The 136,969-nt window shown below is 37.5% G+C and overlaps 3 protein-coding genes, 1 long non-coding RNA gene, 4 other non-coding genes, 1 pseudogene and 2 gene segments (V, D, J or C); 4 read left to right on the forward strand and 7 right to left on the reverse strand.

Annotated features, from left to right (window-relative positions):
- Window positions 1-22,650: 22,650 nt before the first annotated feature.
- On the forward strand, window positions 22,651-22,720 carry trnag-gcc. The gene has a single exon. It is a non-coding gene; the product is annotated as a tRNA-Gly (tRNA).
- Window positions 22,721-49,719: 26,999 nt separating this feature from the next.
- LOC125146063 lies at window positions 49,720-50,283 on the reverse strand. The segment is given in 2 exon segments: window positions 49,720-50,111; window positions 50,229-50,283. Coding segments are annotated over 2 exon segments (375 nt in total).
- A 1,483-nt stretch (window positions 50,284-51,766) lies between these two features.
- LOC113636503 (embryonic polyadenylate-binding protein B-like) lies at window positions 51,767-53,892 on the reverse strand. Its single transcript, XM_047810231.1, has 5 exons — window positions 53,714-53,892; window positions 52,792-53,135; window positions 52,431-52,564; window positions 52,251-52,301; window positions 51,767-51,823 (listed from the first exon to the last, which is right to left on the reverse strand). The coding sequence occupies exons 2-5, from the start codon at window positions 52,832-52,834 to the stop codon at window positions 51,767-51,769; spliced, it is 285 nt and encodes a 94-aa protein (XP_047666187.1). The 5' UTR covers window positions 52,835-53,135; window positions 53,714-53,892.
- A 1,692-nt stretch (window positions 53,893-55,584) lies between these two features.
- On the reverse strand, window positions 55,585-58,531 carry LOC125146056. Its single transcript, XM_047821736.1, has 4 exons — window positions 57,521-58,531; window positions 57,217-57,375; window positions 56,974-57,066; window positions 55,585-56,484 (listed from the first exon to the last, which is right to left on the reverse strand). The coding sequence occupies exons 1-4, from the start codon at window positions 57,677-57,679 to the stop codon at window positions 56,221-56,223; spliced, it is 675 nt and encodes a 224-aa protein (XP_047677692.1). The 5' UTR covers window positions 57,680-58,531; the 3' UTR covers window positions 55,585-56,220.
- Window positions 58,532-70,165: 11,634 nt separating this feature from the next.
- On the reverse strand, window positions 70,166-70,238 carry trnav-aac. Its single transcript has one exon. It is a non-coding gene; the product is annotated as a tRNA-Val (tRNA).
- A 3,053-nt stretch (window positions 70,239-73,291) lies between these two features.
- On the forward strand, window positions 73,292-73,364 carry trnar-ucg. Its single transcript has one exon. It is a non-coding gene; the product is annotated as a tRNA-Arg (tRNA).
- Window positions 73,365-74,689: 1,325 nt separating this feature from the next.
- trnag-ccc lies at window positions 74,690-74,760 on the forward strand. The gene has a single exon. It is a non-coding gene; the product is annotated as a tRNA-Gly (tRNA).
- A 26,354-nt stretch (window positions 74,761-101,114) lies between these two features.
- LOC113636505 (M1-specific T cell receptor beta chain-like) lies at window positions 101,115-106,425 on the reverse strand. Its single transcript, XM_047810283.1, has 5 exons — window positions 106,404-106,425; window positions 106,061-106,266; window positions 103,632-103,662; window positions 103,194-103,532; window positions 101,115-101,353 (listed from the first exon to the last, which is right to left on the reverse strand). The coding sequence occupies exons 1-5, from the start codon at window positions 106,423-106,425 to the stop codon at window positions 101,115-101,117; spliced, it is 837 nt and encodes a 278-aa protein (XP_047666239.1).
- A 3,008-nt stretch (window positions 106,426-109,433) lies between these two features.
- LOC113636499 lies at window positions 109,434-109,953 on the forward strand. Its single transcript, XR_003439074.2, has 3 exons — window positions 109,434-109,557; window positions 109,778-109,836; window positions 109,921-109,953. It is a non-coding gene; the product is annotated as an uncharacterized LOC113636499 (long non-coding RNA).
- Window positions 109,954-111,203: 1,250 nt separating this feature from the next.
- On the reverse strand, window positions 111,204-112,394 carry LOC113636509 (annotated as a pseudogene).
- Window positions 112,395-118,814: 6,420 nt separating this feature from the next.
- Window positions 118,815-119,549, reverse strand: LOC113636506. The segment is given in 3 exon segments: window positions 118,815-118,901; window positions 119,059-119,366; window positions 119,481-119,549. Coding segments are annotated over 3 exon segments (438 nt in total).
- Window positions 119,550-136,969: the final 17,420 nt, after the last annotated feature.

Consider the following 136,969-nt stretch of genomic DNA (forward strand, 5'->3'; position numbering starts at 1 on the left):
TTATATTGACTGATATTATGATATATGTCATAGTAATTTATATTTCCTAGAAATCTATATTTAGGGGAAAAAAATTTGATAGATAAAATGATACTCATGTACATTGGACAAAGCAGCATGCAACCGGGCTGTATAGTAGGCTTAGAGTAATTAAACTATTATATATTTCACTATTCATCACCTGGTGCATAAAAACTGCATGGTGAGTAATGAGGTATGAAGGCACTGAAATTCCTATCAGGCCCTGCACAATATGAGACCTGTTGCATTGGACTGGATGGATGTTCTGTCTGTATGTACAGTATGCTGCTTAATGTACTTAGATTTCATACCTCCTACATCCTCCCCCTTACATGCCAGGAAATTAGTTTGTTATGCTAATTAATAGCACATAATAAGTGTGAATAAGTGTGATGGGCTGGGATCTTAATTTAAGTTTTATTTTGATGGGCTCAATTAAGTTTTATTTTGATAGGCTCTAGAGCCACCTAGAAACTAACCAGAGTAAAGAGGTAACTAACAATGAATATATATATATATATATATATATATATATATATATATATATATATATATATATATATATATATATATGAAAGAATAAATTATAGTTTGTTCTGAACATCTACTGACCAACCAGTAGACTGACTGACAGCAGAGTTTTCAGGAGAATTCAGCATCAGATAGTGGAAAGGACTGCTTGGACAGTCCTGGTCCAGCAGCAAGCTTGGTCTTGTTGGAAGGCGTGAGTCCCTTTAGGTTGACCAGGAGCTCTGGTTTATCCCATTTGATGTTCGAGTTGTAAAACTGCTGTATGAAACTGACTTGCTCCATTGAGTCTTTTTAGGTTGACCAGAAGCTCTGGGTTAGCCCAATTGAAGTTCGGGTTGTAAAAGTGCTGTATGAAGCTGACTTGCTCCAATGAGATCATATAGTCCGGGCACACTTTTCTGAAGCTGTACAGGTTAGCTGGCAAACAAAACTGATGAAATGTGTTGTTTTGAAGAACCTGTTTGTCTGCTTGTTGGCTGTAGACAGCACACTGGCATTGAAGGTCCCCTGACAGATCAGTATTCCTTCCCCAGAATCATCCCAGCAGATTGAACAAATTTGATGGGAAAGTTTCTGCGGTTGGTCCTGTTGTGAAAAATCCCAGAACCCAGCATTAAAAACAGAATGACATGCCTTAGGCGATTATGATTGGAGTCATAAGACACATGGGGATAAACCCCAGATGTTGTAATAATCTTAAGGTAATATATAACTAGAGAATAAAATAACCAAATAACCACACTTGAGTCAGAGGGTGGATAGAAGGTGATTTATTATTATTATTAAGGTGTTTATTATTAGACCTTAGTAAAGGGGAGTAGTAGGAGTGTAATCTGGAGATCCAGGAGTGTAATCTGGAGATCCAGGAGTGTAATCTTGAGATCCAGGAGTGTAATTTGGAGATGCAGGGTTAGAATCAGAGGGAGAAGATGGAAAGGTGGGAGAGAGGGGACGAACATAGGCATAAGGAGGGGGGGAGCCGGGAGTTCCAAGCTCACGGGTGCAAGGGTGAGCATGAGGACAGCCATCAGTTTGAGATCCCCTGTCCACGAGGGTTACCAGAGTGGTTTGAGAGGAGGACATGAGAACAGGAGGATTTCTCACAATATGGGATGGCAGATAAGCATGCTCAGGCAGTTCAGGAGAACTGAGCTGTTCCAGAAGCATAGTGAGCTCAGAGATGAAATGACGCAGTTGGAAGCGGCGATAGCCGGCCATGGGGTCAGCAGGCGCAGGTCTTGGATAGGGAGAAGGACGAGGGTCCCGGCGGGTGTAGCCAGGCTGAATTGACCGACCTGGTGGTGAAGGATCTAGGGAGAGAGAAGAGTAACTGACTTAGTAGAGATAGAGGAAATGAAGCTTGAGATATGTATATGTTAGCAAGCCCAGCCAGGGGATAAAAAGACAGGCTGAGATCATAAACAATTTAACAGGCTTGAGGAGTCAAAGAACTCCACTTGTACACAAGCAATATTACAGCAGCAATAGCTTAGCAATAGTAACATTATAGAATGACGAATAGGTAAGAGCTTTTTACATAATATCATGTGACATAGAATAGACTCATAGAGTGAATATAATCAGAAAACATCATATACAGGAGAAGATAGCAAAAGGGAAACTTACTCATTTTAGTTGAATGCAGGTTTAATCCTCAGGGCAGATGTCTGTCGTAAAGGACTCAGAAGCAAATGGCAAATGTAACTTTGACGAGGGAATGGAGCCCCTTTTTGTGCACATTTGTAATAACAAATGTAAACTTGTTATGAAAAATGGGAAAGACAGTGGTTCTCAGACCTTGGCCCATAGCGATAACATGTTATGTAGAATGGAAAAGACCATTGTTCCCAGACCGTAGCTCATAAATTGTTATGGAAAATGAAGAAGACCATGGGTCTCAGACCTTGGCCCATAGCGAAAACATGTTAGGTAGAATGTAAAAAAACAGGGGTCCACAGACCTAGGCCCTGAGAACTAAAGGGAGGAAAATCCATAAATGGGCATTTGGTGCTCATAAACATGTTGTGCAGACTGAAGAAGGCCCAGGTGTTTAGTCTAAAGTCATGCGAAATAAGGGAAGGAAAATCCATAAATGGGCATATGGGTGAAAGGTAATGGGAAATCAGGGGAAATTGGGTCCGGGTGTTTAGAGAACATAGTGGGTAATGCCGATAAAAACAGGTGATATGGCACCTGGGACTCCAAAAAATAGTGGGAAGCAAAGCGGGGGCGAGGAGTGTTAGGATATATATATATATATCCGGGGCGAGCGGGTCAGTTCGGGGTTGTTTTTATTTTCGCAAGGACGTCGCGAGAGTTTTTGTTTCTTTCTTGATTGATTTGGCATGACATGCTCTTATGGGTTTTAATTTGTTACTTTTAATTTGGTAATTTGTCACTTTTAATTTGGCAATAATTTGTTACTTTTAATTTGGCAATTTGATACTTTGAATTTGGCAACTACAATTTGTTGGCTGATTGACCACAATAAAGAAGTTTGCTCATTCTCATCCAGGCCTGAGGAGTTTTCTCAGTTTTTTTTTGTAGTAATTATAGAGTTAACAGTGAAATTTAACTAACTAAAGGCCTAAGAGAAGAGGACACCCTGTGATGTGTCGGCTTGGAGACCGGCTCTGAGTTCCGACAGTCCAGACTTCCATCCCAGCTACTGTAAATGATCTGTAACCAACAGATAGAAGCTTAGTGTTATTGAACTATAGATTTTTATCCATCTAGACAATTGCTAACTGGATTGTGACAGTTGATATCTAGAGCTAACTAGATAGCAGGGTGGCTATCTAACATATTCATAAATCGTCATAAACACATTATTTGTTAAATTAAATAAATAAAATAAATAAATAAATAAATAAATAAGTAGAAATTAATATAGATTTATAAATATAATATTAATTAAGAACTCAAAAATTTCCATCAACAACACACTATCAACAGCTCTCCTGAGTTTTCTGGCCTCCTGAGGGGAAAATAAGTTAAAAAAAACCCAAAAGAAACACGATGGGATTATTTCTGCAGGACTCCCAAGTTTTGAAGACAGGCAAGAGTGACATATTTTAATTTAAACATTTAAACATTCTCTAACAGCAGTCAAAATGTAATATTTTGTGTCAAACAAGTTGTGAATTTGTTGTAACATTAAAACAGGAGATCATGATTTACTCTGTGCTCAAAGTGATGCTCACAGCTCCAGTGACTTCTCTGTGCGAGGATGATGGTGAACAATTCCAGGATATGTTTTTGCTATGACACTTGATAGACCTGAATATATGAATTAGCAGCAGAATCCAGTCTTGATCCAGTGCTCACTGTCTTGTTGATGCAGTGATTAAACTGAACTCATAGACAGATGACTGAAGAATGAGTGTAAACATGTAAATAGCTCCTTCTTGTGAGAAAAGCATGGCTCTGCTCCAGTCATGTGTAGTGCTTCTTGTACAGTGTGGTTGGGTTTGCTGTCTTGGAACTTTAAACTATGAATATGAATATATTTCTTAGACTAGGTCAAAACAAAAATACTTATGAAACACTACAATTTGAATACAAAATTAAAAGGATCAGAGTGTTTATTTTCCTTTGAGCCATTAACCATCACTGTGGAGTGTAATGTGACAAAGAAATTAAATGCCGAACATGGACACAACAAAACAGGCAGAAATTTCATTTCATGTTAGTGATTAAAGACTCTGCGTAATGACATTAACTGGTGACCCAAAAGAGAAAAGAAATAGGTGGACTATCAGCAGCACACTGGTCACTTGATTTACTGTTAGCATGTTAGTCTGTTGTTTGTTTGTTGCTTGTTCCCCCTTCCACACTTATACTAGCACCTTGGTTTGAGAACAGGTAAGACTGTGTCTGAACCTACGTATATTCCACCAAGGAATCTATTCCATGTAGGAATTTTTGAGTCTACTTTAAAGTAGATGTATTCCCTCATGAGTAAACCAGAGGCAACAGTTACATGGAAGAAACGTTTGAGGTGAAATGAGGAAGAAAGCTTAAGAGAAGCTGGATACCAAATCATTACAGTATCCAGGTGTATAACAAAACATATCAGTCAAATCTTCACTAGATTTACTAAACCTGTGCAAATTTGCATAAAATCCCTGGACCTCACACCTACTAGCACCCCTACAGCTCCATTGTTCTCCTGCTTTTGTTGTGCAAACACCCCCATCACCTCTGAGGCCTGGCTCATTTGAATTTGTTCACTCAGAGTAGCTCAGATCCAAGGCAGGCCAAACTTCTGTGTGTGACATGGAAACCTTCATGGCCTATCTATACAAAATAGTCTGTTTTATTTATAAAAAATTGTGTGCTAAGGTTTGTCATAGCCATAGTACTTATCATATTTATATAACCGTTGTGCAGACCTGGGGTCTATTTGACTCATCTGGAAAGTTTAATGTGTCATAACTTGGGTTTCCTTCCACATATTTGCCTGAAATGTACCAGGATTGTTCCAAATTATGAACTTTGCAAGTAAAATTAATTTTGTCTATTTTCGTTGATCTATGTGTTCATAAAATAAATGCTTTCCTCGTCAAGTCCTCCCGAGTCAATTTGACACGGCCACATTTAGTGGGGCAATAGGTCACACTTTTGCCCTTTTCAGCACAGTGAACATTCATACAGACACATAAATGCACACATATGTCCACTAACACATATGCACCCAAACACATATGCACCCAAAACACAAACTCACCACACACACACACACAGATTAGCTGAGTGAAGTTATGGTGCATGGCTTTTGACGTCATTTCATTTTCATTGGCCATCAATGAATTATAACACCAAAAGTGAATTTTGAGACGGAACAAGAACCCAACATGCCTCCACGGAAGATGCACCATGGCACTGGGAAGCCCTGTCTGAGACGGCAAAAGACGGCACTGTGTGAGTAGAGGAGGACATTGGAATGCCTAGTGCAGTAGCAAATCGCTAGCAGTCGCTTCACTGCACAAGCTGGACCCACAGAGTCTGTGTGTGACATGGAAACCTTCCTGCCGTATTTATACAAAAGAAACACATTCACAATATATGGATACACAAGTCTGTTTTATTTTAAAGTGTTTCAAACTTTACAGAATTTGCAGACCCAGTGTCCATCGTCCCTGCATTTGGCACAGGTGAATTTCTGACATGTTGCACAGGTAAACCTGCTGTTATTCCTGTTGCAGCTCTCTTGCACCTGCCAGTGCGTTGTCTGTACAGTCCCTGGCACAGCAGCTGCAGCAGCTTCAGTAGCCTGCCTCTGTCGTAACTCAGAGCCCGTCTCCAAGTCGACCCATCGCAGGGTGTCCTCCACTCTTAGACTTTTTGGTTACTAAAGACTGTTTTAGTTAGACTTAATTGATAACTCTATAATTACTACAAAAAACACTGAGAAAACTCCCCAGACTCCCCAGAAAGTAACAAATGAAAACCCCAAAAAGAGCATGTCATGCAAAAATCAATCAAAACCAGAAATCAATCAAAAACAAAAACTCTCACGACATTTTTGCAAAAGTAAAAACACCCCCACGACCCACTGAAAATCTCCTCCATATATACCCTGGCGCTCCTAGACGTCCCACCTGGTGACCTTCCTCACATCCATTTGTTTACCGACTTCGCCCGCTATGTTTTCACCAATTTCCCCTTATTTTTCCAGTACCTTTCACCCATATGCACATTTATGGATTTGCCTCCCCTTATTTTGCATGACCCAAGACTAAACACCTTGGCCTTCTTCAGTCTGCACAACAAGTTTATGAGCTATGGTCTTCTTTCTACACAACAAGTTATGAGCTAAGGTCTGAAAACCAAGGTCTTCTTCATTCTACACAACAAGTTATGAGTTAAGGTCTGGGCACCACATGCCCATTTATGGAGTTTCCTCCCCTTATTTTTCATGACCCAAGACTAAACATTCTAAACACCTGGGCCTTCTTCACAACACCTTCCACCACCTGTGTTATCACAACTGTGCTCAAAAGGCCTTTACGTCCAGGCCAAAGTCACATTTGCCTCTCACTCTTCCATGACCGACGTCCTGAGTATTAATCCTTCATTCAGCTACCATGAGCAAGTTTCTCTTTTGCTATCTATATCTGTATATGATTTTTACTGATTATAAGTCACTCTATATCTACGATTTATGTCACAAGTTATTATGTTAAGCTCTTACCTATTCATCTTATACTGCTACTATTGCTAAGCTATTGTTATGATCTCAGCCTGTCTTCTCTCGCCAGCCTGGGCTTGCTTACATATCTCAAGCTTCAGTTCCTCTACCTTTACTAAGTTATTCCTCCTTTTCTCCCCCTAGATCCTGCGCCTCAGGGTCAGCCAATTCATCGCACCATTCGGATTCCTTGCCCTTCCCCCTATCCACGGCCTGTGCCTGCTGATGTCCTGGCTGGCTATCGCCACTTCCAACTGCTTCAAATCACCTATGAACTTACTACATTTCTGGAACAGCTCAGTTCTCCTGAGCTTCCTGAGCATCCTTATTTGCTGTCCCATATTGTGAGACGTCCTCCTGTTCGCACTTCTCCTCTCAAACCCCTCTGGTTAACCTCATGGACCAGAGTATTCAAACTGATGGCTGTGCTCATGCTAAACCTTGCTTCCCTGAGCTCGGAACTCCTCATGCCTATATTTGTCCCCTCTCTCGCACATTGGCATCTTCTCCCTCCGATTCTGACCCTGGATCTCCAGATTACACTACTACTTCTCCCATTTACTAAGCCATTGTAATTACTGCCTTTATAATTAACATTCCCTCTTTTATCCACCCTCTGACTCAAGTGTGGTTATTTTATTCTCTAGTTATATATTACCTTAAGGTTATTACAACATCTGGGGTTTATTCCCATGTGTCTTATGACTCCAATCATAATCCTCTTAAGGCATTCCCGGGTTCAGGGATTTTTTTTACAACACCTCTGTGCCAATATTTCCTGCTGCATGAATCGGCAACAAAGTTCCTTATCTAGAAGACTGAGGAATAATATTCTTTTGCCTGTCCACCCTGCCTTGTACAAAATGTAGGCATTCACCGCCGCCAGGTCCAGCATATTGTAAAAAACCGCTACTGGCCACCTGCGTGTTGCTGCTCTTACGGAATAGATCCGCGCCATTTGGTCCAACACGTCTACACCACACTGTAAAAGCAGAGAGAGAGAGAGAGAGAGAGAGAGAGTCATGAGTATATGTGCTTTTTTCTATAGGCCTGTATAGTACACATCAGAAAACATTGTAGCACTGGTGTAAAATTATACACACATTCACATACCTTCATGTGGTTATAGTCTGTTATCGTGTTGGGTTTCCTCTTTCTGCAATCACCGATCGTCATGTGTTGGTGCATGGAACTTAGAACACACACGGTCTTGTTTTTTTAGATACATAAATTGTCAAGGAGACACTGCCACTTCTAAGCACTGAAGTGGAGAATACCTCTCGCTGTGCAGTGTCTTTTGCAAGTTGAGGAAGTTCACACCGGACTTTATTCACCGTGCTCAGTAGCGTTGTTTTGCGCTGCAGCAGTCTATGTGACAGTGACAGTGAAGTAAAGAAATTGACCGACGTGACATTTCTGCCATCATCCAAAAATGGCTCTATCAGATTCATGACCACGCTCTCTGCCAGCCTCTCTCCCTTCTGACAATTGGGGTCCTTTCCCAAGTAAGGAGATGCTTTGCAGACATATTTGGTCTCCAAATCCGTGGCCATCCAGAACTTGATCCCAAATTTGTCTGGCTTGGTTGTGATATACTGTGTGAATGGACAATGAACCTTGGTAGGGAACAGCTGTTCATCTATGGTCATGTGTTCTGCAAATTTGAGACCGCAGCAAATTTGTCTGTTAGAAGGTGTTGCATAATTGAAATGAATCTATCTTGGGGCATTGTCTCTTTGAAAGCCAGGAGATTGTTTTGAAACCATTTTGACCATTTTTAATGTCAGTAAACAATAAAACCTGTTTTTTTTCCAGGTCAAATTGACTTGAATGCGTATAAATCAAAAATTCTACAATGATCACCATTCTGTGTAATCAGCTTACATTTGTGAAGATTTTACACTTGTTATGTCTATTTTGCCTACCAGATGCCATCTGATCACCCAAAAACGGGCTACACACACACACACACAAACACACAAACACACACACCACTCAAAAACATGGCATAATTTATTGTGAATAAAACTTCCTTTACACCTCTTATGCTTTTTATTATATTTAATTTATAAACAATAATCTTCATGAAATTATGTCATGTTTTTAAGTAAAATAAGCAGAAATTATTAAATATTATTTTGGATAACCACTGGCTGATGTACGCCAAACATCCCCAGGTCAAAGCTGACTGAAGCAACTAAATACATAAATAAGAGAGAGAAAACAAATATGATTTGAATATGAAAACACAACATGTGTGTGTGTGTGTGTGTGTGTGTGTGTGTGTGTGTGTGTGTAGCATCATATTTTGCCCTCTGCTAGGCAAAGGCATATCAATAGTGTGAAATATTTACAAATGTGTAGCTTTTTTTTTTCTGGAGGCCTAATGAAATGCAATGCAAATTTGTGTGTGTGTGTGTGCACATGTGTGTGTTGTGAGTGTGTGTGGTGTGTGTGTTTTGGGTGCATGTGTTAGTGGACATTTTATGTTTGCATTTTTGTGTCTGTATGTTCATTGCGCTGACCTATTGCCCCACTAAATGTGGCCGGGTCAAATTGACTCGGGAGAACGTTAGGAGGAAAGTATTTATTTTTCAAACACATAGTTCAACGAAAATAGACAAAATTAATTTTACTTGCAAAGTTCATAATGTGGAACAATCCTGGTAAATTTCAGGCAAATATGTGGAAGGAAACCCAAGTTATGACACATTAAACTTTCCAGATGAGTCAAATAGACCTCAGGTCTGCACAAGGGTTATATAAATATGAGATGTACTATGGCAATGACAAACCTTAGCACACATTTTTTAAAAATAAAACAGACTATTTTGTATAGATAGGCTGTGAAGGTTTCCATGTTACACATAGAGGTTTGGCCTGCCTTGCATCTGAGCTACTCTGAGTGAACAAATGCAAATGAGCCAGGCCTCACAGGTAATGGGGGTGTTTGCACAACAAAAGCAGGGCTGAAGAACCGTGAAAATCTCAACGGGGGAATCACACCTCGGGACCTGCACCAGAAAATAAAAAAGTCAGTAAATCTAGTGCTAGTTAGCTCTCAAGAAGGCATCCTGAAGTTCAAGAATCCTGCAGGTCCTGAACAACTTCTTTTCAAGCTGTGCTGAAAAAGGCTTCCTAAGTGCTGTAACTCCTGAGTCAATTTGAGCTTCTTAATAGAACTTTCTGTCAAATGTTACAAGCTGATTCTATTCCAAGTCATGCTCTTCAATATGTAGTGGTATCAGCAAGATTTATACTTTTTTGAGGTTCCTAATAGAACTTTCTGTCAAATGTTACATGTTACTGGTGGTATTCCATGTCAAGCTCTAAAAAAGGTAGTGGTATAAGTAAGGTTAATTTTCTCCAAAGCAGCCATTAATTCCTGCCTGCCGTTTATTCTGATTTCTGATTCCCGGGTGGTGCAGGTTTGTGCTTTGCTGCCTTTCAGACTGTGCCGTAAAAGTCTTCATAAGTGCTGTACCCACCGAGTCAATTTGAGCCTCTAAATGGAACTTACTGTCATATGTTACAAGCTAATTCTATTCCAAGTCATGCTCTCCAAAATGTAGTGGTATCAGCAAGATTTGTATTTTGCGAAGCTGCCTTTTATTCTTGCATTAAACAGAATGTTTTGGGGATGTGTTTCTTTGAACATCTTATTTGAAGAAGGCTCGATTGTTGCTTTCCAGAGATTTTCAGATCTATCTGGACAATGGTGAAGGATTGGAGTGAGTGCAGATAATAAACTCATGCGACAGCAGTAGAAAATGATATATGGTTTAAAAAAAAAGGTTTTTTCTGACACCTTTGTCTGCAGGTCAAGTGGTCTAATGGATAAGGCATCAGCCTTTGGAGCTTAGGATTGTGGGTTTGAGTCCCATCTGGGTCAGCTTGTAACGTGTTCTTTAAGAACTGCCAAGCACTTCTGTTCACTGCTGCTCATTATCACCTTCACGTCTCATTTATACAATTGTGCGTAGGATTCCTACTAAAATTTTACGTACGCCCCAAAGCCAAAAATGGCGTACGCCAAAAAAAATTCAGATTTATAAAACCGTGCATACGCACCCCTGTAAGCAATGTTCCCTTTATAAATTACAGATCACCCACAGATGTGCATACGTGAACCGGCCTCAAATCCCGCCCTGTACAAGCCCATTTTTAACCATAAATAGTCAATGCAAATCACTGCGCGGGCACGAGAGTGGACCTCGTTTTAATGAGTTTCTTCTGCACTCTGCAGGTTTAAAAATGGGGTTAGGAGCCAGCGTCTCAGGAGGTAGCCACTGTCGCCCGCAGGTTATAATTATATTAAAAGCAACATTGTTATAATTATATTAAAAACAAAATTGCTACACTTTTTAATATTGTTAAACTTACCAAGAAACCAGCCATCATGTACTGCGCATGCATTTAGTCTGTTCCCTACACTGTTATGTGTCAAGATAAAGGAATCATGTGTTGAACCAGGCCAGCGTGCCACAATGTCTGTGAGGGTCATGTTGGAGTCACATTTGATTTGCACATTAATAGAATGCACATGCTTTCTATTAACATAAGCAAATTCATTTTCAGATGGTGCCCTTATAGCAACACGAGTGCAGTCAATTGCGCGGATTACATTAGAAACCGGACATTGCTGCAAATTGCATTTTAATTTCGGCCTGTTCTCGCACAGTGTAGAGGAACCTGATGTTTCGACTACCCATATTAAGAATTCCATTCAAAACAACAGATATTATGGCACTCAGGGACGGCTGTTATATACCAGACCTATAGGGTGAGATGATAGATTCCAATAAAATTATTTCATATACAAAAAGGTCTTAGAGACAAAGTTGAGGATTACTTATAGTTTTTTTTGTATAAATAATTTACCTGTCTGCCAGTTCCCACTGGAAACAGCCAGTTGCTAAAAACCCCAGAGTGGTGAGGACTTGTATTTGGACTAAGATGACATGGTTCCGGCATGTTGCCCTCTCTAATACTGGACCCAGTTCAACAGATAGATCTAAGAGCACAACTCTAGGGAATCTAAATCTGCTTATTAGCCAGGAAATCATCATGGTCCCTGAAAACTTGTTCTCTCCTTATTCTGCCATTGGCGTAATCCTCCAAAAGTGCCAGCAGTGCCATCATGAAGCATTAAATACCCGGGTCACCAGAGGATTTATATGTTTCTAGCAATTAGACTGATAGTTAACACCTTGACAAAATCACAGAATTAATTTGTGGGCGAAAATTTAAGACGAAAATGTTATAGTGCTTCTTCATGACGGTTTTTTAATGAACACCGTAATAGCTAGGACCGATCATGAGTAGCGATTGTGCTTCATGACTGTATTTGCAGACTTTGACATTTTATGATATATGTACATTAAGGAAAATGTACACTGTGCTCTGCAGTTCTCTAATAAAATGGTATTTCATGCAATTCTGTATCACCTCCTGCGCTCCCGTTGTGGACAAATGTGACTGTAAGGCAGTGCTGATTATTAAACCATTTATCTTCTACCGCTTATCCGAACTACTCGGGTCATGGGGAGCCTGTGCCTATCCTCAGGCATCATTGGGCATCAAGGCAGGATACACCCTGGATGGAGTAGCACTAATTATTATTATTATTATTATTATTAGCACAATTTGAATTACATTTGGATTTTACTAGATGTATATAGCCTAAAACAATCGGCACAAATAACACAGTTGGATTTAATCTTCATGATAATGTGGATATAACGTATGATATGGAGTGAAGATTAATGTCATTCTTATAATCGTTCTTCTCACATGTATTTTCTACAATCTAACTTCAGTTCATGATCTCACCATCTGTGTCGCCAATTCCCTTTGTCTCCAGAATGTGCGTATACACATCTCAAAGTTTGCTTAAAGGTGCACACATTCTCCCGTCAAGTTTGTTTTTTATAGATCACAACCTTTGCGTGAAAACTGGCGTATGGACGTTTCCAGCCCCGTTTTGTGCGTATGCACGCTTTATAAATAAGACCCCAGAGCTTTAAACCTCTAAGAGCTAAACTGCAACAAATACAAACATTAAGTCATTTCATTTTTATTAGAAAGTAGGCTGGCCCAGCACGCTTCTGCTGCCCCACTCTGCTTCAGCACACCTTTCAAAAGAGGCTCAAACCTACAATCCCTGGCTTAGGAGGCCACTGGAGCATGGCTGTATTAAGTCACTGCTGTTTTGATTTTCTGGTGATTTGGGTTTTTGCTGTAGGCATCTAAGAGCTAAACTGTAACAAATACAAACATTAAGCCATTTCATTTTTATTAGAAGGTAGCCTGCTCTTAGCAGAGGATGTTTCGATCCATTGACCTCTGGGTTATGGGCCCAGCACACTTCCGCTGCACCACTCTGCGCCACTCTGCTTCAGCACGCTTTCAAAAGGGACTCACACCTACAATCCCTGGCTTAGGAGGTCACTGGAGCATGGCTCTATTAAGTCACTGCTGTTTTGATTTTCTGGTTTTTGGGGTTTCTGCTGGGGGGACATGGTGGCTTAGTGGTTAGCATGTTTGCCTCACACCGCCAGGGTTGGGGTTCCTTGTGTGTGGAGTTTGCATGTTCTCCCCGTGCCTTGGGGGTTTCCTCCGTGTGCGCCCTGCAATGGGTTTGGCACTCAGGGTGTCCAGGGTGTATCCTGCCTTGATGCCGATGATGCCTGAGATAGGCACAGGCACCACGTGACACGAGGTAGCTCGGATAAAGCGGTAGAAAATGAGTGAGTGAGTGAGTGAGTGGGGTTTCTGCTGGAGGCATCTAAGAGCTAAACTGCAACAAATATGAATTTTAGCATCTTAGCAGAGGATGATTTTGATCCATCGACCTCTGGGTTATGGGTTCAGCAGGCTTCTGCTGCGCCACTCTGCTTCAACACACCTGCCAAATTGGACTCAAAACTACAATACATGTCCAGTGCCTTAGCCATTAGGTCACTGCTGTTTTAAGTTTCTGGCGTTTTGGTTTTCTGCTGACGGCATCTAAGAGCTAAATTTAAATGTCTTTGGACAAATCCCATTGTCTTTGATGCAAGAGGCCAAAGCTTCATCCAGTAGGCCACCAGGATTGTGGCGATCATGATTAGGGTTGATAGCAACCATTCTGAAATGTATGCCTTTTTCTTCTGTTCCTATGAGAGGAGGGTTGTGATTTATTGAGCAGTTGGTTTTGCTACAAGCATGCTTTTCCTGCAGCACGTTGCTTAAGCACACCCCAGATAGGACTCAAACCCACAATCCTTAGCTTAGGAAACCAGTGCCTTAGCCATTAGGCCACTGGGCAACTGCTGTTTCAAATATCTGGCTTTTTGGGTTTTTGCTGGAGGCATCTAAAAGCTAAACTGCAACAAATATGAACATTAATATTAAGGCAAGATGGCACCGCAGATGGCAGCCTCAGTGCCTAGCTTCTCAGTGTTTACTCTGTTTTTGTTAGTTTTCCGTGCTCTTTGTCAAGAAAATCCGGTCAGTTTCACCAGAGATGAACTGCTGAACATTGGGCAGTACACACCACAAGACCTTTTATCGATTTTTTGAGTATTCTGACGTTTTGCTGCATATTGTAGTTGGCGGAGCGGCTGCGCTGTTTAAGCACTTCAAGAGGAGCAGACGAGAAAAACGTGCCGGCGCTAGTGAAACTTAGACAGCGCAGTTTAAGAACACCGCTGCCTAGCATCCACCTGGTCGAATCTCTGCTCTCTACCCAACAAAACGGACGAACTCCTTCTACTCACCCATAAAAATAAGGATTTTTCAAACTCTGCTGGTCTCTGCTTCACGGAAACCTGGCTGAACGACACCATTCCGGTGTGTTAAATATGCCAGACTTTCAGCTCAGTTCTTTAGAGTGGACCGCGACGCAGAATCAACAGGGAAATCGTGTGGCGGCGGGGCGTGTTTTCACATCAATAAAAGGTGGTGTTCTGATGTAACTGTGCTAAAAAGAAGAGATTCTATCCAGATCTTGAAAGACTCTTCATTAACTGCAAACTGTTCTATTTGCCGTGATAATTTTGCCCGTTCATTCTGGTGAGTGTTTACATTCCACCACAAGCACACTTGAGCTCGGCCCTACAGACACTCGCTGATCTGATCACAGAGAGTGAGCAAAAACATCCGGACTCTTATTAATAATTCTTGGGGACCTCAATAAAGCGATTCTTTCACGTGAATTGCTTAAATACAGACCAGATCTACTGTAGGTTTGAAAAAGCCCAATTCTCATCTCCTGTAACCCCCGAATGCAACACACCTAAAATTCAGTTCAGTGAAGATGAGGAGTGTCAGGTCTTCAAGAAGAACAAAAGGAGAAAGGCACCAGGCCCAGACAGTGTTTCACCAGCCTGTCTCAGTGTGACAGGATGGTGACAAGTCTGCTTACAGACTGGAGGTTGAACGGCTGCCTGTCTGGTGCAGCCTTAACAACCTGGAGCTGAACACGCTCAAGACAGTGGAGATGATCATGGACGTCAGGAGAAACCCCCCTGCTCTCCCCCACTCACCATCATGGACAGCATTGTTACAGCAGTGGAGTCATTCAGACTCCTGGGAACCATAATCTCCCAGGACCTGAAGTTGGACATTCACATTGACTCCATTGTGAAAAAGGCTCAGCAGAGGTTGTACTTCCTTTGCCTTCTACACTGCTATCATTGAATCCATCCTCTGCACCTCATTGACTGTTTGGTTCAGCTCAGCCACCCAATATGACTTCAGGAGACTACAGAGGGTAGTCTGGACTGCTGAGTGAATCATTGGCACAAGTCTCCCCACTCTCCAAGACCTGTACTTCTCCAGAGTGAGCAAAAGGGCAAATAAATTCACTCTCGACCCCTCACATACTGCACACTCACTCTGAATTGTTGCCATTTGGTCGACTCTACAGAGCCCTGAGCACCAGAATGAACAAGATATATGAACAGTTTCTTCCTTCAGGCAATCCATCTGATGAACACTTAACATACATCTGATGAACACCTAACATACACAGAACAAACCCTATTCTTACATTGTTTAGAAGTACTCATTTATATTTTAATTTGCACATTTATATTTCAATTTGCACGTTCTTTTTTCCACTGTACATACAACTGTCTATTATATATGTGTTCATTTCTTATCATTGCCATTCTGTTTACACTGTTGAGCTCCTGTACTAGAACAAATTCCTCATATGTGGAAACATACTTGGCAATAAAGACCTTTCTGATTCTGATTTCATTTTTATTAGAAAGTAATCTGCTCTTAGCAGAGGATGGATTCAATCCATTGACCTCTGGGTTATGGGCTCAGCACACTTCTGCTGCACCACTCTGCTTCAGCACACCTTCCAACAGGGACTCAAACCTACAATCCCTGGCTTAGGAGGCCACTGGATCATGGCTGTATTAAGTTTCTGCTGTTTTGAGTTTTTGCTGGAGGCATCTAAGAGCTAAACTGAAAAGTTATTGGACAAAACGCATTTTCTTTGCTGGACATGGGATGCCTAGGAAACAACAAAGTATCTAAATAAATTAGATGTGTAATAAATATTTTCATATATTTCATATATGATTGTTTTCTTTTTAAAAAGTCTCCACAAATCTAAAACAATTAATTTTCTTTTGGCTATGATTCTTCTCTCACATATTAGACATTACATTAACATCATACTCAAATTTACAAACTTTTTGTTTTGACTTTTTTGTCTCGACCTAACATTACCATTCTATGCCATACCAAATCATTTTCATTCTATTCCCCACTGACATCTTTCATTAGAACTTTACATTGTTTAAAAAACAATTCCAATTCTTTGCAATGTAAAAACAGATATAAAAACTCTTCCTCCCTTTCGTGACACACTTTACACATTGGACTTTGTTCAGTTTCTATCGTGGTTAAAATCCTTCCGTCATCCTTTTTTTTTTTCCATCCATACAATTCCCTTGTCCAAATTAAAATTGCCACATTTGTTTATAAAATATTTCATTGTTTTTTTTCATTCAAATTGTTTTTTTCTGGTACAAATTTCTTGACTACCTTCACTCTTAGACTCATTTTGGCCCGGGTTCGATTCCCGGCCAATTCACAGCTGGCTTTTGAGGCCAACAGCCTTCTTTGTTCAAGTGTTGCCAATGCTGCTATAGGCTTCCATGCTGCTTAATTATACAAGGAAAAGGGACTCAGAAAGGTGGTTAATCGCACCCGGGAGCATAATGGAGCTCTTCTTCTAGGCATTGTTGGGTCATTGCAAGAACTCTTGCTTGCCATGCTGGAGGCCTGGGATTTTATTCAGTGCAAGCTTATGAGTCGGCGTGTGTGCCAAGAGCCTGCACCCTGGAAGCATCTTACAAACGTCACCATTTCTGCTCGGACGAGGCCTCTGGATCCGTTACACGCTGCTCAGTAATACAAGGATGCTGAGGAGTGCTCTTTTAAAGATAATTAAAACATTGAGTGCCAGACAAGTCTGTTGAAAATAGAAAGGATACTACATGGAGACATACAAACTTTGGCTGAAGTGGAAAACAGCATAAGTGTAAAGTGTAAAGTGCAGTCTTACGAATTTTATGAACAGGCTAATTGCATGTTGATTGATTGATTGATTGATTCATTTTCTACCGCTTATCCGAACTACCTCGGGTCACGGTAGTGTTAATTTCGTCAGACGAGACGAGATGAAATATGTTCGTCAACAACCTTTTTTTTCATGACTAAGACGAGACGATGACAAGACTGCACCACTGTCCAAAAACGCTAAGACTAAATTAACATGCATTATTGTTGATGAAAAAAGACGAGACGGAAATGTTTTGTATAAAATAAAAACTAAGATAAAATCTCTCTTCATTTTCGTCTACAATTGTCTCTGCTTTTTCATTAGCTGTTACGCCTTTAAAATATTCAGAACGAGTTTGCGGCTACGCGCTGTTGCTCAGGTTACAGGTCCGCAAAGCGGATCCTGCTTATTATATTGCTACCTACCAAATACATCAATGATTTGACACAAAATGATAATTTAAAAAGGAGTTTATTGATTTAAAAATGATTGTATTGCTTCCTCTAAAGAAAATAGTGTGCTCCATCTCTACGGTTAGAATCCTGTGTGTCCATGGCAACGCCCTGTTTTTCATGGCAACGGTGTGTTATAGTTCGCAGCGGTCTGATATCAAGAAATAAAATAGTGTGTGCGTAGAAAGAATTCGTCCACACGCCGCTCAAAAATAAATAAATAAATAAATAAAAAATCCTGAGCGCAAGTCCACCCTAGGTCTAGGCAGGCTTTTTGTGTCAAATTATATTTCCTGTCGCTGCGCAGGCTCTTTTAATGTACATGACAGCTTATGTCCCGATGACCGGTCTTTGCATTACGATTAAAAGCAGTATCAATAAAGTAAAAAATGTGCAGTTAAGTTCGAGTGTATGCACTGTTTAAACGAGTGTTCTCAACTTCTCACTGATACTTTTGTGATTCACGGAGTTTTGACAAGTTTTATAGCCTTGATATGGTTTCTTATTCAAAAGTGGTGACAGAAAGAACTCAGCACACCCAACCTGAAACCTCTTCCCACACCCCTGTCACAATCACATTATAATCAAAATGAATAATTAGGCTTAAAAGCAAATGTATATGTAAGGGAATCAAGTTTAACAACTACATGTGATATTGCTCCAAATAGCATCAATAATGGTGTGTGCAATACCTTGTATAACTTGCATTAAGTTGGTAATATATATATATATATACAGTTTTGATCTTAGGCTGATGTGGTCAAGCTACAATTTTTTGACTAAAACTAGAGTAAAATTAAAAGACTTTTAGTTGACTAAAACTTGACAAAGATACCTTGAGTTTTCTTTTGACTAAAACTAGACTAAAATGACGGGACTTTTAGTCGACTAAAACTTGACTTACAAAAAAAGATATGTGAGTGACTAAATATGACTAAAACTAACAAGGACATTTGGCACAAGACTAAGACTAAGACTAAATTAAAAATAGGTGACGGAATTAACACTAGGTCACGGGGAGCCTGTGCCTATCTCAAGCGTCATCGGGCATCAAGGCAGGACACACCCTGGACGGAGTGCCAACCCATCACAGGGCAGGGCACACACACTCCCATTCACTCACACAATCACACACTACGGACAATTTTCCAGAGAAATCGGATGTTGATGAATTTTTCAAATTAATAGCGCAGCACATCAAGGTGTACAAACTGTCAGTGGTGCTGAAATTGACGTATGCTTAAGAATCTCTCTTTCAAATCTGATGAACAGATTCACAGCAATTTGGTGAATTTGCAAAGAAAACATGAAGCACCTATGAATGTCTTACCCTGTTCATTTGGCTGAACCGCGATCATAGCTCAATAAGAGCAAAAAAGGATAAGAGGGGTCAAATCGATGGCAGGGTAAACAGACACCCCCTCCTTGAACCGCCACCTTATTGTGGTAAAGGGATTTGCGTGCCTGAATGATCCTAGGAGCTATGTTGTCTGGGGCTTTCTGCCCCTGGTAGGGTCTCCCAAGGCAAATAGGTCCTGGGTGACAGGCCAGACAAAGAGTGGTTCAAAAACCCTTATGAAGAAAATAAAAACAAGGTCCGTGACGTTGCCCGGTAAGGCGCAACCGGGGCCCCACCCTGGAGCCAGGCCCGGGGTTGGGGGTCGCATGCGAGCGCCTGGTGGCCGGGTCTTACCCCACGAGGCCCAGCTGGGCTCAGCCCGAAGGAGCGACGTGGGGCCGATCTCCTGTGGGCCCACCACCTGCAGGAGAAACCGTAAGGGGCTGGTGCAATGTGGATTGGGTGGCAGTCGAAGGTGGGAGCCTCGGCGACCCAATCTCTGGAAACGGAATCTGACTCTAGGGACATGGAATGTCACCTCGCTGGGGGGCAAGGAGCCCGAGCTGGTGCGGGAGGTTGAGAGATACCGACTAGAGATAGTTGGGCTCGCCTCCACGCACAGCTTGGGCTCTGGAACCCAACTCCTCGAGAGAGGCTGGACTCTCTACTAGTCTGGAGTTGCCCGCGGTGAGAGGCGGCGGGCTGGTGTGGGCTTGCTCATAGCCCCCCAGCTCAGCAGCCATGTGTTGGAGTTCACCCCAGTGAACGAGAGGGTCGTTTCCCTGCGCCTTCGAGTCGGGTAGAGGTCTCTCACTGTTATTTGTGCTTATGGGCCAAATGGCCCATAAGTACCTGACCTTCTTGGTGTCTCTGGGAGGGGTGCTAGAAAGTGCCCCGACTGGGGACTCTGTCGTTCTACTGGGGGACTTCAACGCTCATGTGGGCAGCAACAGTGACACCTGGAGGGGCGTGATTGGGAGGAACGGCCCTCCCGAACTGAACCCGAGTGGTGTTCTGTTATTGGACTTCTGTGCTAGTCACAGTTTGTCCATAACAAACACCATGTTCAAGCATAAGGGTGTCCATCAGTACACATGGCACCAGGACACCCTAGGTCGGAAGTCGATGATCGACTTTGTGGTTGTTTCATCTGACCTCCGGCCGTATGTCTTGGACACTCGGGTAAAGAGAGGGGCGGAGCTGTGAACTGATCACCACCTGGTGGTGAGTTGGGTCCGATGGCAGGGGAGGAAGTTGGACAGACTTGGCAGACCCAAACGTACTGTGAGGGTCTGCTGGGAACGTTTGGCAGAGTCTCCTGTCAGAGAGATCTTCAACTCTCACCTCCGGCAGAACTTCAACCAGATCCCGAGGGAGGTTGGAGACATTGAGTCCGAGTGGACCATGTTCTCCACCTCCATTGTCGATGCAGCCGCACGGAGCTGTGGCCGTAAGGTCTCCGGTGCCTGTCGTGGCGGCAATCCCCGAACCCAGGCAGCTGATAGTTACCGGAGGGCCAAGTGAGCTTCAGCCAGGGTGGTTGCAGAGGCAAAAACTCGGGTCTGGGAGGAGTTTGGTGAGGCCATGGAGAAGGACTATCGGTTGGCCTCGAAGAAATTCTGGCAAACAGTCTGGCGTCTCAGGAGGGGGAAGCAGTGCCCTGCCCACACTGTTTACAGTGAGAGTGGGAATCTGCTGACTTTGACTAGTGACATCCTCGGACGGTGGAAGGAGTACTTCGAGGATCTCCTCAACCCCACCAACATGTCTTCCATTGAGGAAGCAGAGGCGGAGGGCTCGGTTGTGGACTCGTCGATCCCCCAAGCTGAGGTCACTGAGGTAGTTGAGAAGCTCCTCAGTGGCAAGGCACCGGGGGTGGATGAGATCCGCCCTGAGTACCTTAAGTCTCTGGATGTTGTGGGGCTGTCTTGGCTGACACGCCTCTGCAACATCGCGTGGCGGTTGGGGACAGTGCCTCTGGACTGGCAGACTGGGGTGGTGGTCCCTCTGTTTAAGAAGGGGGACCGGAGCATGTGTTCCAACTATAGGGGGATCACACTCCTCAGCCTCCCCGGAAAAGTCTATCCCAGGGTACTGGAGAGGAGAATTCGGCCGATAGTCGAACCTTGGATTCAGGAGGAACAATGCAGGTTTCGTCCTGGTCGTGGAACACTGGACAATCTCTATACCCTCACCAGGTTGCTGGAGGGTTCATGGGAGTTTGCCCAACCAGTCCACATGTGTTTTGTGGATCTGGAGAAGGCATTTGACTGTGTCCCTCATGATGACCTGTGGGGGTGCTCTGGGAGTATGGGGTTTGGGGCCCTCTGTTAAGGGCTGTCCGGTCCCTATATGACCGGAGCAGGAGTTTGGTTCGCATTGCCGGCAGTAAGTCAGACTTGTTCCCGGTGCATGTTGGACTCTGGCAGGGCTGCCCTTTGTCACCGGTCCTGTTCATTATTTATATGGACAGGATTTCTAGGCGCAGTCGGGGGCCGGAGGGAGTCAGGTTTGGGGACCACAGGATTTTGTCTCTGCTTTTTGCAGATGATGTTGTCCTGTTGGCTTCTTCAAATCAGTACCTTCAGCATGCACTGGGATGGTTTGCAGCCGAATGTGAAGCGGCGGGGATGAGAATCAGCACCTCCAAGTCCGAGGCCATGGTTCTCAGCCGGAAAAGGGTGGCTTGCCCTCTTCAGGTTGGTGGAGAGTTCCTGCCTCAAGTGGAGGAGTTTAAGTATCTTGGGGTCCTGTTCACGAGTGAGGGAAGGATGGAGGGGGAGATCGACAGGCGGATCGGTGTATCTTCTGCAGTGATGCGGTCGATATACCGATCTGTTGTGGTGAAGAAAGAGCTGAGCCGCAAGGCGAAGCTCTCTATTTACTAGTCGATCTACGTTCCTACCCTTACCTATGTTCATGAGCTTTGGGTCATGACTGAAAGGACAAGATCCCAGATACAGGCGGCCGAAATGAGTTTCCTCCGCAGGGTGGCTGGGCGCACCGCAGGGTGAGGAGCTCAGTCACTCGGGAGGAGCTCAGAGTAGAGCCGCTGCTCCTCCACATTGAGAGGGGTCAGCTGAGGTGGCTTGGGCATCTGTTTCGGATGCCTCCTGGACGCCTCCCTGGGGAGGTGTTCCGGGCATGTCCAACCGGGAGGAGGCCACGGGGAAGACCTAGGACACGCTGGAGGGACTATGTCTCTCGGCTGGCCTGGAAACGCCTCGGTATTCCCCCGGAAGAGCTGGAGGAAGTGTCTGGGGAGAGAGAAGTCTGGCCATCCCTGCTTAGACTGCTGCCCCCGCGACCCGGTCCCGGGATAAACGGTAGAAAATGGATGGATGGATGGATGGTAAACAGACACAAGACCGACGGACAGCCGTGGCCGCCTCTGGAACTTGTGGACCGGAGCGCCGTTGAGTTGAGCAAATCTCTGCCACAGTAGGAAAAGATAAACAGGTTCTAGTACCAAACAGACATAGCTTGAGAAGAACCATTAAAAGGGCTGGCCACCTCTGCCGAAGGTGTCCGTGACCCTTTAACGTAGGCATTGGTGGTTCAGTGGTAGAATTCTCGCCTGCCACGCGGGGGCCTGGGTTCGATTCCTGGCCAATGTACAGCTGGCTTTTGAGGCAGCTTGTGGGCCGACAGCCTTCTTCATGCAAGCGTTGCCAATGCTGCTTGGACTAGGCTCCTGGAGGCTTCCATGCTGCTTGATTATACAAGGAAAAGAGACTCAGAAAGGAACTTGTGCATCAATTTTAATAAACAGACTCTTAGCAGGCCAATGGAGTAGCCTGAGAAGATCCGTTAAAAGTGTGGTCAATCGCACCCGGGAGCATCCTGGAGCTCTTCTTGTAGGCATTGTTGGGTCATTGCAAGAACTCTTGCTTGCCATGCTGGAGGCCTGGGATTTTATTCAGCGCAAGCTTATGAGTCGGCGTGTGTGCTAAGAGCCTTCACCCTGCCACACTCTGGCAAGACTTGTATAGAAGTAACAGAGTGCCAGCCAATCAAATTAAAGCATTTCTGCTGTTCTCCCAGGTGCTAAATGTATGTCACGGTCAATTTTTTTGACACGTCTTTGTCTGCTTTCTCTGCTCTGGCTGTTGCTGCTGCTGTTGTTGCCGCTCCATGATGCCCTCAACAATTTTCTCCATGCCTGGTTTTAGCTGAATGAAAATGTTCTGAGGTCTTTATGAAGACTAATATGTTAAGATTATAAAGGTTCATGAAGCTCCACCCACAGCATCACATGACAGCGTCACCAGTGTGTGGCTTTATGTTACAAACCCTTTTGTGCCTAGGGGTCAAGGGTGCAACATTAAAACCCTGAACGTGTACTGGAAATAAGTACTAACTGGAAACCACCAAGTCCACAATAGTGTCTTTTATTCTAGTGAACCATACCATCACCAAACAGTCCAAACATTATATACAAACTATATACATTATAATTTTTACAAAACAAAACCCAAACTAATTCACATCAAAACAGGGACAAGAGAAAAGAACAAGACCGTGCCAACTCAGGGAAAGAAACAAAACAATCTTACTAAACCGGAAACAAAACTTCTAATCTAACTCAGTCACGATAAACCATACGTTAAACAAAAAGAAACATCTTCAGCGGGCAAGACGCCCTAACTACACTACACTTACTAGAAACAAAAATACAAGGGGTGGCACGTGTCACTAACCTAGTGTTCTAAACAAGTAGCTGTAGCTCAGTGTTGCATATGTACATCACGTGATGTCTTACCTGTTCTATCTCTTTCCCCGTTTATGGTGTGATTTGATATTTAATCAGCCAGATAACAGTCGGTAGGAAACATCAGAGAGACAGGACCAGAATGAGGCATGGAACACTGATACAGCACAGAACACAGACTTAACCAACAAATTAACACAAGGATGGTACAGGACAAAACAAAAACCACACGAGTCAACCACCAGATAAACAAAAGACGCCGTGTGCCAGAGAGCTCCCGCCTCCTGCACAGGTGTGCCTTTTAAATCCCACGTAGGGCGCCCCCATTGGTGGAGCTGCACATTGTCATCACCATGCATCGCTGTGATTGGCAGACACACACTGACCTGTTAAAACAAAAGTGAGGGCAAAAGAGAAGGGAAGAAAAACAACAACAAAACACCATTCCAAAAAAACTAACAATATTATGGGGGACGTAACACTCCCCTCCTTAAAAATAAACATGTCACGTTTATTTCAAAACAGATTTATCAGAGTATGTATGCAAATGCATTCTGGCAATCCTCCGTCCAGACAAAAGAATTAACTGGGCTAAGCAAACTGGTCAATGAGGCAACTACTGTAGAAAAGTTTTTACAAAAACTACGGTAGTAGCCTGCCATACCCAGAAAACGTCTTAACTCCCGCCTAGAAGTAGGCACAGGAAAATCCGCAATAGCAGTCACTTTAGCGTCTACAGGCTTTACCTGGCCTTCTCCAACTTCTTTTCCCAGGTACGTTACCCTTGCCTTACCAAAGACACATTTAGACAGATTGAGAGTTAATGAAGCTTTCTCCAAACGTTCAAACACTGTACGAATGAGTTTCAGATGTTCTGTCCATCCAGTTGAATACAGTACAAGGTCATCTAAGTAAGCATTGCAATTTGGAACTCCAGCCAATACTGTTTGTATTAATCTCTGAAATGTGGCAGGTGCATTCCGTAAGCCAAACGACATTACATGATATTGCATAAAGCAGTCTGGTGTCACGAAAGCAGAGATGTCAGAAGCACGAGATGTTAGCGGGACCTGCCAATACCCTTTCAATAAGTCCAGTTTGCTGACAAATTTGGCGGAACCTAAATTATCAATGCAGTCCTCCATTCTGGGTAATGGATAACAGTCAGGTACTGTAACTGCATTAACACGACGGTAGTCAGTGCAGAAACGAAACGAACCGTCTGGCTTGTGTACTAAAAGGCAAGGAGAACTCCAAGGGCTACTGCTGTGTTTAGCTAACCCATTCTGCAACAAATAATCAGTCTCTTGCTTCATAATAGATCTTTTAATGGCATTAACCTGATAAGAATGTTGCTTAATAGGGGATGCACCATTAACATTAATATCGTGTTGCAACACGGTAGTTTGAGATGGAACATCTCCGAATAAAGAAGGAAAATCAGTAATAACGCCCACAATGTCTCGTCTCTGATCTTCAGGTAAATGAGAGAAATGGGTCGACAAGTTTTTTAAAATTTCTGAATTTTCCAACTTTGCACATTGTGGAGAAGATTATGTCATCTGCACCAACTTCGTCCTCCAAATCTGATTGGATTTCACAAGTCAGAGCCACAGAAGATTCCATGGGCCCTATGGTCACCTCAGCAGATCTGTTCTGTGAATCATTTCTGGTGTGATAAGCCTTGAGCATATTGATATGACAGACGCGCGACTTACACTTTCTGTCAGGAGTTCGGACAACATAATCAGTCTCACTGATTTTTCTCAACACAACGTATGGACCTGAGAACCGTGCTGATAAGGCAGAACCCTGAATCGGCAGCAACACTAAAACTTCATCTCCAGGCTGAAAAGAACGGTACACAGATTTGATATCATAGCGTTTCTTCATTTTTGACTGAGCAGTGGCTAACGACTTCTGTGCAAAACTGCATGCATAATGCAATCGTTCACGAAAACGACTGACGTAATCCAGAACATGCATCTCTGAATTCGTATCGGCTTCCAGCATTTTCTCTTTGAGAACTTTTAATGGTCCTCTCACAGTGTGTCCAAATACTAACTGAGCTGGACTGAATCCCAAGGATTCTTGCACAGTTTCTCGGATTGCAAATAACACTAGAGGAACACCCTCATCCCAATCATTTCCAGTTTCCAAGCAATATTTTCTCAACATGGATTTTAAGGTCTGATGAAACCTTTCAATAGCTCCTTGGCTTTCAGGATGGTAAGCACTGGACACTCTGTGTTCTACACACAGTGACTTTAAAACTTGTGCAAAAAGTCGTGATAGAAAATTTGTTCCCTGGTCAGTCTGTATAACCTTAGGGAGACCAAACGTGGAAAAGAATTTAAGCAACGTTTTTACAATAACTGGAGCAGTTATTTTTCTCAAAGGCACCGCCTCAGGAAATCTAGTAACTCTACACATAATAGTGCACAAGAATTGATTACCACACTTCGTTTTAGGTAAGGGTCCGACACAGTCGACAAGCACCTGTTCAAATGTATGTTGGTGTTACTATTTGATGTACATCTCAACCTCTAGCTCCACCTATTTCTGTATACTCTTTACAGTAATCTCTGTAGAAATATTTTATATTAATAATAAAAATGTGGTCCTAAGAAGCCATGGATTCATTCATACCATTTGACTAGAGATTTCATGTGATATTTCTAGACATTTTAACATAATGATTTGATTTGATTTACACCTATCTTATCCACACTGCATTGTCTCCCAGTCAAATTTCACATTGATTATAAAATACTAGTACTGACCTATAAAACACTGAATGATTTCATGCCACAGAACCTGAGGAAACTTTTTAATAATCTGCCAAACCTAGTTTGATCAAAAGGTGCAGGTTATTTGGTAGTAATTAACGTAGTAAAGTGCAGATTTAGTGGACATTCTTATTATTCAGGACTCAAAACCAAATTAAACCAGCAAAGAAACGTGTTAAATCTCAATCATAATAAACAATAACTGCTCATCAAATAATTAACTTTTAATATCATTATTCCTGTAATGATATGGCCCTTTCTATTTCTGGCATGACACCTGAGAATTTAAGAAAAGCCTTTTGTAAAAAAAAAAAAAAAAAAATGAAAAAAGAAATGAATAATGTAAAAAACAGTACAGTACATGCTTCAAATAGATCCCGCCCACCTTTACAGATTGGCTGGCGCCTTAGACAAACCCTGGAAAGTTTATCAATTGTCACTCAACTCGCGCTAACAACCGGAAAGCAAAACGGAGCTTGTTCACATATAACAACATCATTGAGTCCTGACACATTTAAAATACATTTAAATATTCATTTTCTTTCAACAATAATGACCGCAATACAATATTTCAGACTAAATAATTTAATAATTTAATAAATAAATCCTTCTAATTCCTGGGTAACATGAATAATTAATACATCTACTGATTTATCTATATATAAATTAATAAATATTTTTACTTGTTTATTAAGGTTTACTTAACCCTTTAATGTTCAGCTTTAAAAATCTGAAAAAAAAAATCGTTCTCACAACAGCACAGAAGAAGAGCAAGAAGAGTAAAGACAGATTTCCAGAGAAGTTTCCAGTTTTCAGTGTTTCTGACACAGCAGGTGCTTTTGTTTGTCAGAGAAATTACATTAGATGAGTATTTATTCTTATGACAGTTTAGACTGAAGTGGACAGTTGTGTTGTTTAATGGTATCTCCAGAGGTGGCAAAAGTAGACACATCCTTTACTCTAGTAGACTCCATTAAAAGTAGAAGTAGTGACTACAGTCTTTTACTCAAGTTAAAGTAAAGAAGTATGGGCTCTGACATGTACTTAAGTAAAAAGTCGCCGATACTACTACCTGTTTAGTGTCATGCTGGTAACTGGACTTCATGTTTTATATATATATATATATATATATATATATATATATATATATATATATATATATATATATATATAATGTGTGTGTGTGTGTGTGTGTGTGTGTGTGTATGTATATATATATAATTTTGTGCTGATGGATATTTGTGTTCATCAGCCACAAGATTGTTACGAAAGTCAGGCACTGATGTAGGTGAGGTAGGGTGGAGTCAGCGTTCACATTCATCCCAAAGGTGTTCAGTAGGGGTGAGATCAGAAAACAATCACATATAGCAGGAAAGGTCAGGTGACCCAATACTTTTGGAAATATAATGTATACCAAGTGTATCAGCAAGGCCATATCCCAAACTGTAGGGAGATTCCAGCTCTTGAAAACAACTCAAAATTATTGTGATGTTTTACAAATGACAAAATTAATGTTAATTAAATTAAGCACTTCATGTTTTTTGGGTTGACACCAGGGGCGGTTCTAGAATTTCATCTTTAGGAGGTTTTAGCCCTCAGTGAGAATTTAAAACAAGAAGAGTTTTATATTATATATTATATGACAACTCTGGTAATAAGAATAGTGAAATTTCACTGCTTTTGGTTGCCGTCTTTGCATCTTTCCACCAATTAACGTTATAGATGAACGCCTCCAGCTCTGACTGCGCGTGCACACTGCGCATACCTGTGCTTTTCCGTTCAAATAAAGCAGACAGCTGAAGACGCACTTTTGAAAGACTACAACATGCGTGTAAAAGCAAAGTAAAAAAAAATCGCTTTTGGATCAAACTGATAAATAATTTTCTTTCCCATCGACGACTTGTTCTGCATTTTAACGTAATTCTTTTTTTTTACAGAGGCCTCTCAAGAGTTTGGAAATGAAGGCAGAGAAAGAACAGAAAAATCTACTCAGTTTCTACAGCTATAGACCACAACAATGATTTGAAACTGCTTAAGTGACAAGCTAATTTTGAAACCCAAGCAACACAAAGATCATGATAAGTATTAGTCTTTTAAACTATAAACCACTGTTTTTATTTTCATGAATGTCGTCTGTCATTCATTGGTTCATGACTGCTTTGGAGTTAAATCAATTGTAAAGTGTGACACGTGTCTTTTGAAACTCATGAGAAGTGATGTGAAAGTGCTTAGGACTGTCACTTCTTTGAATTTAACAACACATCACACTTCACAATGTGCCGGTGTTTACATTGAGCATAAGTTAGTTCACCCTCATGTTGTTCCACATCCGTAATACTTTCATTTATCTTTGAATGAAAAACTCAAACAAAAAAGCTTTTTGATGAAGTATGTCTGATTTCTGTCCCTCCATAGTCAGCCTACACAATTGTAACTTTCATGCTTCAAAAAGTTTATAAAGAGATCATTAAACGAATCTATATTCATGCATACAAAAAGTATTCCCATTGCTTCATAACATTAAAAATGAACCAGTCATGTTGATTATTTTAACAATGTTTTAACTTCCTGGACATCAAAAGATACAGTGACGTTGTAGCTTATGTGTTGATCAGATACCCTCGGACTTCATCAAAAATATCTTAATTTGTGTTCTGAAGATGAATGAAGTTCTTACAGGTGTGGAAATGATGACAGAGGTTTCATTTTAGGGTGAACTAACCCTTTAAAATTTCAATTTCAACTTGGTACTGAAGTACTGGTACTTTTGACAATCATTTTTGACAACAAACTAGCCACATACCTGGTTTATCATATTCAAAATTTCACTAATTTGCTGTCCAGCATTTCCTCCTTTGGTGTGAACCAAAGACAGTAGAGCATCTGTGTGTCTGTCCAGGTTGGCCATGAATGTTGTTTCCAGCTCAACAGCTGTTAACCTCCTTAATTCTTCTGTGACCTAAAAAAACAACAATACATTACTCAAATCTCAGACAAATTTAGAGCAAAATTAAAACAAGGAAATAAATGTAGATACAAAGCAGGCCATCTTTTTTGAATACTTGCTATTGAAAGACTATTTTCAACTATATCCTGACAGTGGTAGGAGAAAGTTCTGGCCATTTTTATATTAATATTTCTCCAGTTATCCTTTATCTTGACTTCATCAAGAAGCTCCACCCGTTCTTGCTCTAGACTCTGTATTGTTACTCCAGAAGCGTGTGGAGGGAGGTAGTTTATTTCTGCTTTCTTTGGGTTTTTTTTTTTACAGCAGCTGGTCTTTTATTTTTAACCGAGTTCACAGCTACTTCTGGGCAACCAATGCTTCTCAATTTTGACCGAAATGATGTGTAGCGATTTTGGCTCGCGAAGCAAGGTAAATATTTATAAGCAACTATAACGTGTTATAGTGACTTCCAAATATTTTAACCTAAGTTGAAATTAACGGTACTGGAATTAACGTTACGCTTATTTGGTCTGTTCGTCCGCCGAACAGGCCGTGTAACCTTTATTAATTCTATGAAGGCGGTATCTTCCCTCCTTTTACTGTATACCGTAATTTAAATTAAATTAACTTAATAGAGCATGTAGTTCAGACCAGATATTGCAGGTACCTTAATTTGTGAGCGAGACTCAGAGACAAATCACCTGTGGCTCAAAATTATGACATTTAATGAATGAGAGAAACACAACATAAAACTAACTACACAAACAAACAAAAGAAATAGGGAAAACGAAAATGAAAATAAAATAAAGCAAAATAAATTAAAATTGGGGAAAGGGAGGAAGAGACTGGAAAGAAGAAACTAGAGAAAGGAAGGAAAGGAGTGGCAAGCTTAGACTTCAAAATTAAATCACACCCTAACTGGGAAATCGTCACAGAAACTTAAATTCACCTTAAGATTCAATGAAAGATTCCTACTTAAAATTACGCATCTAAATTGGTTGGTAGAGGAAACGTTTACTTGCATTGGCTTACTGAACAAGAGTCCGAATGCAACAGAGAAATCTCTGAAAAGTCAGTTATGGTGGGGTCAGACGTTCTTCCAAGTTCTCCTGAAGATCAGAGCAGTTGTCGTTCTTGGAAGTGAAGCTTGCTGGAACTTCGTTGAAGGAGGATGGAGTCGTCTTGAAGCTGTTCCGAAAGTCTGACCACGGATTAGTGGTGTTTGTGACAATTTAAAGGTCGCGAACTCCACCCATCTTTGGGAAGATGACCAATACTTCGGTCAGGATTTTGAAGGGAAAAACTCCCTTTGTTTCAGGTGTCTGTGGGCGTGGTTTAGCTATCAAACTTTTAGACGACTTTAAAGTTTGATCCAGGGTGTATTAAGATGGTATGGCGCCTTTCGTGCTCAAATAAAATACACCAGTGCTTGAAAAATGAGTAACCGATAATTTTGTGGTCATTTGGATACTAAACATGAAGGGTAATGACGGTATGAAGGCAGCGGTACATTACATACATAGATCATTAATCAAGGCAAAGATAAAGGCAAAGAAACACAAATGAAACATAAACAAGATGCACTTTCATTAGGGAAGTAAAAAGAAAATGATAGCTTCGTATACATTCTGACATCAGACCTTAAAGGGGCATACGGCATTAGAACAGGTATACATTAACATGCCATGATCAGTAAGATATGATGATAGAGTATAACGGATTTTAAAATACAATGTTGTTTTCTGACATATGAATAAAATACACCCTTGTCAGGAAATTAAGGAGCAAATAATTTTAAGTCAGGCAAGCCTTAAAAGAAGAAACACATTACAAAAAGGGTTATAAGAATGAGAACCTTAGAGTACATTATCTTGGGTTTTATTAGTAAACGGAATGTCTCATTGTGGTGTGTGTGTGTGTGTGTGTGTGTGTGTGTGTGTGTGTGTGTGTGTGTGTGTGAGAGAGTTCTGTTTGCAGGCCCCAATGAGCCGCATGGGGTTATCTGGTCTTTGTTGAGACTCCAGACATTCTGGAGCCAGGTGTGGGTGTAAAACTGGGTTGCTCATCGGTTAATTGAGGAGTAGATGTAGAAATTTAGGGTGCCTGGGACATGAAATCTAAAATGACTGGTACAAGACGCTACAGATGAGAGAGCTAAAGAGGCAACTGAACAGTCATCTGAGGAAATTGTAACATCTGAGGTAGCCAGGCACACTCTAAACTGTTGATTGTTGTTATATTTATTATCACTGGCTCAACTTGCACTACTTTGATAGTGTCCTTATCCTTAAGCTCCGATGTTGAAGTCAGCGAAAAGAACTCATCAAAATCAGTATCTTTGTAATATAAAGTTCCCTTTAATCTGAAATGTCTCTCTAACTACTGACTCCAACTCCACACAGGTATCTGGAATTCCAGAGGGCAGGTGAAGTTTGCAAATGGAGTTCTGATCAAGAATCACCCGTAATATTGCTGGTTCACACATGTCCTGTTTGAAACAAAAAACAGACAAAAATTTAATCAATTAAAGGGTTCATGAACAGTTCAACCATCAAAGAAAAGTGTCATAGTTTACTGTACTATATCTTATGGTGTTTCAAACGTGAATAATTTCATACTAATTACAATTTTTATTCATATAAGTAAATGACAATTTTCATTTTGGGTAATCTTGTCTCTTTAGTGTAACTTGGTCATAAAACAGCCATATCCTCTTAAAATTTTCCCATTATGATTACCTACAACTGTAGAGGAATGAAGCTCTTCAAAGTCACCATACACTTTCCCCTGACAGTGTATGCAGCTAAAGGTACAACATCACTCAAGTCTTCCTGGAGAAGTACTTTAACATGGCAAGGTGCATCCAGTTCAAAAGACCTCAAATGCTCAGTGTACCAGGCTCTAAGTGTTTTCACTATAAAGCCTACAGAGTTGTTTACAACCATCAGCTGGTGTATCTGAACAAAGTCAGGGAGTCCAGCAGTGGAACCATAAGCCAGAATCATACCTTTACTGTATCTTGTTCCGTAACAAGATACAGTGTTTGCCAACACTATTGATGATTTGTTTGCAATTTTTTTTACGAACTGCTTCTTGTACATCATCATGTAGCAAATCCAAATTGACATTGAAAGTGATGGTTTAAAGTTATATGAATGAGAAAAGTGAAAAGCCATCCATCAACAACTGGTGTTTCACTGCAAGCGAAAGCAAGATGTTTCTGAAAGAATGGGTTTGTTGCACAACACGTTTGAAAAAACTGTGCTTGGCCACAAAGCGCATGGTCCACATAGCCACCAGAGGACCAAAAGCCTGTATCAGCTCTGGATAGTGCTCCAAGAAGTGATGTTTATGAAGCAACTTCTGCTCTGGAAATAGACTCAAAAATATGTGTCTGTGCTCAGATATTTTGATGTCAAGGTAGCCAATGGATTCTTGAGTATGAACTGGTGAAACTATCAGTTCCACAATTTCTTTAAGGTCCATAAGAATTAACCATGCAGGTTCATCCACTGGGATTTTGGGACCTATGAGAAATGAAAGAAACCTTATCAAGGCCCAGTTTTCGTGGGCCTTTCCACCGATACTCTTTCGAGTTCCAAAAGACATAGGCAATGACTTTGAACAGTTGGTTTTGTCTGTCCATTTAAATGTTAAATGCTGGATTGCAGCATTTATCTCATTCACTGTCAAGTGTTTCTTTTTGATGAAAATATCCAAACATAAAGCCAGTTCGACTGGAACGACTCCTTCAAAAACATTGTGTAGGAGATCTGGTGGAGATCTTGATGATAAAACATGGAAATAATCCAGTTTGTCTGTCATTATGCATTGCCTTTTGACACCAAATGAATGGGCAACACTTGTATCCTCTATGGCTGTTTGAATATGTAGAGTGTGTTGCTCATTTGTCCTTCTCTGGAATGCACCTGAACATACTTCTTTCAGCTAAAAATCTGAATGTTGGCCAAGACAAAACCTGCAGGGATATGGTCCAGAAAAAGTTTCAACAAATCCTCCAAGTGAATGGGCTGCTAAATTGTCAGCAACAACACACATCACTGTACCAGTGATATTCTTTCCCAGGCTAGAAATAAAAATTCCTTCTTTCTCCAATACTCCTAGATCTTTCAACAGGGGTTCTAGCACAACTGAATATCCATTCCATTTTACATCTTCTGCTTTGCACAGAACTGGCAAATAAATGGACGACAACTCAGAACAGAGTACTCAGAGTAGGTGCTAGATTTCCTAGCACCCAATATACTGCTGTGATTTTATGTTTTTTCCGGGATGTTCCATGTGGATTGCAAATCTCTAATTTGTCAATGTAAATAATCAAGGAAAATTTAATGCCTCCTTCAGATAGAAGTGTGTTTTGCTGAAAATGTAGCCCATTCTGAAAAGATTTATATATTGGGACATCCGGTTCAGAGATCCGAGATCTTTCAAGTGCCTTTTGACAAACATCCTTGTCATTCATTAAATGAGAGCACTTTGAGAATGGGAACATACTGAAAACTCTGTTTTTCCTTTGCATCAAGGGCATCGCTTTGGGTAGGGACGGAAGGGACATGTCCCTACCACTATCCAGGGAACACTCAATTGTCCCTAGCAATAATTCGACCAAGCCTATGTATATTTATACATAACCGCTGATATCCGTCTGTGTCTTGTGCTTTTTTACTTATTTCATTTCACTAAAAAATAGCGCAACTAGTGGAACACAAACGGTTAACAGATTTACCCCTACAATGAATCCCGCTTCTGTAACACAACTCTCTAAAATGATTGGCCTTTGCCTTTTTTGAGTCCCGCCTCTCTAACCCATGTCGCTGTTTGATTGGCTTTGTTTTTCTCGCTAATGTGTTGAGGTCGGCTGCAGCTATATTCCGTTGTATGAAGCAATATGCAACGTGATTATGCAGGTTACCGGAATGTGAGGAAGAAAGTATTCTTATAACAACAGTTTTTTGCACAAAATACGCGGAATGTTGTCCCCACCTATGTCAAAGAAATTATGTCCCCACCAATGTCAAAATCAAACTCTCGCCATTGCTTTGCATCAATAACATATTCAACAGGTTCCACAATTTGGAAGTTCTCTTTATAATACTCTTTTCTATTATACGAGGAACTAAAAGGACCATCCAATCCAAGTGATTTACATAATGTACTTGACTCAAGAAGTTCCTTTACCAAATCTGTGATTACTGATGTTTCAAGAACACAACCATGTTTCTTCATGTGTTTGTTCAATTACACATCTAAATGCTCCAGCTGACCCGTCTGTTGAAATGAAGAGTAAGTCTTCCACCAACTAGTCAATGCCCTTGCCTGATACATGAAACAGGCTTTCCAACTTAAGCAGTACAGAAACAATTTTTATTCATTTCCTGTTTAAAAGTAGTTTTTGGCGCGTTTTGCAAGCATGGAGGCGCTTGAAACAGGAAGCAACATCATACGCACATGACGACAAGGAGGTTACTGTGGGGCATAAAGTGAGTTACCCCTCCCACTTCTGCTAGTTTTACTGAGATATCTTGTCCCGTGCGAATTGGCCAATTTATATTACAGACGTCCTGAGGTAAAATTGCATTACTCCACGTCCCCACGTAAAACTAGTCTCGTCCGAATAGTGCTTAAGATGTGTAAAGAATTCTGCCTCTGTTGAAAATGTAATAGAGGCACAATGTTGACACACAAAGGAAATGTTATCTGCAGGTGTCTGTACATGACAAGGGGCATGGTGCCTTTTCAAGTGTGAATGAACTGAGTTCAATGTTTTAAATGAACAGGGACAATCGGGAAAAATACATGGCATTGATCTGTGCCGTCCAAGACAGTCATCCTGGAATCTGTAATGTTTAAGTAAGTTTGCTTGTGTAGAAACAACTTTACTACAAAACCTGCAATTCCATTTCATTCTGAACTAGAAAGAGAAAAAAAAAAAACAGTTTTATATTTAGTATGAATAGCCAAGACATTGCAGTGTCTTACTAGCATAGGCCTTTTCAGTAAAGGATTGTATATACTAAAATGACGCATCACCTTTTTTTGGCAAAGCCAATTTGTCAACAATTTTAGTGTGAAATTTTATATATATATATATATATATATATATATATATATATATATATATATATATATATATATATATATTTTGTGAATTGTTACCTCCAATCAATCTAACTGGATCCAAGTTCTTGCATCATATCTTTTTGCACAGCTGCATGGATAGAAGGATAGAGAGAAAAACAACAGTATTAAGCACCATAAAATAACTGATAATGCTAGCATTTCATTTTTTACATTACTTTTGAAAGTCAAATCTGGGACCTTTTCCCACCTTCAATATTGCCTCACATTATTACAATGAAATATAACAAACAATACAAACTGTTAAACACTTTAAAGTGGTGACTTTTAATCCTGATCCTGGAATTCCACTGCTCTGTGCATTTTGTATGTCTAACTATATTGACACAAATTGACTGATGATCTGGTGTGATAGATAAGGGAGACACATGAAATGTGCAAAGTGGTGGATCCCGAGGACTATAATTGAAAACTGTTAATATTAAAGGACAGACATATGTTAATGTAGGATACAAAAACATTTAAGATTATACATTTTAAGAGCCAGACTAGGGTTAGATTTTACAGAGTAACCAGTTCGGCATTCGGGGAACTGATATCTTTAGATATCAGGAATGACAGACACAAAAAGGTTGCCACAGAAGAGTGTTCAAAAGAGTGTTGGTATATTGTAAACTTCTGATAAGGATTAAGCCGAGCATTTAATCTTTATTTGTACTGGTTATCAGAAATATGGAATAGTATTATCAGTGTATAAATTTTTTTTATTATAAAAAACGATACAACACACACTACATAAAGCACTTCATGCAGAAGAATGGTAGATATTTTATAAGACTTTTAACACTATAAACATTTCTGGACATCTTAACAAGTGATACTTACTTATTTTACACAAAAGTTCTATGAAATCAATTACAGGCTGTTACTATTTAATGTAAATTAACATGTCTAACTAATTAAGCTGATTAAATGGTGTTTTTTTTTGTTTTTGTTTATTTTGTTTAGTTACTGAACCTGACTGTCTGAGTAAAGTGTCTGGTAGAAGATTGTTGGCTTTATACTTGTATATTTTCTGGTAAGGATCCTCAATGGTGATTAGATAGAACCTGATGATGTTTCCAGTGGTTTTCATTATCTTCCATAGAGTCTTCTGCTCTGACACTGAGTGCAGTTTCATGTTAAACAGCAGTATAGTTGTACTTGATGCTCTCAACATTTCCCTGAATGCAGTGATGATGATGGGAGAGAGGTGTTTTCTCTCTGGTCGCTACAGGAACTTTTCTCACATTTCTCCCTCATTCTCAGTGACCCCAAGAAAAGCTCTGAAACTCTGATCAGCATAAAATGGTTAATGAAGCTAACAAAATAATTGCCTCCTAATAATTCAGTACATACATATAATATGTACTGAATATAATATCTAATAATATATAATATATAATATCTTCTTCTTCTTCCGGCTTTTCCCATTAGGGGTCGCCACAACGAATGATCTGTTTCCACCTAACTCTATCCTCGCCATCCTCTACTCTCACTCAAATTAACTTCATTTCCTCTTTCAACACACCCATATACAGTATCTTCTCTTTGGCCTTCCACTTGACCTCTGATGACTATTCAAGATTTTGGATTTTGGATTTTGAAAATCTTTCTACCAATATAGTATAACTCTATAATCAGTGTTGTAATGTAACGGAGTACAAATACTTCATTACTGTACTTTAGTAGAAATTTCACGTATCTGTACTTTACTTCGCGAATCACTGCTCCTAGACTGCATTACGCTCCTCACGCTCTACGGAGAAGCACAGGTACATGCAGCGTGCACGCGCAGTCAGAGCTGGGGGGCATTTATCTATAACGTTAATCGGCGGAAAGCCACAAAGTCAGCAACCAAAAGCAGTGTCACTATTCTTACACAATTATACACAATATATATATACACAATTTCACTATTCTTATTACCAGAGTTGATAGCACAAACAAAATATTAATGCAAACAATCCATTCAATACTATATAAAAATAACATTTATTGATTTGGTCTTTATCTTGTGAATTTTTTTTATTAATGACTGCATTCATTGGACACATTGGACACACTGTTTGTAGAGAATGCACACATACATGAACTGATCTGATTCAAGACTGGCATCATTACATCATGCATACAGTTTTGGTGTCCACTTTTGCCATGTAATAATACCATAACTTTTGGCTTACTATGTGGTCATATAATATATAATATAAAACTCTTCTTGTTTTAAATTCACCCTGAGGGCTAAACCCGCTAAAGATGATGTTACAGATGCTAAAGATGATGTTACCGCCCCTGCTCTTGTGCCTACATGAAGTCACTGAAATTTTACTTTTACTTCAAATACTTAAGTACATTAAATATCATAAAATTACTTTGATACTTAAGTACAGTATATATCAGATACTATAAGACTTTTACTTGAGTAATATTCTAAAAGGTAACTTTCAATTCTACCAAAGTCTTTTTCTAGTACGATACTTGTACCTTTACTCGAGTATTGCTTTCTAGTACTTTATACAACACTGTCTATGATATGTTAACTCTAAATTGTAAGCAAGACAGAATTCCCCCAAATAACATATAAATTACTCAAAATTATTGTTGGAACTGCTTTCAATATAACAAAACTGTGTGATTTTGTACAGTGCAGCTGGATTTCCTGTCACTGTGGGCCTCAGAGCACAATAGTATAGAGCAGAGTCTGATACAGCAGCAGAGGAGATGATCAGATACACTTGTTTATTATTTTGATTAACTTTATCACTTGTACGTCCATTTGGATAGATGTAAAGAAGGAACTCAGGTTTGGATTTTGGAAATTGTTTGTACCACTGCAGGTTTGTGTTTGCTGTAACGATTGTTTCATATTTGCAGGGCAGAGTAACATCATCACCTTCATCAACAACTTTCTGAGTGAAATGTGGCTCTATTGAATCTGCCATGGAGTCACCTGTCATAGAGAAGAGAACATAATATTTTTAAACTTTACACAATCAAACTACAGAATTACATAAAACACAACCATAATGTGATTCTTCTTAACACCACAACAAATTAATTAACCAGTAATTCAATAATTATGCCTGTAGTAACAAAAAGTCAATGTTAACTCACCTAGTGAAAGCCACAGACACATGAATATAACAGGGAACATGATGAATGATTTTAGCTGAATGAAAATATTCTTTCTTTACTTGATGTTAACATCATAAAGGTTCATGAAGCTCCACCCACAGCATCACATGGCAGTGTCACTAATGTTACTGATTCTTTCTGAAATATCCTGAGTTTACATTCAGCTTCAAATGATAAACCTGTATATATCTAATCTGTATAAATCTAATAACTAAAGTATTATATATTGTAGTATTCTTATCTGATAACCCTGTTATAACAGGAGAGCTTGGGGTTATTTCATTAAAGGGAGGAACAATCCAGCCTCTTTTCTTTCGCTTGTCTATTTTTATTTGTCATTTGACTGATTTGATTTTAATAGAATTGTTTTGCACAATAAAGCCACTATGTAAGACAATAGTTACTTTCATAATCAAAGAAATCTACATATCTGGTGGTATGTGAGCAGGAACCTAATACTGTACTTAAACTAACTGATGTTGCCATCTTGTGGAGAAAGGAGAATGACTTTACTACAGGTTACATACATATCTCCACCACTTTCACCCTTTGTTCTGTAGCTTCTGCTAGATTACTCATAGAGTAATGAGTCTGTTAGAAAGATGGGAGGGAACATCCACAAAGTGGCTGGTTTCTTATATGTAATGTTTGGTAATGGTAAGGCTCCCCAGTTAAAGTAAGAGAAATTGCACAAAATGCTGTTTGTTACTTCCCTGACTGTAACCATGATAGGAGAGGTGAAGTTTGCTCTGCTGTCTGCAGAAAACTGACACACTGGTGGGATTTTCTGGAGCAGAGAAGCTCCTCTATGATGTACACAGATTGATCACTGTGGGAATGTGGATCCTCCTGAGGTCAAAATCATCTCTTTGTTTTCTACTATGGATCGGTACTTCTACAATAGCCCTCAAAACACTTTATCTCTATATGTAGACTGGTCATGTTGCGGGGTATAAGAAAGTGTGCAATTCTTATACAGTTCAGCTGATTTGGATTTAAATATGCTTATTATTTAAGCTGAAAGAATGCACTTTAATCTCATATTCAGTAAAAAGTTTCACTTATTTATTTTATGGGATAAACATGTTCTGATGTATTTCAGTAAGCTGATGAAAAAATATCTGCTGGTTTTGATAATATCAATGATGCCATTAAGCCATTAATCCTCACAGGAGAGTGGTGTATGGTGGGATATAGTTTGAATTAACATTTAGATTTACTTTTATTCATTCTACAGTAGACAGAAGTAGTAAATTCACTTATATAAATAATATATATAAAATGAACTGATAAAAATAACGATATGTCAATTTACAAATCTCTATGGACCTGTCTGTAGCTGGTAATCATGCAAAACATCCTTTATATAGCCAACAGTTTGTAGATGCCTGGCTGAGATCCCATATCTGAAACAGGCCATGCCTTTAGAATTAGATGTTCAACAAGCACATGTGGGTCCAGCTGCACATCCACCCTGAAAATGAGATACATTTTGATGACACATTTTGATGACAACTGATGGCAATTCCTTATATTAATAAACATAGTTGATTTACTGATTACCTGTAACTAGAGTGAGGATCAGTGATGTTCTCGTTTACATTTACAGCATTTGGCAGACGCCCTTATCCAGAGCGACGTACATAAGTGCTTAAATCTCTAACACTGAATACATTAATGCTGGTTCACTAGGTTACATACTTAAGATACCATGAGTTTAAAACATTTGTTCAAAGTTACAATGAAAAAGTGTCAAGGGTTTTTTTTTTTTTTTTAAATGCAAAGGATAAGGAAAGAAGTGCTAGTTGAAGTGTTTTCTGAATAAGTAGGTCTTCAACCGCCGCTTGAAAATAGCCAGTGACTCAGCTGTCCGGACCTCTATGGGAAGTTCATTCCACCACCTTGGTGCCAGTACAGAGAAGAGTCTTGTAGTATACTTGCCTCTTACCCTGAGAGATGGTGGAACCAGTCGAGCAGTGCTGGTAGATCGGAGGTTACGGGGTGCAGTGCGAGGAATGATGAGGGCTTTGAGGTAAGAGGGAGCTGGTCCATTTTTGGCTTTGTAGGCCAGCATCAGTGTTTTGAACCGGATGCGTGCAGCTACCGGAAGCCAGTGGAGGGATCGCAGCAGCGGGGTGGTATGCGAGAACTTTGGCAGGTTGAAAACACGCCGGGCAGCTGCATTTTGGATCATTTGCAGAGGACGGATTGCGTTCATAGGTAGACCTGCCAGCAGTGCATTGCAGTAATCCAGTCTAGAAATGACAAGAGACTGAACAAGTACCTGGGCAGTCTGTGTGGACAAAAATGGCCGAATCCTTCTAATGTTGTAGAGAAGAAACCGACATGAGCGAGTCACATTTGCAACATGAGAGGAAAAGGACAGTTGATTGTCCATGGTTACCCCAAGGTTGCGAGCTGTGGCTGAAGGGGAGATCAGATCGTTGTGCAAGGATATAGCAAGATCGTGACCTGGGGATGAATCACCTGGGATGAACAGCAGTTCAGTTTTGCTAGGATTGAGCTTTAACTGATGAGCAGTCATCCATGATGAAATTTCTGCCAGACATGCTGAGATCCGGTCAGAAGCTGTGGCATCTGAGGGTGGGAAAGAGAAGATAAGTTGTGTATCATCAGCATAGCAGTGGTAAGAGAACCCATGTGATGAAATAACTTCACCAAGAGAGTGAGTATACAAGGAGAAAAGAAGAGGACCAAGTACTGAGCCCTGTGGGGAGTCTGCGTGGAGCAGATGTCACTCCCCTCCATGTTACTTGATATGAGCGTCCTTCCAGGTAGGAGGCAAACCATTCCCAAGCTGATCCGCAAATCCCAAGACTCTTGAGGGTGGGTAAGAGAGTCTTGTGGTTGACCGTATCAAACGCTGCTGAAAGGTCAAGGAGGAGAAGGACGGATGATAGTTTGGCTGATCTAGCAGTATGTAGCTTCTCAGAGACATCCAAAAGGGCTGTCTCTGTAGAGTGAGCTGCTTTAAAGCCAGACTGTTTGGGATCTTGGAGGTTGTTCTGTGAGAGATAGACAGACAGTTGATTATATACAATGCGTTCAAGAATTTTTGAAAGAAATGAGAGAAGTGATACCGGTCTGTAGTTACTGATGTCTGATGGATCCAGAGCAGGTTTCTTTAGGATGGGAATAACCCTTGCTCTCTTGAAAGTAGTTGGTACCTGACCAGATGCTATGGATCTATTGACGATAGTGGAAATGAAGGGCAAGAGGTCTTGTGAGATGGTCTGGAGCATAGTGGTAGGGAGTGGATCCAATGGGCAGGTGGTAGGATTGCAGGACTGGATGAGTTGTAAAATCTCTTCTGCTGCCACAGTTGAAAAATGTGACAACGAAGGTGTAGGGGAATCCATACTCTGAGATGCAAGTGCAGTCGGGGCTGAAGTGAAGGTCTGGCAGATTTCCTCAATCTTCTCCTGGTAGAAAGAAGCAAAGTCTTCTGCAGTCAGGGAGGATGAAGAAGGTGGAGCCGGGGGGTTGAGCAGAGAAGAGATGATGTTGTGGAATTTCCGAGGGTCATGTGAGGAAGCTTCAAACTTTTCCTTGTAGAAGGAAGTCTTGGCAGAAGTCACATCTGAGGAGAACTTGACAAGAAGTGTTCTGTAAAAATCAAGATCTGCATCAAGTTGTGATTTCTTCCACTTTCTCTCTGATGATCTTAGCTCTCTTCGATTGTTGCGCAGCACATCTGAAAGCCAAGGAGCAGAACAAGAAGTTTTCTTGCGTTTAGTGAACATAGGGCAGAGGAAGTCCATAGTTGAGGAAAGAGATGAGAGGAAAGTATCTGTGGCTGAGTCTAAGGGTAGTGAGGAAAAAGACTTAGCATCAGGAAGAGAAGAAAGAGTGCCAGAAGCTACAGATGAAGGTGAGACAGAGTGAAGGTTGCGGCGAGTAAGAGCGAGGGGGTGAGAGGTAGTTTTAGGTAAGATAGGTAGAGTGATGGTGAAGGATACCAGGTGATGATCAGAGACGTGGAGTGGGGTAGCAGTCACATCTGTAGCTGGAGAAGGACAGGTGAAAACCAGGTCCAGGACATGCCTCCTTTGTGTTTGGGGATGTAGCTGTTGAGTGTGAGGGAGAAAGAGTCGAGAAGAGACAGGAGGGAAGAAGAATGTAGCTTGTCAGAGGGGAGGTTGAAGTCACCAAGCACTGTCAGGGGGGAGCTATCGGAAGGGAAAGCACTAAGCAGTGAGTCCATTTCTTCCAGGAAGTCTCCTAGGGGACCAGGAGGGCGGTAGACAACAATGATAACAAGGTTGATAGGAGAGGTAACTGAAATGGCATGAAATTCAAAAGAAGAGATGGTTAAATTAGAGAAGAGTAGAGGTTTAAAGCACCATTTCTTTGACAACAATAAACCTGTACCACCACCCCTGCCTGTTTCTCGTGGTGAGTGAGAGAAAGCATAGGCAGAGGATAAAGCAGCTGGTGTAGCAGTGTTCTGTGGGGATATCCAGGTTTCTGTTAGAGCAAGAAAATCAAAGGAGTAATGGGAAGTTAAAGCAGAGATAAAATCAGCTTTCTTTACCGCAGACTGACAATTCCAGAGCCCACCTACCACTACTGTTTGAGACTTACACAACAGAGGAGGGTAGATGAGGTTATTGGGATTGTGACCTCTGCTATGTGGATGAGAGCATCTGCGAGAGTAGGCCTTGAGTACAGAGATGGGTTTAAGGCACATATTTGTAGTCAAACAAGAGTGAGAATTGAGGTATGGTAGAATATCAAAACAGTACTAGACACTAATGTTAATGTTAGAGAGAGAGAGAGAGAGAGAGAGAGAGAGAGAGAGAGACTGACAAACCGGAGAAAACGGTGAACCTTCAATTTAAATAGGTAAGCCCTGCCCCCAATTCACACCTTAAGGGAGACTGAAACTACTCCTGATTAATCAGCTGAGAGAACAACAAAAACCAACACTATAAAAATCAACAATGCTATAGAATATAACACGATTCAAATCACACTACTCTAGAACAAAGTGAGTTAAGCAGATAGTATACAAAAGACAGGAACCTACTTTACCAGAAGACAATATAATCAAATGTAGAGAGTTAAAGAACACTGAAGAGTAGGCTGGTTCACCTTCAATTTAAATAGGTAAGCCCTGCCCCCAATTCACACCTTAAGGGAGACTGAAACTACTCCTGATTAATCAGCTGAGAGAACAACAAAAACCAACACTATAAAAATCAACAATTCTATAGAATATAACACGATTCAAATCACACTACTCTAGAACAAAGTGAGTTAAGCAGATAGTATACAAAAGACAGGAACCTACTTTACCAGAAGACAATATAATCAAATGTAGAGAGTTAAAGCACACTGTAAATTCTCGTAAATTTACAGTAAAGTACTGGCAGCAGTGGTTCCAGCCATATACTGTAAATTTACAGTTTTCCACCGTTATCCATTTTCCAGCCATATACTGTAATTTTACAGTTTTCCCACCGTTTTCCATTTTACAGTTTTCCCACCGTTTTCCATTTTAGAGTTGTGCTGTAATTTTACAGTAAAGTACTGGCAGTATAGGTTCCAGCAATTTCTCATAATTCTACACTTTCATTACGGTTTTACATTGTAAGATTGTGCTGTAATTTCACAGAAATGGCTACAGCTATAATTGTGAAACATAACACAATTTAATTCATATTGAATCTACTGTCTGATATCCTAACATCTAATAAAAAAAAATAAAAGAGAAAAAGACTGACATAGTGCAATTCATTTGCAATTCATTTAAACAACTAAAACATTGTTAAATTTGCTGTTAACAATATTTTAGCACTGTAAATGTAATGTGTCTGTCTGTGTTTTCCCCTTGTTTCTGTCTGCCGTCTCTCCCTGATGTTAATTGTTTTGCTCCGCCCACTCATTGCTCACCATGGACACTAATTACATTCCATCTCTTCCCCAGGTGTCTTGTCTTTGTCTCTAATCGTCTCTGCTTTGTTATTGGCTCCTGTCCACTATATTTACTCTGTCTGTTCACTTCCCGGTTGTTGGTCGTTGTTTGTGTTTGTATTTGGTCTGTGTCGTTTTCTGTTCCTGTTCAGTGTCCCGATCTGTTTTGCCCGCCTACTGTTTGTTTGTGTTTTGTTTATTAAAACCTTAAACTGCATTTGGATCCTCACTCGCCTTTGTCTCACCGTGTCACACCGTGACAGTAAACATGTATAAGTATTTTTTTAACAATAATTGCACTGTCACAAAGAAAAAAATGTTTAAAAATAAATTAGAGCAATTAAATAAACACAGAGTAAAGATTGTCTCACAGAAAAAAAAAGTGCAATTCAAAGAGCTAAATAGTAACAGTAACTGTATGTGTAACAGTATATTAAAAAACGGTCTCAGAAAAAAGTGCAATTTAAAGAGCTAAAGAGTAACAGTAACTGTATGTTTAATAGCATATTAAAAACTGTCTCAGAATAATGCAATTCAAAGAGCTAAAGAGTAACAGTAACTGTTAACAGCATATTAAAAACTGTCTCACAGAAAAAAGAACACATTAACCAAACTAATTATTAGAAAAAACCTATTAATAGGTAAAAAAAAGTCTTACTATACAGTAGCTTCTGATTTCTCTGGCCTGAGAGGGCATCCAGGTCTGAAGAGAGAAACCATTTTAAAAATGTTAGTGAAAAATATAGCACATGGTAAAAGCTAGTGCTCAAACACTTTTTAATATGTCAGACAATACACAATCTTAACAGAAAGTCAAGACCAGACAGTTCAGCTGTGTGTAAAAGTGATTGTGTTTTCTAGTTAGCCAGAAAGGAGTGAATAATTATGTGAATAATTAAGAGCTAACATACACTCTTACCACTGAATTTAAATGTAGATTAGAGGTGGTAACTCTCTCAGCAAGCTACAACATGTAAGTGGTAGGAGGCAATTGAGTTTACTTACCTAGACAAAATCCCATTCAAAATCGATGAGATTTTTTAGGAGGGAAGCAACTTTTGCATTGACAGTAGATTCTTGTTGACAATCTTTCCACTCTTCTTCGAAACAACCTTGCCTTTGCTGGTCTTCAAGCCTTTTTCAGGGTTTATCCCGACAAATCGTCTAAGGGTATTAATAAATATACAAATATTTATTAAAACAATACTCAAAAGGTTAGTTCACCCTAAATGACAATTTGATCATAAATCAATTACTACTGTGTCGTTCTAAACCACCAAGTCCTTCGACTGTCTTCAGAACACATTTTTAGATATTTTTGATAAAAAAAAACAGGGAGGCTTGTGTCGTTGTCCCATAGACTGAAGTTTGATTTTCACAATCCGTGTAGTACATGTGACATTCAAAACAATCTTAAATCCTGATGTGGACTTCTGCTGCTGTAGCTCATCTACCTCAAGAATCAGTGTCTTGTTTAAATCATTTCTTAATAAAATGATTATTGCGATTCTAGATTATATTTATTTCATTGTGTAGTGTTAAAGTTCACCATATTATTAGCAGGTTTCAGGGCTTTTTAACAGGAATTTGTTTACCACATTTGGAAATTTGAGAAATTATTTATACAGAAACATTGATGTGTTGGATTTATCGACACCCATAGCACTCAGCTGTACATTTTACTCATTTCTGCTAGTAGAACTTAAACACAAAAGTATTTATATTCCATTCAAATCTTCTTTTTTTTTCTTAATCCACATACAGCTTTTTCTAACAACCTTCTTCAGAGCATTCAATGCTGCTTGTATGTTGTGCCATTTGGAACACAGCCCTGAATTCTGTGCACTCATAAGTGTAAATTGAATATGTGCAGTAGAAGAGTGCAAAAAGACTCGTATTATAAAATGTCTCTCCTTTTGTGTCTTCCAATAGCATTGTACTGTTATTATAATCCTGTAGCTTTAATAATGACAAAGTGTGTGAAAGGTAATGGTAACCATTCATGAGCCCCATTCACTTCCATAGTGGAAAAAAGATTACTATGGAAGTGAATGTGGCTCATGAATGATTTGGTTACAAACATTCTTCAAAATATCTACCTGTGTGTTCATCTAAACAAAGAAATTTATACAGGTTTGTAACATCATGAGGGTGAGAAAATGATGACAGAATTTTTATTTTTAGGTGAACTATCCCTTTAATATTAATAAATTACACTCACTCCAATCATCTCTCTCTCTCTCTCTCTCTCTCTCTCTCCAATAGTTAATTCACTTCAAGGTTTGTGTGATTCAATAATTTACATTTTTTGATTGACGTTATTGATTGTTGTTGTTATTCTGTTGTTAAAAAGGAAGGATCTACTTTAAGGATGTGTTCACGTCCCATTAAAAGGGAATGGCGTTCAAAAAATGCCATTTGGTTACATAGAAACCATTGCACTTTTTTATATATACTTTCCATGGTCTTCTGCCATGTTTGAGGCATATTGAAACTTTTCATGCTTTTATATGGTGCCTTATTTCAGCTACATTTACATCAGGCTTTGTACTTTTGATTTTTAGATTTTTATTGTATTTACAACTCACCTGTATGTGGACACCCAAATGCATATAATCATTTTTGTTGAAAATAAAACTCTCAGAGTTTTAAATACTGTAAATACCTTAAATACTGTAGATTTAACTTTGTTTAATATTTAGGTAAATCATCAAACATCTGTATGACTTGCCAGTGACTTGCTTGACTCAAGCTACGACTTGACTTGAATTGCTTGACATAAAGCAGTGACTTGACTTAACTTGACACTCACAAAAATTGACTCGGACTTGCTTGAGACTTGAAGGTTAAGACTTGAGACTTACTTGTGACTTGCACATGTGTGACTTACTCCCACCTCTGGTTTTAACTGAACCCTGCTCAGGCTGATATATTGACATTTACATCACTTGTGGCTATAAGGTGCATCTTATTTCTCTGGAAAGCCTCTAAAACACCTTTAGTTTCTGTGTGGCTCCAGAGTGTGATGTCATTGCTTAAACTGGAAAAGATAAAGTTTTCATCCAGGGGTAACTGAAAAATTTCACCATAAATGGGGCTCTTTCATGGAATATTTTAAATCGCTACAAACTCTACTATGTGACCTATACCTATAATACCTATAATAATTATTTGTACATGACTGTTTGTGATACTTCCTCAATAAAAATATTAAATAATAATAATAATTTAATGCCATCTGCAGGTTTACGTACATCAACACCTTTAGTGTATATTGGCCACCAGTGGGGGGAACATTTTACTTTGGATGTGAATATTAGCTTCTTTATGCATTTTGGCATTAGCTTGAACCATTCAGCCACATAAGGGCAGGTCCTGGTGTTGGGTGAAGTGTTGACTTTGGTTTCAAACGGTACACAACAGCCGTTCCAACAGTGTGGCTTTCTGGAAGAATACTTTGAAGAGCTTCTCCTTTGTGTGAGGTGTAACCGCTATATCAGTTAGAAAAACCACTGTGCCACAGTACCTGCATGTAACTCCAAGCTCAGGAGGGGCCTGTGTACAAAGACTGTACCATGCACACTTCCTAAAGCAAATGCGCTTAAGCAGGTCCTAAGTCAGTACACCTTTGTAAAACACCTAGACCCAGAGATAGATTTGAAAATCATGGGGTCTTTAAATGTAGCTTTCTGGCACAATTCCTTTACCAAACAGGCTTAAAAATGGTCTTTTCAAGAACAACAAGATTCAAAGCCACTGTGTAGCTTCCTGTCATTACACTGGCTGAATATGAGATCTCAATATAGCATCAAGTCAAGAATCTTGGGTTCCAGATCGAATAATTAAAGATTTAATTTAGATTTTTATTCAAAGTTGTCAAACTTATTGTAGTTAATAGGTCAGAATACAATAAGTCCAATATCTAATAGGCCAAACTGGAAAAAAAAAAAAAATACAGATTAACTCATCTGAAATATGTTTATCTGAAAGATATATTCTAAATGTACAAATAGATATATCACGTACAAAACAAGTGATGTGTCCATAATAGTAATAAATAAATAAATAAATAAATAAATAAATAAATAAATAAATAAACTTTTTTTTTCCATCTTTGGAAAAAAAAATCCACATATTGGTATTAAAATATAAAGTAGGATTATGCCTTGTATATTTTTTTACATCCTTGAACCTTTTTTACAGACTTCATTATATATTATGATTCTACAAATATAAAACATAATTTAAAATTAATACCTGTAAATAAATAAATTACAAAACTCATGAAGTCATACCTTATAATTATTCACCTTTGTTTTTGTAAAATTTCTAGTTACAGAGTGAAAGTTATAGCATTATTCTGCCCCTAGTGGATTAACAGAGTCACACTTTCTTGGTGTCATGATAAGATCTTCAGTATCACATTAGTGCTTGGATTGTCACTTCTGAACCAGAAGACGAGTTGACTGTCTCCATTTTGTTGGAAAAACTCACTATAGTTTGTGGGTTAATTAAATGTGAAATGAAATTCTTTTAAGCCAATACTACATTAAATAGTGAATTAATGTTCTACCTTGTAAAGTTTTCTGTCTGTGTAATTTCATTGTTGTCAGAGTTAGTTTTGGCAGCTAAATTGCATTTAATTTTAGTCTTAGCTTTTTGAGAAACATAAATAAAACATATTGTTGTGCATCAAAACACTCAATTTTGATCCGCCAGCTATAAAACCATTTATACACCACAAAAATGGTTACATGGTTTTTTAATTTTACTGATTCAAAACAAATGGGTAAATTACACAATTATAGATGCTTTAGATTAATAAATGTGAACAGAGACAAAAGCTTTAATTCAGTGAAACACTTCACAAAAGTGCATAAATTGTAGATAAATATTGAATAATATAATTCAATAATATACACTCAGGAGAAAGAAAGAGACTTTCCCAAAAACTTACATGTAAACTTCTCTAAATGTTTGTCAGAATTGCTTTCAATATAACAAAACTGTATGTTAGTTTTTGTACAGTGCAGCTGGATTTCCTGTCACTGTGGGCTGCAGAGCACAGTAGTATAGAGCAGAGTCTGATACAGCAGCAGAGGAGATGATCAGATCCACTTTATCTCCATCAACTTTAAAAGACATTCTTAGTGGAGGGTTAGAAAGTTTGGTTCCACTTTGAATAAAATGAAAAAGGAAATCAGGTTTAGATTTTGGATATTGTCTGTACCAGTACAAGTAGTCTGATGTAGAACTTTTTTTGTATCTGCAGGACAGCGTAACATCATAACCTTCATCCACAACTTTGTGAGTGAAAAGTGACTTTATTGGATCTGCCATGGAGTCACCTGTCATAGAGAAGAGAATATGTTTTTAACATAATAAGGACTAATAAGGTTTTACACGTGTGTTCATGTCTAATTCAAAACATACTATTTTTTGCAATAATAAGAATGTTAACTCACCCAGTGAAAGCCACAGACACATGAACAGAACAGTGAACATCGTGAATGGTGTTAGCTGAAGGAAACTATTCTTTCTGTACACTGGTATGTACATCATCAGGATTCATGAAGCTCCACCCCACAACATCACTCACATAACAGTGTCACTTATCTTACTGAAAGATTCTTAATTGTTACTAACATTATTGCTTTACATTCAGCCTCACATGGGGAACAACATCATCTATCACCTATCATCTATCACCTACATCTATTTTAATAAAACTATAGATTGCAAAAGCTACCAATCACTATAATATACTAGAATCATGTCATTATTTAAATAATTATTATACTATCATTAAATCACAATTAAAAATGAAATCTCTTAATTTAATTAGATATTAAATATCTGTTATGTGTTGTCTCTAATTCTAGTGGGAATAATTAACAAGAAACTCTTTTACCTGGATGTCTTTCTGTTCCTGCTGTGATTATTTTTGCTTGCACAATTATTAATAAAGAACATTACATTGATTTGATGCTCGTCCAAGATTCAAAAAAATTATTTAATTAGTTGTTAAATATATGTTGTTAAATATGTTGTTTAAAAAAGGAGTGCAATAGTAATTTAGCTATCATTCCTGTATGACAGAGTTCTCTGTCACTGTGGACTCCATGACACAGCTGTACACTATACAGTCATACACTGCTTATTTTTTATAGGGAGAGATGGTTGAGCTTTAATGTTAGAGTTAATATATTAATTAGCAGCAGAGTCTTAGGTACTTTGATCCACTGCTATTATTGATGTAAAGACAGTGATTAATCTGTGCTCATAGACATATGACTGAAGAAGTGAGTGTAAACATGTAAATAGCTCCATCGTGTGAGAAAAGCATGGCTCTGCTCCAGTCATGTGTAGTGCTTTTTGTACAATGTGGTTGAGTTTGCTGAATTTTTTAAATTTACTTTAAAGTAGATTTAATCCCTCATGAGTAAACCAGAGGCAACAGTTACATGGAAGAAACCTTTGAGATGACATGAGGAAGAAAGCTTAAGCGGAGCCCGACTCCAAATCATTACAGTATCCAGGTGTATAACAAATTTTTAATAATTATATTGACTAGGCCTTTCATCAAAAAACTTCTTTTGATCCGTGTTTCTCTGAGTGATTGTCATTTTGATTAGCTTATCTACTACAGCTAAGGCACTTAGGCCTAATTGATTTTGTGCTATAAAGTCTGATTTTAATACATTATAGATTCAGGTAGTTAGATTGAGTTATTATTTTTACACTTTATCACACACTCTCCTTCACTTGGATTTTTCTCAACATTTCCCATTACAAAAACAAGTTTTTATTTTGTTGCTTTACTTGGAGATTAACATTATTCAGGGAAAAAAAAGTGTAGAAATTGTCTGAATTATTCCTTATGTAATTATTACTATTAAATAAACACAGTCATTAATATTTTAATTCAAAGTTTTTAATGTTAAAACATTATATATTATTGTATATTCCATATTTTATGTTAATTTCTCAATAAATGTACAGTTTATTGAGAAAATTGGCTGTTCTTTCTCCTCCTCTTTCTCTTGAGTGCAGGAAAATGCTGAAAAAAGAAAAGTAGACATTCACTGATTATTATATTGTAATTTTTATTTTATATATAATGATAATTGCCAAATTTACAGTTTATAATATTATAATATTATTGCTCTGGTCTTAATAATTATGATATTCCAAAATTGTCATTCTGCATGTATTCTATTCAGCAGATTTCTATTCAGCAGATTGAAGAAATATCTGGTCCCCATTTTGCCCTAGCAAGTGTTCTTAAGAGCTCTTCATCAAGCAGAAGAGAGCTCATCCTTATACTGTGTATCAAACAGGACATGTTTCATTTCAGGCCAAACATTTGACCTATCTAGGGAGCTTACTGTATATTTTGGCTATAAATTGCAAAGTGTGTATAATGACTGCAGAATAATATTGTGTAGCATTTGTCCAAGAATTATTGTGTGTATCAGAGTACTTACCACATCCTGACCAGCTTCCCTCGCCCGAAGCACAGCAGCAATCTGCTCGACCTGCACACACAAAAATGATGGTAAATTACAGCATTTTATCTATTTGATTGTGTATGATGAGGATTGAATAAGCAAGTTGTTGTTTATGTACGAGTGTGTTTATGTATGAGTGTGTGTATATACACGTACATGGGCATGCAGACAGTTGGGCTCTGCAATCAAGTTAAGCAGGTCGTAATTGTTCTCTCCTTCGATAACCAACCTGGTTATATGTTTGGCCCCAGTCGGGTGGATTTTCTCCACTAGGGGAAAAATGTACTCATCTGCAGGCAGGCAGGCAGGCAAACAGGCAGACAGACAGACAGACAGACAGACAGAGAGAGAGAGAGACATGCTGCTTTGTCTTTTGTTTGGTTTTGTTTGGCTCCATATTCCAAAAGCAAGAGGAGTGTAAAGTAGACTGTAGACACTGTTGTGTTTAAGGGAAAGTCTTCTTATGCTGTGAGGAAATGTATTTGTGTCTAAGTTTGTATCTGACTGTGAGACTCACACAGCATCCTGATCTGTTCATCCAGATCAGTTGACTCCAACATGTAGATTGTCAGCGGCTTCCGAGCTGGTGCAGGAACAGCAGACTGGGAACGTAAAAGATTATTATTGTTGTAATTAGAAGTAGAATCGGTGGTAGAAAAAAATAGAATTAATTAAACATCATAGATGTAGGTAATATTATAATATATATTATAATATATTGCAATATTAAGCAAAAACCTTGTCTTATTGTGTGTGTGTGTGTGTGTGTGTGTGTGTGTGTGTGTGTGTGTGTGTGTGTGTGTGCTTGAATCGGTTTAGCTGCAGCACAGTTCAGTGCCTCAGACTGGGAGATGAAGGAGCCTGTATACAGAAAAACATAATACAATTTTTAAGTTAAAATACATTTTATTTTGGAGAGAGAGAGAGTATTAATAAACTATAATAATAATAAAAAAAAGCCTGTAATGTTTTCCTATTAATCCTTAGATACTTCATCACTGTGCTGTTGTGTAAATGAAATGATTAGCTACATTCTACAGGTAGAAACACATTGTAACTAAAAGTCCGGAGCTAATCATGTATGTGTCTAATCATTATGTTATACCTGGTTTACTGTAAAACCTGTAGCCAGGATTGTGAAAAGTCACCAAGCAACAGAGGAAATATTTTATTGTGAAATTAAAATCGATTCTTAAGTCAAGCTCATCAATTCGGTTCAGTATTTTTACTGTCATTTATACCTGTGTCCAAGTTCGCTAGCACAGTAGCATTGTGCTAATTCACGTCAAAAGAGGATCTCGCTTAGATAGAAAACATTAGTGTATTATTATTATTATTATTATTATTATTATTATTATTGTTATTATTATTATAACACGGTGTAATTTAAACCTGCTTTATTATGAAAACACTAGGAAATTAAAGTCACATTCTCTTACCGTGAGCTGACTGAGTTTGGTCGGGAGGACCGCGGAAATCCATGGAGTTTTCTTTATTTCTTTCTTCCTTTATCGGATGTAGCTCCGTGCAGCTCAGTGTTGTGTTTGGATTTAAACAAAAATAAACAAGTTAAAGAAACATGACGGATATGACGTGTGCACAGGTTCTAACAGGGCTCGCAAGATGTGGATAAAAATATTTAATAATAGATTAAGAACAAAAAGTTTTCATAATCGTTATTAACAAGCATTAATAAAATATAAAAAAAGGAAAAATAAAGCTATTATCATTAATGAATTATTAAACAAAATGCAAAAAACCCATTATTATTATTGAGTTTTTGTTACAAATATTTAATAGTAGAATTAGAAATATTTTTTTCATTATCATTGCATTTATAAAAATATAAAGCATTTATAAAATATAAAAAGGAAAAATAAAGCTATTATTAATGAATATTATAAAACAAAACAAAAATATGATTATTATTTTACAATTATTATTATTTCATTGCGGAGCTACAACCTACTGTATTCATGCTCTATGTCAGTGTATGTTCATGATCTAATAGGCACACAGGAGATATTACAGTCTGTATCCTACTGCAGAAGCTTTGTGAAAGTTTTAACTAATATGAAAAATCTCATTTAATTAACAAACTTTATCTGATCATATGCAATGGAAACGCATGTTTATGGATTAGCTGCACTTGTAACGTCACGGGTGTATGTCAGGTAAACTCACGGCAACCAGCACTCCTCTTTATAGGCTCTCGGTCACGTAGCTGAAATTAGCGCAAATCGCGACACCTGTGCACGCCACTATTTAAGATGCCGACTTTCAAGAGCTTGATGCTTGGTGTGCGGACATCGCCTGCGCCAAAGTCAGCGCGCCAATCTGTATCAGAGTGTGTAGCGCTCTGAGCAGAGCCGGATTAACGCAAAGGCAAACTAGGCACGTGCCTAGGGCCCAATTGGCGGGATGGGGCCCAGACAGAGGGACCAAAAAATATATATATATATATATATATATATATATATATATATATATATATATATATATATATATAATATATAATATATTATAATAAAAATAAAATAAAATGTACAAATGTCCTATCTACAATTTATTTCATTATTTATTAATTAAATAAAAATAGTGACAATGTTTATTTTAACCATAGACTGTATTTATATAGAGGCGCCAGCCAGTTAAGTCCGAGGAGACGTACGCTGCGCGGTGGTCAGACGTCAGAGCGGGACAACAAATATAGCAGGCAGGTGTGTTTTGAGTAGTAGGCTGACTTTGAAGATGCTTTCTGGTGCGGCAAAACGTAAAAAGGAAAAAAATGAAGAAGAACAAAAGAAGAGACAGCGGGGGGCTTTGCAAAAGTTTCTGTCGGGCAGCCGTCTGACAGCTGTGAACGCGGTGGAAGATGCGGCGGGAAATGCGGTGGAAGATACAAGTCTTTAATAGTCTGAATACCTTTAGTTTTCCATAGTTTAAATCCTCCATCCTTATATTTATTATTATTTATTGTTAGACAGTTTCTAAATGGTCTTGATGAATGTGAAGAGGTCATGTTTGCCTTCTTGTTCTTAATTAACTTAACACTTTTAGTTCTGCTCACTCATTTTTCAAGTTCACTTAAATTAAAGAAAACAATTTCCTTGAATGGGTCCTTGTTGCAGCTGCCCAGGTTTGGGTCCAACCTGTGGCCTTTTCTCTCCCCCATTTCTTATCTATTTTTGCTGTTACTATCTAATAAAGGCAAACACACCACAAACATATACTTTAAAAGAACACTCACTGGGTTGATTCAGCTCCATTACAACATTTATTCAATGCACATTCAAGTATAAAACAGCAGCTAAACAACAAAGTTGTTGTTTGATTTTAACTGTAGAAAATGACTTGGAAAAATATAAAAAATAAAACCACATTTCTGTGAGCTAATAACAGTCTCCCAATATTAAAGAGGTAAACACCTGATAACTACAGGACTTCAGTGCATGCAAAATGAGTGCATTTCTGATCAAAACTGAAAAGACAACAAATGCTTTTGTTTCCCAAATTGAACAGTCCAAAGATTAAACCAAGACAAAGAAAAACATCACTCCTTGGGGTTTGTATTTGTACTACATTACAACTATTAAAAGTTTTCCCAAAACACAAATGTAAAAAGGACAACCTTATAGGTTCTTTTCTGACATTATCATCTAATAACAACTAACTACTCTTTGCAAACAACTCTATTTCAACCATTAGCATACCTGCATAACATAGTACAGACTTCAATGGGATTATTTTTTTTAATTGAGATCGTAAATAAGCGAGATCAGTTGCATGAAAGCATCAAACTTTCTCTGATAAAAGGAGAACATTAATAGCTGCAAAGCTTCAAAGTGCTATCTGACAGCTGATGGCTCTTTACTGTTCTAACCCAGAAGACTGTTCTTCAGAGTTAACAGTTTTGGTTGGAGTTTTTTCTTTCCCAGTCCAAGCATCACAGTCTGAATGAAGTTGAGTGTATTTGCCATGCATTTTGGGTAATCCAAATGCAATGCATATGTAAGCCCAAACAACAGACAAACTGCCTGAGGCAAGTTTTTAATATGATCCATGACAATACCTCCCTCCAATGATGAATGATGGCAGTGGAGATGGGCTGGAGGTCCACTGAGCTTTGACCCTCGTGAGGACAATCTTCACTGACAACTGTCAGCACACCAACAGTGATGCATTCTAGGGCCTCGTCTCTCGCTGTATCCTACAAAGACACACATTCTTCAGCATTGCAAATTATGCTATTCTAAAACATTTATTTTTAGTGTTGTAATGTTATCAGAGAATATGGCTTTAAATATGTTTTCACACTGGATTGTTACAATAAAGCAAACAAAATATATGTGGTATTTAAACTAAAGCTATGGAGATAAAACAAGGTCTATACATTCTTGAACAGTGACACTGACTTTTCAACCTAGACTCCTACTCCTTAGATTTGAAATTAATGAATGTGTATAATGTTTATGTGGAAAATGTTATTTTTATTTACTGGCTGTTTACATATCTCTCAGATTAGTTGTGGAGGTATTGCTATACAAAATACAGTAGTCACTGTACAAAATGTATATTGTATATCGAGCAGATAGATTTACAGCTTCTATACTTACAGATTCTACAGCTTCAGGTTGATAACATAGGTATAGTTTTATATTCATGCAGACCCAACTTTTTCTTATGTGCAAGTACTTACAGAGCAGGTCTTGTAGAATTCACTGGAGTCGTCACCGAGTAAAATGGGAATGCCTTTGAGGACAACAGAGCGAAGTACTGTCACGTCTGGTATCTAATGATACACAGAGAGAAAAGACCAGTTAACAGAGTAATTTGCAATGCACAAGCAGACAGGAAATAAAATAGGTTGGTCTGGATCGGCTCATTTAGAACTTGATTGATGAACTATCGTACAGATCAAAAGCAAAATGAACCTACTTACCCTCCAGCTCATGTGCTGCATCAGCCCCCTGAGTTTCTGGCCAACAGTTCCCTTTTTAGTTTTGAAAAGTTCGATGAAACATGGGGCATACTGGTCCAGAGCCTCAAAGAAGTCTCCCTCAAGATTCTTAATGGCGATTCTATTAAACTCAGCAAACACCTGAAAAAGTAGAGAGAGGGGTGGGTAAGGATGGAGAGGTGGCAGAGGTATTAACATTCCAACAAGTGTTTGGATTTCTAGCCACACACCTTGAATTTATTTTTGATTTGCATTATTTTATTGGTTGAGAATCAAAATAGCATACCTGTCTCTCTGTAAAGAGTGCTGGCCATCGTTCAACCATGGTCTGTACAGCAGGCTCCTTTTTTACAATTTCAAAGTACATCGTCTCAGCAAGATTTTCTAGATTTTTTATGTCATGCTTCATATCTCGTGGTAGAGTCATACGTGTTTCATCTTTCATAAAGGCAAGATCTGCCTATCTGAGCCTATACTCAACATCTACTGAGAAATTGGGTATGTCAAATAAGTCTGGCCACTGTTGTCTTAGCGATGGTGATGCTACTACATTCGACAGGATCTCGGTGTCTGCTGTGCTGCACTCAGTGTCTGATGTTGTGGTGGGTGATGACAATGCTGTTAAATGGAGACTCACAAGAGGGATGATTTTAACTGTAGCTCTTTCAGGTAAATCAGTTATTTCAGTCAAATTGCAGAGGGCATTATTGAAGTCTTGATTTTCATACTGCAGTTTAAAGTCATACTGCAGTGACAGTTTATCCACCAGTTGCACTTTGAATTCTTCAATGGACTGTGGTCTCTTATTTAAAGTCAACTTCCTTGTATCATTTTCAGCGATGATGACTCTCAGCAACAACCTCTGGTCCATTTTGATAACTGTTGACTCACTCAGCATAATATGTGCTGTTTAAGTTAAGCTGCTTGTTTCCAACTCTGTAAAGTGAAATTGGGAAAACATCATTTAGTTAAGACAACTGAGTGACAGAGAATGTGGACAAATGGCTACTACAGAGCTTGTATGCTCTAAGATGCTCATTATACCATGATGTCATGAGTCTGCTGACAAATATTATGTCTGTATTGATCACCACAATCTTTGCTATTTGTCTGAAATCTGGGAGCCCTGAGCACGATCCAACGGAAATAACCATATTAGCACTATACTTAATGCCATCTATGCAAACAGAAGCTGCTACAAGGACTGTGTTCTGGTAGTTATTCATGAGATAGAGACAGTTCTTCACATTTTCAGGAAATGAAGGAACGATTACAGACTTCACTTTGTTAATTTCAACAGATGGCTTGAAAAAGGAGGTAGCGGCTAAATGGAAGACTATCATATGCTGGTGTCTGACAGCTAAAGTAAGGGGTATGTTCTTGAAGTTGTGAATGTGATGCACAACTTTCTTGAAGAACTTGTTTGCCTTCAAAACACATCACACAATGTGTCCACACATCACACAATGGACCAAAAGTTTGAATTAGTTGAGGGTAGTGCTCAATGTAGTGGTGCTTCGGTCGTAGCTTCTCGTTCGGGAAAACCTTCTGAAATATATCTCTATGTTCTGAAATCTTGCAGTCAAGAAAGCAGTGACTCCTCTGAGAAGTTTGCAGACACTGACAATTCCACTACATCTTTTAAGTTCATTAAAACCTCCCAGGTTTCATCCCCCTCAGGAATGTGATGACCTATCAGTAGTGGCAGAAGACAAAAGAGTGTACAATTTTCATGACCATTTCCTCCAATTGTTGCTTTGGAAGCAAAGTTCTTTGCGATGAGCTGGGGTTGGTTTGTTCTATCTGAAAATGTATATGGAAACTTTTTAATAGCCACATTCAGGATTTCAAGTGAGAAGTATCCCTTTGATATTAGTGCCTTCAAGCACAAGGCCAGTTCTGCCGGAACAACACCCTCCAGAAGATCATGCAAAAGATCTGGAGGATAACCATTGACAACATGAAAATGTTCCAATCTTTCACTAAGTGGACAGCTTCTTTTCATGCCATATTGTTGAGCCATGGTAGGATCCTGCAATAAATCTTGCACCTGTCTATCATGATTTTCTTTTGTTCTCGGTTGAAATGAGCCTGTCCGCACTTCCTTGTGTTGTATTTCCTCTCGTGTGGCCATACAGAATCGGCACATATGACGTACTGTGAAGCTTTCAAAGAACCCTCCCAAAAAATGGGCAACTAAATTATCTGCTGCAACAAATAATACTGTGCCTTTTATGCTGGCTCCTAACTGTTCAACATGTACACCCTGTTGCTTAAGAAAAACCATGGTCTTAGAGACTGCTGACCTTGAAAAGTACAGCAAGCTGGATGGTACGAAGAGAGGAGCGATATTTAGGGTGTAGATTTCCAAGTACACAGTAAATTGCACATAGCTTGTGTTTCTTTCTGGAGGTTCCCAAGTTAGGTTAGCCACCTCAAAATCATCTATGTACAAGTAAAGAGCAATCCTGATTTCGTCCTCTGTCAAGAAAGAATTGTCTTTAAACCGGGAACCATCCCAGTGAGATCTGTATCCTTGTGACAAATTTGTCTCAGGTGACATGGCCATATCTAAAATGTCTCCATTGTTTAGTAATGTCTGCAGCATTTTTAGTATGGGGATATACACAATTGTCTGCCTGTCATTTTTTAGGACTATCTCAACAGGCGTTACCACTGAGAATTCTTTTGAAATGTATGATGTTTGCTTGCTAGTGGTTGACAATGACCCCCCAGTAGAAGTGAATTTCAGGAATAAATTATTCTCAGTAAATACTTTAGCTATCTCACTCACTAAAGAGTCCTCAACATCTCCACAATGTTGATTTAGTATTTTTCCAACCGATGTAACATGTATGTAACAATGGCTGTAAAAGCACATGAATTTGGTTGATCTGCTCTATAACTTCTTGCAGGGCATTTTCAGAGATGTTAAGAATTGATGACATTGTCAGAAAAAGAGCAGCTACATTATGTTCCAACTGCCTCTCCAAGTTCTGTCAGAGTGCAGGGGGGTATGGACCCAAAAATGCAGAACACATACGACTTCCACAAAAAATAGATTTAATAAGGGAATGTATATGATGTCAGGGAATAATCCAACACAGAAATAAATAGTCGCAGAAAAAACAGGCCAAGCAAAATGTTCCAACAAGAGACTAAGAGAAGAATCCACAAACAAAATCAAGAAGAGCGAGGCCAGGAAAAATTCTTGAAGAAAACAAATGAATAATCCAACAAGGCCCTTAAGTCCACAGAAGGAAAAACAAAAAATAAATCCCACCAAAATGTCAGAAAAATAGGACTGATCCACAAACGAAATAAGGAAAAATACAAAAAAGGGTCTCTGGCCGACAAAGGCAAAATTGAGTAATCCAAAAAATAACAAAAGGGAAAATCCACGGTTTGACACACACCCGGCTGAAATCCAACACGGGGAATGAAAGTGAAACTTACAGGCCGGAAAGGCATACACGAGCGGTAACGCGATGAGACAATCTGGCAAGGAGTGTTTGCAGACCGCGTGCTTATATAGTGAGGCGGATTATAAAATAGTGTAACCCGGAAGTGCCACAGCCAAGATGGCTGCCGCCCGGAAGTGGGCGTATAACATCCGACAGGGTAGGAAAAATATGACAAGTTCTCCACATCTTCACTGAGCTAAGTAACCTCAAACTCAACCTCATCAGTTTCATGGGCACTATCCTCGGGTTGAATATTTATATGAGGTGAAGGTTCCTCAAGGTCATTATGTGACACAATTTCAGGTTTGAATGCCATCTTATTGTGGTCTTGATGTTCTTTGCTTTTATGTGCATTAAAAGTTGAATAAACATTGCTCTGAAAGTTACAGCCTTGATATGGACAAGAAACCTTTTGCTTCAGCTTCAAATGTCTTCGTAAATGGGTAAAAAAGTCAGCTTCAGTGCAAGGCTCCACGAAGTCACACAGCTGACAATGGAAAGCAGTTTCACTCACGTTCCCTAGGTCCTTTTGAGTGTGCCATGTTGATGGACTTTGAGTGCATTGAAAGATTTAAATGTGCACAGGCATTCCTTATGAAGGCATGGTAGTGGTGATATTCGAGTGTGGCACCCATGTTTTAAGCAGTAATCCTTAAGTAAGTAGCCCCTCTTTTCAGTACAAAATGTGCAGTACTTACACGTCCACTGCATATGAAACGGTTTGTCTCTTTGAAAAATCTGAAAAGAAAGAAAAGATAATTTTAGCATCAAGCCTAGCAACATAAAAGACAAAAACACTAACATGCAGTATCAGACTTGAAATACCAGAGCTATAGGAAAAACTAAATCCTTGCAAAAATCTAATTATCAAGCTTTTAATAATTGAACTTCTTCAAGACAAGTGAACACAGCAGTACAAAAGGTAAATGATAAATGATAAATGACTCACTTATGTGGTTAGACATCAAGGGAACTGTAGTCCTGGGTGTGATGGACCCACAGTATCTATAGAGACAGTCCAGAAATACTAATTACATCAAATATTCGACATTCAAAATATGCACAAAATATTCTGTATGATGAAATATACTATAATGATGAATTAATTTTAACACACAAGAAAGATTTAATTTGCTCTGATGTAAGCATAACTTTTACTTTAGCATGCAATAATAATACAGTTATTATTTGAAATAATACCTTTTATTGCTGGGACAATGGAATGTGTGGATTGATCACCATCTGCTTGAGCCTGGAAGGGGACAGTTAAAAAATACAATTTAACACAACCATAGCTCACCACAACTCATAAACAAGTACATGTGAAGACTGTAACATAGGCCTACAGTATAACCCACACAGACAGTTCCCAGTATTAAAATGTACATATGTACAAGATGACCTTAAATAATGTAAGCCGCTGAGTATGCCAGCAAATACATTCCCTGTCATAACAGGCTATGATAAACTGAGTGTAAAGATCTTTTCAGACAAGGAGACACTCTTCTGTACCGAGTCTGATCTGGGTACTATGGTAACCATCTAAATGGCACAGCTACGAATATCGACTAGTGTTAAGTGCAGAGTGTTAAATTGTTAAATAAAATAACATTAAGTTAGTTGACTGTGGTGATATCCCCAATCATATGTCGGTGGTAATCCTGTCTTTGATAAACACAGACTGTTATTGTTGTTAGCTAAAGTTAGCTAATTTAGCATAATCCTAACTTTACAGCCTAGCTTAAAATAAAATGATACATCCAGACTATGTTCTGCCTGAGTTTATAAACAACAGTTATAAAGCTCAGGAAACTCACAAACCGCCGGGATCAGTCTGTCATCATGCTAGTCAGTACTCAACAAAAGTTACTGGCATGGCAGGTGGGCATGGGCGCGGGCACGTTTGCATGACGAGCACACCCGCGACCGTTACACTAAAGTTTTTCCTCAATTTTAACGTGACAAGTCTTTAAAGTTACCTATTTTCAACACTGAGGAAGTTTTGTATTGAAATAATAATAAAGTATTGACCAAGCTTCATCAAAATATAGCCACGTTATGTCCAAGAAACACTGGCGCTGACTTAACGTACAGAAACAACACGGTCTGCACAAGGGTAAAATATTTGCTTACCAAATGAGTGTGCCAAGCACAAGAATCACTGTTATGATGATGATAAACACAAGTGCCGTTGAAGAGATATTTAGGTCCAGCTCCACCTGGTCAGCAGACATGATGTAACATGTCTGCAAATTTACGAATCCCGCCGACCCGCCGAAGCAGCTTGATTGGTTGGGGTTAAGCATTTCACCTGGAGTGGTTTAAGGGTGTCAGGAGATATGATCTGTACAAATCAGGTTACGTTGACTTGTGTAAGCAATAGGCCAATAATAGCTATTGAAGGTTGGGGCCATAGTGGGGAACAAAATATCGCCATCCAGCGTGAGAGGACTGATCTGCGCATGCCCACATGTCATAAACTTACTTTTTCTAAATTAATCCAACTCAAGTAGACTCAGCTGGTAAGATTTTTCAACCTCAAAGTACAAGTAACTTACTAAAAGCGAGTGTTAATAGCAGGTTGATAAAAACTGATTAAGGTCAAATTAATAGTTTTAATTAAATACCATGTTTGCATTTACAGTGTAGCGGTAAAGCTTCAGTCCAAAGATTCGGGATACTTTAGGGAAACTCTGGGTTTTCCGTTTCAGAATGGGAGGTATGTTAAACCCGAGAAAACAGGTTAAGTCAAGCCTGTTTCTGAAAGAGGAAACTTGTACTCAGTTACCATAGTAACTTACTCTGTGAACCTAACCTGGTCGGGAGCAGGTTTTCTTTGGTAAACCCAGTGTTTTTCAGTTTTCTCCTCTTTTTTTTAAATAGGAAGTGATGTTTAAACACCTCATTACACAGAGCATCAAAGGGAATTAAGTGTCCTTTTATGGATGGTCCTGTTGATGAAGAGGCTGTATTAATTCGTAGGGAGGATTTTGAGAGGTAATTTTCTTTTTCTTGGATCCTTCACTGTAAAAAGTAATTGTTGAATCTACTTAAGAAAAGCTTGTAAATTTAACTGATTTTGGAAAATGTGTTGATTACCTTGATTAGACTGTGTAGTGTGAACCTTTTGGTGGCTGCAGTAGCTAAACTAAACAAATTTAGTACATTGTACTTAAGAGTGTTGAGTGTGTTGTACTAAAGGCATGTTCACACTGTTGCAAATGTCTTGAGCAAAGAATTTATAAAATAATAGCAAATAGCATAATAACAATAATAAAGGAATAAATGTTTATTAATATTATTTTCAAAAATGGGTGTAAAGTTCAGTTTATATATATGTCCCAATGTGTGTGTAAATGTATTTACAGGTTCTGAATCTTTTTTCCTTTTGCTATTAACAGTATTAATTTGTATTAACAAAATTTGTGCATTATTTGTATTAACAGAGCTTGATATATTTATTGGCCTTTTGCTTTTAAGTTTCCTTAACTAGTTCTTCCTTGTCCTCGATTTTTTAAACAAGAAAAATAGTACTACAAAAGAAAAGAGTAAGGACTAGTTCTTCCTTATCCTTACTCCTTTCTTTTTTAATGCTATTTTTTAAACGCATTTTCGTCTCACGCATGCGTAATGTGACGGGACACGGTGTGGAGACGACGTCAACGGCTCTTCAGCTCTTCTTGTTAGGAATTGGTGCCACAAGTACGTATGCTCCTTATGAACTATTTATAAACCTCAATGCCATTGTATTGCGTATAAAATTGTATATTAATAGAATTTAATTTGCTCATTGTTGGGAAAGAGGAAAAGGCATAAAAAGGCACACAGAAGTAGTTATATGTCGAATGACACCAGTTTACTAGCTAGGTGTTAGTTTACTAACATTTTATTTTTTTTTTTCTGAACACTGGTTTAGTGTACAGTTTGTAAGCTATTTTAATCGGTAAATTCGTGGATTATCATTAATGATATGTAAAAACCTGCGTGGCCTACTGTTAACGAACATCCTATCTTGAACTTTCGATGCGCACGTGTCGATTACATGGAAATGCATGAATTAAGATGGCTTAATTAACAAGCAATTACTTTATTTAACTTATTTTGTGCATTCTTATTTTGGGGACATAAATACATGCATTCTGTGTTCATTTAAATAATTTAATGCACTAAGAGTGCACTTAACAAAAAAATCATTCAAATCAGGTACATAGTAGCCATGCCAGTACATGTGCTAACATTACTTTGATATTTCACTGCCCACTTTGCAGTTTTGAGGAGCCCTGCACAGAGGCAATTTTTTTCTCATTTGCGGCAGCATTGATAGAGAAGGAGCCTGCAGTGAAGAATACAGTGGAAAGGTGGCCAGCCTTCTTCACAGTCAGGTGAGTAAATATTCTTGTCCTTACTGGTTTCATATATGTTTTTATTTTGAACATTTAAGCAAATTGATCATTGAATGAAGTTCTAAACGTAGGTTCGGGAGGAGCCTAAACATTCAGTTGTGTCAATCATCTCTTTGAGCATATAAAAGTGGCTTTGAGCATCTTTGCGCATGCCCAGCGACAATTCTTCTGGCATTCCTCCTCCTCCCCATCTCCTCCTTTCTCCTCTTATTCTTTCTGCATACAGCTCTATTATAGGAGCGGGGATAGAACTCGGAGCTCAAGCCAAGCCGTGGGTTCGAACCCCTTTGAAGATAGCAAGCCAAGTTTGTTTACCATTAACTATTAAGACTGAACGAGCAGGTGAACTCGTGAACCACTTTTCAGATTAATGTTTAATTAATACATGCACATTTTAGTGAAAATTAACTGCTTAATGTCAGTTTGTCCTACTTTTTTTTTTTTTTTAGATTCCGCAGAGTTCAGTTGTATATCTGGCAAAAACCTGCAAACTGAATTTTTTCAAGAACTGGACAGATTCACTCAACGTTTCATTGATATCTTTAGGGCTAAAGGTGGAGACATTGGCTCCAAACTTAAGAAGATTCTGAACCAGATTGAAAATGATGTAAGCTCCTCAGTCACAACAATATTTTTTCAATAGTAAAACAACTATTGCTTTTGCTGTTGTTGTTTGCTTTGTGTTCTGCAAGTCTGTGAGCATTATTAACTAATAATAGTTCATTTTCATAACTTTGCAGAAATCCAACTTCAATGCGAGACGAACAGCTGTTCTTCGTGGCCTACCACTCCTCCTCTGAGAGGACCCCACCGATTTTTACAAGACATGTCTTGTAAGTATTTTTTTCTGTGTTGTGATTCTTATTTAAAGGGTTAGTAAGACCTTTGTTCACTTTTGGAATGAAAAATAAAGATGATCTTTGATGACAGCTGTCAGATTTCCTTCCATTGACTGCTTTTGTATCTACTACTTTGACACTTCAAAAACATTATAAAGAGATTGTAAAGCTAATCTAAACTTTACTTGAATGTAAACATTGATCAATCAACATAAGCAGCAGCTTAACCTAACCTGAATACACCAAAATTAATTCTGTTTGACCATAACAAGCAATTGATTTTCTTCAAAAAATTGTAACTAAACCGTTCAATTCATATGGAAAAGAGGTGACTGACACAGAGCAGCAAAAGAGATGGCTCGGCTGAGCGAAAAAATACTTCACTGCATCACTATTTTTGTTGAATAGATTTTTGTACCTTAACTGGGTTCCGGAGGCAGTTTAAACCTTTCGGGAAGCGGAGTTTGATCGGGAGATTATTTCATTACGCTGCATTGTTGACGTCTGCAGTCGGGTGCTCTTATGTTCGCTCTGTTTACGTACAGTAGCTCTGTTAGCTCGGTAATTTAGACAATAGGCTGTTGACAGAGTAACGTTAAAGTTCGGTTAAAAAGGATAAACAATGCTTGTGTAGTTGTGTCGAATTGTATGCACTTGTGGGAGTTATATGGTATATTTAAGTTACTCTGTCTTTTGCAGGCAGCAAGATGTAGGCTACAGGCTACATCTTGAAAAATTGAAAACAGTGTGGCTGCTGCTGAGCCATCTCTTGGTCCTCCACCAGCCAAAAAAACTTGCTCAAGTTCTGTGTGGAAGCATTTATCTTCTTCCAAGTGAAATATGGTTAAGTTATGGTTAACATAAAATATTTAAAAAAAATTAAAAACATAAAAAAAAAAAGAATTAAAAACATAAAACATAAGAAAAAAAACCTCTGTGTCTTTTTTTGGCAGACAGTTGACAATAGCATTGCTGTATCTTTTAGTATTAAATAGAATACAACTTTTGTTCTGCCAGATCTCCCAGTCAGGGGTTGATAAAGTTTAGTTCTTGGAATTTTGTGCATTAGAAAGAAGTTCTTTCAGAAGAAGAACAGTTCTTTGAAGTATTATTTGTTTTTATTCTGTCTGTTCAGCATCCTCCAACAAGGACGAGTGGTGGTGGTGGTTCATAATGTGCACAATGGTATTTTATTAGTTGTTGGTTTAACCATGGATGAGGTAATGGCTGTTATGTTATTTTCTTTTCAATGACGTTCTTTGTTACATGTTCAAAAACATCAACCAATATTGCATATCCATAATTATTATAATGAATATAATTAAAGAATACTTACACTATAACGTAAATCAGAAGTGTAACGCAAATAAACTGGATTTTTATGCCTATTTTGAATTTTACTCGAATACAAATACAAATACTTTTACCCCCTCAACAAATAGAAATACAGATACAAATACCGGCTGCTTTGCACACCCCTAAAACCTAGAGAATCCTGCAGCACTGAAGAGCACATTTGATTTCATACAGAGTGATTTTGTCCCTTGGCCACAATTCACTCAAACCTAAAATCCAATCACTAAAAAAATCATCTGATGCAGTAACAGGTCATTGCCATGATGTGGTTTTTTTTGTTTTTTTTTTCATGGTTAACTATTACTGAATTTGAATGAATAGAGCTGTCTTTAAGAAAACTATTTAGTTAGAAAATTGTTCAGTACGATACTGTTTTACAGATACTTCAGTAATTTCCAATTGTTGAAAAGAAAGTTATCCCTGTTTAAAAGGATGTTCTGAAAATTGTCAATTTTAGTGATGTTAAATTGATTTTACAGAGTTAGAAGCAAATTTTAAAGAGAACTGTATTAAGAATTATTCTGTACTAAACCTATTACAGACTTTTCAGTGTTTGAAAGCTCTCACTCATGAAATAAAACAAATAATGTTTGTTTTTATTTTTTTTACAAACATTATTTGTTTTATTTCATGAGTGAGATGTGCTTTTTTCTAAAATGATGCCAGCGAGCCATGTTGACGGGCATGCCTTAAGTAAGATTGTTTTACATAGCGAATAAATGTTCTAGTTTTGTGCCAAATCTGTTGTCTGTCTTTGTATTCTCAACTTAGAATTTTGAGTACAACTTGCTTGAGAAATTTAAGGCAATCAGTTTCCACACATTCTCCTAGTAAAATGAACAAGCAGACATGTTAAAATTACTGTTTTGTTTGAGTTCTGCTTACAAAGCTCAACTTAAATGTGTAAGTTGGCTGTACTTTTGAAACTGAGTTACCTGTACTCAAGTTTTATGGTGACTTCTACAAATACACAAGTTAATTCTACAAAGTAGTAAGTAAAATCAAGTAAAAAAATATGATCTAATTTGCTTGACAACTTTGAGGCAATCAGTTTCCACAGCTTTTTTAAGTAAAATCAACTTATCACTTTTTACATTGTATGCATTTTTATGTTAGCAGTGCTGTTTTTCTTTATAGTCAATAAGATACATCCATAATCTCATCCATCCTTACATCAGAAACCTCAGCTATCATGGCTGTGCTCTTACATCTGAGCAGATGCTTTGCGTTGCCTTACATTTCTTTGCAAATGGTAGTTTTGTGTATAACATCGGGGCAGGCTACTGTTTGCAGAGCGGTCAGTAAAATGTGCCTCGGTCTTAAGCACTTTCTGACAATATTTGTATTTCCTGATAAAACTTTAAGCCTCTAAGGGCTAAACTGCAACAATTCTGAATATTAGGCCATTTCATTTTTATTAGAAAGTAGGCTGCCCTTAGCAGAGGATGGTTTCAATCCATCGACCTTTGGGTTATGGGCCCAGCACACTTCCGCTGCACCACTCTACTTCAACACACCTGCCAGATAGGACTCAAACCTACAATCCCTGGCTTAGGAGGCCACTGTAGCAAGGCTGTATTAAGTTTCTGCTGTTTTGAGTTTCTGCCATTTTGGGTTTCTGCTGGAGGCATCTAAGAGCTAAACTGAAAAGTTATTGGACAAAACCCATTGTCTTTGCTGGACCTGGAATGCCTGGGAAACAACAAAGTATCTAAATAAATTTGACTTTTAATAATTTTTTTTCATATATTTCATATATGATTCTGTTTTCTTTTTAAAAAGTCTCCACACAAATCCAAAACAATTCCTTTTCTTTTGGCTATGATTCTTCTCTCACATATTAGACTTTTCATGAACATCATACTCAAATTTCCAAACTTTTTGTTTTGACGTTTTTTGTCTCGACCTAACATTACCATTCTATTCCATTCCAAATCATTTTCATTCCATTCCCCACTCACATCTTTGATTAGAAATTCAAATTGTTTAAAAAACAATTCCAATTCTTTACAATGTAAAAACATTCTTTCTCCCTTTCCTGACACACTTTACACATTCGACTTTGTTCAATTTCTATCTTGGTTGAGTTTACGTCTGTAAATACTGCTTCATGCCTTATAAAAATTCAAAACTCTTCAGTTTCACTTTCACACACTTCCCCTTCATATTTTTCCATATAACGTCTTTTTTTAATCCTTCAAAAGTTTACACCCAGTACTCATTTGTATTTGGTTCCTTAAAACCCTCTTCCCTAAAAATCTCTTGAAACATTTTAACTGTACAGCTTTTTTTTTTCTTGTTTCAGATAAATGTTTGTCTGTTCTTTTACTGCTTCCATGTTATCTATTTTCCTTATTCACTCTTTTGGTATTGCATCTTTGATTATTTTATATTCATCCCACAGTTCTTTCTGATCATATTCCTCTTTTGCCTCTTCCATCGCATTGATAAGAAACTGTTCTGGTAGAAACCCCTCTTTAAATTCATATAAAACGTCCTGTACTCTTGTTATCCCTGCTACCATCCACCTCTTAAAAAAATACTTTCCCTTGTTTTAAATGAGGTTGAGGTTGATTTAAAACGCTTTCTCTCCCTTGTGGAATGTGTTCAATAATCTTTAACAGCTTTCCCCAGGCGTTTAACATTTCTCTATAAAATTCCTATAAAAAAATCCTTCCGTCATCCAATTTTTGGTTTTCATCCATAAAATTCCCTCCCCCAAATTAAAATATTTCATTGTTTTTTTTCCATTGAAATTGGTTTTCTTTTTGTATTTCTTGACTACATCTGTCACGTTCAGAGTCTCAATGTCTGTGCCACATGAGCTGAAACAGGCTGCTTACTGAAGCAAAGCTCAAAAGCCACAGCATGTTTCTGCCCGGTTTCAAACCAGGGACCTATCACGTGTTAGGCGATCGTGATAACCGCTACACAACAGAAACTACAAAGCACAACTTTGGCATCTCAGTCTGACAATAAATTAAAGAACCGACAGAAGGACGAAAGAAAATTTTTCTTCATTTGATCACAATAGCAGATGAGCAGCCACGTGTAAACTGTCACACTATGTGGGAATCAGGCTGGTTTCAGGGTTTTCCAGAGGGAATGGCTAACAGAGCGGCAAACTCGACTCTTATTTCCCGTAAACCACAGCAAAGCCTGCCCACCCTTTGTTAAGGCCTGGGAAACATCTAAGTACAAAATAAATAAGTGTTACTAAAAAGCATCAACTTTCAGTCATCAAAGTTGACCTTGTAATAACAGAGCCAGGCAAAAGGGACTTCCTGGAGGGGGTGAAAGAAAAGAAGGAAAAAGGGGGAAAAGATAAATAAGTGGCTGGGTTGTAGTACAGGATAATTGTGCTGCAATGGGGCACATGGTTTCATCTTTTACAGAATATAACAAAACTAGTTTTTGTACAGTGCATGATTTTTGTAAAGTGAACGATTAACACACAATTCTTATTTATCCAAACAAATTTTATGTACTAATACAAATTATTTCAAAATAAACAATTTATGTTTTAACTTATTAACAAGACAAGCATTAATAACAACTATATATATTTATAGTTGTTATTAATGCTTGTCTTGTTAATAAGTTAAAACATAAATTGTTTATTTTGAAATAATTTGTATTAGTAACAACAAGCATTAATAACAACTATATATATATATATATATATATATATATAATTTTTTTTAAATTTAATTATTATATTATACCTACAATAATTATTTCTCTATACTATATTATTTATTATTTATCTATACTATCAATATAGAGCTTTTCACTTATTACAAAGGTTATAACATAAAAAATGTTCGCATAAAAAATTGCTAGGAAAAATAAAACGTGTTTGAAGTTAAATAAATGTTTTTTGATTGAATTACAAAGAGTCTTTCCACTGTTTAATGGCCTTCTTAGATGCTGGACAATACCATTAACCTTTAATTTGAGTATGGCCAGTAACTTTTTTTGGTGGCTCCCCTCTTGCCACAAGCTCAGATTTTTGGAGTCTCTATGCACGTTGTCAGTTCTGGGACTGTGAGACTGGAGACTGGGGTCCTGGCAAAATGATAAAGAACCCTGTAACGTAGGTGCTGGCACTGATAGGTGACGACCTGGCAGAAAGGATGTATATCCCTGAGATATACATCTCTGGTGCTGATGGGTGATGACCCTGCTGATTTGAAAATCCAGGCCAGTTAAACCACACAGGGTCATGCTTGACACCAGGCCAGAAAGAAGATTCAGTCAGGCTCATGCCATGTGCAGCTACATCTGCATGTGATACCACGTACTGCCACACCCTTAAAATGTTCAGGCTCCAGGAACTCGATAACAGCATGTCCATGTTCCATGTGTGCTGTCGGAAGCCCTCTTGGGTTTGGCAGTAAATGCTTTGTCACACTGATCTGCTGGGGAAGCTCCACTCCTTGCAGAAAAGTGTCCCGGTATATGTGTCTGTATCTTTATAATACACCTATATTTGCAATAAAGTGCTCAATATGTATATATTACATATTTATTTATTTTTATTATTGAAGTGAATGTGGGGAACAGAAGCCCAACTCACCGAGAAGAGACTTTAGTGTTGTTTATTGTTAATAATACCATCTTGGTCCTGTCCAGCAGTTCCCTGCAGTCTTCATGCAGCTGATTGATGTGACTGTATGTCATCACAATTGATATTGAGTTATAAACAGTCTGTGGATAAACAGATGCATTGTTTGTATAATGAATGATCAGTAGTCTCTGCAATCATATTCACAAAAATAGCAAAAATATTCTAAATATTAATTCAGAAAATTAGAATCACATACTTTTTTATTTATGTTTTCACAAACATGCAATGTTTGTCAATTCTCAAATAAAAATTCAGTTATAATAAAATAATATGAAGGTGTAATTACAGTTACAATCTGTAATATTTATATACTTACACTTATACACCATCTCCTATGAAATCACAAATCCCTCTGCATTAGCATTTTTGTACAAAGACAAAAAATTGTCACAATCTTAATCAGTAGTGAAATATTGTTTTATTTATTTATTTATTTTTTTCATTTACAACCAATTGTGTGTGACTATGTTTTGGCCAACTGACTGTTTTGTCAAAAAATCAATAAATCAAAAAATCAAAGCTGAAGGCCTAACAGGTAAAGTTTCAGGTTCACATGATGATTGTGGGTTGGAGTAGCATCTGGGTGCACTACTAGTTAGCGCTTAAAAAGGCACCCTGAACTTCAAGAATCCTGCAGGGCCTGAAAAATAAATGCTAGTATAACTAGCAAAAGAGCCTAACACACAGTGCACCAGTGGTGTAGTGGTATCATACAAGATTCCCATTCTTGTGAATTGGGTTCGATTCCTGGCTGGTGCAGGTTTGTCTTTTGCTTCCTTTCAAGCTGTGCTGAAAAAGGCTTCCTAAATGCTGTAACTCCAGAGGCAATTTGAGCTTCTTAATAGAACTTTCTGTCAAATGTTACAAGCTGGTGGTTTTCCATGTCAAGCTCTAAAAAGGTAGTGGTATAAGTAAGGTTAATTTTTTCCAAAGCAGCCATTAATTCCTGCCTGCCGTTTATTCCGATTCCTGGGTGGTGCAGGTTTGTGCTTTGCTGCCTTTCAGACTGTGCCATAAAAGTCTTCATAAGTTCTGTACCCGCCGAGTCAATTTGAGCCTCTAAATGGAACTCTCTGTCATATGTTATGAGCTAATTCTATTCCAAATCATGCTCTCCAAAATGAAGTGGTATCAGCAAGATTTGGTTTTTGCCAAGCTTCCTTTTATTCGTGCATTAAACACAATCTTTTGGGGATGTGTTTCTTTAAACATCTTATTTGAAGAAGGCTCAATTGTTGCTTTTCAGATCTATCTGGACAATGGTGAAAGATTGTAGTGAATGCGGATAATAAACTCATGCAATAGCAGTAGAAAGTTTTATATGGTTTAAAAAAATAAAGTTTTTTTCGGAAACCTTTGGCTGCTGGCCCAGTGGCCTAATGGATAGGGCATCAGCCTTCGGAGCTGAGGATTGTGGGTTCGAGTCCCATCTGGGTCAACTTCAAGGTGTTCTTTAGAAACTGTCAAGTGCTTCTGTTTGCTGCTGGTCATTATCACCTTCACAATCGGGTCTGTCACATGTGTGAGCCAGATGAAAAAACATTGAAATGGACTTTGAAAATCAAAGCTGAAGGCCTAACAGGTAAAGCTTCAGCTTCACATGATGATTGTGGGTTGGAGTAGCATCTGGGTGCACTTCTAGTTAGCGCTCAAAAAGGCACCCTGAAGTTCAAGTATCCTGCAGGGCCTGAAAAATAAATACTAGTATAACTAGCAAAAGAGCCTAACACACAGTGCAGTAGTGGTATCATACAAGATTCCCATTCTTGTGAACTGGGTTTGATTCCTGGCTGGTGCAGGTTTGACTTTTGCTTCCTTTCAATCTGTGCTGAAAAAGGCTTCCTAAATGCTGCAACTCCAGAGGCAATTTGAGCTTCTTAATAGAACTTTCTGTCAAATGTTACAATCTGTTCTATTCCAAGTCATGCTCTTCAATATGTAGTGGTATCAGCAAGGTTTATACTTTTTTGAGCTTCCTAATAGAACTTTCTGTCAAATTTTACAAGCTGGTGGTTTTCCATGTCAAGCTCTAAAAAGGTAGTGGTATAAGTAAGGTTAATTTTTTCCAAAGCAGCCATTAATTCCTGCCTGCCGTTTATTCCGATTCGTGGGTGGTGCAGGTTTGTGCTTTGCTGCCTTTCAGACTGTGCCATAAAAGTCTTCATAAGTTCTATACCCGCCGAGTCAATTTGAGCCTCTGAATGGAACTTTCTGTCATATGTTATGAGCTAATTCTATTCCAAGTCATGCTCTCCAAAATGTAATGGTATCAGCAAGATATGAATTTTGCCAAGCTTCCTTTTATCCGTGCATTAAACAGAATGTTTTGGGGATGTGTTTCTTTAAACATATTTGAAGAAGGCTCAATTGTTGCTTTCCAGAGCTTTTCAGATCTATCTGGACAATGGTGAAGGATTGGAGGAATGGCCTAATGGATAAGGCATCAGCCTTCGGAGCTGAGGATTGTGGGTTCGAGTCCCATCTGGGTCAACTTATAAGGTGTTCTTTAGGAACTGTCAAGCACTGCTGCTCATTATCACCTTCACAATCTGATTTGTCACATGTGTGAGCCAGATGAAAAAACATTGAAATGGGCTTTGAAAATCAAAGCGAAGGCCTAACAGGTAAAGCTTCAGCTTTACATGATGATTGTGGGTTGGAGTAGCTAGTTAGCGCCTTAAAAAGGCACCCTGAACTTCAAGAATCCTGCAGGGCCTGAAAAATAAATGCTAGTAATACTAGCAAAAGAGCCTAACACACAGTGCACCAGTGGTGTAGTGGTATCATACAAGATTCCCATTCTTGTGAACTGGGTTCGATTCCTGGCTGGTGCAGGTTTAACTTTTGCTTCCTTTCAAGCTGCCCCCAACCCCCTGTTCAGCCAATGACTGTTTTATCTCGCCCCATATACCTGCTTTGGTGAATGACTGTTTTAAACTGCAACAGTTCAGAACATTAGGACATTTCATTTTCATTAGAATGTAGGCTGCTCTTAGCAGAAGACAGTTTTGATCCATTGACCTCTGGGTTATGGGTCCAGCACTCTTCCCCTGCACCACTCAGCTTCAGCACACCTTCCAAATACGAGTGAAACCTACAATCCCTGGCTTAGGAAGCCACTGGAGCATGGTTGTAATAAGTCACTGCTGTTTTGAGTTTCTGGCATTAAGATAAGAAACTGTTCTGGTAGAAACCCCTCTTTAAATTCATATAAAATGTCCCGTACTCTTGTTATCCCTGCTACCATCTTAAACTTCTTAACTTCTTAAAAAATATTACTTTCCCTTGTTTTAAATGTTTTTGTTTAAGAAGAGAGGTTGATTTAAAATGCTTTCTCTCCCTTGTGGAATGGGTTCAATATTCTTTAACAGCTTTCCCCAGGCATTTACCATTTCTCCATAAAATTCCGGTAATCCTTCCTTCATCCAATTGTTTGTTTTCATACATAAAATTCCCTCGCCAAATTAAAATTGCCACATTTGTTTATAAAATATTTCAGTGTTTTCATTCCATTCAAATTAATTTACTTCCCGAGCCTTTACAGTAATCCTTTATAATCTCCATAACATATTTGACACTTTCTTTCCTTTCTACAATTACCGTTGTATCTTCTGCATATTGCATCCGCATATATCCGCATATTACCTTCTGGTTTACTTTCCTGTATTTCTATTCCGCTCACTTCCTTTTTTTTTGTCCTATTACTAATCTTAGAGGTGTGTAAACTTTTACATGCTTTTGTACATCTTTACACACACGCACACACACATGCAACTGATGCTTCTGAAATTATAGATAGAATAGTATAGTTAATACAAGTGAATTGATGTGAGAGCTCATTCTGATTTCCACTTGTGTTGTAAGTGGTTGTTTGTTTTAAAAATTTCTGTATGTTGTTTCAGCTGCAGCAAACACTTGCAGTTTAGTCCCCGTTGTGGAGAAACTGCTCCAGTCACGTTCAGAGTCTCAATTTCTGACTGCTCTCACACGAGCTGATACAACAGGTTGCTTACCGAAGCAACGCTCAAAAGCCTCAGCATGTTTCTGCCCGGTTGCATCCCTTGGTCCTTTTGCATCTTAGGCAATGCTATGAACACTACAATACAGAAACTTCAAAGCACCACCATAGGCTTTTCAAAAACATTGAAAAATTCTGGAAATGACTTAAGGAAGACAGAAAATGTTTCAGCATTTGTTAGCCAAAGCAGATAACATCTAAACTTCAGAAACCACAGCAAAGACTTCTCAACCTATGCTGATGCCTGGGAAACAACAAATTATCTAAATAAATAAATGTTACTAAAATGCTTTAACTTTCATACACCAAACTTTTCGAATTCAGCAGCCAAAATGTTGGTGGTATAGTGGTGAGCATACCTGCCTTTAAAAGACATTGACTGGGTCCGATAGCCCGGCCAACTCACGACCATTAACGCTTGTTTAAGGCTAAAAGGTTTCGGACTGGGGACCTTTCGAGTGTTAGGCGAACGTGATAACCGCTATACTAGAGAAACTACAAAGCGTGACACTGGGCTCTCATTCGTAAAATAAATTAAGGAACTGACAAAAGGAAGACAGAAACTGTTTCTTTATTTGATCGCAATAGCAGATGAGCAGCCACGTGAAAACTGTCACACTATGTGGGAATCAGGGTGGTTTCAGAAGGAACGGCCGACAGAGAGTGCCAAACTTGACTCTTATTTCCCATAAACCAAAAGCCCCTCAGCTTAAATCCTTATTTCTGTCCGGTTTCAAACCATGGACCTTTCATGTGTGAGGCGAACGTGATAACCACTACACTACAGAAACCACAGCAAAGCCTGCCCACCCTTTGCTGAGGCCTGGGAAACATTAAAGTAACAAAATAAATGAGTTACTAAAAAGAAACTTTCAGTCACCAAAGTTGGGCTTACTGAAGTCAAGGCGTTGGTGGTATAGTGGTGCGCATAGCTGACTTCCAAGCAGTTGACCCGGGTTTGATTCCCGGCCAATGCACAACCTTTACCAACATTTGTTTGAAGCTCAAACACTTGAGTGCCATTGTTGAGAAGCAGACAAAATTGATCGCTTACTTTACATCTGAGTGTGAGAGCTCATTCTGATTTCCACTTGTGTTGTAAGTGGTTGATTTGCTTAAAAAATTTCTGTATGTTGTTTCAGCTGCAACAAACACTTGCATGCAGTTTAGTCCACATTGTGGAGAAACTGCTTCAGTCACATTCAGAGACTCAATTTCTGACTGCTCTCACACGAGCTGATACAAAAGGTTGCTTACTGAAGAAAAGCCTCAGCATGTTTCTGCCCGGTTGCATCCTATGGCTCCCCTTTTGCCACAAGCCCTGATTTTTGGAGTCTCCATGCACGTTATCAGTTCTGCTACTGTGGGACTGGAGACTGGGGACCTGGCAAAATGATAAAGAACGCTGTAAAAAAGGTGCTGGCACTGATGGGTGATGACCTGGCAGAAAGGATGTTGGGTGTGGCAGTAAATGCTTTACCACACTGATCTGCTGGGGAAACTATGCTGGTCAGTTCTCTTTTGTCAGTCAAGCAGCCTGACAAAGCAAATCCATTTTAGAATAAAATAACTGCACACAATTGTTTTAATTACTTTTTTGAAAAAGGTAAATAAATATACGGGTTGGGTTATGGGTTACTGCAGAAGTTCTCTGCAGTCTTCAAACAGCTGATTGATAAAATATCATATATTTCTAAAATATAATAAAATAATATAAAGGTGTAATTACAGTTACAACCTGTCATAATGAAATATTTACACTTATAAACAATATAAAGGTGTTATAAACAATATAAATACTTATATACACTTACAGTATATACAATATAAACAATATACTTACACTTATACACAGTCTCCCGAGCCTCTCAACATTTAAATGTAATCACAAATCCCTCTGCATTAGCATTCTTGTACAAGGACAAAACTTTGTCACATAAACAATGTTACTCAGTAGTGAAATGTTCTTGTTTTTTTTTTTTCATTTACAACCGATTGTTTGCGCCAAGTGACTAAGACTATGTTTCGGCCAAAATTCCCCACGTGAAGTTCCCATGGAATATTTTCCACCCTTTTGCAACCCTGTTGTCTAAATAAATGAATAAAATATCCAATAATATGTCCGAATAATGTTTCTGAATAATATATTAGTTACATATATTTATATTTGTATATTGCATATTTGTATATATGCAGCTTAGTTTCAAGGTCTTTTGGCAATCTTCTTAGCAACAATTCTTTTATAGATCCTCAGAGAGTTCTTTGCCATGATGTGCCATGTTGAACGTCCAGTGACCAGTATAAGAGAGTGAAAGCAATAACACCAAATTTAACACACCTGGAGGGTATTCCAGAAAGCAGGTTATGTGACATACCTGGGTATGTTTAAGGGTAAGTTTGTGGATAACTTTCGGTTCCAAAAACGGAGGTAACTTTCTGGGTATGTACGTAACCATAGCAACTGACTCATTGAAGATAACCTGCTCGGGAGCAGGTTATGTTGCAGTGTAACTTCGTTGCAGAAGGTTGGTGAGCATGCTTTTGTGGCCAGCGGTTTAGACATTAATGGCTGTGTGTTGAGGTTATTTTGAGGGGACAACAAATTTACACTGTTATACAAGCTATACACTCACTACTTTTCATTGTAGCACAGTGTCATTTCTTCAGTGTTGTCACATGAAAAGATATAATAAAATATTTACAAAAATGTGAGGGGTGTATTCACTTCTGTGAGATACTGTGTATATGTGCAGTCTTAAGTATGTGTTCCTTACTCTCTGCTGCTTTAAAGTGTTTAAAATGTAAAATAAATAAATTGATTATTTCTTTAGCGTTGTGTATTTATTATTCAGAAATGTGTTACATGTCTGTCTTTGTGCCAGAAGTGGCAAAAGTGCACACATCCTTTACTCAAGTAGAAGTACAGATACTCATTTTTTAAAAGACTCCAGTAAAAGTAGAATTAGTGACTACACTCTTTTACTCAAGTTAAAGTAAAGAAGTATGGGCTCTGACATGTACTTAAGTAAATATATATATATATATATATATATATATATATATATATATATATATATATATATATATATATATAATATATCATTTTGGAGTGTGCTGATGGATATTTGTGTTCATCAGCCACAAGATTGTTACGAAAGGCAGGCACTGATGTAGGTGAGGTAGGGTGGAGTCAGCGTTCACATTCATCCCAAAGGTGTTCAGTAGGGATGAGATCAGAAAACAACCACATATAGCAGGAAAGGTCAGGTGACCCAATACACTTGGAAAGATAATGTATACCAAGTGTATCACCAAGGCCATATCCCAAACTGTAGGGAGATTCCAGCTCTGTCCTTGAAAACAACTCAAAATTATTGTGATGTTTTACAAATGACAAAATTAATGTTAATTAAATTAAGCACTTCGTGTTTATTGGGTTGACACCAGGGGCGGTTCTAGGATTTCATCTTAAGGGGGGCTTAGCCCTCAGTGAGAATTTAAAACAAGAAGAGTTCTATATATTACAGTATATGATAACTCTGGTAATAAGAATAGTGAAATGTCACTGCTTTTGGTTGCCGTCTTTGCGTCTTTCCGCTGATTAACGTTATAGATAAACGCCTCCAGCTCTGACTGCACGTACCTGTGCTCTTCTGTTCAAATAAAGCAGACAGCTGATGACGCACTTTTGAAAGACTACAACACACGCGCTTAAAAGTATGGAATAAAAGCAAAGTAAAAACAAAATCGCTCTTGGATCAAACTGATAAATAATTTTCTTTCCCATCGATGACATTTTATTGTTTATTTATGAAAGTAAAAATTATACTTATAGTTTTAGTGTGGCTGAGATCACACACAGGGGGGCTGAAGCCACCCTAAAAGGTCTAGAACCACCCCTGGTTGACACAATACGCAACGCATTCACCAGGAATCCTTTTTGACGCCGATTATTTCAAACATCTCCCTCATATATGGCCATGGGTGTTCAGGAATGTCCTCGTTGTTGGTTATTTTAACATTGGTGACTCCCTCTGAATTAACATTAGCCATTCCTTTTGTAGGCGCGCTGCTCATTGTTAGCTCCGCTATCCTTAGTCTATGTCTGATAGCGAGTAAATAATACAGTACACCAGTCACATGGTGAAAAAGCCACACAATGATAGGGTGATAGGCTGGAAACAAGTGTAAGAATTGTAAGAAGTAAAAAGTACAGATATTTGTGTAAAAATGTAATGAGTAAAAGTAAAAAGTTGTCCGAAAAATAATTAGTGGAGTAAAGTACTGATACCAGAAATATTTACTTAAGTACAGTAACGAAGTATTTTTACTCTGTTACTTCCCAACTCTGCTTTGTGCTTACACTGGTATGTGAGTTTCAGAGTTGCACTGAGTGGGATATTATTATATTTAAAATAATAATAATCTTGCCTATGCTTGGTACTTATACTTAAGTACGCTTGGCTTGTACTGACAAAAAATGTGTATTTGACAAACTTGACGGAGATTTGTATACTTTTAAGAGTAGCCCATGTTTTTTGCACACACTAACATATCTGATGTACGTAGTATTCCAGCTTAACTTTAACACGGTATCTTATAAACGGACTTATTGGAAGTTTGCTGCTTCTCCTGAATACTGAAAGGTTTTTCTGTGTTTCTGACACAGTCACACACAATCTCATGATATTTGACCACAAATACAGGATAAAAACAAACAAACATTAAGACTATATAACAGAAAATACAGAAGTCTGAGGCATTGCAAAACACAGAACCACAAAACTGGAAAAAAGACAACAGAAACATTTGAAACAGAGACCCAGGTACGAAATGGAGTCCAATAACAAAGACTCAAAGACTAGCTAAGACTAACACAAAACAACGGTTTAAATAAGCAAGCAATCAGAGGAACAAGTGTGCAAATGTTGGGAAACAGGTTGAACAGTGATAAAGTAAAAGTGCTGCCAGATTGCAATATACAACTTCAAGAATGATATGCTGCATAGATAAATGTAAAATGGGATAACGTCAGTGATGCAGTGACTTTGAAATTTGACTGGGAGACAATGCATTGTGGATAAGATAGGAGTGAATCAACTGATTATTCCTTTGAGATCCAGAAGAATAAAGCTGTTCTGTACATGACATTTAAAAATCATGAGAAAGAAAGAGAGAGACTTCCCCAAAAATATCATGCGACTTTCTCTAAAGCACTGATAGAACAAAAAAAAGAAGAAAAAAAAACAACTTTATGTGAGTTTTTGTACAGTGCAGCTGGATTTCCTTTCACTGTGGGCACCAGAGCACAGTAGTATAGAGCAGAGTCTGATACAGCAGCAGAGGAAATGATCAGATCCACTTGTTAATCTTTATCATCAACTTTAGCAGACATTCTTGGGGGAGTGTTGGGACTTTGAGCTCCACTTTGATAAATATAAAGAAGGAACTCAGGTTTAGATTTTGGATATTGTCTTTACCACTGCAGGGTGTTGTTTGTACCACTGCTGAATTTGTATCTGCAGGACAGAGTAACATCATCACCTTCATTTACAACTTTCTGAGTGAAAAGTTGCTTCATTGAATCTGCCATGGAGTCACCTGTCATAGAGAAGAGAACATAATGTTTATAACCTTTAAATAATCAACAGGAAATACTTAAGTCAGACCCTCACTCTGCATTTTCACACTGCATCACCACACATACTAATATTTAATATAATCTAGTTAATATTTTTGCAATAACAAAAAGTCAATTTTAACTCACCTAGTGTAAGCCACAGATACATGAATAACAGTGAACATGATGAATGGTTTTAGCTCAATGAAAATAGTCCACAACTTTCTGTAATCTAATATGTTAACACCATAAAGCTTTAAAGAGCTCCACCCCACAGCATCACATGACAGTGTCACCAATGTTGTTGTCAGATTGTTGGCTTTACATTCAGATTTCCAGAGAAGTTTCAGTTTTCAGTGTTTCTGACACAGCAGGTGCTTTTGTTTGTCAGAGAAATGACATTAGATGAGTATTTATTCTTATGACAGTTTAGTCTGAAGTGGACAGTTGTGTTGTTTAATCAGAATGGTATCTCTGAAATGAGCTTAGGCACTAACAGTAACCAGGGCAGGGGTTAGGATATTATATCAGCAGTAGGTATGATAGAAGAACAAGTATACTCTGTCACAAACGTTTTAGTGTGAAAAGTAGAATCCATCATCTCAGAATGTGAGCAGGTTGTGTGGTGCTCTAGTACTTGACCCACTATAAGATAAGTGACTGCGTTCACTGAAGAGAAAAACCTTAACACACTAATAAATAAAACCCTGCAAACAGGTCATATAGCCACACGTTTGCTCTGGATTCATAATTTTATATTACACCTTTATATTTAAATTGTATTTACAACACCATGTAGTTTGTGATGTCTTTATAACACTGATACATTTCTATTCTAAACACATTATTAAACGCAAAGCAGAAAAAAAACAATTAAAGATAAACAGATGTTGAAAACTACAACAACTAAACTGAATTGTCCATTGAGAAATACTTTATATTCAAATGACATACTTCCTGTTCTATCGGGTGATTAAACACAGTTACCTTTAGATAAATTTACTTAGATACTTGATCATGAATCACAAAATAATATTTTATACCAACATACTTTTATTAAACGATTCTTTTCTTCAAACTTTTTCACACTTAACTCTAAAAAAGATCAGAAGGCAACACTGCACTAATGGGATTTCTGTAACTCTCATTGAGACTTCTTCACCTGTCCACTAGTATTTTGTCCCACTCCTCATGTGCAAACTGCTCCAGCTGTCTCAGATTTGAAGGCTGCTTTCTCCAGACTGCCTGTTTCGGCTCTTTCCACAGATGTTCACTAGGATTCAGGGCTTATAGAAGGCCACTTCAGAATAGTCCAATGTTTTGGTCTTAGCCATTCCTGAGTGTTTTAAGCTGTTTGTTCTGGGTCATTATCCTGTTGGAGAAAACCATGACCTGTGACTGAGACCAAGATTTTCCACAATGGGCAGCACATTTTGCTCTAGAATACCTTGAAAGTCTTGAGATTTCATTGTACCCTGCACAGACTCAAGACAACATAGTTTGTGAGTAGGGTTGCAAAATTTCAGGGATTTTTACAGCTGGAAACTTTCAAGGGTGAATAATGGGAAAATATGGGAATTAATAGAAATATATGGGAATTTATAGGAATTAATGAGATTAACTGAGAAATTTAAAAAAAAATGCATGTTAGCCTATAACAGGGAACTTAAAAGTAGTTAAAAAAAATCTTTCAGCTGAATTTCTACTCTACACATTCATCAATCCCATGCACACAGCACTTCACCTACTGCAGGGCTATTAAGGCCGAACCCCCTAATGCACTGTGCATTCCTCCATAACATAACACAGATCATTTCTTGAATCCTGTACACAAAATAATGTCAAAAAATGCCCATCTCGATGAGTATTTACATATTACATAGTTATATTTATAACTCTATTATTGTTTGTGTAAGTTATGTGTAAGACTATGCAATGGCTTGAAAAGTTTCCTTGACAACATTGGGATATAATCCCAAAGAGCACCAACCGGATGCAAGCTAATGTGAGATTTCCAGCACAGAAATACAGACCAAGTGCTAGATTTTATCAGCCCACTCTAGAACAAGCTCATGGGAGAGGTAGGAAGCGTAATCAGTAACTTGAACGTTTTTCATGGCAGCGGCGAGATTTGAACCCACGGCTCTAGGGAGACATGGAGCCAAAATCCAGCACCTTAGACCACAGTACATGAAGATGCAAGGAAGCTTAATCAGTACCTTAAAAGTTTTTCTTGGCAGCAGTGGGATTTGAACCCATGCCTCCAGAGAGACTGGAGCATAAATTCAGCACCTTAGACCACCCGGCCACACTACCTGAGAGTGAAATAATGTAATTATTGAGAAGTCTTCTGCTGTCTAGGGAAAAAAAAGTTCTGGCATTGAACTTGCTCATGTGAACTAACATGCATCTGTGTGCAAACAGCATGGAAATACGGCTCAAAGTTGCAAAAGTTGCAGAGCCAGTGCTAGCTCATCAAACCTAGCACAGGCTCAGGAAACAGTTAGAAAGCTTAAGCAGTGTTTCTCTGGCAGCAGACTGTAGCATTAATCCAGCACCTTAGACCCCTCAACCACGCTACTTGCATGCACGCCTGTACCATGCATGCTTCCTAAAGCTAATGCGCTTAAGCAGGGTCTAACTCAGCACACCCTTGCAAAACACCTTGACCCAGGGCTAGATTTTCACGCGCCACTCTAGCATGGAGTAGGACGTGGTGTTAGGTGGCTCCGGTGGATTATTGTTGTAATTGTTATTATTTCGAGCTTTTCACTTTTATTTTTATTCTCAATCCCTCGATTTACCCTCGTTGTTTGTATATTTGAATCTAGATCTAATACGGTAAAAACCGCAGAAGCCCGGGCTGCCTTAAATGAGGTGCGGCGGCAGCTCCGTGGCATTGAAGGTTTGCGGTATGGGTTGTTTTATCAAGCGTGGCTATGTATTACACACAACGGTGAGGGCAAAGATTTTCTTTCACCTGACAAAGCCTGCAAGTATATAAAAACTATCCAAACTGTTTAAAGTGTGAACATATTTTTAAAATTTTTTTTGTCGCTGTTGTGTGCGATGTTTACTCCTTGTTTTCATTTCACTACACTGTTCACAAACTCTGTGTGGAGATGCTGGTCTTTAACGCACTTTGTGTGTTGTGTTTATTTATTTTTTTACAGGAATCACGGTGTAAGTGATCCTAAAAACTTAATGTTTGTTTCATAAATGCTTGGTAAATTTATTTTGGGAATTTATTTTCCTGTAGAAACTTTGTTTATATATCTATGTAGCCGTGAACTAGATATAGTTCATGTGCATCATTTCTGTTGTGTTACATCTGCTGGAGCCTTCTCTTTGCTTAGGATAGGCTTGTTCTCCATGTCGTTAGCACATTTTTTTGTGTGGGTGGCGGTAGGTTTCTTTTTTGATAGTTCATGTTGCTGTCCCCTGGGGTTATTGTTAGAATGGGGACTCTACTTATGTGTTGGGTATGTGTTTGTGTTTGAGTGTCGGATGTGCACACACAGGGGTGGGGGGGAAGGGGATCCCCCTGGCTTCATAGGTCCTGTTTTAATTTTTTTTGTGTAGTTTTTTGGACGAATGGCTGACATTAATACCAACCCACGTTTAGCTGGCAGTGGTGCACCTGTCCGGTTCCTTAGCTGGAATATTAGGGGCATGGGTAATCCTATTAAACGGACTAGGAAACACCTGAAACACCTGACGGGTGGCCATCCTAGTAAATAGAAGAATACAGTTTTCACCTACCCGTATATTTGCAGATAGGAATGGCAGATATGTCATTGTGGCTGGTACGTTGATACAGACCAAGGTTTTGCTGGTTAATATTTACGCTCCAAACTTTGATGATCCTGATTTTGCGAATAGGTTACTGAGTAGTCTTCACTTTTTAAATACCCATTTGATCATTTTGGGTGGTGATTTGAATTGTGTTTTGAACCCTGTTTTGGATCGATCTAGTTCTCGTGCTGTATCCCAATCAGCAATGTCTAAATCGTTCTCCGATTTCATGTCGCAAAACAGCTTGGTAAACCCTTGGATATGTCACAATGTTGATCAAGAAATTCTCATTTTTCTCCCCTGTGCATCATTCATGTTCCAGAATTGATTATTTTTTTTATTGACAGCCATCTTAATCACTCCATTGTAGCATGGACCAGGTGGAAAACGTTTGGTGTGCAAAAATCAAAGGTGTTAAGTTTAAGAGAAAGTCAGTGATGAGGGTGGGTTTGAAACCCACACATGCAAAGAAAAATGGATTACGTGACCATCGCCTTAACTTCAGAGCCACCTCCTCAGTTAAAAAAGCTTCCTAAATACACTATGAAAAGCATGGGGTCTTTAAATATAGCTCTCCAGTACTCTTCATTTACCAAATGTGATTAAAAACGGTCTTGTCAAGAACACAAAGATCCAAAGTTCATTGGCACTGCCTAGCCTTAGCCTCTTGTTGGCTAAGCTCAGGTGAACTAACAAGCAGCTGTGTCTTAAGAGCATGGAAATACGGCCAAAATATGCAGACCAAGTGCTAGCTTATCACACCCCACTCTAGCCCAGACTCAGATATAAAGCTTAATCAGTGCCTTAAAAGATTTCCCTGGCAGCAGGATTGAACCCTCACTTCCATAGAGACTGGAGCCTCATGGGTCACGAGGGATCTGTGTACAAAGACTGTATCATGCATGATTAATAAAGCATATGTGTTTGAGCAGGATCCACACTCTTGTACAGAGCAAGTGGAAAAGATTTCTGTGTGCAACAATCAAAGGTGTTGACTTAAAGAAGTCAGCAACAAGGGTGGGATTTGAACCCACGCATGCAGAACACAATGGATTAGCAATCCATTGCCTTAACGGCCAGAGCCTGGGCAAAAGGGACTGCCTGGAGGGGGGGAAAGAAAAGAAGGAAAAAGAAGGAAACCTCGAATACCTGTGCACCGCCAAATGCATGAACCCACGCCAGGCTCGGTGGGCCATGTTTTTTTTTTTTACCTGTTTTCAGTTTACGGTAACCTACAGATCAGGCAGCAAGAACACCAAAGCCTGTCTGTCACAGTCAGCGCACCACACACACCGCCTGAAAGTCAGCGCAGAGAAGCGTATCCGGAGTATTAACTCGCGTCCGGACTACACTCCCCAACATCCATCACCCACACTGATTACACCGCCACCTGTTCCTCATCACCGCTCGCTACTTAAGCTGCACTTGAACTCCACACCGGTGCGAAGTCTCGACTTGTTACTACAGTCCTTCTGAGTGTGTCTGCATTTCTGATGTAGCGTCTGGTACAGGTCATTTAGATTCCAGGTCCCAGGCACCCTAAACTTCGGCATCTAATCATCAATCACCCGATGAGCAACCCAGTTTTACACACACACACAAAAAGCTCCAGAATGACTGGAGCCCACACAAAGACCAGATAACCCCATGCTGCTTCTCTGATTAAACTCATAGGGGCCCTCAACCAGAACACACACACACACACACACACACACACACACACACACACACACACACACACACACACAAAACACAATGAGACATTCCTTTAACTAATAAAACAAGTAGATAAGATACTCTAAGATTCTTATTCTTATAACCCTGCTGTAATGTGTTTCTACTGTTAAGGCTTGCCTGACTTAAAATTATTTGCTCCTTACTTTCCAGACAAGGGTGTATTTTATTCATGTGTCAGAAAACAACATTGTATTTAACATCAGTTATACTCTAATTACTGATCATGGCATGTTAATGTATACCTGTTCTAATGCTGTATGCCCCATTAAGGTGTAGCGTCTGTAGCACCCTAAATTTCAACATCTACTCCTCAATTAACCGATGAGCAACCCAGTTTTACACACACACCTGGCTCCAGAATGTCTGGAACCTACACAAAGACCAGATAACCCCATGCCGCTTCTCTGATTAAACTCATAGGGGCCCTCGACCAGAACACACACACACACACACACACACACACTCACACAATGAGACATTCCTTTTACTAATAAAACCCGAAGATAAGGTACTCTAAGGTTCTCATTCTTATAACCCTTTTTGTAATGTGTTCTTCTTTTAAGGCTTGCCTGACTTAAAATTATTTGCTCCTTAATTTCCTGACAAGGGTGTATTTTATTCATGTGTCAGAAAACAACATTGTATTTTAAAATAAGTTATACTTCGATTACTGATCTGTGTATGTAATGTACCGCTGCCTTTATACCGTCATTACCCTTCATGTTTAGTATCCAAATGACCACAAAATTATCGGTCACTCGTTTTTCAAACAATGGTGTATTTTATTTGAGCACGAAAGGCGCCATACCGTCTTAATACACCTTGGATAAAAATAGCTAAACCACGCCCACAGACACCTGAAACAAAGGGAGTTTTCCCTCCGAAATCTTGGCCGTGGTATTGTCCATCTCCCCAAAGATGGGTGGAGTTCGCGACCTTTAAATTGTCACAAACACCACTAATCCGTGGTCAGACTTTCGCAACAGCTTCAAGACGACTCCATCTTCCTTCAAAGAAGTTCCAGCAAGCTTCACTTCCAAGAACGACAACTGCTCTGATCTTCAGGAGAACTTGGAAGAACGTCTGACCCCACCCTAACTGACTCCTCAGAGATTTCTCTGTTGCATCCGAACTCTTGTGCAGTAAGCCAATGCAAGTAACCGTTTCCTTTACCAACCAATCTAGATTCAATCTATTTCAAGTATGAAACTTGTATTGTGTCGTAAGGTGAATTTAAGTTTCCGGTGACGATTTCCCAGTTAGGGTGTGATTAATTTTGAAGTTTAAGCTTGCCATTCCTTTCCTTCCTTTCTCTAGTGTCTTCTTTCCAGTCTCTTCCTCCCTTTCCCCAATTTTAATTTCTTTTGTGTTATTTTATTTTCATCTTTGTTTTCCCTATTTCTTTTGTTTGTTTGTGTAGTTAGTTTTATGTTGTGTTTGTCTCATTCATTAAATGCTATATTTTCGTGCCACAAGTGATTGTCTCTGAGTATCGCTCACAAATTAAGGTACCTGCAACATCTGGTCTGAACTACATGCTCTATTAAGTAAATTTAATTCAAATTACGATGTAAAGTAAAAGGGGAGTGAACCTTCCTTGGCCGGGAAGATACCTCCTTCATAGAATTAATAAAGGTTACACGGCCTGTTCGGCGGACGAACAGACCAAATAAGTGTAACGTTAATTCCATTACTGTTAATTTCAACTTAGGTTAAAATATTTAGGAGTCACTATAACACATTATAATTACTTATAAATATTTACCTTGCTTTGTGAGCCAAAATCGCTACACTGATTTTCCAATTTCGACTCTGTTTCTGATAATTGACCTTTCTGATTGTTTGCTGCCTGCCCCGACCTTCTGCCTGTTTACTGTTGCCGTTTCTGTCTGCCCTCTGATATCCGTGTTTGCCTGCTCTGACCCTGCTTGTCTGACTTTGTGTGTGGTTTCTTTAAAAACACTGCAAATGGATCCTCAGCCTTATGACGCTGCATTACACTGGCACTCTTCTGTTACACAGTGATTTATAAAAGTATTGTGACACTGATCTGGAGATTGTGACCCTTGGGTTTTTTTCTGCCTTAAATATGAAGTACTCATCGAAGTTTCACTATACCTTTGAAGTTACTCAAAAGCTTAGAATGGAATTAGATTCAGCTGAACTATCAACAAAGGCCAGAGCTTATAAACTGAACTTCACCAGTAAAGAGAGTTCACTGTTCTTGTTCTTGATACTCTGTTCCTTCAGATGTCAGGAGTAAAAATCTTTTAGCTCTACATTCCTGGTCTGAGTGCTGTGGTTTTTTGTCTTGACTTTATCCAAGTTTAAGGTTGCTGATGTTTTGCACTTGTAATTACTGTGAAATTGTTTTCATGTTTAATTACTATTCCATATGCTGTGTTACTGTTGTCATTTTAATGCAGTTCCTGCATATTTGTTGTTTCTATTTTATTTGGGAATATTTTATATATTTGAGAATCATTTTGGAGTTGTTGTTCAGGGTTATGTGTAAATTGTAATGCAATGTAGCAAATTGGAGTCATCATATTGAAACCCAAGAATCTGTACTGTAGTTTTTACTTATTGAAAATATTAGAAATTATTTGTGGAATTTGAACTTTGCACATTTAAAGTGGGTACCCCTGCTGTTGATCCAGGTTCTGTATTATAACAACATTTAAAACAATGGATTTTAAAACTGTCATTGCTTTAAATGGTGAGAAAGTGGATGTTAAAATGTACTGGAAAGTATGAGACAATAAAAATGAATATTTCCTGAATTTTTAATTGTATTAATTTAATTAATTTTAATTTATTGCATTAATATAAAAAGGTTTTTAATATGGACCTTAAATTAGATTAAATATTAAACAAATATAAACATTAACATAATATATACATTTAATTTAATAGCATTATTTATTTTACAATTATGAAAACATTAGAATATTTTAAATAACAAATGATGTTAGGTTGAATTATTGGAATAAATGTGATCATATTAGGTTGGAATAAAATTTTAATAACTTTGTATGTACACAAAGTACTTGTGCTGATTGAATATAAATATACCAGTAAATTGTTTCTGAAGCAAACATTGTGTGTAACCAATGTCCGTAACATTGTAATCTGCAGCAGCAATGACATTAAAACATATAACACTTCTACAATTCTAAACTGTGACTTGCAAAATAAAAGTGATGTATAATTAAGAACATTGCATAAACTTTTTCTAGTGTGACCTCAGGGCTTACACTAACAGAGCAATATACCACCAGCCCACACATACTACCCTGCTGGCTATGAACCTATTGTAAATTCCTCTGTTATTATGGTCAGTAATGCAAAGAAATGAGCACAAAAATGAACAGATGTGCACTCAGTTATATAGTAACATTAATGCCGTCTGCTCGGAAATTGTACACAGAGAAAATTTAACACACAAAAAAAAATCTTCTAAATCATAAGTGGGAAACGTTCCCCTGCTCAGGGGAAATGCATGAAATGCTGTTCATTTATTTTATTTACATTTTGATATGTTCTCTTTTCTGTAGTATCTGAGGCTACATTTAAATTGGTCACTGTCTTTATGACTAACAGAGTGAACTTCTCATGTGTCACGTAATTTCAAGATTCAGTACCATCGACATTGCAGTGTCCTTTTATTAAACAGCATACACATAATTAACAGTGATCATTAAAACTGGAATAAACAGTACAGTAATAGTAACCTATTGTCAGAGAGCTATCATAGAATTCTCTGTACACTGTGCTTAAACTATGCTATCACCTGTTTTGTACATCTTTCATCCTTCTCTCCTGTATCCTTTGTCCACCTGCTGTTTAACTTTTTCTTTCACTTGACTGTTTGCTTCCAGATATCCACACATTTTATGAATTCCTCCATCTTCTGCTGATGGTTATTGTAGTTGTCTGTGTGAAAAAAACATTTGTATGCACTGAACTCTAGAATAAATATAAGATTCTGTTTGTCCATATCCTCATTTTCTATTCATTCTGTTGCACATAAGGACAGGAAATGTCTTGATATATAGAAATCAGCATGTACTGAGCATTACCATAGTGTAGGCATTTTATTAGACCAAAGCCACAATGTATCAGTATAGAGCTCTGTCCTTTCAGCTTGATCAGAAAGTCACCTTTAACATCATACTATTGTCTGATATCGGTTAAACCCTAACACCGTATTCATTGCTGGCTATAGAGCTGAATTAGTGCTACTGTTTGTTGGAAATATCAAGTGTCATGGTAAACAAAGAAAAATTGTCAAAAGACATACAAGTATATTTTCTAAAGTAAGTTACTTTATCTTAAACATATATGTGTAGCTTAATTTCTATCAGTGTGTCTGTGACATTACTAAAACTACAATGTATTATATAATCACATCCAAATCCACTCTACCTTCTAAACATAATAAACAAGTGCTTAGTGCCCTGCAGCCCTCAAAGTTACAGTAACTCAAACGCCAGAGACATCTGTAATCTCACAGTCATGTTTTAGAATAGATTCAGTAACAGAAACATTGACCACTTAGCAATCAAATGTACACACAGTTAAAGTGACAACAAACTTTCTAATGAACTTTCTACTCTCTAGCGGAGTTTCTTTATTTATCCATTTCATCTTCTGTACAATCTGTATAATTGTATCTGTACAATCAAACTCACATCTGTACTGAGAGGTTTGTAAAAGGACATTGCTCTAGTTCACATCCTACAAAGTAACATGCAGCTGTACATACATGCGTAACATACCCAGTGTATCATGGACAAAACTGTCAAAAAACAATGAGGTTCAATAAACTTAATTTCATGTCCTGTGCACCTGTAACATATTGTGGAGTGTTTGCTTGTTTGCTTATTTATTCATTTATACCACAATATGACCACAAATATGGTTTGTGTCTGTGCTTAACTGATAACAGGTTGGTAAAGGGAGGATCTTTGATGTGTTTTTATAAGTTTTTGTAAAGCCTTTCACTGACTCTGTATCACTGTGTCTCTTAGAGCACAATGATAGAGTGCAGAATCTGAGAGTTTTAAATCTCCGATAGTAAGTTCAGTAGAGTCTCTGCTTGTTCTTGACTCTAATCGAGTGTCAGTAGGAGTGCTCTTATAAGCACTATATGACCTTGCGCCTTTATTCAGTAAAAACTGTGGTGCGCTTTTAGGATATTGTTTGTACCAGTAAAGGTAAACATATTCACTGCTTGTCTCATATGAACATTTCAGAGTAACAGGGCCTGTTTCTTTCTCCACAATTTTGGCATCTTCATCCTTTGGTCCAATTTTATCTGCAAAACTACCTGCAGTGAAAAAGAATATAAAGAAATAAACGTGTAACAAATTCTTCAAAATCAAATATTAACCTAGTAAATTAGGAAATGACTATATGCTTTAAAAACAATCATAAATATTATATAATACAATGAATCACCTGTAACTAGAGTGAGAATAAGTGGTGTGTATCTCACTATGTACAGTAAGTTGTGTAGTTGAGCCATTTCTGAACACAGCTCTGTGACGATTCTGTATAATAGTGCAGTATGTGCTGTACTTTACACGTCTCTAGAAGGCCACACCCAGGAAGTGACACTGTTGTAGTGTAACTTTATACAGATCATCACTTCACAGCATCAGTGACAGTGAACTGAGTCACCAATAAAACACAGAACAATACCAGTATTAACTCACATCCCATTGCATTAATGTTAAGAAATTCAAGACTTTTAAGAGATGATTTTGTCTTTTTTATTTTCCACACTTTTGCCAGAGTCTCTGCTTGCAGTTCATTACATGACAAGATCATACCTAATAATCTGTGGTCTCTGTGTTTGTAACAGTGTTCAGTTTTAAACGTGACTTGAACTGAACTTTCTCACATTGAACACTGTACAAAAGAGCAGAAAACAAATGATGCTCTAATAAATAAGTCAGTTCTAGTCACTTGTGTATAAATACCAGGAATTGGTCTGTAGTGGTTATACCATCTGTAGAGATAATGCTATGTAGAGAGAAGGTTTCCTGTGTAAAATTGTAACACAAACATATTAAAGTACACACATCATATAAAATGAAGCTACAGCACTTTAACTCACACACATTGCAGTGGTAAATTACAGAGACTTACACTCCATCCCAACAGAAGTGTCAAAGCATGTGAGGTCTAATTCTTATATCCTGCAAAGCCTAAAACTCTTTCCTTAGTTCTGGAGATTTCCTCATTACCTCATTGCTGGTCTGAGTGAATGGTCTTAGATGCTTTATATAGTACAGTGTTATATATGTGGAGTCATGGGTTGTCTTTACTGCACTTCTAATTTAATTACAAATTGCCCCAATCTACATCTGGAACCAATATTCCATTTAAATCCAATCTAGTTTCTAAGGTAACAAACGTATCTCTGAATTCTAGTTAATTTGCTCTAGTCAGACTGTTTATATCTGTTTTTCTAACTTCATCAAACTAGAATAGAACAAATAAATAAAATGTAGCATTAATGTTCTAACTGTAATAGTACAATATGTCTAGAACACAGGGTTTACTGGGTTTCTGATCTTCACTGTTTACTGGGTCCAGTAATAACCAGTCACATACTTTTTATAATATTAGTTCAATTCCAATATTGTGTTCATTAAAATACACTGATTCTACACTTGATAGTTAAATGCTGGTTAATCTTACAGACTGATGGTCTGGTGCAATGCTTCTTTCTTATAAAAACATTACAATTATATTGTGACATTTTAATCATAAATGACAATATGCACATGGAAATTGTGCTTCATGTGTAATGATTATGACTTACCAAGAACAGTTATAATGAAGTTGTTAGTGTGAAGTTATAGTGTACAACTTGTTAGTTGTAACTTTAGAAATTAGCATCAATGTTGTCTGTGCGTGTGTGTGTGCCCTGTGATGGGTGTGTCCTGCCTAGATGTCCGCTGACACCTGAGATAGGCACAGGCTCCCCGTGACTTGAGGTAGTTTGGATAAGCGGTAGAAAATGAGCGAGTGAGAGTGTTGTGTCTGTAATGTCTCCACATTTAGCTTCACCCACTCGTATTTATTCATCATCACTATTAAAAAAAATAAAAAAATAAAAATTCCATCAGCAATTAAAATACACTAGAACTAAAGGTTAAAGACAGTGAATTCATCTTTTTACTCCTTTCTTGTAATGAAAATTTGCTTTATAAAAATCCTGTACTATTTATTCAGGTTAAGTACTTTTTTCTCATATTTTTACAGCTATTCCAGAAGTATTGCACTGTTGATCAACCCACTGCATCTGACTTCACCTCTTAAACATATCTAAGAGTTACAGATCTTTGTTGTGTCTCATGCAGTGGATATAAAAACCCTTGTTAATCACATTCAAACCCATGTTAAATAGGAGTCAGAAACACCAGCCATTATCTAAAGTGCCCCTGATTAACCCCAAATAAAGTGCAGCTGTTCCAGTAGGCTTTTCCTGACATTTTCTTAGTATAATCTTACAGCAAAAGCCATGGTCAACAGAGCTTCCAAACATCAGAGGGATCTCATTGTTAAAAGGTATCAGTCAGGAGAAGTGTACAGAAGAATTTCCAAGGCATTTGATATACCATGGAACACAGTAAAGACAGTCATCATCAGAGATGGGGGACTCGAGTCATATGACTTGACTCGAGTCAGACTTAAGCTGCAAATTTGAGACTTGAGACTTACTTGACAAATATTAAAAAAGACTCGACTTGACAGTCATGACTTGAGACTTGACTCGGACTTGAGTTAAATGACTGAACACCCGTGACCCGAGAATAGTTCGGATAAGCGGTAAAAAATTAATGAATGAATGTTTTTGAACGCACACAAGAGCGTAATTTAACCACATGATGCAGCAGGCAAGCAGAGGGAGCGTGCACACTAACTAATAAACCTTAACAGTCGTGACAAAACATGGAGGGCGTGGCCCCCAAAATAATTAAGTTCGGGTACCGAGATTTTGTGCAAGATGAGAAGAGAAGAACAGCAGTATGCAAGGCCTGCAACAAAAAGATATCCGATACAACCAGCACCACGTCGAATTTCATTCGACACTACAAATCCCACAAAAAACTATAAGTAACAAAGTCCCCTTGTTTTCAGCTAACGTCTTAGCCATGCTAGAAGTTGATAAAAATCAATAATTCAAGGCACTCAAATGTTATTGAGAAAAAAGTATGATAGGTATGCTACCGGTAGGTATCCCTTTTTGAAAAAATGCTGGTGGTGAAAGAGTTTAGCATTGCACTTTAGGATTACACTTTAATGTCTTAAAAGTAAGCACACTCAGCCTGCCCCCTCTCAAACATGTCACAGGCTACACTAAACAAACGTCACATTCTCTGCAGCAACTCAACTGATTCACCTAGTATACCAGTTAAATGAACACAATGTGTTAATTCAAATTACAGCTTTTATATTTTTTAATGTAATGAGACATCTTTATCTGGTTTGGGAATGAGAGATATCACACCTTGTTTCATAGTAGGAGTCATTGTACCATTTTTTTATACATTCTGGAAGCATTAAGAAGAAAGGTTGTTCTAAAATCTCCCAAAACTGTATGAAGAATTCTAAAGTAAGGCCATCAGAGCCAGGCGACTTCCCCTTTTTCATTGATTTCATTGCATCTCTCATTTCATTTAAGGAAACAGTAGCCTCACATGACAACTTAAATTCATCACTTATTTGAGGTATATAGTTCTTAATCTGTTGTAGGTATGACATACTTTGGTTTGCCTGTAAATCAGGGGAGTACAGGTTCCTATAAAAATTAGTAACAAATTCCTCAATTTCTTCAGGGTTTTTAGAAACTGAATTGTTAATTTTTAATGCAGAGATGCTTTTCCTTTTAAAAATCCTTTTCTCAATTGAGAAGAAGCAGCTCGTATTTTTTTCTCCTTCCTCAATCCATCTCGCTCTAGATCTAACGAAGGCACCCTTAACTATTTCTAAATATATATTGTCTAATTCCAATTGCAAAGTTTTTAACTGACTAATTTCTGTAACAGAGAGATTCTCTTTTTTGTTTAAGGTATTTATTTTAATTAGCAAGTCTGCTTCTCTATCAGCATTAACCACTTTTAAGGTTTTTGATCTATTTATTGCTAGTAATCTTGCTTTAAAATATTCCCATTTAGCACCATGAGACTAAAATTCATTATTTGAAAAAATTCCATCAACTAATCCCTTGATTTGATTTTTTGCAGATTATTATTCAATTTCCAGTAACCACGTACAGTACTCTCCCTGTGTTTAGTCTGCAAAATCAGCTTAATTACTAAGTAGTCAGAAAATGGAGCATATTGTTGACTGACATCAAACACCTATTCTAGATTTAGAAGACAACAAATTATTACTCCAAGTATATTCAGTTACATCAGGGTGATAATAGCGCCATGCATCTGCAATATGAAAATAATCACATAATAAATAAATAAATAAATAAATACACACAATAATCACACAGATAATATTATTAGTGAGGCTCATCTTAGGAGGAAATCTGTCAACTAATTATCTAATACATCATTAAAATCTCTAGCAATAATAAAAGCTTGTTGATATTTATTTTTCAAAGCTTCAACATTCCTCTGTAATAAGAAAATAAGAGACTTTAAGTTTTTAAGTTGTACACACATCTGATATATATATATATATATATATATATATATATATATATATATATATATATATATATATATATATATATATATTACATATTATAAAAGTAGCATTATCAAGTTTAGTGACCAGAATAACCCATCTTCCTTCCATAGAAATCAACGATTCAACAATATCTCCTTTAAATTTGTTAATCAAAGTGAGAACCCCTGCAGAGTGGTTGGATCCATGACTAAAGTAGGCCTTGTCACCCCACTGTGATTTCCAAAAGCGAACATCACCCTCACAGGAATTAGTTTCTTGTAACAGTATTAAGTCAGCATTCATTTTTCTACAGTATAAGAATAAGGCTTTTCTTTTAGTGAGATCTCTCAAGCCATGAGTGTTCAACGACAAAATACTCCAAGTCTTGCATAAAAGAAAGAAAAAAGGAAAAAGAGAAAAAGAAAAAAACAGTAAAGAGTAACTTGACTAAGAACACAAGAACGCAAAAAGTTTTTAAAACTTACCGCTGTAAAGCTGCGTTGACAAAGAGGTAGTTGAAGCTAACACATACCCTATAACTTAGGCAAAAGTGCAACTGTACAAACTGAGAGAGCATAACTTATTTGTGATAAAGGAACCATAACAAAGTATAAAACTTTCACGTTGCCCCATAAATCGGTCTGCATTTAGAGATTGTTTGTCAATGCACAGTTCAGGAGCCAAGTTCGACTTCAGATGCTCCATGAAGACTGTAAATAAGATATTATTATAAAATATAATAAGAAATTGTCAGAGCACAAATGAAACGTTCAAAAGGAATACTCTTTGAAGGTTATTTGTAAATGAAAGACTGATCAAGACCAACTTCGTGAAGAGAACACGGGGGCAGACATCAAAACGTGAAAAACAGTTCACGCACAATTCTTGAGTTAAACTCAAAATAAGTTGCTCCATGAAGGTAATCTGCGAATATAGAACAATACGTTTGAAGTTCGAGTTTTTTTTCAGCGACAAAAGCATGGGGACCCTTCCACGAAACCTTCTTCCCCTCCTCACGAGCCTTCTTAACCAACGGCCTCTAGCCTCAACATCTTGTTTGATCAGCGCCTCCTTGATCCGAAGCTTGTTTTCTTTTAGATAGCACGTCTTTACCATGTCTCTGTAGGTACTCATGGTAAAACGCATGATGATGTTACGAGGTGCTCCGTCAGATCTCCTTAGCCCCAGGCGGTGTACAACATCAACTACATCATCCAACTTGTTCTGGATACTAGGGACCATCTTCTTTAGGATGTCGATTGTCATGCTTCTCGCATCTTCTCTGTCACGCTCTGGGACCCCCTGTAGCTTGAGATTCCATCTACATGAGTACCGTTGCATTTCATCGAAGCTTTCTTTCAGACTTACATTTTCAACTCGCAATTCCTTAATCTCCTTTTCAAGTTGAACGATCTTGACAGCGTGCATCTTGACCTTTCACTCATACGGGAGACTTTTTCCAGATAGTTTGACGAGTTTTCTGCAAGAAACAGCAACTGTTTTATCAATGGAGATCACCTTGTTGTGTGTTTCATCCACTTTAGCAGTTAGCTTCTGAATCGCGTCAAGTAATGTAGATAAGAAAACTTCGTTCATGGCTTTTGAATTCACAAGATTCTTGGATGGAGTAGAGCAAATAGGCCTGGCAAGAACCTCTTCATTGGCACCGATTTCTGTCTCAAGATTAATATTAATATTCTCCATGTCGACCGACTCCGTGCAGCATTCTTCCATAAGGTGTCCAGCTAGTATAGCGCTTTCATGAATGGACTGATTTTTCCTTTTTTTGCCCATAATATCAGGTCAAAAAGTGCAAGAATTGCCAGAAAAATACCGAAAAAGCATATATTTTCTAAGTTGTAACTTTACATATTCAAATCTAAGTTTGTTAGCTTCAAACTCCTCAAACTATGTAGACGACTCTAAAACGTGACCATTCACACCGCTGCCATTTTGGCTTTCATCCAGCAGGAGTGCTGCAATGGTCATGTTCCCCCACTCTGACATAGTTAATGAGTAGCTGCCTTATTCACGCCCCCTACGCTTGTCTGTTGCAATGACGCATTGATCCACCAGGTGGTGCAGTGATCAGTGTAACAGCTGCTGGCATTAACCAATCAAACGTCTCTAAATTAAATGTAAACTAATTGCAGCAGAGAGAGAGAGAGAGAGAGAGAGATTATTTTTATGTAAAATAAAAAAGTTGTTTTCAATACAATTTTACAGCAAAGACCTTGTTTACTGTCACAGAATTAACACTGGAATTTTTTATTGGTATAAAGAACTGAAAATGACAAATTAATCTCTTTTTTACATTTCTATTGTTAGAATTAAGGTTTTTTTTTTACATTTCTATTGTTAGTATTAAGTCAACTTCCATTTAATTGATGACTGCATTTTCAATACTTATTTAATTACTCTTTATTTTTATACTCTTTAATTATTTCTACTTGTATTTCATCTCAGGTGTTTTCAGCTATAGTTTTAAGTCACAGACAAATGCCTGGCTTGTCTATTGTATCAATGCCAGGCCATTAACATGTAGATGTAACGATCGTAACATCTAAAATGTAGTGATGGGAACTATTCACTATTCACTGAGCCACATCTTTCTACAATACATGTAGAACGTCACAGTGCTGGGAAACAAGTCAAACTGACCCGGTGAATTACAATCAAGACAAATGAAATTGACTTTTATTTGAGCATTGTTTTTAAACCAAAAACGAACACAACAGCCAAGCACAATATAATATTGACAATATGAACCCATGTATATTTATATGTGGGACACCACAGCGCACATGTGATGTGTCTTTACACTGTCACCATACACACTATGCAAATGACAAAATGTACAGAAATACAAACATTTATAGGTAGAAATGAAGAAGGTGCATATATGGGCATCTACACAGTATATGAGGGACATGGTATCACAGTGTGGTCCCTGCGAATGGTCATTTGTACAGACCACGCTGTGATGTGGTTCACATGTTAGTCTTGCCATCATCAGATGGCTGCAGACCTGGCTGCTTCTTCCTCTTTCTTTTCCCCCAGTAACAACCTGGAAAGAAGACGATGATGATTAGTGTGTTTTATTGCTGATCCCAAGACACAAACAATATACTTTCATAAACATACTCCACTGTACACATGCTCAGAGACGCTTACCTGGCGTACAAGGTGACATCCTGTCCTGGATCCCTCACTTTACAGCAGCTTGGTCCTTGGTACATGTTCCGTCCTTTGTACATGTGGTATCACACATGTCTTCCCCAGCTCCTTAGAGAAGATGTGCCTCTTGTATCACTTTGACACGTTGCACTTACAGTAGAAAACATCTCAGTCCAACAAACCTCAGTTTCTGGTTCTCGCATGTGCTGCTTTCAGCATTTTTGTGCAAAGTGCTCATGAGAATAAAGTTTTTCCTTTGTTGGGGCAGTAAGACTTTATTGTTGTTACTGGCTGTTCTGAACAGTACTGTATGTGAAGACAAACATGGACTTTAGAAGCTCCTGGTCCAGGTTGTAGTTTGTGAACAAATTCTTACAGGTTATGTTGTTCCAATCAAAAGTCATAACAAAACTGCATTTCTGCACCTTATAGATGATGTCAAGACAATATAGGAGAGAGTGAGACACAAATATGTGGTCTACTGTTGTTGTAGCTCATCTACCTCAAGAACTAATGTGTTGTGCATTGGGATGTCTGGGTGCAAACTAACATTATCATTATACGTTTAGTGAATGTCTTAATAAAATGATTTTTTATAATAATTTAATAGAGATTGTTATTTATTCTATTATTGTATGTTGGCAACAGTGTTTTTATTTTCCACAATTCTTAATTATACAGATTTAGTTATTCTGTAATGGTCAAATATATATTAAAAACCAAATACACACATATTAAAACATTAAATCTCATGCACAGTAAAACACTGAACAAAAAACACTGTCCAAGGCCACACCCAGGAAGTGACACTGTTATAGTGTAACTTTGTATAGATCATCACTTCACAGTATCAGTGATAATGAATGATTTCACTTGATATTTTTGTCTAAATATATTTCTGCCAGCTCAAAGGGTTCAGTGCCAAGAAGTACTTGTGTTTTAATGAGCTTGATAGCTTGTGCTGTCATCTCTTGGCTGATCACAAATAACATGCAACACCAACACTAACAGACAGAAGGAGCACACAACTGCCTGAGAAAGCTGACTGGTTAATTACAGTCTGTTTTGTGTCACTGTGGGCTCCATGGGACAGTAGTACAGTGCAGAGTCTGATACTGCAGCAGGAACGATCTACAGATCTACTTCTCCTTTTTACGAAGTTTGATGGACAGTCGTGGGTCAAGCTTATTGTTAGTTCTAGTGTCACTATCTGTGGATTCATAAATGATCAGCAGAAACTCTGGTCCTGATTGAGGTTTTTGTCGATACCAGTGGAGATGGAGAGCTGATTGATCATATGTGCAGGTCAGTGTGATGTTGCTTCTTTCACTTGAAGATATGATATTTTGGTCTGGTGTAATGCTGCTGTCAACAGCACCTGCTGTAAAGACATTGTAACATCATAAACATTAGGCAACACCTTAAGGTATAGGTTGTATACGCAGGTGCTGTATATTTAAGTTCATGAACTGCTTAGTATTTCAGTACAATATTACAATGTACAATGTTAGTAAATGTATTATGATATAATGTCACAGAGCAAAATTACATTATTCACAATGTCCTTATAGTGAGCTGTGTAATAATGTTATTAGAAGATCCAGCAAAATATGGAAACATTAAGAGAATGAATACAAATTATAAACTGCATTACGAACATTCTGACATAATTCCTCAGACTACAATTTACTTCTCATGTCAATTCTGACATCATTTACACTGATTTATTTAAATATGTTACTAATTCAATAATTCAAACAAATGTTGAATGTTCGTAATGCAGTTTATAATTTGTATTCATTCTCTTAATGTTTCCATATTTTGCTGGATCTTCTAATAACATTATTACACAGCTCACAACTATAAGGACATTGTGAATAATGTAATTTTGCTCTGTGACATTATCATTATACATTTACTAACATTGTACATTGTAATATTGTACTGAAATACTAAGCAGTTCATGAACTTAAATATACAGCACCTGTGTATATTTACTTTATTTAACTATTGAGTAAATAATATGGCTCTGTTGTACAGTACTTCAAGATTAATCATCTATACAATACTGCAAGCCTCTACCTGGTTGTGTGGTGTTTACATTATTTGTACACTTCAAAATAATTGTTGCAGGTTCATGTGAATAATGATGTTTGTGGATTTAATCACAAATAAGTGAATGTATGGCTCACTGGGGAAAAATATATAATTAAAGAATAAACAAATCTCAGTAAAATTTTCCAACCACATGGTCATAGAAAATAAATGGCTTGATTCCAAATATAAACTCAAAGCTGGGAACACATGTCAGCTGATGTTTCCAATGTTGCAAACACACTCAACTTCATGGACTGGGTTCACTTCCTCCTCACCAAGTTGAGGCTCCAAATTTGTCATTATGGGACGCGTGACATTCAAACTCCTTAAACTGTTCGAGGCTGCCGTCAAGGGCTACACAAACCATTAAGGGATTCTTGAACGTTGTCAAGGGTCTCCATATCATTTCTGATGCCACTGAGGAGCTCGTACATCAGTGTACAAGCTCTGCCACAGTGCTAATGGATTGTTTGGAAACATCTGTATATGAACAAAGTAAAAATAAAACACACATGGAGAAAAAATAAGAAAATCAAATAAAACCTGCCTTTGTATTTGTAGTATGACTGTCTGTATTATATATTTACAGATTGTACAGGATGTCTAAGTGTGTGTATAAATATATGTATAGTGCAGTGGTGCCCAAAACAAGCAGAAGCAGCTCCTGTTTGTCTGGAAAGAAAATCTGCAGCCGTGCACAGAACTGAGAGCTGTAGGAGAGCAGATCAGGATTTTGCAGTAATACAAATAATACGTTTATTCAAGTGTTAATATATAATTAAGCTAAAATTAAGTAAGTATGCTTATAATGACAAATACACAGCCAAGGTTAAGTATATCTAGCCTATACCTGGTACTTATTCTTAAGTACAATTGGATTGTACTGACAAAAAGTGTATTTGACAAACTTGATGGAGATTTGTATACTTTTAACAGAGTGTCCCATGTTTTTCCACACACTAACATATCTGATTCAGTACTTAATACAAACAGTTTGTTTTTCATGAATTGTTCAAACATTATCAATTTGGTTAAGAAGATGATCAAAATACAGAAACTAGTAAATGACTGTTTGAATAAAATAGATAAACAGCTCCACCTGCTGAGAAAAAATATATAGCTTGACTTTTTGTACAGTCTGTTAGAGTTTTGTGTCACTGTGGGCTGCATGGCACAGTAGTACAGTGCAGAGTCTGATACTGCAGCAGGAAAGATCTCCAGATCTACTTTATTCTCATTTTTACGACTTTTGATGGATAGTCGTGGGTCAAGCTCATGTTTAGTTCTAGTGTCTGTAGATTTATAAATCAGCAGTAGAAACTCTGGTCCTGATTGAGGTTTTTGTCGATACCAGTGGAGATAATCAGCTGATTGATCATATGTGCAGGTCAGTGTGATGTTGCTGCCTTCAACTGAAGATATGATGGTTTGGTCTGTTGTAATGCTGCTGTCAACAGTACCTGCTGTAAAGAGATTAAAACAACATTTCTACTTTCATTGCTTAAGGACTCAACATCTTTTTTTTTGTTAAATGAATCACCATGTTTAGGTAACAGTACAAATCTCAAATTCTGCTGTCAACAGCACCTGCTGTAAAGATATTGTAACATCATAAACATTTCTTTCATTGCTTAAGGACCTGTTTAGGTAAGAGTACAAATCTCCAGCATCTACCTAAAGGTTATATATAATATAAATGACTTACCAATATTTTTGACAACTATCAATACAAAGAAGAATAACATGATTGTTCTGTGTGTCTCTTGCAGTAGATATAAATGTCTGTATCTTTGTGAAACTGTGTAAACTGTATCTCACCACATCTAGCTCCACCTACTGAGGTGTAGTCATGTCAATTCTGACTAGAATTTACTTCTCATGTTACTTCTGACCTCATTTACATTGATTAAATTAAATCTGTTTCTAATCCAGTAATTCACACAAATATTTAATGATTGATTTAATGATTGACTTGTTGCAGTTTATAATTTGTGTTCATTCTCCTAATGTTTTCACATTTTTCTGAATATTCAAAAAACTTTATTTAAAATGCTGAAAAGAATTATCAGCACCATTCCTATCTTCAAAAGGCCTGCAGTCTCATGTATTATATTAATCTTGTGTATGTGTAGTTTTGTGTATAATTTGTGCATACGTATCTATGGATAGAATGTAATATATAAATGTCCTGTGCCTGGGAATGTGTGTATAGTTCCTGACCATGTGTATGCAGAGACCTCTAGTGGTAGAAAAGTGACATTGTAGGTATTATTCTAAGCCGTTCTTCTTCCACTTACTGTAAATCATAGCATAATTTTTTTATTGAGTAAATATTGTTGTTGGTGCTCACAAGGTTCAGACATTTAACACGCGTTTTCTTTAGAAGTACAGGAACTTTTTACTGAAATTAGCTTCTCTTTTTAGATATTCTGTTATGTCTGCAGCAAACAGTAACATAAGCAGTCTAATGGGGAAGTTGTTTAGAATAATTCTTTAACGATTCTAGATGTAAATAAGCACAAGCAGATCAACAGAAAATGTTTAGGATTTATTAAAATACATTGTGTACAGCTGTGGATATACACGACACATAATAATACTTCAGCTATGTATGATGGTTGTTAACACCGTTAAATCTCATATGCAGTGTGTTTGCTGTATAAGCTGTAAAAGCCAGACAGTCACAGTAATTAACTATGTCTAGTTACTGTAATGTGACCGATAAAGTTACCTCAGTAATAGATGAATAAACATTACAATGAACAATACAAAACTATAAAGGAATTAAGTCTCTCTACATATGTATATGGATGTTTGAATATATGACGTTTTACATGGTTAATTTTTTTACACACAGATGGTCTGTATTAATCATTTTATATTAGCTCTTATATTAAAATTGCAACACTGGGTAGTGTTTGACTTCTTTGTATGTGTTATTCTTTGTGTTATGTTTTTGTATTTTTTATATAAACATAATATTTCTAAATGTAAAATAAATGTACTTATACAAATAATTAGATATTAACAAACCAAAAGTAAAAACTAGTAGAAATCAGTTGTTGGAAATAATTGTAAACCTCAACAACGAAACTGTATTGTCTATTGAGAAATCTATCAATTCACATGACACTTTTTGTCTTATCAGGGGACTAAACACACAAAATTCACTTTAAGGGAAATCGCTTAAACTGATAGCAGGAAAAATAAATCAATAAAATAACTGAACTAATGAATGTGGAAGTGAGTGTGCATTGCAATGCAGGATAGGAAATGTAAAGGGAGGTGTATATAAAAACTAATCCAGAACAAACCAGACTCTTTACTTTCTCTTTACACACACACACACACACACACACACACACACACACACACACACATATATATATATATATATATATATATGTGTGTGTGTGTGTGTGTGTGTGTATTATTATATCTTTAAACAAATGAGGAAGAATAAAGATGTACTGGGACTCCACTATATTCCCCAGATGTGTTGATTATATATATATATATATATATATATATATATATATATATATATATATATATATATATATATCAAGCTGATGTCATATATATATATATATGACATCAGCTTGATATATATATCAACACATCTGGGGAATATAGTGGAGTCCCAGTACATCTTTATTCTTCCTCATTTGTTTAAAGATATAATAATAATAATAATAATAATAATAATAATAATAATAATAATAAAAACATTTCAATAATATAATCTCTTTAAAATCATGAGAAAGTAAGAGAGAGACTTCCCTAAAAAGGGCATGCAACTTTATCTAAAGCTCTGACAGAACGGCTTTCAAAAAAAACAACAACAACTGTGTGTTAGTTTTTGTACAGTGCAGCTGGATTTCCTGTTACTGTGGGTGCCAGAGCGCAGTAGTATAGAGCAGAGTCTGATACAGCAGCAGAGGAGATGACCAGATCCACTTGTTTATCTCCATAAAGTTTAGCAGACATTCATTCTCTCTTGGTGGAGACTCAGATCTCCACTTGGGGTAACATAAAGAAGGAACTCAGGTTTAGATGTTGGATATTGTCTGTACCAGTGCAGGTAGTTTACTGTAACACTGCTTTTGTATTTGCAGGACAGAGTAACATCATCACCTTCATCTACAACTTTCGAAGTGAAAAGTGGCTCTATTGAGTCTGCCATGGAGTAACCTGTCATAGAGAAGAAAACATAATATTTTTAACCTTTAAATAATAAAGCCAGAAATACATAAGCAAGACTCATATTCTGCCTTTTCTTAACACACAGAATAATTAATCACTAATTCAAACATATTTGAAAAACTCACCTAGTGAAAGCCACAGACACATGAATATAACAGTGAACATGATGACTGGTTTTATCTGAATGAAAATATTTTTCTCTATATGTTAACATCATAAAGGTTCATGAAGCGCCACCCACAGCATCACATGACAGTGTCACTAATGTTACTGACAAGCTGTAGATTCTTAGTGAAACATTCTGACTTTACAATCAGTCTCAAATGTCATGAACCCAAAATGTAACGGGAATAATATAATATTGAGAAATGAATATATTCTGTAAAAATCTAATATGGCTTAAATAATTAAATATTTTGTCACTGTATTAGGGGCTTCAGCATCATCAGAAGAATAATGATAAATATTATAGTAAATCTTTAGTATTGAAATCATAATTTTGATGATTTATTTATTGACTTTCTAAAAACAAATCCTGTTCTTTTACTAATTTTAAATACCTGTGGTGGCCCAGAAGGACCAGGCACAAAAAAACAAAAACAAACATACCATACAAAAAACAGCAACAAAATAAGGAGCAACTTTAAATGAAAGCTAAAAATAGTAGCTTTCATTTAAAGTTCTTCTGGGTCACTATAAATATAGCGTTCAGAGTCAGTTCAGGCAGGCCACAAAGTCAAGCTCGGCTATCAGCTGATGTCAATTTTCTAACCCCGCCCATCAGCTGATCTGATTCCTAAGCGCGCTATTGGTCCCTTTCAAACAGGGCACCCTATTTAAATGCTTTTTTCAGTCTGTCTGCTTGGCTGTTTCCTCTGCATTGCTGCAACCCACCTCCTCCCCTAGCTCCTCCTTGGAACTGTGTGTTTAACTTAATCGGTGTCATTCTGTTGTCACTGATGCAGGCTCTGTTCTAAATGGGGGGAATTTGTCTGGCTGCTTTCCCAGTTAAATGGGAGATTGTCCCCCCATGAAGCTGCTGCTGTTCCCTGACTAGCTTTCATGGAGCTCATGAAAAGGATGGGGAATTCAGAACAGAGCCATACCGCCAAATGTAAATTTCATAAGCTTGCAAATAAATATTTTAAATATGTCAAAGAATTGTCTTTATTTTGACTCAAGTGGTCCTGACTGAACTAACACTTAAATGGGTGTGAAGCATGGTGTGTATTTAAATTTACTAGAAGAATTTGTCCATTTCTAGTAAATTGTACAATACATTGTACATTAGTACAAGTCAGCTTACAATCAGAAAATTAAACAAAAATTATAATGATCAGAAGACAAATATAGCTTAAAATAGATCTTTATACAGAATTACTGGTATTAAAGATTATATAAAAAATGGAATTTAGAATACAATAAATTAGACTTTTATTGATGAATCCTTAATAAATTAATAAATAAAACTTTAGAGCGAAGCTGTTAACATCTTTCATAACAATCTTCACATTAGTTGGTCTTTGTTCAGAAAAATATTATATACACACACACACACACATATACATATGTATATGTGTGTGTGTGTGTGTGTGTGTGTGTGTGTATATATATATGTATATGTATATATATATATATATATATATATATATATATATATATATATATATATATATATATCTCAAACATCGATGCTTTAAGGACCAGTTCACAAATGGAAGTGCTAATTTGGACTTTACTGTACCAAAACAACAACCATAGAGTTTGTTATTGTTCCAGAAATGATGGTTGATCTTCAAAAACAAACTGACAAAGACAGATGACTGAATGTAAACATGTAAATAGCTCTATCTTGTGAGTAAAGCATGCCCTGCAGTCTATAAAACACTGAAAATATATTCCATCAGAAGTAATATGTATTATTCTTAAAAGGCCATGAATTCATGTTTATTATAGATGAGGTAAAAACAGAAACACTTCTGAAACGCTACAAATGGAGTGTAACATGACAAAGAAATGAAATGCTGAACATGGACAAAACAGGCAGAAATTCCATTTCATGTTAGTGACTAATGACCCTGTGATAATCACCATTAACTGGTGACCCAAAAGAGGTGGATTATCAGTTTAAAAGCAGCACACTGGTCACTTGGTTCACTGTTAGCATGTTAGTCTGTTGTTTGTTTGTTGCTTGTTCTTCATTCCACACTTATACTAGCTCCTTAGTTTGAGAACAGGTAAGACTGTTTGTGCACCTATATTCCACCTAGGAATGTATTCCATGTAGGGATTTTTTAATCTACTTTAAAGTAGATTTATTCCCTCGTGAGTAAACCAGAGGCAACAGTTGCATGGAAGAAACCTTTGAGATGACATGAGGAAGAAAGCTTAAGAGGACCTGGGGGGATTCCAGAAAGCTTGGTTAACTTACCATTTGATAAATCATAACCTCTGGGTTGATTTACCCCAAACAGGCATACCATGAGTATGTCCGTTCCAAAACACCTGAGAAGAGTTAGTTTAATCAACCTCCAACTGGTTACCCAGAGTTTATGCGCATGCACAGTGCATATATAAAGACATTTTCAATGGATCGCCGATTTCACGAGTCACCATGGAAACTCAAAGCGAAAAAAGAGAGCGGTGTATTTCACAGAGGCGGAGTTGGAGGTTTTAATGCACGCTTATGAGGAATTTAAGCCAATAATATTAAAAAGAAGCAATACAGCTGCATCGGCTAAAGCAAGAGAGTTGGCTTGGCAAAAAATAACGGACAGAGTAAATGTGTGAGTGTATTAAAGTTCTTGTGGCTCCTGAAGGATTACACCTTAAATAAGAAATATACATTATTATTTTAAACTAAAGAAATAAATGGCAGGAAAAGTAAATGCTTTCATAGTGATATAACATATTCAAAAGGATGTATAAGTCATACTTCATTATTTTGCATTATAATAAAACGGGAGCCAATACCAAATTTGTAATTTAAGCCAAGTCAAAATGAAACACAAAAACATTCTGCAAAAAAGTAATATTTGATTACACAATTACTAAACTATTATTATAACAATTATTATTATTATTTAGAATAATCATTCAGTCATGTAGCTAATAGAAAGAAGACTGAAGCCCGTCTAACTGGCGGGGGCCCATCACCACCTCCCCTCACCCCATCTGAGGAGCTGGCTCTGTCCCTTAATAAAGTGGTTGCTGGCATTCCAGGGGGCAGTTCCTCGCACACACCATGCACCACAAGTGATGGTGAAAAAATGGTGAAATGTAAGTTTACCTCTATGATTTGTTTTAATTTTTTGGCCTAATAAATTACTATCTCTGTCACTTAAAGGCTTTTTGAACAAGATTAATTTTTATGTAGGCTTATTTTATTTAACTGCATATGATGTATAGGATACTGTGATCTTAGTCTGACATGTTACTCTTTTCATGTATTATTTTCTTTGATAACATTGAGAATTTAATGGGTTGTGTGTTCTTATAGATACTGATGGACGGATTGTATTATTGGACCCTCCAGAAAGAACACAGTCTGTCACAGTTGTAAGTGATTTGTTGTCGGGTATCTTTAGTTGCTTTTAGGTTTTTTTTTGCCAGATAATGTATACTTGAATATTTCTCCTGTAGGATGAAGATGACGATGAAGAGACCACATCTGCTGTGACAGAAGTGGACTATGCTGGTAGATCCACTGAGGTATGATACATACCATCATAATGTATGGCCCCTTTTTGCATTACAAACTGTCATTGTCCTTTCACAGTACATACCTAGGGATTTGCCCACAGATGAGGGTCCTTCAACCTCAGCACACAATCGAAGCAGGGTAAGAATGTGTGTCCAGGTGTCCATATTTGAATTTTATTGTCTGCCCAAACAAACAATCTCATTCATTACATTTTTTCCACCTTCCTAGTTGCCAGCAAAGGAGCACTATAAGGTCCACCTTCAAAAACAAATAAGAAAAAGTGACATGGAGATGGACCTTATACAGCTTCAAATGGAAGAGAAAAGGCTCCTCATTAAAAAAGCAGCACTTGAAATTGAATTACTGGAGCATCACATTAAGGTGAGAACTTGTCTGAATATTAATCTGTTGCATGTTAAAAGTGGTGTGTGTGTGTGTGTGTGTGTGTGTATATATATATTCATTCATTCATTTTCTACCGCTTTATCCGAACTACCTCGGGTCACGGGGAGCCTGTGCCTATCTCAGGCGTCATCGGGCATCAAGGCAGGATACACCCTGGACGGAGTGCCAACCAATCGCAGGGCACACACACACTCTCATTCACTCACGCAATCACACACTACGGACAATTTTCCAGAGATGCCAATCAACCTACCATGCATGTCTTTGGACTGGGGGAGGAAACCGGAGTACCCGGAGGAAACCCCTGAGGCACGGGGAGAACATGCAAACTCCGCACACACAAGGCGGAGGCGGGAATCGAACCCCGACCCTGGAGGTGTGAGGCGAACGTGCTACCCACTAAGCCACCGTGCCCCCTATATATATATAATATTGTGCGTGTGTGTATGTATGTGTAAAGCAATATAAAAAAAAAAACATTTTGTTGAATTTTACTTTTATTGTTTTCGGGAAATAAAGAAATAACCTGCCTGGCAGACCAGTGCAAAAAAATTAATAAAAGTAATTTTGACAGATCCTGTCTCTCAAAAGTCTTCCGTCTCTGTTGGCCTCTAAAATCTGTAGGTGTTCCTCTGGGCCATCTTCCTCAATACAAGGAGGGTGGCTCTCTCCTCTTATAGTGGCAATATTGTGAAGCACAACACAAGCCACTAAAATGTCGCATGCCCCCTCTGGACTTAATCGGAGCCCATGCAGACACTGAAACCAAGAGGATCCCTATAGTCATCTCCACCGTGTCTGTGGTCCAGGCTCAGGTTCAGGGTAGGGTGTCATTAAATGGGGCAGACAAGGTTATCCTCTGTCCCCCAGCAAGTAACAATTGTACTGTCCTGTAATGATTGAAGTGTACAACACAAATAGAATGTAAAAAGGAAAAAAAAAACAATTGTATAATGCAAAACATACCCTGCTGAAATGTCTGGCATAATGATGACTCGCGGAAAATTCTGGCATCATGCACAGATCCTGGCCATTTTGCCTCAACATTGGTATTGATTTGGGTTGCCTCACATATTACCTAGTTAGTGGAAAAAGTAATGACTTTAATGATTTTAAGAAGGGAAAAAATTAAGTTGTTACCTGCACATTGATACTATGAATAGATTTCCTATTAACATAGTCTCCTTCATTTATTGGTGGAGCTTTAATAGGAATGTGAGTGCCATCAATGCATGCAATTACATTTTGAAACCATGAAACAGAAAGTTATGGAAGTATGAAGTGTGTGTGTGCATAATGAATACATGTATAGATATAAATAATATGACTAAATATTAAATATGCGTCATAGATTTTACTACAAAGGACAAACCAGCCACTCTGTGGAATTCGTCTTTGATAACAAGCAGAGGTTTATGGCCAGGGAACTGCACAAACGTGGGTAAGAACTGTTTAAGTGCCAGACATACTGTACGAACGGCTCTACACACAGTTGCCTTTCCCACATGCTCTAAATCGCCCACACTGTACAAAAAATGGCCAGACGCAAAAAACCTAAGCGCAGAACCGTGGTTTGTCACATTTGCGATATGGTTTTAAAAGACGTTTTAAATAAACTAACGAATCTTTTGAAAAACGATAATGCTCTTTCAAATATTCATTAGGGTATGCAAACACATCAATATGCGGTCTTATAACCCTCTCCCGCTGAAAAAAAAATCTTATAATTTGTGCTTCTACATCCACAGGATCCTCATCAAAAGGGCATGCCATGCTCACCAACCTTCTGCAACGAAGTTACACTGAAACATAACCTGCTCCCGAGCAGGTTATCCTCAGAGAGTCTATTGCTATGGTTACATACATACCCAGAAAGTTACCTCCGTTTTTGGAACGGAAAGTTGAGGTTATCCACGAACTTACCCTTAAACATACCCAGGTATGTCACATAACCTGCTTTCTGGAATACCCCCTGGAATCCCAATCATTACAATATCCATGTAATGAGTCTGTCTGTGTTTTGCCCTGTTTCTGTCTGCTGTCTTGCCCTGTTGTTGATTGTTTGCTCCCCCCACTCATTTGTTACCATGGACACTAATTGCACTCAATCTTAGTCACTGATTGTCTCCAATTTGTGATTGGTTCCTGTTTGCTATTTCTACTCTGTTTGTTCACTTCCCTGGTGTTACTCGTTGTATGTTTATGTAGATGTTCCCGTTTCCTGTTAGCTCTGTGTTCTGCCTTGTGTTGCCTGGTTGCCTGTTTATCTGTTTCTTGTGTTTTGGAGTATTAAACTTTAAACTGCATTTGGATCCTCACTCGCCTTTGTCTCACCACGACAATCCAGGTGTATAACAAAAGCACATCAAGCTAATCTTTAATAAATACATCAAATACAAGAATCCGCATCTTCTGAGCTGTGGAATGTAAAGTTTGCAGTACACATAGCCTGAATATTAGAAAAGATTATTTAATAGTTGATGTAGCTGTTGTTTTAATGAGGTGGTGATGGAAGGTTTGGGAAGTGATTAGATGTGTTATTGTTGTGTTTGTTTAGTTCAGTTACTGTACTGAGTGACTGTCTGGGGAAAGAAGCTGTTACAGTGGCTGCCAGTGGTGATCCAGATGTTCTGATACCTTCTGTCAGATAGCAGGAGAAGGGTGAGGGTGATATCCACAAAGTTGGTTGCTTTATAAATGTATGATTTCTTGTTCTCAATAAAGCTCCTCATTAAATGTAAAAGAGATGATGTTTCCAGTGGTTTTTACAGTCTGCTGTAGGTTCTTGTGCTCTGAGTCTGAGTCAGTGTTGTAATGTGATGAAGTAAAAATACTTCGTTACTGTACTTAAGTAAAAATTTCACGTATCTGTACTTTACTTTTAAATTTGTCAACTTTCACTTTTACTACACTATATTTCCTAGATAAAATGTATACTTTTACTCCGTTATATTTCCACCAAGCACCTTCGTTACTCATTACTACAAAATAAAATCAGAAGAAATGTGTGCGACTGCAATAAGGGAGGTTTGGCGAGTTACTGCTCCTATAGAGTGTCACTGAATGTCTGCACATTCTACGGAGAAGCACAGTCAGAGCTGGAGTCAAACAAAAGCAACCAAAAGCAGTGAAACATCACTATTCTTATTACCAGAGTTGATAGTACAAACAAAATATTAACGCAATATCAATACTAAATAAAAATAACATTTATTGATTTGGTCTTTGTCTTGTGAATATTAGTTTATTAATGACTGCATTCATTGGACACACTGTTTGTAGAGAATGCACACATACATGAACAGATTTAATACAAGACTGGCATCATTACATCATGCATAAAATTTTGGTGTCCACTTTTGCCATTTAATAATACCACAACTTTTGGCTTACTATGTAGTCATATAGCATATAATATAAAACTCTTCTTGTTATAAATTCTCACTGAGGGCTAAAACCCCTAAAGATGAAATCCTAGAACTGTCCTTGCTCTTATGCCTACCGAAAATCACTGAAATTTTACTTTTTACTTTTACTTCAAATACTTAAGTACATTAAATATCAGAAAATTACTTTTGATACTTAAGTACAGTAAATATCAGATACTTTAAGACTTTTACTTGAGTGATATTCTAAAAGGTGACTTTTACTTCTACCAAAGTCTTTTTCTAGTACGATATTTGTACTTTTACTTAAGTATTGCTTTCTAGTACTTTATACAACACTGGTCTGAGTGCAGCTTCACATATTAAACAGTGGTACAGCTGTTCAGGTCTCTATCAATGATTTCCATGATCAGACCAGCAGAGGAGCACAGACTGATCACTAAGGATCATTAGAGATAGATTTGTCTCTAAATGAATGAGCTGTCTCCTAATAATCCAACGTGTCAAAAATATAAACTTTTTATATCTTTATCTTTATGTAAATTAAAAATTCAGAATAACTGCTTTCAGTATAACAAAACTGTGTGTTAGTTTCTGTACAGTGCAGCTGGATTTCCTGTCACTGTGGGCCTCAGAGCACAGTAGTATAGAGCAGAGTCTGATACAGCAGCAGAGGAGATGATCAGATCCACTTGTTTATTTTCACCTTCTTGAAGTTTAGCAGACATTCTTGGTGGAGTGGTGGGACTTAGATCTCCATTTTGATGAATATAAAGAAGGAACTCAGGATTTGATTTTGGATATTGTCTGTACCAGTGCTGGTAGTTGTTTGCTGTAGCACCGCTGGTTATTTTATATCTGCAGGACGGGTAATATCACCTTCATCTACAACTTTTTGAGTGAAAAGTGGCTCTATTAAATCTGCCATGGAGTCACCTGTCATAGAGAAGATAATGTTTTTAACTTTAAATAATCAACAGAAAATACTTAAATCAGATCCACACTCTGCATTTTAACACTGTATCAACACACAGACTAATATTTAATATAATCTAGTTAATATGTCTGCAATAACAAAAAGTCAATGTTAACTCGCATAGTGAAAGCCACAGATACATGAATATAACAGTGAACATGATGACTGGTCTTAACTCAGTGAAAATAGCCCAGATCTTTCTGTAATCTAATATGTTAACACCATAAAGCTTTAAAGAGCTCCACCCCACAGCAACACATGACAGTGTCACCAATGTTGTTGTCAGATTGTTGATTCTTACTGAAACATCCTGGCTTTACATTCAGATTTCCAGAGAGGTTTCCAGTTTCCAGTGTTTCTGACACAGCAGGTACTTTTGTTTGTCAGAGAAATGACATTAGATGAGTATTTATTCTTATGACAGTTTAGTCTGAAGTGGACAATTGTGTTGTTTAATCAGAATGGTATCTCTGAAATGAGCTTAGGCACTAACAGTAACCAGGGCAGAGGTTAGGATATTATATCAGCAGTATGTATGATAGAAGAACAAGTATACTCTGTCACAAACGTTTTAGTGTGAAAAGTATAATCCATCATCTCAGAATGTGAGCAGGTTGTGTGGTGCTCTAGTAATTGACCCACTATAAGATCAGTGACTGCACCATCTTGTGGAGAGAAAAACCTTAACACCCTAATAAATAAAACCCTGCAAACAGGTGATAGATAGATAGATAGATAGATAGATAGATGCTTAAGTTATTTGTTGGACTTTGCATCACAACATACTATTTTAAACCAACATACTGTAATGAACTGAATGCCTGAATATTGGTGTGGTGTTCAGGTGTTCAGAGATTTTGGCCTGTATATTTGTCACGACGTGAAACAGGTTAGATCCAAATGCTGGTTTATCAGGCAGTATCCAAGACAGGCAAGGGTCACACATCAGGCAAACAACATCAAAGGGAATCCAAAAGCAGAAGTCAATAATCCAGGCGTAGGTCAGGGCAGGTAGCAAACGTTCACAAACACGAAAAACAAGCAAGGTCAAAAACAGGGAAACAGACAGAACAGAATAAACGCTCAGTATGAAGACAATGCTAACAATACCTCACAACACGAAAGAGTTCTGAGTGAGCTTAAATAGACTGGGTGATTACAAATAGGAAACATGTGTGCTGTGCAATGAATAGTGGGAAATAGAGTCCTGATGCTCAAGTGCAGCAAATCCTCTGCAGGCCAGCAGAGGGAGCCCTCATGGCTCTCATAACAACATTATACATATTCAGGTCTGTGTGAGAATTAGTATTGTTCTTTTCTTTCTAATTTGAATGTAATTCAATGTAATTTTCTTTGATTTATTTTAACTTAATTCCATTGTGCCACTGGCCCTATACAAACTCATTTCGAAAGGGGCCAATTATAGTCTTTACAGTTCAATCTGGGTTGGGGAAACATGTTTTATAGTTTTTCCCATTGGATTAGTTAAAGTTCAGTTATTCCATCCAGGATTTATCTTGTCCTTAGATCACCTATATGAGTTCATTAACACTATTAGCTGAAACGAATAAAGCAGTATTTTTCTAAAAGACTTTTTCATCCGCACATAATAGCACATAATAAGTGTGAATTAGTGTGATGGGCTGGGATCTTAATTTAAGTTTTATTTTGATAGGCTCTAGAGCCACCTAGAAACTAACCAGAGGAAAGAGGTAACTGACAATGAATAAATATATAAATGAAAGAATAAATTATAGTTTGTTCTGAATATCTACTGACCGACCACAGCAGAGTTTTCAGGAGAATTCAGCATCAGATAATGGAAAGTACTGCTTGGACAGTCCTGGTCCAGCAGCAAGCTTGGTCTTGTTGGAAGGCGTGAGTCCCTTTAGGTTGACCAGGAGCTCTGGTTTAGCCCATTTGATGTTCGAGTTGTAAGACTGCTGTATGAAACTGACTTGCTCCATTGAGTCTTTTTAGGTTGACTAGAAGCTCTGGGTTAGCCCAATTGAAGTTCGGGTTGTAAAAGTGCTGTATGAAGCTGACTTGCTCCAATGAGATCATATAGTCTGGGCACACTTTTCTGAAGCTGTACAGGTTAGCTGGCAAACAAAACTAATGAAATGTGTTGTTCTGAAGTACTTGTTTGTCTGCTTGTTGGCTGTAGGCAGCACACCAGCTTTGAAGGTCCCCTGACAGATCAGTATTCCTTCCCCAGTATCATCCCAGCAGATTGAACAAATTTGAGGATCATTCACCAAATGCTACAAGTTGATGGGAAAGTTTCTGTGGTTGATCCAGACTTCCATCCCAGCTAAATGATCTGTAACCAACAGATAGAAGTTTAGTGTTATTGAACTATAGATTTTTATCCATCTAGACAATTGCTAACTGGATTGTGACAGTTGATATCTAGAGCTAACTAGATAGCAGGGTGGCTATCTAACATATTCATCCATCTTCATAAACAAATTATTTGTTAAAAAAAATATATATATATATAAATTAATATAGATTTATGAATATAATATTAATTAAGAACTCAAAAATATCCATCAACAACACACCATCAACAGCTCTCCTGTGTTTTCTGGCCTCCTGGCTGGAAAATAAATAAAAAAAACAAAAGAAACACGATGGGATTATTTCTGCAGGACTCTCAAGTTTTGAGGACAGGCAAGAGTGACATATTTTAAGTTAAACATTTAAACATTCTCTAACAGCAGTCAAAATGTCATTGTGTCAAACAAGTTGTGAATTTGTTGTAACATTAAAACAGGAGATCATGATTTACTCTGTGCGCAAAGTGATGCTCGCAGCTCCAGTGGTTTCTCTGTGCGAGGATGATGGTGAACAATTCCAGGATATGTTTTTGCTATGACACTTTATAGCCCTGAATATATATATGAATTAGCATCAGAATCCAGTCTTGATCCAGTGCTCACTGTCTTGTTGATTCAAAGATAGTGATTAAACTGAACTCATAGACAGATTACTGAAGAATGAGTGTAAACATGTAAATAGCTCCATCTTGTGAGAAAAGCATGGCTCTGCTCCAGTCATGTGTAGTGCTTCTTGTACCGTGTGGTTGGGTTTGCTGTCTTGGAACTTTAAACTATGAATATGAATATATTACCTAGACTAGGTCAAAACAAAAATACTTATGAAATACTACAATTTGAATACAAAACTAAAAGGATCAGAGTGTTTATTTTCCTTTGAGCCATTAACCATCACTGTAGAGTGTAATGTGACAAAGAAATTAAATGCTGAACATGGACACAACAAAACAGGCAGAAATTCCATTTCTTGTTAGTGATTGATTACATTAACTGGTGACACAAAAGAGAACCAAAAGAGGTGGACTATCAGCAGCACACTGGTCACTTGGTTCACTGTTAGCATGTTAGTCTGTTGTTTGTTTGTTGCTTGTTCCCCTTCCGCACTTATACTAGCACCTTGGTTTGAGAACAGGTAAGACTGTGTGTGCACCTACGTATATTCCACCGAGGATTCTATTCCATGTAGGAATTTTTGAGTCTACTTTAAAATAGATGTATTCCCTCATGAGTAAACCAGAGGCAACAGTTACATGGAAGAAACCTTTGAGATGACATGAGGAAGAAAGCTTAAGAGAAGCTGGATTCCAGATCATTACAGTATCCAGGTGTATAACAACGTATCAGTCAAATCTTTAATAAATACATCAAATACAACAATTGTCTGAGCTGCGGAATGTAAAGATTGTATATTAGGAATGATTATTTAATAGATGATGTAACTGGTGTTTTAAAGAAGTGGTGCTGGAAGATTTGGGAAGTGATTAGATGTATTATTGTTGTGTTTATTCAGTTCAGTTAATCAGTGACTGAAGAAGCTGTTACAGAGGCTGCCAGTGGTGATCCAGAGTGGTGATACTTTCTGTCAGATATCAGAAGTGTCGTCATTAAAGGTAAGCGGGCCCATGATGATTCCAGTGGTTTTTACAATCTGCTGTAGGTTCTTGTGCTCTGAGACGCAGTGCAGTTTCATATATTAAACAGTGGTACAGCTGTTCAGGTTACTATCAATGATCTCTATGATCAGACCAGCACAGGAGCACAGGCTGATCACTGAGGATCACTAGTGATAGATTTGTCTCTAACTGAGTGAGCTGTCTCAAATAAACAAACAAAAATATAAACTCTTTATAAGTCACAATACAGACAGAATTATATATTCAAATATGGCATGTAATAACTGCTTTCAGTATAAAAAACTGTGTGTTAGTTTTTGTACAGTGCAGCTGGATTTCCTGTCACTGTGGGTGCCAGAGCACAGTAGTATAGAGCAGAGTCTGATACAGCAGCAGAGGAGATGATCAGATCCACTTTCTTACTCTTTTTATCTTGATCATTTTTAAGTTTTATGGACAATCGTGGATGAGGCGGTTGAGCTGATGTGACATGTTTACTGCTCTCATCAATCAGCAGCAGAAACTCAGGTCTTGATTGAGGTTTGTGTCGATACCAGTGGAGACTGTAAACTGATCCAGTATATGTGCAGGACAGTGAGATGTTGCTGCCTTCCGTTGAAAATACATTGGTTTGGTCTGGTTTAATGCTATTGTCAGCAGCCTCTGTTAAAAAAACACAAAAACAATATTGTGATATTTTAATCATTAATGACACATTTCACATGGAGAATTATGTGTCTTAATTAGAAAAAAATGTCTGCAGTGTATATGACTTACCAACATCAGCAAGAGTGAAAAACACCATGAAGAGGAACAACATTGTTCTCCTGAGTGTTTAGTTCAAACCTCTAGCTTTAGAAATGAATGTCAGTGTTACTATTTGATGTACATCTCCACCTCGAGCTCCACCTACTTGTATTTATGCATATTCATGAACTAGCTGTTCTGTATATTCTTTATAGAAATCTCTGTAGAAATATTTTATGTTAATAATAAAATGTGGTCCTAAGAAGCCGTGGATTCACTCATACATCTAACAAAGTTTTATTGTGATATTCTGAGATATTTTGACATTTTGCCAGGTACAAAGAGGTGGGAGTAAGTCACACATGTGCAAGTCACAAGTAAGTCTCAAGTCATATGACTCGAGTCCCCCATCTCTGCAGTTACATCCCTTGTTTTGGGTCTCTCTCTCTCTCTCTCACACACACACGCACACACGCACACACACACACAATACAATCCTTTGAACTTGCAATACTTTCCCTTTATGTGTTATATTCTAACAGTCTTAATAAAAACACCGTACTATATATTTGAAGTTTTTTTCTACTTAATTTTGAGTAGAAATTGAAATAGAAATGCTACACTTGTATCCAGGGTCTATAAGTAACAAGAGGCCGTGTGTTAATAGAAAGACAGGAGGAAAAAACTCAAACAGAACATAACATTAATCCAGTGAGTTTACACTACAACATGGTCTGTGCAAGCTGCTGATCTGATAAATGAGCATGAAGTCAAAGTTTGTTATAAGTTTGTTTGTGATTTAAGTTTTTCTTGTGTTCATTGTGTTTGTTTTGTGTGTTAATCTGTCATAGCATAGCTTTTTTATTAAGATATATTTAAAGTTCTTTTCAAGAACAATTCCTGTAAGTTAATATTGTTTATGAATTTGCTTAGTAGACCAATACAAACCTGCACTGACTATTCAGTGTTATCATCTTAGCTAGTTAAATTGTTAAACATTCATTTTAGTCATAGTTAGCATTAAAAGCTAACTGTGCTTTACTTTTGAAGACTGTTATCATAAGCATAAGAAAATATGATATGCTTTTATTAATAACTGTAATGTTACCAGAAGTGACTGAACCAATATTGTATAAATAACTAAGTGCTAGTGAACTAACAGCTGTGAGAGATTCACAGAGACAGGGGGATTAGATTATATATGAGGAGGTTTTAATGAAGAAAAGACAACAAACAAATCCAAAAAAAAAACAAAAAAAAACCAGACAATAAATCCAAAAGTCTTGGGTAATTTCCAATGATATGCAAAAATATGAAAATCCAATAAACACAGCAAAGATCAATACTAATGTCGAAAAGAAACAAATTGGTAGAATAACTAGCATGATGGCTAACGAACTGACTGTTAAATACCAGCAGTGGTGGGAGAAAAAACGGAAATGCTTCGGTATTCCGGTGAGGATTCCCTCTGGTGGCCTGAGAGAAGAACTGCAGGTGGCGTTGTTACAATAGCGAGCTAACTTTAGGGATAATCTTAAAGGTTGAATTTAGCCTCCTCTCCATTTTAATATGGGGTCAGAATTGTTTCGTTATTCTGAATAAATATACTATGATCCACAAATAAATATAAAGAGTTTCACAAATATTTTTTAAATCAACAAATGCACAATAAGCAAACCGTAAATATAAGTTACAAATTTCACAAAAATAAATGAAATTCACAAATAAATAAAATGGGATTTGCAAATAAAATTTTTTTTATAAATTGTATTTAATTGCAAATGGCTTCCTGCTCACTTGTGAATCGCGTTCTGTGCATTTGTGGATTTGAAACATTTCTAACGTTAAGACATGACAAGAATCCACAAATAGGTGGACTCCGCCCACGTCTACTCCAGCCAATCGGACAACGGTCTCGTGGCGCTGACCAATCGTGGCACGGTCTACCTCCAACCAATCACGTTCTGATTTACTCGCTCTTCACACTACCACTGGACCCATTGATGATGCTGAAATCATTTCCAAAGAAAGCAGAATTGAACTAACCCTTATTAGTGCTGGCTACAATCCATACAGGGTTACCAGATTGGGCTCGAATCTGCGACAAATGTTTTTTTTTTGTTTTTTTAATTCGTATTTTGCAGTACATATTACACTGTGATAGTGCGAGTAAATCAGAACGTGATTGGTTGGAGGTAGACCGTGCCACGATTGGTCAGCGCCACGAGACCGTTGTCCGATTGGCTGGATTTGACGGTGGGCGGAGTCCATCTATTTGTGGATTCTTGTGCACGTCTTGACATTAGAAATGTTTCAAATCCACAAATGCACAGAACGCAATCCACAAATGCGTGCAGTGATTCACAATTGCATAGAACGCGATTCACAAATGAGCAGGAAGCCATTCGCAAATAAATACAATTAAATATATATTTATAAATATTTTATTTATTTGTGAATTTCATTTCTTTTTGTGAAATTTGTAACATATATTTACGGTTTGCTTATTGTGCATTTGTTGATTTAAAAAATATTTGTGAAACTCTTTATATTTATTTGTGGATCATAGTATATTTATTCAGAATAATGAAACAATTTTGATCCCATATTTTAATGACCTTTAGTCCATTATTACTGACTGTAATAATGTCATAGATAATTATAGTGTAACTGTCTTATAGTAGTTTTAGTGGACATCCTTATTATTCAGGACTCAAGACTAAAGTAAATCTGCAAAGAAACACATGTTAAATCTCAATCACAATAAACAATAACTTCTCATTAAATAATTAACTTTTAATTTCATTATTCCTATAATGATATGGCACTTTGGGGTATTTCTGGCATTATACCTGAGAATTAAAGAAAAGCCTACATTTTAGAAGTAAAAAATTGCTCTTTCATGAGTGACAAACAGGAAGAAGCAATGACTTACTACTATTTTTCATATCAACTGCAAACAAAGAAAAAACAAACAAACATATACTGTACATAAAGGAATAGGGGAAAAAAGGAAAACATGCAAAAAAAATGTATAGCAATTTTATAGAAATTTAAATAAATAAATATGTTTGAAATAAATGTATGAATGAAAACAAAGAATTAATAAAAAAAACAAATAAATGATTATGTAAATCTTAAAAAAATCTTTTTGTCACTGTTTTTGTTTTTTTCCATCTTTGTTCAAAAACAAAAGGATATTTTTACATTTATAATGAATAAAATGTACAGATTCATCTATATATGAATTCATTTATTAATATGATTATAAATAAAGCAATAAATGTATGATTAATAAACCCATCAAAACAATCCAAATAAATAAAAACATTCACACACACAAGAGAAATCGTGGCTACGAAGCTATAAGATATCGAGAGACCTTCGAAGATGTTAAACTTTTACAAAACCTGTCACCTGCTCTTACTTTATTTTCAACAACAGCTGCTGAGCAGATATAATAACAACCTCTTTCAGAGTCACGCACGTGTAATCCAGGTCAATAATGATTAATGACTGAGGAAAAGAAAGAAGGAAAAAAAATAACCTTCGGATTAAATAACATATTGGAGCCATAAGAGGCTGAAACTATGGATTATGGTGTAATCAAGTTTTAATAATTACATAATAGCATGCATATATACAATGGCGAAAGTTTGATTTTGACATTGGTGGGGACATAATTTATTTGACATTGGTGGGGACAGCATTCCCCGTATTTTGTGCATAAAACTGTTGTTATAAGAATACTTTCTTCCTCACATACCGGTAACCTGCATAATCACGTTGCATATTGCTTAATACAACGGAATATAGCTGCAGCCGACCTCAACATTAGCGAGAAAGACAAAGCCAATCAAACAGCGACGTGGGTTAGAGAGGCAGGACTCAAAAAAGGCAAAGGCCAATCATTGTAGAGAGTTGAGCTACAGAGCCGGGATTCGTTGCAGGGGATAAATCTGTTAACCTTTTGTGTTCCACTAGTTGCGCTATTTTTTACAGAACGCCGTTGTAAAATATTTTCATCTTATTTAATGATTTCTGGATAAATGTTAAATGAAATAAGTAAAAAAGCACAAGACACAGACGGATATCAGTGGTTATGTATAAATATACATAGGCTTGGTCGAATTATTGCTAGGGACAATTGAGTGTTCCCTGAATATTGGTAGGGACATGTCCCTACCGTCCCTACGCAAATCAACGCCCTTGCATATATATGCATATGTGTAAAATATTGAAGGTCTCAAAATTCTCCAGTAATATGCTCACGTTATTGAGGTAACCAATGAGATTGCGTGACGTCACTAAAGCTCCGCCCTCGCTGTATTTTTCGGATTCCATATGTTTGAGATCTTGCTTTCTCTCTATAACTTCGGATGCAGATGGACGTTTCTCTCTATCCCGGGAGATTTCAGTTTTCGAAATCGGAGAAGAGTAATGGTTCAGAGAGAAGCGGATTGTGTGGAAAGCAACATTTTGGAACGTGTATGATCTGGAATTTTCTGGTTCGGCCAATACACATGTGATTGAGTTCCTTGGCCAGGTTATTTTTTTTTCTTCCTGTGATGTTGCCCGAGTTTGAGGTCTGCTGTTGCGCGCTGCCTGATCCGGATGTGAATAGAAAGTGTGAATCCCTCTGATTTGTCTCAACCCTCTCCTACATTTTCTGTATGCATCTGGGTGGGGTTGGACTGGCGAGCCACTATGGGGTCAGAATTGTTTCGTTATTCTGAATAAATATACTATATATACTCCGCCCACCGTCTACTCCAGCCAATCGGACAATCAGAACGTGACTGGTTGGAGGTAGACCGTGCCACGATTGGTCAGCGCCACGAGACCGTTGTCCGATTGGCTGGAGTAGACGGTAGGCGGAGTCCACCTATTTGTGGATTCTTGTGCACATCTTGACATTAGAAATGTTTCAAATCCACAAATGCACAGAACACAATCCACAAATGTGTGCAGTGATGCACAGAATGCGATTCACAAATGAGCAGGAGGCCATTCACAAATAAATACAATTAAATATATATTTATAAATATTTTTTATTTATTTGCAAATCCTATTTATTCGTGAATTTCATTTCTTTTTGTGAAATTTGTGACATATATTTACGGTTTGTTATTGTGCATTTTTTATTTAAATATTTAAAAATATTTGTGAAACTCTTTATATTTTTTGTGGATCATAGTATATTTATTCAGAATAACGAAACAATTCTAACCCCATAAGCCACCTGTTGTTGAATCCTCAGAACTTCTTATAAGCTTGAAAGTGATTGCCGTCGAACGGTCTGAACAAAGGTGCACAACTCTTTTCTTGTTATTTTTTGTGGCCTAATCCTGGATCAGCTGCACATTTAAGGACAATTTCTTTTTCTTTTTTTTGAGTCTGAACTCAGTTCAGTCTCAAAAAAAAGAGTTAATGCAAAATTTACACCCTTGGTGTGGGTTACACACGGGTTTCGACACCGAGTGTCTATGGGCCAGAACTCGTAGACAAACACGCTAACCATTAGGGTACAGTCCAGAGCTACAGTACACGCTCCAAATAGACCCCGCCCCTTTTACAGATGATTGGCTGGGGCCTTACACAAACCCTCCACGGATTGGACAGTTTAGAGTCTCCTCTTTAGTGCACCTGTTATCAGTGAATCTGTCTTTATTATATAAATGACACAACACCCCACTCAAAGAAAACAGAAGGATTTGAACAATGTAGTAGCACAGTGACACAGCAGGTAGTGTGTCTACATCACAGCTTCAGGGTCCTCAGATTGATGCTGAGTTCTGGTTACTGTCAGTTTGTGTACAGTTCTTCATAACCTCCAAAAACATGACAGGAAGAAATTTGCTGGGAGAAATTGCACTTTTGTGTGAATGAGTATGTGAAATAGTTTGTGTATGGAGCCTTGCAAAGGACTGGACATCACATTCAGGGTGTTTTCACACCTCGTGTGGAACAGACTCCATATCAACCATGACCCTGACCAGTAGAGAGAAAGAGAGAATTCACCAAATAGGGCATGTAATTTTCTCTTATGCATTGACAGAACTAAATTCACTATAACAAAACTGCTGAATGAAAATATTCTGAGGTCTTTATGAAGACTAATATGTTAAGATCATAAAGGTTCATGAAGCTCCACCCCACAGCATCATATGACCGTGTCACCAGTGTTGCTTTCAGATGGCTGATTTTTACTGAAGCATATTGGCTTTTTTTTTGCTAACTAACACAAAGCACAATCAATGACAAAGGACATTGATAATCAAGAAATATTGATGACATTAATGCAACAGACCAAAATAAAAGTAACAATAAAAATTAAATTAATAAAACTAACAAGAAAAAGGGAGTGTAAAAGTTATGTAGCAGGGACATTTAATTTATAAATATAATTCTTCCACAATATATACTGGAAGGTAGAGTGACTACTCTAAATTACTTTAAGGTTTGAATTATTTCACAAATTATCATCTGCACATCGCTTTATTAGTTTGATTACATTTGTAAATAAAAAGATTAATTTTCATTATGTACATGTATAAATAACACATGAACGAAAACATTAATGAATGAATCTGTAATGATAACAGAAAATGTCATTCAAAATAGACATCAGCAACACCTGACCCAATGACTCTGATAGCATCAGTAAAATATTATTTGAGCCAGATATGTGTAGATTTGTGAATTTACTGTTATTAATCAAATTATTTCAATGTGTGGTTTTCATGTTTGAACATTATTTATTCCAGCTGCATCTGTTACCACAGCTTTTATTTATGTTTGTGGTTAACTGATAAAAAGTTGATGTGGTTTTTAGAAACCTCTTGCATGTGTATTTGCCATTATAATTTTTGTAAAGCCTTTCACTGACTCTGTATCACTGTGTTACGTCTCTAAGAGCACAATGATAGAGAGCAGAATCTGAGAGCTTTAGACCGCTGATAGTAAGTTTAGTACAGTCTCTGTTTGTTTCTGACTTAATCGATCATCATTAGGAGTGCTCTGGTCAGTTAATGACCTTGCTCCTTTATACAGTAAAAACTGTGGTGCGCTGTTAGGATATTGTTTGTACCAGTAAAGCAAAATGTAATTGCTGCTTGACTCATATAAACATTTCAGAGTAACTGTGTCTGTTTCCTTCTTGTTAATGCTGGGAACTTCGTCTGTAGGCCCAATTTTATCTGCAAAACTGCCTGTTGTAAGAAAGAAAATCTAATAAATTTTAAACATTTTGTAAACAAAATAATGTCTTAAGAAAATGTTATCAGTTAATACAATGAATGAACTGATGTAACTTACCTGTAACTAAAGTGAGAATCAGTGGTGTGTATCTCACTATGTACAGTAAGTTGTATAGATGAGCCATTTCTTAACACAGCTCTGTGAACATTCTGTGTAATAGTGCTGTATGTGCTGAACTTTACACATCTCTAGAAGGACACACCCAGGAAGTGAAACTGTTGTAGTGTAACTTTAACCAATCATTCAAACTGAAATGAGCATGTCATGTTAATGTAGACTTATTAATATTAATAACAGTTGTTATAACAGAGTGGATAATTAACGTTGTTTTCCTAATGTGTCAGTTCACAGCTCTCTTATAAAAATGGCAGTACATTTACTGTGCATGAGAAGAACATACCTAATAATCTGTTGTCTCTGTGTTTGTAACAGGGTTCAGTATTAAAAGTGAATTGAAATAAATTTTCTCATACTGAACACTGTGCACAAGAGCAAAAAAACAAAAACAAATGATGCTCTAATAAATAAGTCAGTTCTAGTCACTTGTGTAAAAATACCAGTAATTGGTCTGTAGTGGTTATACCATCTGGAGAGATAATGCTATGTGGAGAGAAGGTTTCCTGTGTAAAACTGTAACACAAACTAATTAAAGTACACATCATATAAAATGAAGCACACACATTGCAGTGGTAAATTACAGAGAATTAAACTCCATCTCAAGTCAAGTCAAGAAGCCATTTCAACCATATATACAGTAGCTGTTGCAGTACATGGTGAAAAACAGAACAGAAGTGACAAAGCATGCGAGGACTAATTCTTATCTCCTACAAAGCCTAAAACTCTTTCCTTAGTTCAGGAGCTTTTCTCATTACCTCATTGCTGGTCTGAGTGAATGGTCTTAGATACTTTATATAGTTCAGTGTTTTATATAGAGCTATGTCTTTAGTGCACTTCTAATTTAATTACAAATTGAAAAAAAAAAAAACAATATTCCATTTAAATCCAATCTAGTATCTATAGTAACCAAACATATCTCTTAAAACTAGTTAATTTGACCTAGTCAGGTTGTTTCTGAATCCATCAAAATAGAATAGAACAAAAAAATAAAATGTAGCATTAATGTTCTAACTGTAATAGTACAAGATATCCAGAACAGAGTGTTTACTGGGTTTCTGATCTTCACTGTTTAAAGGATCCAGTAATAACCAGTCACACAGTTTTATAATATTAGCTAAATTCCAATATGAGGGATTCATTAAAATTAAAAAAAAAAAAAAAAAAACAACACTTGTTGGTTAAATGCTGGATAATCTGACAGACCGATGATGAAGTGAAGGTAAATGTGTAAATAGCTCCATCTTGTGAGAAAAGCATGGCTCTACTGATCCAGTATATATGCAGGACAGTGTGGTGTTGCTGCCTTCACTTGATAATACACTGGTTTGGTCTGGTGCAATGCTGCTTTCTAAACTTTTTTTTAAAAAACATTACAATTATATTGTGACATTTTAACCATAAATGACAATATGCACATGAAATTGTACTTCATGTGTAATGATTATGACTTACCAAGATCAGTCATAGTGAAGAAAACCTTGTTAGTTGTAAGTTTAGAAATAAACATCAGTGTATTGTCTCCACATTTAGCTTTACACACTCATGTTTATTCATCATCACCACCATTATGCTTCATCTCATTTTACTTATTCAGTCTGCTTTTAACACTCGAAGACTAAAAAAATATTTTCCATCAGCAATTAAATTACACTAGAACTAAAGGTTAAAGTCAATGAATTCATCATTTTACTTCTGTCTTGAAATGAAAATTTGCTTTGTGTCATTCATTATAAAAAAAAATTGACTGTTTATTCATTTTCCTCATATTTTTGCTGATTTAGGATATCATGCTGCATTGCAGAAAAAGAAAAATGTTTAAATCCTCAGATTCCCAAATGCATTGTTCCCTAAGTGAGTGATTTCCTCTTAAACCTTTTAGATATACAGACCAGCTTTTATGTCTTTGACTTTGATAAAACTACAACTTTAAACTTTGTGGAATTAAGCCTTGAAAAATCCCCAAATCTGCTATGAGACCTACAGATTATATAATACAGTTTAAACCCACTGTACCTTATAAATAATATAAGCAGCTGCAGAAAAAAATGTTTTTTCATTCATTATTCATCTTCGGTAACTGCTTTATCCTGGTCAGGGTTGTGGTGGATCTGAATTAAACCCTAACTCCACTGGGCATAAAGCAGGAAATTGATCCTATATGGCTCACGAGTCCAAAGCAGGACACTATGTACACACATTTACACACTTATTCAACTTAATAATGTGATCATTCAGACAATCAGCTACACGAAGCTTTGATAAAGTTGGAATCATAAATACAGAAAAAACATCCAATCCTTGATTGCAAAATTATGTGTATATTTATCAAAGTTGTGTACAGGCAACTAGGGATGAGTTACAGATGATTTAAAATGAAATCTGGTCTTTTTCCAATATGGCCATGGTGTTGATGTAATGCATAGATAGCAATCCTTAAGGTACGAATGACCCCGATGATGTTTCATGTAGTTTTCACTATCTGCTGTAGGGCTTTGTGCTCTGAGACAGAATTCAGTTTCTATGCCATACATTGCTCCAGCTGCACAGGATGCTCTTTATGTTTCCCATGAACATAGTAAAGCTTGGAGGTTGGTGTTGTCTCTCATATCTCTACAGGAAACTGATGACTGTGGTAAACTGATAACAGGTTAGTAAAAGAAGTGTCTTTGTTGTGGTTTTAGAAACTTCATATATACCATGTTGAAGTTTTTGTACAGCCTTTCCCTGACTCTGTATCACTGTGCTGCTACTTCAAGACCACAATGATAGAGAGCAGAATCTGAGAGCATTAGACCGCTGATAGTAAGTTCAGTAGAGTTTCTGCTTGTTTCTGACTCCAATCGATGATCTTCAGGAGTGCTCTTTCTGTCAGATACTGACCTTGCTCCTTTATACAGTAAAAACTGTAGTGCACTGTTAGGATATTGTTTGTACCAGTAAATATAAATACGTTCACTGCTTGACTCATATGAATATTTCAGAGTAACAGTGTCTGTGTCTTTCCTGACAATGTTTGCATCAATCGGCCCAATTTTATCTGCAAAACTGCCTGAAAAGAATATAAAGAAATTAATTAGTGCAAGCATTTTTTGTAAACCAATTATTGTTTAAATAAATTACTAGATTAATACAGAAACATGCTTACAAATTACTATAATTAATTAACAAATTACAAATTCATTGAACTCATTAATATGGTTGAATAACTGATGAAAGTTAATGACCTGTAACTAGAGTGAGAATCAGTGGTGCGTATCTCATTATGTACAGTAAATTGTATAGTTGAGCCATTTCTGAACACAGCTCTGTGACGATTCTGTATAATAGTGCTATATGTGCCGAACTTTACACGTCTCTAGAAGGCCACACCCACGAAGTGACATGTTTGTGTCATGTCTAACAGCTCAAAAATAGATGTCTGTAGGCTGTAGGTACTGGAGTCCTAATACTGTGTGCTGTTTATCGGGACATTGTACTGTTTTTGATGTTTCTAATAGAAAGGTGCTGACATAATACAGTGTTTTGTGTTTTCTTAGAGTAATTTTGTCTGTTCATTTTTTCATGTTTAACATAGGTGTGTTTCAGACATGTGAACATTACACCCTCATTAATCTAGCTACCTGTCACCACACTTATACTGTTGAGACTGAAGGTGTCAGCAGTTTTGCTTGGACATTCTCTGCCGGAACATAAGGGGGCAGTGTGTTTTGTGTTACATGTCATGTCAATACTAACCTGTTTGTAATAGACTCATTATTATGTCTTTTTATTTCCTTTTTATGTTTTGTGAAACTTCACGGATTCCCCTTCTTTTGTCTGGCACAACATGTGTCATGACACATGTAACATGATACATGTTGTGCTAGATCTTGTGCTCATGGATATATGTTCCCTGTCTGTTTCTTTTGTTAATAAATTGTTGTTTTTTTAAATTGTTATCCCTGTGTTTGGGTCTGCTTTTATCCTTGCATTTCCTGACAGAAGGATTCTCTAACTTGAGGTTTTACTGAGCTCACTTTCATGTTATGGCTTAAGAGGAGAACTGCAGGTGGAGTTGTTACAATAGCGAGCTAACATTATTACTGACTGTAATAATGTCATAATTATAGTGAAAATGTTTTATAGTAGTTCTGCAGATTTTGGTGGACATTCTTATTATGCAGGACTCAAGACCAAAGTAAACCAGCAAAGAAACAAGTGCTAAATCTCAATCACAATAAACAATAACTGCTCATCAATGAATTAACTTTTAATATCATCATTCCTGTAATTGTATGGCACTTTGGGGTATTTCTGTCATGATACCTGAGAATTAAGGAAAATCCTAAAGTTTAGATGTAAAAAATTGCTCTTTCATGAGCCACTGCCACTAAGAAGCAATGACTTACTACTATTTTTCATATCAACTGCAAACAAAGAAAAAACAAAGATAAATGAATAGGGGAAAGAGGAAAACATGCAAAAATATGCAATTTTATAAAAATGTAAACAAATAAATATGCTTGAAATAAATGTGTGAATGAAAACAAAGAAATAATAAAAAAACATAAATTATTTTATTTGAATCTTAACAAAAATCTTAGTATTTTTCCCCTCCTTTTTTTCAAAAACAAAAATATACTTTTATATTAATAATGAATAAATGTTCTGATTCATCTATATATAAATTTTTTTCTTAATATAATTATAAATAAAGCAATAAATTCATGATTAATAAACCCGTCAAAAAAATCCAAATAAATAAAAACATTCACACACAAGAAAAAAACGTGGCTAGTGGCTACCAAGCTATAAGAGAACGAGAGACCTTCTAAGATGTTAAATTTTTACAAAACCTGTAACTTGCTCTTACTTTACTTTCAACAACAACTGCTGAGCAGATATAATAACAGCCTCTTTCAGAGTCATGCACAGGTTTTGATCCTGAGTGTCTATGGGCCAGAACTCGTAGACGAACACGCTAACTATTAGGCTACAGTCCAGAGCTACAATACATACTCCAAATAGACCCCGCCCCTTTTTAACAGACGATTGGCTGGTGCCTTACACAAACCCTCCACGGATTGGACAGTTTATCAATAGTCACTCAACTCATGCTAACAAGCAAGATTCAAGATTTTTATTAGTCACATACACAATTATATACAGTGGGGCATATATAACTAGCAGTGAAATGTGAGTCAGTTCCGCTCCATGGACATTGCACTTAGAAAAACACAACAATGAAAGAATGAGATAAAAGTAAACAATGAAAATATAAGAATAAAATATGAAATATATATATACTGTAGAATGGAAAATAATGTGCATGAAAGTAAACTGTAGTTATAAATAAGATACACAGGGATGTACAAGAGGCAATGTGCATATGTGCATCATACTGTAGTCTTAAATATTAAGATACACAGGAGTGTGCAAGAGGCAAATGTGCAAATAGGTTGACACTTGACACTTTCAGTATAACAGAGCTTGTTCACAAATAACAACATCATTGACATGAGTCCTGACACATATTAAATACATTTAAATATTCACTTGCTGCCAACATTAATGACCACATTACAATTTTTCAGACTAAATAATTTAATAAATAAATTCCTTGGTTATGTGAATAATTAATACTACTACTAATATAATAATAATATATTAATAATACATCTACTAATTCATCTATGTATAAATTAAACAATAAATTATATTATCGATACTGACATAAGGACAAGTCAGAGAACAAGGAGGAAATTAATCCATATTTTTACTTGTTTGTTAAGGTTTACTTAACCCATTAATGCTCAGCTTTAACAGTTAAATCTGTTCTATCGGGTGATTAAACACACAATTCCCTTTAGATAAACTTACTTAGATACTTGATCATGAAGCACAACATAATATTTAAACCAACATAATTCTATAAAATGATTCTTTTCTTCAAACTTTCTCAAACTGAACACTGTAAAAGATCATGAATAAGACAGTTCTAATTACTTGTATGAAAACTTTTTTTGCTTGGTTTGCTGATAAGATAATCCTTAGTTTTGGAGATGATCTCATTCTGTTGAGTTTAAACTTGTTGAACATTGGGCTCTCTTTGATTAGATTGATTATTATATATATGTGAAGTTACTAGACAGACAATAAAATGTTCTACATCTGCAGTGTAATAACTCCAGTCAGAACAAAGAGGCTCACGAGTCCACTGGCATTGTGGAGTTCTGCTATGAGGATTGAGCCGAGTCTCATCTTTAGTACACTTGTTATCAGCGAAACTGTCTTTATTATAAAAATGACAACACCACACTACAAGAAAACAGAAGGATTTAAACAATGTGATAACAGTAACACAGCAGGTTGTTACTGCATAACAGCTGCAAGGTCCCCAGTTTGATGCTGAGTCCAGGTTACTGTCAGTTTGTGTGCAGTTCTCCATCACCTCCAAAAAAACTGACAAAAGGAAATTTGCATTAAGAAATTGTTTTTTTGTGTGAATATGTGAGAGTTTGTGTATAGAGCTCTGCAAAGCACTGACATCACATTCAGGGTATTTTCATACCTCATGTGTGGGAGACCAGTAGAGAGAAAGAGAGAATACACCAAAGAGGGCATGTAACTTTCTCTAAAACATTGACAGAACTACATTCAATATAACAAAACTGTGTGTTAGTTTTTGTACAGTGCAGCTGGATTTCCTGTCACTGTGGGCCTATGTAGTAGTAGTATAATGCAGAGTCTGATACAGCAGCAGAGGAGATGATCAGATCCACTTGTTTTTTATCTCTATTATCTTTGGCGGACATTCTTTGCGGAGGGTTGGGACTTAGTTCTCCAGTTTCAAAAATATAAAGAAGGATCTCAGGTTTAGATTCTGGATATTGTCTGTATCAGTACAGGTAGCTATTTGTGTTGGAACTGGTGGTTTTATATCTGCAGGACAGAATAACATCACCTTCATCTAACTTTATGAGTGAAAAGTGTCTCTATTGAATCTGCCATGGAGCAGAGGTGGCAAAAGCACACACATTCTTTACTCAAGTAGAAGTACAGATACTCATTTTTTAAAAGACTCCAGTAAAAGTAGAAGTAGTGACTACACTCTTTTACTCAAGTTAAAGTAAAGAAGTATGGGCTCTGGCATGTACTTAAGTAAAAAGTCGCCGTTACTACTACCTGTTTAGTGTCATGCTGGTAACTGGACGTCATGTTTTATTTATATACATACATTATATATATATATATATATATATATATATATATATATATATATATATATATATATGTGTGTGTGTGTGTGTGTGTGTGTGTGTGTGTGTGTGTGTGTATGTGTGTATAATTTTGGAGTGTGCTGATGGATATTTGTGTTCATCAGCCACAAGAGTGTTACGAAGGGTGGAGTCAGCGTTCACATTCATCCCAAAGGTGTTCAGTAGGGATGAGATCAGAATACAACCACATTAGTCCTCACAGGAGAGTGGTGTATGGTGTGTATTCATGAGGTTTGCTGGTTTGAATGAGAGTTGTGATTTTCACTCGGTATGTGTTTAGATAACTGGACAGTTTATTTGCTTTATGTGTCTTATTTCCTCCCTGTTGCCTACATTTACTTTTATTCATACCACAGTAGCCAGAAGTAATAAGTTATCTTATATAAATAATATATATAAAAAAAATAATAAAAATAACACTTTCAATGTCCAAATCTCTATGGACAGACAGGTAGGTCTCATGAATGCCGGAATAAAATGGACCCAAATGCAGGATAAAAACACAAAAGAGTGTTTATATGTGTTGGTTCTGAATTTTGGGAGTTTAAAGAGTAATCCCGATGGCAACTGAAATTCAGCCTGTAAGGGATGAGAATTATCTGACAGGATAGATTCAACCTTTCTTAATAGCTGCTTCTGATAACGTTCCTCCAGACCTTTCCTCCAGACCTTTCCTGAAGACCTTTCTGCCTGTGATGCTGCTGCTCACCTTAATTAACCTTGAAAGGGAGGTTTTTCTTTTATATTGATGGACACATACCAGCAGATTAAGAAGGTAACAACTGATTCAACAAAAGACCTGTAAAAAATGGTCAACGGGGTCTTATCCACATTAAACTTTGCTAGCTTCCTCAAGCAATACAGGCCTTTCATGCAAAGCAAACTGGTATTTGAGTCAAAACACAGCTTATCATCAATAATGGATCCTAGGTACTCATACTCTGTAACAACCTCTATTTCCTGACCATTTATACTATTTTTTTCAGTGGTAGTGACATTGCGCCTAAAATCAATAAACATGTTCTTGGTCTTAGAAGCATTCAGTTCAAGAACTACATCCTGACACCAAGTTACAAAGTGATCAATGACCGAACCGTGTGAAGATTCCTCATTGTTCAATAAGCTGACAATAGCCGTATCATCAGCAAACTTCACAAAGTATTGGTTGTCATTCACAGAGAGACAGTCATTAGTGTACAGAATATAGAGAAGAGGGGACAGAACACACCCCTGACAACTAATGATAATTCATTAGAGTGAATTGTGGGTTGTTCATAAATTTAATTACACATTGTGTTCATCAGCAACATCTAGAACATGAAACATATTTCAGTAAATTTGTGAATGGTTCTATTACAGGTTCTGCAGATGCAGTGTCTAAAGAGTAGCAGATACACACTTTACACAGATACACACCAATACACACAGCACTAAAGTTCTGAAGTATTTCAATCAATGTTAATTAATCAAAAGCTCACTGGTCAATCAAACTACGGGACATTCTTATTATTCAAGACTCAAGACTAAAGCAAACCTGCAAAGAAACATGTTATAAGCTACTTGTAGTCAGTCAGTAAATCCTGCCACCACTGGCTATGAGAACTGCACTGCACTGCACTATGAGACTGAGTGAACATGTGGCAGCGCAGTGAGAGTCTACAGTGGAGCAACCATTTTCATTTCAGACACAACTTGTAATTTATATAGATATTTTTGTCTAAATATGTTTCTGCCAGCTCAAAGGGTTCAGTGCAGAGAAGACCTGTACAACAAGGCTTTGTGTTTTAATGAGCTTGCTAGCTTGTGCTGTCAGCTCTTGGCTTATCACAAATAACATGCAACACCAACACTAACAGACAGAAATAGCACACAGATGTCTGAGAAAGCTGACTGGTTAATATCAGTGTCCTTAATCAAGTGCTGATTTATAAACTGTAAATAATGTCTTCAGCTCAATAGAGTTAAAAATCAATATCTTAAATTATTTAAATACATACTGTTACTGAAATTTGTGTAAAATTTTTATTACATCAGGGGAATAACAAAATAGCAGCATGAACCTTAGCAGAAATAATTCTCTTTGATTAAAGATGAACATTTATATTTAAAGGATTTCTTCTCTGGTTATTCAAATAATCATTAAAGTCTGAGAATTAAGAAAGAAAACTGTATTTGAATGAAACAGAAAAACAGCTGCTGAAAAACAAATATCAAGCTTGACTTTTTGTACAGTCTGTTAAAGTTTTGTGTCACTGTGGGCTGCATGGCGCAGTAGTACAGTGCAGAGTCTGATACTGCAGCAGGAAAGATCTCCAGATCTATTTTCTTCTCCTTTTTACAAAGTTTGATGGATAGTCGTGGGTCAAGCTTATTTTTAGTTCTAGTGTCAGTATCTGTGGATTCATAAATGAGCAGCAGAAACTCTGGTCCTGATTGAGGTTTTTGTCGATACCATTGGAGATAGAGAGCTGATTGATCATATGTGCAGGTCAGTGTGATGTTGCTTCTTTCACTTGAAGATATGATATTTTGGTCTGGTGAAATTCTGCTGTCAATGGCACCTGCTGTAAAGACATTGTAACATCATAAACATTTATTTCATTGCTTAAGGACCTGTTTAGGTAACAGTACAAATCTCCAGCATCCACCTAAAGGTTATGTATAATATAAATGACTTACCAATATTTTTGACAATTATCAATACAAAGAAGAATAACATGATTGTTCTGTGTGTCTATTGCAGTAGATATAAATGTCAGTATCTCTATGAAATTGTCTAAACTGTATCTCACCACATCTAGCTCCACCTACTGAGGTGCAGTCATGTCAATTCTGACATCATTCCCTCAGCCTATAATTTACTTCTTATGTCACTTCTGACC

This window comes from Tachysurus fulvidraco, chromosome 1 (genome assembly GCF_022655615.1).
Source record: "Tachysurus fulvidraco isolate hzauxx_2018 chromosome 1, HZAU_PFXX_2.0, whole genome shotgun sequence".
NCBI classification, from domain to species: domain Eukaryota; kingdom Metazoa; phylum Chordata; class Actinopteri; order Siluriformes; family Bagridae; genus Tachysurus; species Tachysurus fulvidraco.

What these genes read in the sequence shown, in the direction of transcription:
- LOC113636505 (XM_047810283.1), bottom strand. Translation starts at nt 106,425, where the DNA reads ATGTGTCTGTGGCTTTCACTAG. An exon ending in GTGTCTGTGGCTTTCACTAG is followed by an intron (nt 106,267 to 106,403) that starts GTGAGTTTTTCA and finishes TCTCTATGACAG; the next exon opens with GTTACTCCATGGCAGACTCA. An exon ending in CAGACTGTACAAAAAGTCAA is followed by an intron (nt 101,354 to 103,193) that starts GCTATATATTTT and finishes TCTTTACAGCAG; the next exon opens with GTGCTGTTGACAGCAGCATT.
- LOC125146056 (XM_047821736.1), bottom strand. Translation starts at nt 57,679, where the DNA reads ATGAAAGATGAAACACGTATGACTCTACCACGAGATATGAAGCATGAC. An exon ending in TGCAGCACATGAGCTGGAGG is followed by an intron (nt 57,067 to 57,216) that starts GTAAGTAGGTTC and finishes GTGTATCATTAG; the next exon opens with ATACCAGACGTGACAGTACT. An exon ending in AATTCTACAAGACCTGCTCT is followed by an intron (nt 56,485 to 56,973) that starts GTAAGTACTTGC and finishes GTGTCTTTGTAG; the next exon opens with GATACAGCGAGAGACGAGGC.
- LOC113636503 (XM_047810231.1), bottom strand. Translation starts at nt 52,834, where the DNA reads ATGTTGGAGTCAACTGATCTGGATGAACAGATCAGGATGCTGT. An exon ending in TGAACAGATCAGGATGCTGT is followed by an intron (nt 52,565 to 52,791) that starts GTGAGTCTCACA and finishes GCCTGCCTGCAG; the next exon opens with ATGAGTACATTTTTCCCCTA. An exon ending in GGGAAGCTGGTCAGGATGTG is followed by an intron (nt 51,824 to 52,250) that starts GTAAGTACTCTG and finishes TTCTTTTTTCAG; the next exon opens with CATTTTCCTGCACTCAAGAG.